Raw genomic sequence first — 144,179 nt, 5'->3', positions numbered from 1 at the left:
GTGTGTGTGTGTGTGTGTGTATGTGTGTATGGGCATGGGCGTGCATGTATGTCTATGAGACAAGATCTCAATATACATCCTTGATTGGCCTAGAATTCTATGTAGACTGGCCTCAAACTCACAGAGCTCTGCCTGCCTCTATCTCCAGATGCTAATATTTTTAAAGTGTGCACTACCGTAACGGACATAACTGCTTATGTTTTTTGACCTAGGCTCATGCTGTGTAGATCAGGTCAGCTTGCAATGTTATGTAGCCTTGAGCTTGCCATCCACCAGCTTCAACCTCTCTGTAGAAAGATTACTATATTGTGTAACACTGAACTTTAAGTAGAATTTTTTTTATTAATTTCATGTGTGTATGCCACATGTATGCAGGGGGCTGCAGAAGCAGAGAGGGAGTTGGATACTCTACAGCTTGAGTTACAAGTGGTTGCAAACCATTTGATATGGGGGCTAGGAATTGAACTTGGGTTTTTCTGGAAAAGCAACAAGCTTTCTTAACTAGCCCCACATTTAAATTTTTTGGATGTGTAATATTTGTACATGGTATAGAATTCAAAAGATTTAACAGGGTACATAATAAAAAGTCATGTAATCATTCTTATTATTTATCAAGGTCTTTGGGATACAACCATTATTACCAATTCCTTCTGTCTTTTTCTACAGATATTTTAGATATATGTACAAGATGACTTAATCTTACTTTATTCTATAGCTAAAGGGGCACCAGGCTTTAGACATAATTTGTTTTCTTTTGCTTATTTTGACATAGTATCTCACTATGTTTTGAGTTGACTCTAACTCATATTCTTGTCTTACTCCTCCAGCGTTTTATTCCACTGTTGTAATTTAGAAGTGTATACTATATTCCATTTTATCTTTAAAAGGTTTATATTCTCTCTCTCTCTCTCTCTCTCTCTCTCTCTCTCTCTGTGTGTGTGTGTGTGTGTGTGTGTGTGTGTGTGTGTGCGCGTGTGCGCATGTGCATGTGCATTTGTATGTGCATACCGTTGCATACACCTGGAGGTCAGAGCATAAGCTGTGGGAGTAGGCACTCTATTAACATGTGGATCCCAGGGAATAAACTTAAGTTTTCAGGTTTGGTGGCAAGTGCCTTTAGGTACCAAACCAATTCTCTGTGCCCCTTTTCATGTTTTCAGTAGCCTCCACTGGCCTTGAACTTGCTCTGTAGGCAAGGATGACTTGAACCTTTGATCTTCTGTCCCCTTCCTCCTGGGGGCTAGATTGTAGGTGCAGGACACCACAGCTGGTTTATGCAGTACAGGACTTCTTGCATTTAGTCAAGCACTTTATGTTAACTTCCTCTACAGTCTGTTTCCATGGGACAAAAATCACTCATAGTTCTGAAAAGTAAGTTAAAACAATCGATGATCAAAAGATGGTTATCAACATTAAGAAAGGACACATGTTTATAAACAGTTTATTAGCAGGCACAGTGGAGCTTCGTAGTTAGGAGGACAGTTTTGTTTGTAAATGACCTAAAGAAAATCTGTTTTCTTTTATTTAACTTTTGATCTTTATAAATTCAAAATTTCTGATTATCTCAGACTTCATAGTACCCAACAGAATATATGCATCCTGTTACTAAGGTATGAATTGAAATAAATCACAAAAATAAATCATAAATAAATAAGTAAATCATAAATAAATCATAGAAAGGGACTGTAAGCACTTTTTCACAATCATGAAGTTTTAGACTTTCTTATTTCCTCAGCCTTAACTTCTGAACCATTCTTAGTCTCCCATGTTTTCCTTCTTTCTAAATTCTGTATTTTAAGAAAGCAACATCATTGCAAAGAAACATTGAAGTCATCTCTATATTTGGTTAGAAAGCTAACACTGATTTTTTTTTTTGAGACTCTGTCTTGGTGTGTAGCCCACGTTTGCCCTGGACATACTAGATAGCTCAGGCTGACCTCACATTCTTAGTAGGCCTGCTTTGGCCTCTTGTAGTGTGTCACCACTTGTTGCTAGTGATATCTTTTCTTTTTCTATATATCATTTCTAATCTGTTGTTAACATTGACCTTTAATCTTTGAGTACTAAAACTAAGGTTTTTTTTGTTTGTTTGGTTTTGGTTTTTCAAGACAGGGTTTCTCTGTGTAGCCCTGACTGTGCTACATCTCACTCTGTAGACCAGGCTGGCCTCAAATTTACAGAGATTTTCTTGCCTCTGCCTCCTGACTACTGGTGTTAAATGTATGTGCCACCATACCCAGCTCTAAAACCAATTTCATATTTAAACTTTTTGCTTTATTTATATTTTTTGTTTATGTATTTTTTGCCTATATGTAATGCCCAAAAAGACTTTAAGATGGCATCAGATCTCTTGGGACTGGAGTTAGAGAAGGGTGTGAGCTGCCATGTGGGTGCTGTGAATTGAACCCCACATCTCCTGGAAGAGCAGCCAGTGGTTTTGTTTTTGGTTTGTTGTTGTTGTTTTTAATATTATTTTGTATATGAGTACACTGTCGCTGTCCTTAGACACACCAGAAGAGGGCATCAGATCCCATTACAGATGGTTGTGAGCCACCAGGAATTGAACACAGGACCTTTGGAAGGGTAGTCAGTGCTTTTAACCATTGAGCCATCTCTCCAGCCCCATTGTTGTTTTTAATAGGGTTTTTCTATGGGGCTTTGGCTGTCCTAGAACTCAATATGTAGCTCTGTCTGCCTACCACACCCAGCTGCAGCCAGTATTTTTGGTATTTATTTATTTATTTATTTATTTATTTATTTATTTATTTGCTTTTTCAAGATAGGATTGTTCTAGCTCTCTTGGAATTCATTCTGTAGAACTCAAAATGTAGATCTGTCTGCCTACCACACCCAGCTGCAGCCAATATTTTTGTTATTTATTTCTTTGTTTGTTTTTTCAAGATAGGATTTCTCTTGGGTTGGAGAGATGGCTCAGCGGTTAAGAGCACTGACTGCTCTTCCAGAGGTCCTGAGTTCAACTCCCAGCAACCACATGGTGGCTCACAACCATCTGTAATGGGATCGAATGCCCTCTTCTGGTGTGTCTGAACACAGCTACAGTGTACTCATATGAATAAAATAAATCTTTTAAAAAAAAGGATAGGATTTCTCTGGCTGTCTTGGAACTCATTCTATAGACAAGGCTAGCCTCAAACTCAAATATCTACCTGCCTCTACTTCCTGAGGACTGGGATCAAAAGGCATGTGCAAGCACTGCCAGGCTTGTGGTCAGTGTTCTAAATCACTGGGTCATCTCTCTAACCCCTATTCTCTTATGCTAAAAAAATTTATTTATGTCACCTAGTCTAGTTATTGAATATGAGTAAAATTTTACTTCTCAAAGGAAAATCCCCAAGAAACACAGAATTTCATGTTGCAACTTCAAAAGAGCTGTCATTTATTAATGGGAATTCAGACATTGACACCACCCCATTTCAGTGGTGGTGTTGCTTTGTGAGTTCTTTGCTAAGTAGGTGTTTCCAGCAACCATAGAATGGGAAGCAAGCCTACCTAAGATGCTTTGAGAATTGACTTTTACAAAATAGTAGGATCAAAGGGCCAGGACCCTATTAAAAACAGAAACCTTCAGAGAAGCTGGAAGCAAAAGTGACTAATCTAGCTTTAGAAGAAGCATTTTGTTGTTGTTGTTTTGTTTTTTTTTCAGTGACTCTTTTTGCATTCCAAGTTTATTTAACTAGCATTAATTAAACATACATGGTATCATTTCCCCTTGCACCAATCCTAGCGAGAACTGAAGCTAGCACCTTCAGTATGTAGAGCAATCACTTTATTATTGAGTTTTAATCTTTTTATCTTTTTCCTCTGTCTTGGTTAGGGTTTCATTGCTGTGAAGAGACAACATGACCAAGACAAGTTTTATAAAGGACAATATTTAATTGGGGCTGGTTTAGGGTTTCATAGATTTAGTCCATTATCCTCATGGTAGGAAGCATGACAGCCTCCAGGCAGACATGGTGCTGGAGAAGGAGCTGAAAGTTCTACATCTTGATCTAAAGGCAACAAGGGGGAGAGTATGTTCCACACTTGGCAGAGCTTTAGCATAGGAGATCTCAAAGCCTGCCCTAACAGTGACACACTTCTTCCAACAAGACTATACCTACTGCAACAAGGCCACACCTCCTAATAGTGCCAAGCATTCAAACACCTGAATCTATGGGGGCCATATCTATTCAAACCATACCTGTGTTTTAAAGGCAGGGATTTCACTATCTAACCCAGGGTGGCCTTGAATTTGAGATCTCCTGCCACAGCCTCCTGAGAGTAAGTATTATAGGTGTGTTCCACTATTCCTGACTTGCATATGTTTTAAAAGATAACCTTAGAGTTAAATGTAGTAGCATATTAGTCTGAGCTATTCAAGATGTTGAGTTGAGATTACCTTCATTTGAACTTGGTTGTGAGAAAGGTTTGTGTTCATCTGTCAGTTGGTTGTTAAGGCTAGACTGGGCCATATAGTAAATCTTTGTCTTGCCCCTCTTTCTTTTTGCCACCCCCCCCAAAAAAAAGACTCCAGAAAAAAACAAGCAAATAAATAACAAATGGGCATGGTGGGGTAGGCCAGTAAGCTCAGCTACTATGGATATGTCAGTAATGGATTAGAAAAGAGTAATTACACATCTTCCAAGTATGTATATATGTTTATATTATATCTTATAATAGTGAAATTTCTGAAGCAATTAAAATATCGTAATTTTCTACTGGAATTTTTATAGTATAAAATTACAAGTTGTGTTTTTGTTAATTAGTTCTTTTACTATTCTGAACTAATTCTAGAGTAATTAGAATACATTTTCTGTTACTTATTCAAAAGTCAGTGTAAAACAAATGCTTTTGAGAGTGTGTATCTTCTTCCTTTAGGCTTTATTGGCCAAAAATAATTGAAGTATTAAACTTGTAATTGTGCTGGTCACAGCACTATGTGGCTGTAGTCTCGAATGAATATGAAGAAACTGAGACTGGAGGATCAGGTGAGGCTAGACATTGAGACCAGCCTGGGCAACATAACACGCCCTTAAGCATAGTTATGAGATAAAGTGTGACAGTTGCCACAAATTCCATTCTAGAATTACTTACTTAATATTTAGACTAAATATTGACTATGAGACCTGTAAAGTGGGGGCTGGAGAGATGGCTCAGTGGTTAAGAGCACAGGCCGCTCTTCCAGAGGTCCTGAGTTCAATTCCCAGTAACCACACTGTAGCTCACAACCATAGGGGGATCTGATGTCCTCTTCAGGCAGGCAGATGCATATGCAGCAGAGCACTTATACATTAAATAAATAAAAATTTTAAAAAAAAGAGATCTGTGAAGTATTTATATTGAACAGTATTTATATATGAGAAAATTATAGTTTCAGTTCTTGCTAAATGTGTAGTTGGTATATGGTAATATCAGTGACATGCTCCCTAAGTTCTCATTATGAAAGTGGAATAATAATTTTTTGCAAGTGAATTTAGTTGAAGCCTTTTTTTAAAAAAAAATTATATGAAGATTTGGGGACTGTCAAAATTGCTAATCCATGTGTTTGGGTGAATCTCAGGGAGATAGTTCTGAAATATGGTCAGAATTTGGTGAGTAGAGCTCTCACTAACTTTATTTTATCCTTTTGTGGACAAACCGGAGGATGTAGCAAAGGGAGTGCGAGGAACTGATTTGTGTTCATCTGTCAGTTGAGGCAGGCATTATAGTACTGTGGAAATAGACATATTATTCTTTAAATGGTTTTACAATTACATTTGTATTTGTGTATTTGTACGCCTGTGCACACCTACCCCACTCAGGTCAGAGGACAACTTGCAGGAGTTGGTTCTCTGCTCTGACCATGTGGGTCCTGGGGCTCAGACGCAGGGCTTCAGGCTCAGCAGCAGGCATCTTGACCTACTGAATCATCTCACCTGTCCCAAGTATTTGACTCTTCTATCAATAAGTAAGAATTTGAGTTGAGGGGCTGGAGAGATGGTTCAGCAGTTAAGAACACTGGATACTATGTGGTTGTTTGCTGGGGCTACCCTCAGCTACCCATTTGCTCCTGTTCTGCTTCCCTCCCTCTACCCCAGCTCCAGCAGCCTGCTCTTTATTTATCAAACGTCACACTCTTATTCTCATACAAAAATGCTATTAGCATAAGTGGGGGACAGCTTACTCATTTTGAGCCAATCAGCAGCCTGATTACACCCCATTCATATCGCAGTGTTTCCTTTTGGCCAGATTGAGGGCAATGTGCTTCCTCATGGCAGCTTGCTTTTTAACGTGACAATCTCAGCGAATCCTCTTGGGCAGGTGAGGAAGCAATAAAGCAGGTCTTTTGCGCTGTAGAAATGACAACACCGTATATCCTGCTGGCACCTGACTCGGGCCCAGCAATAAACAATTGAAAATACAGGGACACATCTTCAAGCCAGTTGATATAGTGTGTATGGAGGTAGGTTATCCCAACAGGCTATTCTCCCAGAAGACCTGGGTTTGATTCCCAGCATCACAACCATCTGTGTAACTCTAGTCCAAGGAATCTCATGTTGTATTCTGGAGTCCTCAGGCACTGCATATGTGGTGTACAGACATACAAGCAAGGCAGAACACCCCTACACATAAATAAGTTAGCCTGGTATAGGGGTGCACGCCGTTAATTTCAGCACTTAGGAAGAAGAGGCAAGTGAATAGAGGCCAATCTGGTCCATATAGGGAGTTGTAGATTAGCAGGGTGGGGTGTGGGGGGGTGTAGTAAGAGCATATTTCTAAAAAAAAAATGTTTCTTAACTGAATAATTTTCTTAACAAACTCTGTTCCTTATCCATGCTAACTTCTTTGCATAAGAGACAATATGTTACTTGCTGATGAGAATATTCTAGTTGACTGTACATTTGTATTCCTTTTTATGAAGAAATAAATTGACAAAGCAGATTGAAAGGAACAAAACTGGTTATCTACAAACTGTGCTTATGTTTCTGTGAGCTTGGTTAGAAAGACCAGTGAGAAAGTTAATCATCAGGTAACATTTCCTTACAACCAGTCCATTGGCATGGTAATCTTTGCATTGGTCTGAAGAATTTTTTACATATATTTATTTATTTTTTGTGTGTGTGAGTCTTTGTATGTCATGGAGTGTACAAGTTAGAGGACAGCTTGCCAGGAGTCTGTTTTCTGCTTGCACTATGTGGGTCCTGGACCTTGAACACAGGCTGGATAGCAAGTGTCTTTAGTGCTGGCCATATTGTCAGTCCTCCTATGAGTTTGTTTTTCTTTTTTTTTTTTTTTTTTTTTTTTTAGAGCTGGGGACCGAACCCCGGGCCTTGGGCTTCCTAGGCAAGCGCTCTCCCCCTGAGCTAAATCCCCAACCCGGGTTTTTTTTTCTTTAAAAGAAGGATTTTGTTTTTATCGTTCCACATATCCCACATCATCCTTATAATCTGGCTGGGTAGCTGCAGTCTTCCTCTCACATGCTGCAGGGTTACTTTTCAGACACAGATGCCATTCCTGCTGTCTTTGTTCTTAACTGTTCTGCCTTGTCAAATGAAGCTATGGGATTTGAAACAAGTTCAATATCATTTCCTTCAAGGATTAACTCACCCATTGGGGCTTGAGAAACGGAACTAGCAGCATCTGAACTCATCCAAACCCTGAGGATGTATTTTTCACCCAAGAAATTTCAGATTTCAACCAGAGACTAATTCTCACACCTCAACTAAAAACAGGTTTTTCCAGTAACTAACACAGTTTCAGGGTTCACCATGTGACCAAATATCCTACAACAGGACTTCATTTTCACAGTAAGTGCAGCAAAGAGAGAACAACCTTCATCTCTGTTCTTGTGACCTGTCGGTGGCCTGAGTGTTTCCTATGACTATTAACATTTGAAAAATACAATTACATATGACTTGACAAAATGAGAGCACTGTTCTAATAATTTTTTTAGTCCTCCTAGCTATAAATATTTTTGCTTTCATAGCATCTATATTTAGTTGTATCATTACAGATATATAGGTAAGCGTTAGGAGGAATTTTATTTAACTTTTTTCTATCGAAAACTATTTTTTTGTGCAATATTCTGGTCATGGTTTCTCCTCTACCAACTCCTCCCAAGTCCTCCCCACCTCCCCATCCATACAATTCCATACCTTCTTTCTCTTTTGAGAAAACAAAGAGGCAAAAAACAAAAACAAAAACCTATAAAAAAACAGTGAAAGAAAAAGTACAAAAACAGATACACAAACAAAATCCATAAAAACACAAAATTGGAAACCATAATACACAAACAAAAGACCAGAAGATTTTTTAAAAAGTGCCCAAACAAAGCAATATGAGACCAAAACAAAACAAAACAAAAGAGCACAAACATACTGAGTTTGTTTTGCGTTGGCACCTACTGCTGGGCATGGGACCTGCCCTTAAGTGTGTTTTATATACCCAGTGAGACTCTGTTGGACAAAACATTTTTCCTTTGCCAGTGGTTGTGATAGCTTTTTGGTTAGCGATGGGAACTCTTGGACCTGTACAGGCCCTATGCATACTGCCTGTGCATTCATATGCACGTCAGTACTGTTCTATTATGGCTGGAAAGCACTGTTGTGTCTTTGGTGTCTTCATCCCCTCTGGCTCTTCTGCGTCCTTTTCTACATAGTTCACTGAGTCCTGAGGGGAGGGGAAGGTTGATGAAGTCATCATCTATGACTGAGTGTTCTAAACTCTCTCACTCTTTGCACCTTGTCCAGCTGTGGGTTTCTGTATTAGTTCCTATCTACTGCAAGAGGAAGCTTCTCTGATGGCTGAGTGGGATACTGATCTACAGGTACAACAGAAGGTTGTTAGGAGTTATTTTGTTGCTATGTTCCTTTGGCAGAACAATAGTATTTTATTCCAATTCAATCTCAATAGAAGGAATTTTAAAGTGTTGAAAAATAATTGATATTACCACTATGACACTGATATTATCTACTTCTGGATTTCAGTTGAGCCTTATTTAACTCCAAAATGATTCACAGATGACCAACTTTTGATCTATAACAGGCTACATGTTTTCTAGGATAGATATGAATTCAGCCTAGAACAAAATTGTAAACTTACTTAGAATTATGATTTTTTTTTTTTTTGGTAACTCCAGTGGGGAAGGGGAAGTGTTCTTCAGATGGATGTTATAGGTGACAGCATTGTGGCACAGTGTCTGAGTGTTAGACCTGCCTGATACTGTCACTTGCTAGATTATTCTGAGGCACTTCAGACCTCAAAACTTAATGTCATTACTCCAGTGTGTATTTCTCACAGATTAGTACTTTAAAAAACATGAGCATATTAAAGAACGACTCAGTTTTGATAGTTAATTTCTCTGAGAAACAATGTACTAAACATTCCCAAGCAACATTCTCATTTCCAGGCAATTAAAGTTCCACATAAAGCAATAGGATTAAGTTTGTCATTGTTACTGTTTATTTAGGCTAGCAATATGACTGCTGAAGAAACCGTGAATGTAAAAGAAGTTGAGATCATTAAGCTGATTTTGGACTTCTTGAATTCAAAGAAGCTTCACATTAGTATGCTGGCGCTTGAGAAGGAAAGCGGAGTCATAAATGGTCTATTTTCAGATGATATGCTTTTCCTGAGGTATGTTAACATCATTACTATGAGGCTTACAAGTAGCTCTTCCAAAGAAGAGTATTAGTAGGGTAATATGCATAATATCTCACGAAGTACTATAAGTATAATTTTTTTCATATGGAATATTTGCAATATTTACAATAATGCACAGTAATATATAATGTTTTTAGTGGTAACATGCGAGGTCTTCAGAGTCACAGCCTTAATGTGCTATCAATTTAAAAAGTACAGAAGAAATCTAAAATATACACAAGGAGCATATAGAAATGAATTCCATAGAATAAAGCATTTATTGTAAAATATATTCATTATTAAAAATAAAGAGAATTCACCACTACCTAGAAACAATTGTGATTGTTGTATTTATATATTTAACATATATATAATTTTTTAAAAAATTTTTATGTATGTGTATTTTGTGTACCATGTGCATGACTGGTACCTATGAAAGCCAGAAGAGGATTTCAGATTCCCTGGAACTGGAGTTAGAGATGATTGTGAGCTACCATGTGGGTGCTAGGGGTTGAATCCAGGTTCTTTGGAAGAGCAGCTAGTGCTTTTAGCCACTGAACCATCTCTCCAACTCCTTTTGTGTATATTTTTAAAAATAGCAAAATGTTTCCAGACATTGTAGTATATGCTTTTAATCTCAGCATTTGAGCCATAGAGGCAGGCAGAATTCTAGGCCAGCCAGAACAACATATATACTGTCCAAAAAAAAAAAAAGTAATTTTGTTTCACAGGAATTCTCTGTGGTTACAAATATATATCTTAAAACTTTTCAATTTAGTCTTTTAATGGTGCCCCCATTTTTAAATCATTGTTTCTAATTTTCTTTTTTTCTTTTTTTTTCCCCGGAGCTGGGGACCAAACCCCGGGCCTTGCGCTTGCTAGGCAAGCGCTCTACCACTGAACTAAATCCCCAACCCCTGTTTCTAGTTTTCTTAAACACTCTGCTGAGCAGCCTTTATTCATGAGACTTTTTGTATCTTGAATTATTTTCCTAGGGCACAATTTTTAGAAGGGATTTGCAAGGCAAGGGGGATTGCCAGATTTTCCATAGTGGAAACTGAATATATCCCAGGCTGACTTTGATAGAAAAGAAAACACCAGTCTCTCACAAAGAAATTTATTCTATTTTAATGATTCCACACATCCTTGAGATGGAGTATGTATTCTTCCCCCCCTCCCCTCCCCTCCCTCCCCCCCCCCCCCCCCCCCCCCCCTCCCCCCCCCCCCCCCCCCCCCCCTCCCCCTCCCCCCCCCCCTCCCCCTCCCCCCTCCCCCCCTCCCCTCCCCCCTCCCCTCCCCCCCTCTCCCCCCCCTTCCCTTCCCTTTCCTTTCCTTCCCTTTCCTTTCCTTCCTTCCCTTTTTCCTTTTCCTTTCTCCTTTCCTTTCCTCCTTCCTTTCCTCTCACTCCTCTCCCCCACCCCCTCTTTTTGTTTTGGAGACAGGGTTTCTCTGTGTAGAGTTGGCTGTCCAGTAATTCACTCTGTAGAACAGGCTGGCCTTGAACTCAGAGATTCACCTGCCTCTGCCTCTGAGTACTGTGATTAAAGGTGTGTGCTACCATGCCTGGCTTGCCCTTCTCTTTCAAGTGCTGATACCTCTAGAATTTAGTACTGGTCCTTGAATACTTTCTAGGAGTCTGGTGGTTTGTGATGAAATTTTACTGGTTGTGTGGTGAAATGGAAAGAATTATTAAGCTAATGTATTCATTTAAGATCTAACCTTTGAAATTGTGTCCTTCCTCCATTTTAAAGATTAAAACATCTCTCTATAAAACTCCTATGACATATATTGTGATTGGTTATTATTCTTTAAATAAAATATTGGAAATCTTATGTTGGTCTTTCTGCCCATCCATATTCATACATTCAAAGTTGAAAAAATGTTATCGTAAAAGAGTTCTACTAATGTTGGAAGAGTCAGAGGCTAATCTCATTATTTGCTTTTAATGTCTATCTTGTCCTGTCTTCTGTCATCTATTAGAGTATCCTGAATTGATGAGCATTCTGGGGTTTTTTCTTTATTTAGGCAGCTTATTCTGGATGGTCAATGGGATGAAGTTCTTCAGTTCATTCAGCCTCTAGAATGTATGGAAAAATTTGACAAAAAAAGGTAGGATTTTATTTGAAAGTTTTAGTTGTCTTGTCATTGACAGAAACCTAGCAATAAAACAGAACAATAAATGTATTTAAGATGCAGCCTTTCTATGAACCAGCACACACTGGGTCCTGCTGTATTAGAGCACTCTAGTTACACAGTAACGGTTCTTGAAGTCATTGCAAGTTCCATATATAGATCTACTCAGTAGTGTGTATGCAGACTTCTGCATATGAAGTAGTTCATGAAGTGCATACTTCAGAGACATCTTTCTGCTGACTCTTGGCCTTCATTGTTCAATGAGCAGTCAATTTTAATTTGTGTCCTGATTCTCTTAGTGTAACCAATGTCCTTCCCTCCACTGACTGCCTTTAGGTTTTATGCTTTATCATTGGTTTTTGGCAGTTTGATTATTGTCTTGGTTTTCATTTCTGTGAAGAGACACCATGACCAAGACAACTCTTAAAAGGGCAACATTTAATTGTAACTGGCTTACCGGTTCTGAGGTTCAGTCCATTATTGTTCAGTCCATGGCAACATGCAGGCAGCCATGGTGCTGAAGTTGCTGAGAATTCTACATCTTCATCTTCATTTTAAGGAAGCCAGGGTAGACTGACTCTTCTGCCCTAGATGGAGCTTAAGCATAGGACCTTAAAACTCACCCCTACAGTGACACATTTCCTCCAACAAGGCCATACCTATGCTGACAAGGACATACCTCCTATTAGTGTCACTCCCTGTGGGCCATTCAAACATGAGTCTATTTGTCTCGAGTGTGTTCAAACCACTACAATTATGATATGCTTAGGATTTTTATTTTCCTCATTTATTTGTTTGTTGTATATTTCCTGCTTAGGATTTGGGAGGTAGCTATATGTTTATTCTTCTAATTTGGTAAATCTTTTTTTTTTTTTTTTTTTTCCCGAGCTGAGGACCCGAACCCAGGGCTTTTGCGCTTCCTAGGCAAGCGCTCTACCACTGAGCTAAATCCCCAACCCCTCCATACTTCTTCAAAAATATATCACACTTTGTATTTTCCTTCTGAGATAAAATATAAAATTGAATTTTGTCCACAGCACTGAGGACTTCTTTTGTTTAGTTTTTTGTTTGTAATTCTAGGGGTTGAACATAGGGTCTGGTGCATGCTTAACAAATGCTCTTGAGTAAACTATATCATCAAGACCCTCCTCCCCTCTTTCTTTTCTCTTGAGACAGGGTCTCATTAGTCTCAGATTGGCCTCAAAACTTGATACTAGGGCATGACCTTGATCCTCCCACCTCCACCTATTAGATATTTGGATTTATATAGGTGTGTCTCACCAGATATAGTTAATAAAATGTTGGGGTTTGAACCCAGGACTTCGTACATGCTGAGCACACACTGCATCAACAGAGCTTCCCAGTCTAATACTCCCAACCTGAAAAAAATTTGTTCAGAGACAGTGTTTTGCTCTACAGCTCAGAATGGACTGGACTTGTAATCTTCTGGCTTCCATATTCCAAATACTGGGGTTACAACATTTGCTACCACACCTTAATCTTTTTTTTTTTTTTTTTCTTTTTTTCGGAGCTGGGGACCGAACCCAGGGCCTTGCGCTTGCTAGGCAAGTGCTCTACCACTGAGCTAAATCCCCAACCCCCACCTTAATCTTTTTAAAAGCATATTTCCTCTTTGTTGGATTTTTCTTTTACTCTTTACTGACTTTTCTACTATAATGATAAGCATGGAATTTTAAATTTCAGATAGCATACTTTATTTATTCACTTTATGTTTTATTTTTATTTATTATTTATTATGTTTATTGGATCTTTTCATTATTTACATTTCAAATGTTATCCCCTTTCCTGGTTTCCCCTCCAGAAACCCACTATAGCATTCCCCCTTCCCCTGCTTCTATGAGGATATTCCCACTCCCACTCACCCAAACTCCCAACTCAACGCACTGGCATTTCCCTACACTGAGGAAAATATCCTTCACAGGACCAAGGGCCTTTCCTCCCATTGATGCCCAACAATGCCATCCTCTGCTACATATGTGACTGGAGCCATGGGTTGCTCCATGTGTACTCTTTGGTTGGTGGTTTAGTCCCTGGGAGCACTTGGGTGTCTGGTTGATTGATATTGTTGATCTTCCTATGGGGTTGCAAATCCCTTCAGCTCCTTCAGTCCTTTCTCTAACTCCTCCATTGAACACCAATGTCTCAGTCCAGTGTTTGGCTGCCAGTATCCACCTCTGTATTTGTTAGGCTCTGGCAGAGCCTTTCAGGAGACAGCTATATCAGGCTCCTGTCAGCATGCACCTCTTGTTATCCCCAATAGTGACTGGGTTTGGTGACTGTATGTATATGGGCTGGATCCCCAGGTGTGACAATCTCTGGATGGCCTTTCCTTCGGTCTCTGCTCCACACTTTGTCTCTGATTTCTTCCCATGAGTATTTTGTTCTCCCTTCTAAGAAGGATTGAAGCATCCACACTTTTTCTTGAGCTTCATATGGTTGTAAATTGTATCTTGGGTATTCCAAGCTTTTGGGCTAGTATCCACTTATCAATGCATATCATGTGTGTTCTTTTGTGATTAGGTTACCTTAGAGCTCAGGATGATATTTTCTATTTCCACCCATTTACCTAAGAATGTCATGAAGTCATTGGTTTTGTTAGCTGAGTAGTACTCCATTATATAAATGTACCCCATTTTCTGTATCCATTTTTCTGTTGAAGGCATCTGGGTTGTTTCCAGCTTCTGGCTATTATAAATAAGGCTGCTATGAACATAGTGGAGCATATGTCGTTGTTATATGTTGGAACATCCTGGGTATAGCTGGGTCCTTGGGTAGTACAATGTCTAATTTTCTGAGGAACCGCCAGACTGATTTCCACAGTGGTTGTATCAGCTTGCAATCCCACCAACAATGGAGGAGTGTTCCTCTTTCCCCACATCCTCACCATCCTCTGCTGTTGAAGCCTATACTCAAGAAAACTGGAAAATCTGGATGAAATGCACAATTTTCTAGACAGATACTAGGTACCAAAGTTAAATCAGGATCAGATAAACTATCTAAACAATCCCATAACCCCTAAAGAAATAGAAGCAGTCATTAAAAGTCTCCCAACCAAAAACAGCCCAGGATCAGATGAGTTTAGTGCAGAATTCTATCAGACCTTCAAAGAAGACCTAATACCAATACTCTTCAAACTATTTCACAAAATAGAAACAGAAGGAACATACCCAGTTCATTCTATGAAGCCACAATTGCACTTATACCTAAACCGCACAATGACCCAACAATGAGAACTTCAGACCAGTTTCCCTTATGAATATTGATGCAAAAATACTCAATAAAATTCTCACAAGCCAAATCCAAAAACACACCAAAATGATCATCCATTATAATCAAATAGGCTTCATCCCAGGGATGCCGGGATGGTTCAATATATGGAAATCCACTGTATAAACAAACCCAAAGAGAACTACATGATCATCTCATTATATGCTGAGAAAGCATTTGACAAAATTCAGCACCCCTTTTTGATAAAAGTCTTGGAAATATTAGGAATTCAAGGCCCATACCTAAACATAGTAAAAGCAATATACAGCAAACCAGTAGCCAACATCAAACTAAATGGAGAGAAACTTGAAGCAATCCCACTAAAATTAGGGACTAGACAAGGCTACCTACTCCCTCCCTACTTATTCAATATAGTACTAGAAGTCCTAGCCAGGGCAATCAGACAACAAAATGAGGCCAAAGGGATAAAAATTGGAAAGGAAGAAGTAAAAAATATTACTATTTGCAGATGATATGATAGTATACTTAAGTGACCCCAAAAATTCCACCAGAGAACTACCAAGCCTGATATACAACTTCAGCAGTGTTGGGATATAATATTAACTCAAACAAATCAGTAGCCTTCCTTTACTCAAAGGATAAACACGGTGAAAGAAATTAGGGAAATGACACCCTTCACAATAGTCACAAATAATATAAAATACCTTGGTGCGACTCTAACCAAGCAAGTGAAAGATCTGTATGACAAGAACTTCAAGTCTCTGAAGAAATAAATCAAAGGAGATCTCAAAAGATGGAAAGATCTTCCATGCCCAGGGATTGACAGGATTAATATAGTAAAAAAGACCATCTTGCTGAAAGCAATCTACAGATTCAATGCAATCCCTTTTTATTTTTGTCTTTTTTTTTTCCCGGAGCTGAGGACCGAACCCAGGGCCTTGGCTTGCTAGGCAAGTGTTCTACCACTGAGCTATATCCCCTCAATGCAATCCCTATCAAAATTCCTACTCAATTCTTCTCAGAGTTAGAAAGAGCAATTTGCAAATTCATTTGGACTAACAAAAAGCCCAGGATAGTGAAAACAATTCTCAACAGTAAAAGAACTTCTGGGGGAATCACCATCCTTAACCTCAAGCTGTATTACAGAGCAATCCTGATAAAAACTGTATGGTATTGGTACAAAGAGAGGCGTAGATCAATGGCAAGACCGAGAAATGAACCCACACACTTATCGTTACTTGATCTTTGACAAAGGAGCGAAAACCATCCAGTGAAAAAAAGACATTTTCAACAAATGGTGCTGGTTCAACTGGAGGTCAGCATGTAGAAGAATGCAAATCAATCCATTCTTATTGCCCTGTACAAAGCTTAAGTCCAAGTGGATCAAGGACCACATCAAACTAATAGAAGTGAAAGTGTTCCCCACTTTCACCTCAAACACAGACCCAGGGGAAATTTTCCTGAACAGAACACAAATGACTTATGCTCTAAGATAGCAAACATTTCAATTTCAAATTTTTTATTAGGCATGGTGGTATATACTGGTAATCCTGGTACTTAAAAGGCTGAGGTGGGAAGAGCATGAGTTGGAGGTTTCCTGTGCTTAATAAGGAGTTTTGTATCAGCCTAACTCAGAAGCTTTCGTCTTGTATAATTTTTCTCTGAGATACCCTTTTTTGGGTTGGGTTGGGTTGGGTTGGGGTGTGTGTGTGTGTGTGTGTGTGTGTGTGTGTGTGTGTGTGTGTTTGTGTGTTTGTGTGTTTGTGTGTTTGTGTCTGTGTCCTGCTTCCAAGATAAGGTTTCTCTGTGTAGTCCTGGCTGTTCTGAAACTCACTCACTCTGTAGACCAGGCTGACCTTGAACTCAGAGATCTGTCGGCTTCTGCCTTTCGAGTGCTAGAAATAAAGGTGTGGGACACTACTGCCTGGCCTTTCAGAGATATTCTTATCTGTTCCTTTCCTGTGGTATTTTTCTCTGAGTTTTTGAACTTAAATAGTTGCTTATAGCTAGTGTATTGTTTCTAAGTTTGAGTTCTGGTGATTTCAGGTTCAGATTTTAATGATTATCTTTTTTCCCTAATTTTAATTCACTTTTAAAAAGTACTCATTTTTATATATTTTCTGCCCCTGAAGATTCTTCCAGCCCAAATGCTAGGGACAGAAACGAGTAGCCTGCACACGCTGGGCAATTACTGTACAACTGAGCTGTCTTTCCAGCTTGTGCATTCTGTCATTGTCTTGTGAAAGTGTTGACTTCATATATATATAATATATATCATTATATATATATATGTCTGAAGACACCGGAGGCGTGGAATCCCCTGGAACTGGAGTTAGAGGTGGCTGTGAGCTGCTCTATGTGGTTACTGGGAACTAAACTTGGGCCTTCTGCTAGAGCAGCAAGCATTCTTAACTGTGGAGCCGTCTTTCCTAAAAGTGTTGATCATTTAAGCAAGTAATTAACTGTTTTTTGTTTTTTTTTTTTATCCTTTTTTTCTGTTGTTTTCTTAGTGTCCCTTGGTATTTCCTTTTTATCGTAACCATTTTGGGAATAGCCATAAGTTTGGGCACTTGAATTTACATAGTACATTTTAATGCATCTCTTACCGTGGTTCCCTTGTTTTCTTTTTCTTTTCCCTTTGTTTTTGTTTTTGTTTTGTTTCTTTACTCATTTTCTGTCTATTTTAGCGGTATCAAACTAGGGTGATGGAAACTTTTTCCTAAAAAATTTATTTTTATTTTCAATTATGCTCATGCATGTGTGTCTATGTGGGCATATGTGCATATGAGGCCAGAAGAGGGTGTTGGATCTTCAGGTGTGGTAGCAAGCACCTTTATCTGAGGACTGGTTTTGCTGCTACAATTTGATCAAAATGGCTGGAGTGGTGCTCTAGCCCAGTGACAGAATGTGCCTGACATGTGCAGAGTTCTGGTTTAGCCTGTGTGGAACAAACCTGTGCTTCAGAAGCTTCGGTTCCTTCTCTAGGCTTTGGCTTTGTTTTCATTCTTGCCACGTAGCTCAGGTTAGCTCATGGTTGTTCTTATCTAACCTCCTGAGTCTAGATTTACAGATGTATGCTTCCATGCCTGGTATCATTCAACTTTTTAATCATTTTGATGTTTCTTCTTTCACAGGTTTCGTTATATAATCCTGAAGCAGAAGTTTCTAGAAGCTTTGTGTGTTAACAATGCAATGTCTGCAGAAGATGAGCCCCAGCATGTAAGGTTTTTATTCCTGAAGGTTTGCGCCCTAGTCTTGTTTTCAGCTCTTTTATTTACTAAATCAGAAGATTGTTATTACAGGTTTCCTAAGATTTTTGTGAGCTATGATGAGGCAAGATCTGTAGTTTTGCAGACTTAGTACTTGTAATCTATAATCCTTCTAAACTTAACTCTCTGATTAAACCAAAGAGCTATGTGAATACCCCAAAGGTATATGTATATTCTCCTTTAAGGTAAGTTAGACCATGGCCTGTTAGACTTTTTCCTCTTTTGATTCTTTTTAGCCTAGAAAAAGTTATATGATCCTGGATTTATTGGTATTAAAATACAGAATTTAGTGATCACAAATCTAAGGAATTTTATTTTAAAATGTTATGCATATTGTTTTACCATACCATTATTAAAGATTAAAGCAAATTTACATGTTAATGAGGTGGATGTGTATATTTAGTTAATATTTATGTATATCCATTTATTTGTATATATATATATATATATATGTGAGGTATACACCCTGCTGTGTGTGTGTGTGTGTGTGTGTGTGTGTGTGTGTGTGTGTGTGTACACGTGTATATGGAGTCCTGAGTGTCCTTATAGGATGTCTTCCTCAGTTACTATCTGCCTTCTTCCTTTGAGCCACGGTTCGTTTGTTTGTTTGTTTTTAAGCAAGGCTGGCAGCCAACAAGCCTCAGTGATCCTATATCCACCTACTTCACACTGGGGTTATAGGCATGTGTGAACTGTGCTTGGTTTTTACATGGGTGCTAGAATCTTGATCATCTTACAAGCCGAACAAATGTTCTTATCAGTTGAACTCTCTCTAGCTTCGGCGTCTATATATTTATTGAAATTTAAAAAATTGTATCTGTGTATGATTTGTATATGTGTGTGTACGAGAGAGAGAGAGACAGAGACAGAGACAGAGACAGAGAGACAGAGAGAGAGAGAGAGAGAGAGAGAGAGAGAATGTATGCATGCATACATGCTATGGGCTATGGTATGTGTATAGAGATCAGAGGATAATCTTGGGTGTCTTTTCTCACTTTCTAGCTTGTTGAGACAAAGTTTCTCTGTTGTTTGCTTCTGTATATGCTACACTAGCTGATCTGTGAGCTTCCTTAGATTCTCCTGTGCCCACTTCCCATCTTTCTGTACCAGCCCTGGAATTATGAACATTTTGTAAACCTTTAGGGTGTTCTAGGGCTTTAGTAGGTTCTAGGGATTCGAACCCAATTTATTCTATTGCACAGCAACTACTTTACCTCCTGAACCATCTCTCATGTCACTCTCTTCTCATTTAAAGAAAGGGTTTCTGAGTTTGGTTCCTAACATCTACATGATGGCTCATGACCATCTGTAATTCTGGTTCTAGGTAATTCAACACCATCTTCTGGCGTCCCAGGGTACTGGGTACACATACAGTCACATATATGTGTGCAGGCAAAACACTCCTGTACCTAAAAGGAAGAAAGGGGCTGCTGTGGGGAAACAGGCTCCCATGTAGCTTGGGTGGGCTTTTAGCTGACTTCTAACAGGATAATACTGAGCTTCTGTAATACCTTCCTGCCTCTGCCTCCTGATGCTTGCTCAGTGTTATATAGTGGAGGAAATATTGGCTAAATACTTTATATTAAGGATATAGCAAATTTAAACTCAGTTTTGGATCATCTTTTAAAATTTTATCATTTATTTATTTCATGGGGGTATATCTCACACTTCATAGTGAAAGTATGTGGAGGTTGGCAGAAAGCTTCCAGGAGTTGGTTCTCTCCTTCTGACATCAAGGTCCCAGGATCAAACCAAGGTCCTCAGAGTTGGTGGCAGGCAACTCTTTCCTCTCAACTGTCTTTCCAGCCCTTGGTCAATATTTTGATTTTAAAAGTGTTAATGATGACAATACATTGCATACATACATAATACAAAATGGCAGAAGTATGATTAGGACCATTTTAGAAATCATTGGAAATTTTGTTTTAATCTCAAACCAGAATTAATCAAAAGTTTTAAAATGAAACTCAAGTAAGCGAATTGAAATTTTTGAAGCAGAGTTGAGGTTTTTAAAGCTATTCTAAAATAGATTTTAACCCCTCGAGAATTACACACACACACACACACTCTCTCTCTCTCTCTCTCACTTGTTACCATTCACAAGTGTAGGAATCAAAGGACAGTTCTCTCCTCTCCACCATGTGGATCCTGGGGATTAGACTCCGTATTGTCAGGTGTGGCAGCGCGTACCTTACCCACTGAACCATCTTACTGGCCCAGTTCTAGTCCTTATGCCTGTGCGGCAAATGCTTTTATCCACTGAATCCCACCCACAACAGATGAATTATGGGGAATTCAGAGCATAGCAAAACCCAACCAATAATATAATGGCATTTTTTTTCCATGATGAAGAAATTTTTACCAGATGATGTCACAGGTAGAAAAAACAATGGAACAAGTTTTAAAAACTCAACTTGTTATTTTGAGTTTGTCATTAACTGATTCAGTCTGTTTCCCTGTTACTCCCACATGTAAGATAGGCCCATGTGCTTAAATTCCATCAGCTGTGTCCAGACTTCCGACACTGGAAGGTGATATTATCATGTACAGTGCTTACACTCAAGAACCACACAACTGAGCAGGGGGGAAAGCCACCTTAATGTTTTAGTGAGTTTACATTTTGGGGTTGAGCCATATTCATAGCTAACCTGGGGCACATACTACTCATAGGCCACAGCTCAGACATGCCCTCTGGCTATCTGATAATATTTAGTATACACATTGTTGTCAGTCATCTAAGCTTCTCCCTGCTTTCTGCTGTTTTGTAGTATAAATGTTCCCTGTTGTGAATTTTGCATTTTATCCCTATTTCCCTTAGAATTTATTCTAAGACAAGTTGAGACTAAGAAAATGGCTCCTTTGCATTTGTGCTAAACCAAATAATTACATTTTTAAAACAAACTATTGCCATCCTTCGGTTTTCACTTTCCTTGAGCTGTGCATGGAGACTGTCCACTCTAATTCCAGTATTCATAAGACTGAGGAGACAAGAGGCAGGAGGAGCTTGAGTTCAAGACCAGCTTGAGCTACATATAGACCTGTATCTAACCACACTGACAAAGTGAAAGTAAATTAAAGAACAAACATTTTCGAAGAATTTTAAGTGTGAATTGAATTAGAATGCTATTTTTTTGGAGGTAAAATTTTAATTTGGTAATTAACCAATTTTTTCATTTTTGAGTTGTGAAAACATCACCAGTTAAAAAATTACTACACGGGTTGGGATTTAGCTCAGTGGTAGAGCACTTGCCCTATAAGCTCAAGGCCCTGGGTTGGTCCCCAGCTCGGAAAAAAAAAAAAAAAAAAAAATTACTACACACTGTACAGATTATATGTATGTTCTCTGGCACCAATATCTTATCTTTTATACTCTCAGCTTTCATATTCCATCTTAAGGTGAGCATTTGCCTTGCACTGCTTTATAGCTATCCTTTGTTTTTCAGTTGGAATTTACCATGCAGGAAGCTGTGCAGTGTCTACACGCTCTCGAGGAGTACTGCCCTTCTAAAGACGATTACAGCAAGCTCTGCCTGCTCCTCACCCTGCCTCGTCTGACCAACCATGCTGAATTTAAGGACTGGAATCCCAGCACTGCCCGGGTCCACTGCTTTGAAGAGGTCTGTGTCATGGTCGCAGAATTCATCCCTGCTGACAGGAAGCTAAGTGAGGCTGGTTTTAAAGCAAGTAACAACCGCTTATTCCAGCTCGTAATGAAGGGCCTACTTTATGAATGCTGCGTAGAATTTTGTCAGAGTAAAGCAACTGGTGAAGAAATTACAGAAAGTGAAGTCCTTCTCGGCATCGACCTCTTATGTGGCAACGGTTGTGATGATTTAGATCTAAGTTTATTGTCTTGGCTTCAGAATCTCCCTTCCTCCGTCTTTTCTTGTGCATTTGAACAGAAAATGCTTAATATTCATGTTGACAAGCTCCTGAAGCCTACTAAGGCTGCATATGCTGATCTGCTGACTCCTCTTATCAGCAAACTGTCTCCCTACCCTTCATCTCCAATGAGAAGACCTCAGTCAGCTGATGCCTATATGACTCGCTCTCTCAATCCTGCTTTGGATGGCCTCACATGTGGATTAACCAGTCATGATAAGAGGATCTCAGATCTTGGGAACAAAACTTCTCCAATGTCACACTCCTTTGCTAACTTCCATTACCCAGGGGTACAGAACCTCAGCAGAAGTCTTATGCTTGAGAATACAGAGTGTCATAGTATCTATGAAGAATCTCCTGAGCGGTAAGCATTTACTCCTAAAAATTAGGACATTGTCAGTTCCAAGTAATCTGTAGTGTGTGCATGCATATGCTCTTGGTGTTCAGTACATTGTAGTTTCGAGAATTTTAAGTTTGTTTTTAAAGTTAGCTTATCAAGTAATGGGTTTCATAATGGCACACATTTTTATACATATGTGTTATTATTACTGTGTTCCGATTTATCTCCTTCACTGTGCTCCCCCATGCTCCTGCCTACTTGTGACCATATCTCCTACTTCCCTCAAATGTTTTCATGCACATGTGTTCCATTTTCCTTTTTCTCCCCTTCCTTAAGATATCTTTCTTCCCTGTCATAATCCCCTTTCTAGTGTGATGACCTATATACACAACATATACATAAATATAATTCTAAATATAGGTCTTCCAAAGAGAAAATGTAGTCTGAATTTGGCTTATTTCTGTTTTTGTTGCTTTTGTTTGTTTATTTTTTTCAAGACAGGGTTCCTCTGTATAGTCTTGGATGTTCTGGAGCATACTCTGTAGACCAGGCTGACCTTGAACTCACAAAGACCAGCCTGCCTTTGCCTTCCCAGTGCTGGGATTAAAGGCACCACCACTGCCCAGCAAGTCTGGTTTATTTCATTTAACACAAGCATATCTAGGTGTGTCAATTTTCCTGTGGATGTCATGATTTCATTTTTCTTAATGGCTTATTATAATCCCATTGTATACTCTGACCTGCCAGTCAAGATGTGCCCACTAGTACACTAATGGCAAGACTATTTTGGTGACAACCAACTGCTTTCAGACTGGATTCTAAGTCCCTCTCCATTGGAGGGAATGCATGCCTGGTACTGAGCCTGTGGCTGGGATGATTATAGGCCCCAGTGGAGAACATATTGCAGGTGTTTTGCTAAATGGACATGTCTTAGTAAGGGTTTCTATTCCTGCACAAACATCATGACCAAGAAGCAAGTTGAGGAGGAAAGGGTTTATTCAGCTTACACTTCATGTTGCTGTTTCATCACCAAAGGAAGTCAGGACTGGAACTCAAGCAGGTCAGGAAGCAGGAGATGATGCAGAGACCATGGAGAGATGTGTCTTACTGCCTTGCTTCCTCTCGCTTGCTCAGCTTGCTTTCTTATAGAACCCAGACCACCAGCCCAGGGACAGCACCACCCACAATGGGCTGGGCCCTCCATCCTTAATCACTAATTGAGAAAATGCCTTACAGGCAGATCTCATGAAAACATTTCCACAACTGAGGCTCTTTTTCTGTGATAACTCCAGCTTGTGTCAAGTTGACACACAAAACTAGCCAGTACAGGACATCTAGTCAAAGTGCCTTCTAAGTGACAGAACAATGCTGTTCTTAGCCTGGGTCAGAAAAGTTTCTTTTAGCAGAGGTTGAAAGTTAATGTAGAGACCCACAAATGGTCAAAGTACTGAGAATAAATGTTTGTCAAGAGCTTAGTCCTTAAAGGAACATCTGTACCTGCTTCAAAGCCCAGGAAACATCACCAAAGGTGTGGAAGTTGTTGAGTGCCAGAAGATAGAGAGGAGTGCCTCGAAACTCTGTTTTCTGGAAGTGGCATGGGCTTCCCAATCACCAGCTCACCGCAGCTGTGACTAGCTGTACAAAAAGAAAGAAAGATGTGGGAGTTAAAGGAGGTCATCAAGAGAGGGAAAGGGAGCAGAAAGGTGATGGGGGTGAGAATGATCACAGACATTTATTTTTACACTCTTAGAAGTAAAGTGCAAATGGTGAAAAGCATATTTTACAATATACAAGAATAAATGAGATGTCCATAAAGCATCCCGCTGTGTGTGTCCTACATTTTCTTTATCTGTTTATTGGTGGTCGTCCAGGTTTGTTCCATTTTCTCACTGCTGTGAATTGTACCGCTGTTTAGAAACATGGCTGTGCAAGGATCTCTGCAATGTGTTGACTTGCAGCCTTTGGTACGTACTCAGGAGAGTAGTCTGACTGGGTTGATTGCCATAGAGGCCACACAAGTTCAGATTCCCACTGAGTATGGGTTCTTCTTTCTCCACACCCATGTCAGCTCTACCTATCTATCGTATGTTCTCCTGTTGATAACCATTCTAACTGGCTGTGAGGTGAAATTTCAAAGCAGTTTTAATTTTTATTTTCCTGATAACTAAGGATTTTGAACATTTTGTATAATATTTATTGGCTATTTGTATTTCTTGTTTTGAGAATCATCTGTTCAGTTCAGTCATTAGCTCATTTATTGATTTTTGTGGGTTTTTCTCTTTGGTGTTCAATTTCTGTATTTCTTTGTCCAGGCTAAGTATTGTTTGATGTATGGTTGACAGAGCTTTTCCCAGGCGTATGCTCTGCAGAAGTATTTTACTTTTGTTCTTCCAGTTCTTGGAATTATTTTCTGTGCTTTTAGAGTCCTATCAGAAAGTCTCTGCTTCTGTATATGGTTCTTTGTGGACAAGGTTATCATAGTTCTTAGTAACTCACAACAGTCTGATAATGAACATTCTTACACACACACACACACACACACACACACACACACAGGTAGTCAAAAGGACAAGCTCCTAAGTAAAGGGTGCTGTTGGGACAATGACTGTCTAACTTGCCTCTCTGATCTCTGTATCCTTATATACTCTGCCAGGAGAGGCGAGTACTAAAAAGCTAGATTCTTTTTTTTTTTTTTTTTTTTTTTTACTTTTTCGGAGCTGAGGACCGAACCCAGGGCCTTGCGCTTGCTAGGCAAGCGCTCTACCACTGAGCTAAATCCCTAACCCCTAGCTAGATTCTTTAAAGTGGAATGTCATTTAACTTCTGTAGTTGGTGTTTTGTAGCAATAGGTGAATCTGTGTAAATGTCTGGTATTCATCATCAGATAACAGTTTATTATTATTATTTTAATTTAAACAAATTTTTTGAGACAAGGTATGTAGTCTTGGCTGGCCTGGAGCTCACTGTGTGAAGCAGGCTGCCCTTAAACTCACAGAGACTAGCCTGCCTCTGCCTGCCTCTTAAGTGCTGGGATTAGAGGTGCACATCACCACACCTGGGTCACTGTTAACACTTTTGAGATTTATGAAAAGCATAAATTATTAGTATTTTAAAAGTATATTAGGGGTTGGGGATTTAGCTCAGTGGTAGAGCGCTTGCCTAGGAAGCGCAAGGCCCTGGGTTCGGTCCCCAGCTCCGAAAAAAAAGAACCAAAAAAAAAAGTATATTAGGAACAATTTGACAAAATCCCCCACTGATTATGCTATTAAAAAGATCATTTATTAAAAATGTTGGAGGATAGGCCAGGCATGATTGTATACATCTTTAATCCCAGCACTTGGGAGGCAGAGGCAGGTGGATCTCTGAATTCAAGGCCAGCCTAGTCTACATAGTAAGTTTCAGAAACACTGTCTCAAAAACTTTAAAATAAATAAAAAATTATCTTGAGTAATTTAAAAAAGTAGAAAGATATGTTTTACTTTGGGGGGGGAGGGGTGCAGCAAACTTTCTCCTTGGAGAAGATTTCTTACTCCTTGGAGGCCATGTAGGCCATGAGGTCCACCACCTTGTTGCTGTAGTTGTACTCATTGTCGTACCAGGAAATGAGCTTGACAAAGTTGTCATTGAGAGCAGTGCCAGCCCAGCATCAAAGGTGGAAGAGTGGGAGTTGCTGTTGAAGTCGCAGGAGACAACCTGGTCCTCCATGTAGCCCAGGATACCCTTTAGTGGGCCCTCGGATACCTGCTTCACTACCGTCTTGATGTCAGGTTTCTCTAGGTGGCATGTCAGATCCACAGTGGATACACCAGAAGGCCATGCCAGTGAGCTTCCTGTTCAGCTCTGGGATGACCTTGCCCACAGCCTTGGCAGCACCAGTAGATGCAGGGATGATGTTCTGGGCTGCCCCATGGCCGTCATACCACAGCTTTCCAGAAGGCCATCTACAGTCTTCTGAGTGGGAGTGATGGCATGGACTGTGGTTATGAGCCCTTCCATGATGCCCAAGTTGTCATGGATGACCTTGGCCAGAGGGGCTAAGCAGTTGGTAGTGCAGGATGCATTGCTGACAATCTTGAGTGGGTTGTCATATTTCTTGTGGTTCACACCCACCACAAACATGGGGGCATTGGCCAAAGGGACAGAGATGATAATCCTTTTGGCCCCATCCTTCAAGTGGGCCCGGGCCTTCTCCATGGTGGTGAAGATGCCAGTAGACTCCATGACATACTCAGCACCAGCACCACTCCATTTGATGTTAGCAGGATCTCGCTCCTGGAAGATGCAGATGGACTTACCATTGATGACAAGCTTCCCATTCTCAGCCTTGACTGAGCCGTTGAATTTGCCATGGATAGAGATACTGGAGCATGTAGACCATGTATTTGAGGTCAATGAAGGGATCGTTGATAGCAACAGATACTTTGCCAGATGAAGTGGCAGCCCTGGTAACCAGGCACCCAATATGGCCAATTCCATTCACACTGGTCTTCACCATCTTATCTGCCAGATGAGGCTAGCCCTGTAAGAGAAGACATGCTGTCTCTGGAACAGAGGAGCAGAGAGCGGATATGTTTTACTTTTGTCTTCAGTATAAATAAGCCAAGTAAAGACTTGATAAAATTTAAAAAGTCTTAAGACTCTGTAGAAACATATGAGAGGGAAAAATAAATATTTGAATAACAAAATCACAATTCATATTGCATAAAGAGACCATGGGTATTAAATTTTCCAGCCTATTCAGTTTGTAGATGATTCTGGGCCACAAAGAATGGAAATTAATTTCCTGAAAGTACAGACTACTGATAATAAATTAGAGACCCTGCATCCTGAGTAAATGTGTGTTCTACCTGGGCACCGCAGTACACAGTGCAGCTGCAGTGTGAGCAGGGCTAAGGATCTCTTGAGCTCAGGAGAAGACCCTGTCACAAAAGCAAACACCTCTTCTCTAAGCATGCTCTATAGTTTGAAACTTTTTCCAGTAGTTAAAGAAAAGAATAAAGACATCTATTTTTTTAATAATTGATAAACTAAATCTTTAATATTTTAATGTAATAAAAATTCTTCTAAATTTATTTTTTCACTCCCATCTGTTTTTTTCTACTCTTTTGGAAGAAGTGATACCCCTGTTGAGACCCAGCAGCCTGTGAGTATTGAACCCATGTGCCAGCGTTCGGGGTTAGAGAAAGAGCCTGCAAATGGAGCACAGAACCCAGCTCCAGCTAAACAACAAGAAAAAAATGAGGTAATATTTATTGAATGCCATATGCTTCAAAGTTATACTCTTTGTAAAAATTAATAGATAAAGTTTTAAAAGATTTTTAATGTCTGGGAGTAGTACAAAGATTTTAGATATTCTTTTTTTTTTTTTTTTTGTTGGTTCTTTTTTTTCAGAGCTGGGGACCGAACCCATGGCCTTGTGCTTCCTAGGCAAGCACTCTACCACTGAGCTAAATCCCCAACCCCAAGATTTTAGATATTCTTATTGACTCATTTTCTGGCTTATCCCCAAAGAATTTATAGAATGTTTAGTTGTATTCGAGTATTTTATAACTTTGAAGTAGAGGAATTTATTAAAAAAAAAACCCACAATACCATATATTGGCATTGCATGACATAAGTAATTGAATTTGCATCAAATGTGGCTAATTTTCATTTAAAGGCATATACTGTATATTTTACTTACTGTACTTAATAAATAAGAAATTTTTTATTATTTACAGTATTTTCATCTGAACCTAAGGTTCCATTTTATGTTTCTGACAGGTAATTGTATTATGACAGATTATAAATTTTATGTGCTATTCCACTTGAAGAGGTGTTAAATGTGGTTTTTCCTTTTAAAAAATATTGGGGTGTGTGTGTGTGTGAGATGTATGCAAGTGCACATGCCACAGTGCATGTGTGTAGGCGAGAGGAGAGTTTGAGGGAGATAGTTCTCTCCAGAATCAAGCTCAGGCTGTTAGGCTTACCTGGGAGGCACCTTTATTCTCTTGCCCATCTTTCCAGCCTCTAAACAGTTGTTTCAGTGGATGAATGGGAAAAACTGAGACGGATGATGAAAGCATCATGAAAGCATATTTTGAGCTCAGCTTTTAGGCAAATATGCTTCTACCTATAGAAAACTATCATATGCTCAGTATTAAATATGTTTGATACGGTTAATATTTTTACTGAATAGTAATACAGTCTTTAAAAAGGTATCTAATTAGAGCGCTTGCCTAGCAAATGCAAGGCCCTGGGTTCGGTCCCCAGCTCCAAAAAAAAGAAAAAGAAAAAAAAAAAAAGGTATCTAATTTAAGTAGTGCCAAATTTATCGTTATTCACGTGCATTTTCCCTCTTGGTGTGCTCATTATTACTGTGAGATTGCATGTTGTTTACTTTGGGCTAGTCAGGAACAGGCAGTCACCAGTCATTTCAGTCTGTTATAAAACAAAAGGGCCAGTAATCAGTGACGATTAAGACACTGATGCTGGGCTGGAGAGATGGCTCAGTGGTTAAGAGCACTGACTGCTCTGAGTTCAAATCCCAGCAACCACATGGTGGCTCACAACCATCTGTAATGGGATCCGATGCCCTCTTCTGGTGTGTCTGAAGACAGCTACGGTGTATACATATAAATAAAATAAATAAATCTTTAAAAAAAAAAAAAGACACTGATGCTATGTTATTTTTCGTAGAGTCATGTGATTTTTTAAATTGTTCTAATTGCAATTTTATTCAGCATTCATAGATGATATCGAAAAAACATAATTCAGTAATGGTCTGTTCAACAATATGTATTGTTTTTCTAATATTTTTAAGCTTCGAGATTCTACTGAACAATTTCAAGAATATTATAGGCAAAGATTGCGCTACCAGCAGCATCTCGAACAGAAGGAGCAACAGCGGCAGATATACCAGCAGATGTTACTTGAAGGAGGTGTGAACCAAGAGGACGGTCCTGATCAGCAGCAGAATCTTACTGAGCAATTCCTTAATAGGTTTGTTTTCTGCCTCTGTAAACAGATTTGTTTAAAGCTGTTCAGTGCTCACAGTGAAGGCTAGGGCTGGAGAGGTGGCTCACAATTAATACCACATGATGTTTCTTAGAGAAGTTCCAGGTTTAGTTCCCACCATCCACATCCTCTTCTGGCCTCTATGAGCACCAAGTAAATATGCAGTGCACATATGTACATGCAGGAAAACATTCATGCACATGAAGTAAATCTTTTAAAAACATGCAGTAACTGCTACTTTTCATGTAGTTTGGAATTTTCAGGATTTTTCTTCCCTGAGTAACTATAGCTGCAGTGTGGTGGTTCAGTTCAAGGGCTGGAAGCTTGTGGGCTAGCTGGGTCCCATTTTTACCCAAGGTAGATAGGGTATAGGAGAAGTTACTTTGTTTCTTTTCTTTTCTTTTTCTTTTTTTTTTTTTTAATTCTAACGTTTTCTGTGCTAGTGTTTTGTCTCTGTGCCTGTCTGTGCACCTGAGCATGACTGGTCATCATATGGACTAGGAGTCATTGGATCCCCTGGAACTGGAGCTAAAGACTGTTGTGTGATACATATAGGGTCTGGGAATTGATCCCAGGCCCGCTGGAAGTACAGTCAAGAGAGTGCTCTTAATCTCCAGTTCTCTACTTAGTTTCTGTTTGATCATCCACTTTCCCTGGGTGCCTTGAGCATAAATGAGTTCATATGCTTAAAATAGTACCTGCATGCTGTGAGCACAGGCCATAGCTGTAATTTATAGTTATCAATGGTTAAACCTTCAGATACAGCCAGGCACAAGTATTTGTGGGTCTAGCTATTTGAGAGGCTAAGGTACAATATTCATTTGAGCCAAGGATTTAAGGCTGGAACAGACTGGCCAACAAAATGAGACTATCTTTTAAAAAAGTTACCATCTGTAGATCCATTTGGATTCAGGATATTAAAATGATTTCTTCTTAGCATTTCTTCTTAAACCATTAACTGTATTGTCTTTATTAGTTAAATATTTATGTGTGTATATATGTGTGTGTGTGTGTTTTTCAAAATTCAGAAACCAGAATATATGTATTTAAATGAGCAGAGGTTGTTGGAAGATTGTGGGTTTATATCTAATATCTATGAATATGTATTAGACCAGCCCTGGCCGCTTTAGCTGTTGGTTAGCATAATTATGTTTCATCATCTTTTTTTTTTTTCTTTTTTTTTTTTTCGAGCTGGGGACCAACCCAGGGCCTTAAGCTTGCCTAGGGCAAGTGCTCTACCGCATGAGCTAAATCCCCAACCCCGTTAGCATAATTATGGTTAGGCAGCTACAATGATGACTCTCAGTTCTTCGTGCTCATTAATGTTAGAAGTAATGTGTTTGGCTTTCTAAGTGTTGTATACATTATTGGAATCTGAAATTGAACCTGTCATCAAATCTTTACACAGGGAATGTTCGTGATGATGATCTCACAATCTATGTAGGCCTCTGAATATTCACATTGGGAAAATTTTCTTTGTCTTTTTAATTTATTTCTATTATTAGTTTATTTTAAACATTTATTTTTTTTATGTGTATGAATCTTTTGCCACATTCATGTGTATATATGTGTACTACATACATGCCTGGTGCCCAAGAAGGTTAGAAGAGGTCATAGGAACCCTTGGAGCTAAAGCTTAGATAGTTGGGAGCTGCTATGTGGGTGCTGGGAATTAAACTTGGAAGAGCAGTCAGTGCTCTTAACTGTTGAGCTACCTCTCCAGGCCCAGGGAGTGTTTTCTCCCTATCCTGGCTCAAGCTACTGCCTCTCAGAATGATCCTAATCTGATGAAATGCCACTTGTTGGTTTAGAATGCTCCTATAAGTTATCTCCTAGAAGTTATGCTTGCTATTTGACCTCCCAAAGAAGACTCCCTGCAGTGAGTAAGAGGACAGAGTATCAAAAGGATCTGTGGTCTCCAGTTGTGGTTGAAATGTACTCCTTTAGAAATATATTATTCAGGAGTACTTGTCCTTTAAACATAATCAGAAATAGAAAGAAAGTAATTTAGTTTCATTTTGGAGCATTTTTTGTTGTTGTTAAAGTGTTTGTTTTTTTGCGGTTTTAACTTTTTGAGACAGAGTTGGCCTGTAACCTGACTGGCCTAGAACTTGCTATACCAGACTAACATTAAATTCACAGCAGTCTGTTTTTGTCTATCAACTGCTAGAATCACCACCAGGCTTGCACCATCAGGCCTGGCTAGAGTTATCTGTTATTAAACAGTTGTTTTCCTTGGTAATAGGAGCTTAAAATTACATCACAGGCAATGTATGCTTTAGAAATCCTTGGGATATTGGCCCCATGAGGTGGCTCAGGGGGAGAAAGCCATGCTGCGAACTGATACCTCACTTCAGTCCCCAGGACCCACATGGCAGAAGTAGAAGGCCGATTCCTCTGTATTGTCCTTTGCCTCTACAAGCATGCTAAGCACATGCACACAGCCTAATTATTAGTTAGTAATTAATTAATTCTGGGTTTGCTTTCTTTTTTAAGACAGGGTTTCTCTGTAGAGTCCTGGCTGTTTAGACCAGGGTGACCTTGAACTCAGAGATCTACCTGCCTCTGCCCCTTGAGTGTTGGGACTAAAGGCATGTGCCACTACCACCCAGAATGATTAAGTTCTAAGTCCACAGGATAGTAAGGTCTAAAATAGTGTGTGCTTATCCTGTGTGCAAATGACTTATACATCAATTTTTCTTATTCTCTTTTTTTTTTTTTTTTTTTTTTGTTTTTTTTTTTGAAGTTGGTGACCGAACCCAGGGCCTTGAGCTTCCTAGGCAAGAGCTCTACCACTGAGCTAAATCCCCAACCCCAATTTTTCTTATTCTCTTAATAGTGCTATACCAACATTTTATATTCTTGATTGTTTGCATTATACTTGGCATCAGTGATTGGTCACTTAAAGGTCTATTCTGTCCACCTTCATCCTACACTACTTTAAAAGACTAGGCTATAGAATGAGACCTAGACTGGGGGGGGAGGGGACAGAGAGAGAGGCACAGAGAGACAGAGAGACAGAGAGGGAGGCATTGACTGACTGACTCTAAAATGACCATCAGACTGATGTGAGCATTTTGAAGTCTCTTTATACTTAATATTCAAATTTACTTAGGTCTTTTTGGGTGGGGGAGCATATCATAGGATTAGTATTCATAAAAACATAATTTTGGAAATTCTTTTTAATAAGTTTGTACTTTCCCCCTGATTTTTGTTTTCATTTTTAAGTTGAGGGAGTCTCTGTGTACTTCAGGTTAGCCTCAGCTTCACAAGTAATGGGATAATTATCAGCATTTGTTAGCCTGCCTATGGTTATTAAAGGGAAAGGAGAAAGCAATAGACTATCATACTTCAGTCATCATGCCTATTGTGTTAGTCTTCTCTTATGTTGACTCTTGGCTGAAGGGTGATCCTGGGTCAGTGGTAGACCTGTGCAGTTTTTGATGGTCTCACTGTGTAGGCTAGGCTGATCTTATCCTCCTACCTTAGCACACCTCCTGCAGGATTGCAGATATACACCATGAAGGCGTCCTAGATCTAAGAGAGCCTGGTACCATCTTCTTTGTGCCTTCCATAAGCCTGAGCTTCCAAGGAGTCAGACTATGCAGATGGAAGGATTGCTTAGAGAGAAATAGTGAAGGCTCATTTTTTAGTATGTTACGTCTCCGGTGCTCCATCAGAGTCTAGCAAATGATAAAGGGTGAGCGAATGAACACAGATCTGAATACTAGGGTACTACTTGACAATTGTGTCTACTCTTATCATCATCCACGTCTTGACAGCATGTTGACAGGATGTTCCTAGAGATAAATGAAGACAGCTTATTTTGTTAGAGGTAAAATTGGTACCTTGGTATTATTATTGATAATATTTGGAAATTATGATTTTTTTAAATTCAAAGCATCAAGCTTTGAATTTACATATGCTAAGCACCAAGTACCAAGCCTATTTCCTTTACAGTGTGGTACTATGGGAAAATTTGAATTATCTTGGTTATGTTTTTAGTTGATGGTGAGCATATTTTATAAAAAAATTTCCCCTTGATTATATATATTCCCAAGTTTGACTTTTCAAGCTTTTAGCCTTGGATATATTATGAATGTTTTAAACTACATTAAAAAAAAAAACTACTTGTGTTGTTTGCTTCTATAGGTCTATTCAAAAGCTCGTAACTAAATATTGAATGGACAGTCTTGGCAATGAGGTGCCAGTACTCAACCAACAATGCCTCGGGAGCAAAAACAATGGGTCAAATAATTCCTCTGTCGCTAGTTTCAGTTCACCACCCCAAGATTCCAGTCAGAGGTTAACACACGATACTTCTAATATTCACACAAGCACTCCTCGTAATCCTGGATCAACAAATCACATCCCTTTCCTTGAAGAATCACCTTGTGGAAGCCAGAAGTAAGTACTTGAGTATAAAACCTGAAATATTAACTTCTTATGCAGTGATAGGAACATAAGCTTCAACTTCGCTTTGGAGCCTTACGGAATTGAGGGCCTCTCCCAATTTCTCTCTGACCTGCCTTCATTTGTCTATTTTAATCTCTTTGTAGTCATCTTCCCTGTCTGTTGTCTTTTTTGCTTCCTCATCAGCACCAGGACAGTTGCATTTGTATAAACCATCTTACTGAAGCTTTAGTGTTAGACTTTATCTTGATTTTTACCCTCCTGCCTCTGATATGCAACAGATATTTTCACAGACTTTTAGGGAACAAGAGGGTGTTTTTACACCATGTTAGAGTGATTATAGGAAGACAATTTTGGCAACCGTAAAAAACATTATAGCAGCTAAAGACTTTGCATATTCATATTTTCACTAGTTAGAACATTTTTATCTTTCTGTCACTAGTAAACGGGTTAATTTATGCAGTGAGAAGAGTCAAGAGGTATTTTCTTGTATTACCATAAAGTACTTCTCAGGTGTGGCTAATTTAGAAATGTATAATTTCCTTTTGACACCTGTGTACTTGTAGGAATTAGCATTGTAATTAATGTCGTATTCTACTTTTGAAACTAGGATACTGGATCCCAGGCTGTTACACAAATGTCTGTGAGTAGAGACAGGAGCTAAATTTTAAAGTTATGCTTTATTCAGAGGGCCTGTGATCTGAGAACAAGTTAATACCCTGACCCCCACATGCACAGCATTGCATACACCCATGCATGCACACACAGAGATAAATGTAAAAAACAAAGTTGTCTGTCCTATTCTGTTAAAAAGCACCAATAATTTGTTGCTGTTTTTCTCTATGTCACATGACTCCAGCATCATTCTTGCATTTATTTACTGGCTTTAAGCCATTTTAAAAACAAACAAAGAAACAACAACAAAACAAGCCTAGAAAATTCTGGGACTTTTCTCATCTTCCTGGTATCTTCTTTTCCTGTGTTGGGTCCCTGTCTGTAGGATCTCACCTAGTTCTTTGAAAAGGGATGTGTATCAGAAGTAGTTTCTCAGACCCTGTGTATCTGCTTGTGGTTGCTATATTTCACAGTGTTGGAATAGATTTGGGATGGTAACCATGTCTCAGTATTTAAAGCCCTGCAACATGATATTCCAGTTTAGAGCTCTTAGAAAGAAAGCCAGGGTCATTTTGATTTTTGATCCTTTGTGTAAGGCCTGTTGCTTTTTCCACTCTAAAATTTTTAGGTCATTTTCTGTCCTGATGTTCTGTAACTTCATTCTGTCAAATCCTCCATGGGCATTCTGAAACCAGAAACTTAAGTTTTAAGAAATTAGAAAAGATGGTTAGTGATTTCTTCACCTCTATTTTCTATTAATTTTTTTCTCCTGATGTGATGTTTTAGTTTAAGTGTTCCCGTTTTCTAAAAATTTACTTTAAAAAAGCACTCCTTTTTTTTCCCCTGAGATTAAATCCTCTTGTCTATACAGAGTATATGGTTTTAGATTTGGGACTTTTTTCTGTGAAGTGCTGCTCCTTCCTCATTTCCTTTGGTGTCTCCTTTCTCTGAGGAGAGCTTTTGCTTCTTTGTGCATTTGGAAGCCTCTGGCTGCCTGTGAGTCCCGTGGAGCTTTCTTAAGTTATTAGAAAATAGCTGCGCGTGCTGGCAATTTGTCTGTCCTTGGCCTTACCAAACACGGGGTGAACCGGTGCACTCTTCTAGGAAGGGACACCTGGCAGCTTCAGTTGTTCTTTCTCCAAGTCCAGATAATTTTCTAAAGAGCAGTTTCTAGGCTTGTGCTTGGGGCAGGATTAATAGGCATGGCTGTGGGGCAAACAGAGGAAAGGTTCTCCATCCTTCCTGGGCAATGTAAAGGCTTGACCCTCTTTCTCGCCTCTCTACAACTCTCCTTGGTATCATCAAATCCATAGCCCCTAAGTGTAGTAGCCTTGAATAAAGTTATTGAAGATCATTTGCTAAGAGAAAAAAAAATAAATATGGAAAGGCTAAGTTAACTTAGTTTTTATTTGGAGTTTCAGAGTAAACTTTATTCAAACATCTATTCCCACAGCTCATCAGAACATTCTGTTGTTAAGCCATCACCTGGAGATTCATCAGGGAATCTATCAAGGTCAAAAGGGGAAGAGGTAATGTTTTTGAGAAGTTTGTGTGTGTATGTGTTGCAAAGAAAAATAAATATTTTGTGAGACAGGGTCTCTCTCACTGTGTAGCTCTGGCTGACATGGAACCTGGCCTCAAACCCACAGAGATCAGCCTGCCTCTGCCCCCAACACTAGGGTTAAAGGTGCGTGCCACTACCACTCTGCTGCAAAAATTCTTTCTTCAAAGAAAACTATAGAAATGGTCATTGTTGATCTCAAAATAGTTGGATAGGTTTCACGGAACTACATGTTAGAGTGATTATAGGAAGACAATTTTGGCAACCGTGAAAAACATTATGGTAACTAAAGACTTTGCATATTCATGTTTTCACTAGTTAGAACATTTTTATCTTTCTGTCACTAGTAAACAGGTTAATTTATGCAGTGAGAAGAGTCAAGGGATATTTACTTGCATTACCATAAAGTACTTCTCAGGTGTGGCTAATTTAGAAATGTATAGTTTCCTTTTGACACCTGTGTACTTGTAGGACTTGGCCTTGTAATTTGTCTTTGAAAACACATTTTGGGATCAATCCAGATAACTGGGTCAGTCAGTGCCAGTGCTCACACCAAACCTGATAAACTGAACTCAGTCCACATGGTGGAAATAAAGAACTGATTGCCAGATGTTGTTTTCTGACTTCCATGTGCATAGGCCCCACCCCCAATAATTAATTAAATGAAAACACATTTATAGATATTCATATTCATGACCTAGTGGTGACCTTGAATGTTCAAGCTGAGACTGTGCTACTTTCTGAACTTTATGGTGGCTTTTTTGAGATTATATTGGTATTTCTACTGGGCCTTTCATCTCAATATGTTGTGTGCTCTGGAATCAGATATTTTTTTTCTTAATAGAATATTTTATTTTGTTTTCTCCAGCTCAAAATTTAACCTCATAAATATAGGTGTGTTTTCAGATGTCTGTAGAGGTCCAACAGGAAACATTAATAGTGTCCACCATTTTCATGATAAGTACTCAGGAATATTTGTTCCTTGTACAAAGAAATGCAAAGTACTGGTGCTTCCAGTTTCTCAAGAAGAGCTGGTATCTGTATTTTCATTTGCAGTCTCCTGTTATCCAAATGGCTATAGTTTTTTTTTTTTTTTTTTTTTTTTTTTCAGAGCTGGGGACCGAACCCAGGGCCTTGCGCTTCCTAGGCAAGCGCTCTAACCACTGAGCTAAATCCCCAACCCCTATAAATATTCTTTTTTTTTTCTTTTTAAGGCTTAAGGGCATCAAATCCCATTACAGATGGCTGTGAGCCACCATGTGGTTGCTGGGATTTGAACTCAGGACCTCTGGAAGAGCAGTCAGTGCTCTTAACCACTGAGCCATCTCTCCAATCCATGGCTATAGTTTTTAAAAAGTATTAATACATTGCAGTACAAATAAAACCAACTTATGTTACTTGTGCTATTAAAAAAAACCCTCTTAGTATTAGTGTTCAGAGGGTGTTTAATCGGGGTTGGGGATTTAGCTCAGCGGTAGAGCGCAAGGCCCTGGGTTCGGTCCCCAGCTCGGGAAAAAAAGAAAAAAAAAAAAAAACAGAGGGTGTTTAATCAACCATCCATCCTTTTATCTTCCCCATACTGTTCATTTATGTGTATCTTTCCTATACATGGATTTAGAACTCATATGAATAAGAATTCAATTAGGTAAGAAAAATACGTATTAAACATATATTTCATAATATATATTGTATATATATAATGTGTATATATAATGTGTGTGTATGTATAATATACATATTATACATACACACACATTGCTTCCCTAAGGAGGACCCATTGGTTGGTGGTATTCATAAAAGCTTGGGTAGTAAGAGGGAAAGTCCCTTCACTGGTCATTGTAAGTCTCCAGTCCTTAGGCTATGTCCAGAGCTGAAATGGTTTGCATTTTTGCGTACTTGACATTAATCTTCACCAAAGAAAAAGATTATGTTAAGGCTGTCAGTCATGCTGTCTGGAGGTGCCTGTTCCAAGTCCAGGCAGTCCTGCTCAAGGTAGCAGTGCTCTTCTAAAGGACGTCAAGCAGGAATTACTTCAGCTCACTTCTCTGGGAGAATATGTGGACAGAGGCTGACACATTAAGTAAACAAATATTTTCAAATATTTTTATTGAAATCACTTTCATAATTTTAAAAGGCTATTCTACAATTTCAGTGTGAAATTCTGAAATAGTAATTGCCATAGGCTGTCTGATTTTAATTCTTAAGTGTATCAAATTAATAATAGCCTTTTAAGTTTCTTCTTTTCTTCCCAAGAGAGCAGTCTGACTGTGTTGCCGGCTCTCATCTAGAACTACTTCTCTTACCTCGGTTTCAACTAGCAGCCCATGAATTTCCTATTAGAACACAAATGAAGTTCTGTTGTATTTGTTAGAACTATATATATGAAAGTTAAAGAAAGTTTAATATGGGAATATACATTCTAATGTTACAGTTATTTTAATTTCAGTGTTTATTTATGTGCATGGGTGTTTTGTTTTGCCTGCATATATATATGTGCACCATGTGTGTGCCAGGACGGAGCCCAATAGAGAAACTGGATTTATAAATGTGTGGCTGATTGGAATTGAATGGAGGTCCTCTGGGAGAGCAGCCAGTGCTCTTAACTGTTGCACCATCTCTCTAGACTCCTTTTTTTATTTTTTAAAAGATTGATTTGTTAGTATATGAATGTTTTGCATTCAGTACAATCTTATTTCTTGAGCTACCATGTAGTTGCTGGGAGTTGAACCTCTAGAAGTGCAGCCAATGCTCTTAACTGCTGGACCATTCTCCAGCCACCCACCGCGACCCCAAATCTTATTTCTATCACATTTATATATTTTATCTATAATGTTCCAGTTAAATGATGCACAGCAAAAATAGTAAGACTCACACACACGCGCACGCACACACACATGCACACACACACATATTTTTCTTTCAAGGTAGTATTTCATACTCTGTATGTATATAATCACATATATGTCTGGTATCTGAGGAGGTCAGACAGCATCAGTTTCCACTGAGCTGGAGTTATATGCATGATATTGAACTTCTGTGTGGATGAACTCAACCTAAGTCCTCTACAAGAGCAAAAAATACTCTTAATTACTGAGCTATCTCTCCAGGCTCCATATTTTGTTTTTATATGACTTTGATTTAGTAATGATTAGCAAAAATTAATAACATTATGGTTAATTTGGACTTGTCACTTAAAAGATTATTAGTAGCTACTATGAAATGATCAAAGAGCTATACTGTGGTAGAAATTAATTTAAAGTGGGATAAAGGTAACTCTAGCTTGTTTTTTCCATATATTGACTTTTATATTTGTTCTCTCCATAGGATGACAAGTCAAAGAAGCAGTTTGTTTGTATTAATACTCTAGAAGACACACAGGCTGTTAGAGCAGTGGCGTTTCACCCAAGTGGTAGTTTATATGCCGTTGGTTCAAATTCAAAAACTCTGAGAGTGTGTGCCTATCCAGAAAAACTGGACCCAAGGTGAGAGCAGCTGTTGGCATGGTTCTGCGGCGCTGTTGGACAGGTAGCTCTGCTGGCTGCTTTTCATAGTCACCATTTACTAATGTTTCAGTGTTTCCTTTCCTCCTGTGAAGCTTCATGAATCAGTGCCTAGGAAAATATCCATCATTATTAATTTACCTATTTCCCCATAAAAATTTCTGAGTATGGCATTTTGTATCAGAAAGCCTTCCTTATTTCCAAGACATATTTATATCTGCAGAGTTCTTAAAGTCCATCTAAATGATGCAAGACAAAAACTAGATTATGGCTCATTACAAATTGAGAAAATACACATTATTTTCTTTCGAGGCAGCATTTCACTTGTGATGGGGTTGGCCTTAGGTCCTAGGTTCTTCTGCCTCTTTCTCCTTTGCAGGTACACGCCACCGTACCGTGAACACATCTCCTATAGTTTCCGAGGAGTTTCAGTTAAATTATAGTAATAATTTAACTGATACTGGGCATTTTAAACCTATAAAAATTAATAATTTTATTTGGTTAACTTAACAATCTTGTTTGGTTTTACTATCTTGTTCTAGCAAATTACAGGATTTGAAAACAAGATATATGTTTTAAAGCTGGTAAATGTGAAAACTGCATTACAGTACATAGCAACAGAACAAACCTCAACATGTCATGGAAATTATTTATATATGCATTATTTATAGTTCAGTGCTGGTAGAGCATTTGCCTATGATGCATAAGACACTAGACTAGGTTCAGTCCCCAGCACGGCAAAAAATATATTTTTTGTTTTCGATATAACTCACAGGAATCTAGATAGGAACTTCATGATAAGGTACTGTTTTTGTGTTTTTGTTGTTTATTATTAAAATGTCTGCATTATAGGGCTGGAGAGATGGCTCAGCAGTTAGAGCAAAGATTTCTCTTCCAGAGGACCTGGGTATGAATCCCAGTACCCGTGTGGCAGCTTATAACCTTCTGAACTCCACCAGGCACAGATATACATACAGTCAGAACACTCATACACATGAAATAAAAGTTAAAAAAAGAGCATTATAAAGATTACGAGTACTGGATGTGATGGTGTACACCTTTAATTCCAGTACTGAGATGGCAGATATAGGTGGATTCTGTGTTTGAGGCCAGCCTGGTCTGTAAAAGGGAGTTCAGGACAATGTTACACAGAGAAACCATGCTCAAAAAACCAAAAAATAAGCTGGAGAGATGGCTCAGCAGTTAAGAGCACAGACTACTCTTCCAGAGGTCCCGAGTTCAATTCCTGGCAGCCACATGGTGGTCACAACCGTCTGTACTAAGGTCTGATGTCCTCTTCTGGCATGCAGGTGTACATGCAGATAGAATACTGATATACATAAAATCAAATAAAAAAACCAAAAAAAAAGATTATGAGCTATTTGGTAAATTTTTGTAGTTAGAAAAATAAAACTGTTTGTATTAATATTCTAGAAGACATAGGGGCTGTTAGAACAGTTGTTTTTTAGCCAAATGGTAGCTTATATACTGTTGGTTCAAATAAAACAAAAGTCTGAGAGTATGTGCCTATGTAGAAAAAAATTCGTTTTCATACCAAAAGAAAGATACCCAAGCAAATAACCTATATAAAGCTTTAAAAGTTTTAATTTTATTACAAGAACCATGCAGCATATTATTTTCTTTTTTAATGTACTACTTCGTTTGGGAATTTCATACATGTATATATGTATTTTGATCATATTCACTCCTCCCCCCCTTTAATTCCTCCTGGGTCTCCCCCAAATATACATCCCACTCACCCCCAACTTTATACACTTTTTAAAAAAGTTAAATATACACTGAATCTAGTTGGTGTTTCCCATATACATGAGTATGAAGCCATCCACTGGTACACGGTTAACCTATCAGTACCCATCCCTAAGAGAACTGACTGTCCCTCCGCTAACAGCAGTCAACTGACAATAGGTCCTCACCTTGCCGTGGGCTGTCTCAAGCCCCTGTCTGGTCCACTGCTGCACTTTTGACTGGCTTGGCCTTTGCAGGTCTAGTGTAGGTGACACAGCTGCTATGAGTTCATGAGTGCAGTGGACATGCCATGTATAGACGACAGACAGCATTTCACAGCACTCCTCCCTTTCTGTCATGCTGTGCTGATTGATGTAGCTGTCTTAATCATATTTGATTAGTTCTGCATCTCTGTATTAACTGTTGCCGCTGCCAAAAAAGAAAAGCTTCTTTCACCAAAGTTGAGACTAGCACAGACCTGTGAGTATCAACATAAATATTTAGAGGACAGTTTGACAGTGTGACAATTTAGCAAAACAGCAATAGTGGGTTACCCCCGAGGGCTATGTTCCCCTTATCTGGCTTTTTACTAGTGTAACAATACCAATTTTTAAAGTGCACTTTAAGGCTTATTATAACCCATAGATTAGAATTGATGGAGTTTTCATTATATATATGTATGTATGTGTGTATGTATGTATGTATGTGTGTATATATATATGTATGTGTGTATATATATGTATGTATGTGTATATATATGTATGTATGTGTGTATGTATGTGTGTATATATGTATGTATGTTTGTATATATATGTATATGTATGTATGTGTATATATTTTTTTACTTTTGTCCCGCGAAAGCATTTAAAGAGTTAGATAATAGGCTATAGAGATAGTTCAGTAGTTGAGAACACTTGTCACTCTTGCAGAAGACCAGTGTTCATTTTCTGGTACTCACATCAAGTGATTCACAATCATCTGTTAACTGCATGCAGTTCCAGGGATTCTAATATCCTGTTCTTGCTTCCAAGGTCATCTCAATGCACATAGCCATACATACATGCAGACATATGCATATACACATAATAAAAATGAAAAACTAGGGGTTGGGGATTTAGCTTAGTGGCTCTAGCAAGCGCAAGGCCCTGGGTTCAGTCCCCAGCTCCGAAAAAAAGAAAAAAGAAAAAAAAAATGAAAAACTAGGAAAAAGAATAATGAGACCCTGTTAATTCAGTGTTAAATTTCTTGTTGCTCTTTTTATTAGTAAGTAGATTTATTTGTTTATATTTAAGTGTGTGAGTGTTCTTACATCTTTTTAAGTACAAGATGCAGTATGCACAGAGGCCAGAAGAAGGTGTCGGATCCTGGAATACAGACAGTTTTTAGCAGTCACATGGGTACTGGGAGCTGAACACAGGTCCTCCACATGAGCAGCAAATACTTCTAACCATTGAACCATCTCTCCAGCTCTGTATTACTAAGTAGAAATGTGTAAAAATGAGACAGCAGAATTTTAGATCAGGGTTTTGTTTGAAGCTGGCCTTGACCATGGGATCCATGGCAAGCACTTTCACATCTCTATGGACGTTTCCCTGTAGCTCTCTCTGACTTTCGCCTTCTTGGAAACAAACCTTCCTGTCTATTAGAGCTCAGAACTTCATACTTCATCATAACTACTTACATGTAGCAGCCATGACACCACCTAACACAGCTAGAGTGTTAAATCCTTGAAAGGGGCCTGTCTTTTTAATTCTTATCCACGTCTCACCTTTTCTTAAACCCAGACACATTGTTTGTAATTGTTAATATTTATTTCACTTTCCTAGTTTCTGCCCCCCAGAAAATAAGATAAATGGAGATTTAAAAAATAAACCGTATGTCCTATTTATTATGTGATCTGAAATGGAAGATTCATATAATAGTTATAATTTTACTGATTTGGTTTGATTTATAGTATTTTCTTTTATGCTTTTGGAAATCTAATCATTTGCTGTCAGTTAGGTATGTGGTACCCACATTTAACATCTGCATTCTGGAGGCTGAGACCGGAGATTACTGAGTTCAGAGCTAGGCTTTGTAGGATGTATCTTAAGAAGCCAAGGAATCCAGCCTCTCCGCAAATAAAGCCTGTTGCTGGGTATTCTTTTTCCTCCTTCCTTTACAGTAATTTCATGTTAACTCATCTTCAAAAGCAGGAAACTGAAATATTTTTATGTACTTTTCTTTTCCAGTGCACATGACGGTCCTAAGCAGCCAGTGGTACGATTTAAAAGAAACAAACATCATAAAGGGTCTATTTATTGTGTGGCTTGGAGCCCGTGTGGACAGTTACTAGCAACAGGATCAAACGACAAATATGTGAAAGTGCTGCCCTTCAATGCAGAGACTTGTAATGCAACAGGTAGGGCCCGGCACAGCAGCGGCTGACACGCCAGTGTGCATGTACGCTTGCCCTGTCTTTCTGCTGTCACTAATGAAATCCGAGAACATTGTCTTAAAGAATTTATTTTTCGTTCTGATTACTCTGTTCCAGTGAGGCATCATTCTTTTAAAATAATCTTAAGGTAGTCAAGTAGTATAAGAATTTTAGAAAAACATAAGGTAAAAATAATTTTTAAGGACTAGGGATAGGGCTGACTGATAGATCACATGCATAGTGTGCATAAACATGTGAGTAGGCATTCATAGACACATACACGAATGTAAGAGAGACAGAGAGAGATTGAGGGAGAGAGAGACTGAGAGAGCCTTTTAAATTTAACTACCATAATTGAATTAATGGATATTTCTATAGTGTACCTTTCCTTTTTTGTTTGAAATGAAAGACAGGGAGGCAATGAATTTTTTTGTAGTTCTGTTTTAAGGGCAGTAATAACTGAATCAGTATTTTAATGTCTTGAAGTTTTATGTTCAGTAAGTGAGTTGATTATGTCAATTCCTTAATATAAATCATACTTTACAATTTTTTAAATTAAGTATATTAGCATACAAGACAGTGGGCTTCATTATGGTATTTCCTACATACTTGTCATCATGCTGTGCTCTAACCCTGTGTGCTCTCCTTGGCAGTGCTTAGGCAGTTCAGCGTCCTCTTCACACACAGAGTTGGGCAGCATTGTTTTTGCTTTTAATTCTTACTGCTGTTTCAGGACCAGACCTGGAATTTAGCATGCATGATGGGACAATTCGAGATCTGGCCTTTATGGAAGGCCCAGAAAGTGGTGGAGCTATTTTAATAAGTGCTGGAGCAGGAGATTGCAACATTTATACAACAGACTGTCAGAGAGGACAGGGTCTTCATGCTTTGAGTGGACACACTGGTATGTGATGATCAGTCTTCCTTTTCTCAATTTGTGCTGGGTGCTGTTTTATTAGTGGGATAGGTCTCTTTGTAATGGATCTTTTTGAGGCAGATTTTTATTTAAAAAACTTGCATTGTGAGAGTTAGATATCAGAGTAATATTAATGGCACTATGACCCATTTATTCACCACAGGACTCCTTTACTCCAACTTCACAGCCATTATGTGATGTAGGAAGTTTTATCCCTGTTTGTATTTGAAGAAAGGGAGGCACAGGGGTGAATCTGGTAAATTACAGGTCAGATCTGACTCTAGATCACTTCGTCCAAGCCCTAACCTCACAGAATCGCTGCCTGTAGTCTCTTCATGAAAGAGTTGCCATTGTTTTAAGTGACAAATCTTTGTCTGTATCACTTACTGTATCTTGAAATACAGAAAGAACTTAGTCTTCTAATAGAGTCACCAAAGAAGGACTAAATTTGTTCAGAGTGGTTTTGATTAATTTAGAAAATTCCTAAGTCTATTTTATAGTATATGCAATCTCTGTGATATGGCATATTTGGTTAACCAGCGATGGGGACTTACTTTTGCACATCTGTGGAAAGACCTCTCCCACACCGATGACTGACTGCATGTTACTACTGGTCTTTTTTAGGGCATATTTTAGCACTTTATACCTGGAGTGGATGGATGATTGCATCTGGTTCCCAGGATAAGACTGTTAGATTCTGGGATCTTCGTGTACCAAGCTGTGTTCGTGTGGTTGGCACAACATTTCACGGAACTGGTAAGTTTTCTGTGGATTCGAATGAAATTCTGTGAGACAGGAACTTTATAAAGACTCTAGTGTCTGCTTCCCTGCCCCCATCTTCATGTTCAAAAGCAGTAGACTGGGAATGTAGCTTGCTGATAGGCTGCTGGGCCACTTTATAGGAAGCCCTGAGTTTAATTAGAAGTGCTGAGTGAACCCGGTCAGCCTGGGCTACAAGAGCAAAGGGCTTTAAAGAAAAGAAAATGATGGTGGGATGGGCATTAGAGGGAAGACCGACTTTGAATTTTATTGCTTAGATTCAGTTCTTTTAGAATTCTTTCATATGTTACCATATTTGTAAACTGATATTAGATTAACTATTGTGTTCCAAATTGGCAATTTTAATGTATATCCATTTGTTTATTATAAGTGACATATATGAGTGTGTATACCCCTACACTGTATATGTGGAAGTCAGAAGACAACTTGTGGGAGTCCGTTCTCCTCATGTGGGCTCTGGGAATTAGCCAAGCCCAAACATGGATGCAATCTCCTTAACTTCGGAGCCATCCCCTGCCCAGGTCTAGATACTTAACATTTTTAATGACCTTCTTTATTTATGTGAGACATATGTTCACTTGAAGGCTAATAGCTAACTTCTGGAGTTCCTCTGTCTTTACAGTCTGTATCATGAGGATTGACCCCAGGTCATCAGCGTGGCACCAAGTGCTGTTTGGCACTTTTTTGGACCGTCTTATTGGCCTAGGACTCCAGATCTTTAAACTTATTTTTAAAGATTTATTTTCATTTTATGTACATGGGTGCTTTGCCTGCCTTTTGTCTGTGCACATGTGCATGCATTGTCTGTAGAGATAATCAATCCCCTGGAACTGACGTTACAGTTACAGAAGGTTGTGAAGCCACCTTGTGGGTGCTGGGGAGCAAACCCTCATTTTCTGTAAGAGCATCAAGCGCTCTTAACCACTGAGCCACCTCTGCAGCCTCTTCAGACTCTGTTAATGAAATTCACGCTTCAGGCTTGAAGCTCCAGCTTTCCTTTAAAGCTCTGCTCTGCTATCTAATGCTTTCTGACCTGAAGGCCAGGTCCTGGCCTGTAGCCCTTTCTTCTTAAAAACCTCATTACTTCCTGAAGAACATTCACGTGCAGCTCCTTTTGATGAACCAGCTGTTTTTTATGTAAAAGTATGCTTATCTATTGTGGGTTCAGGGGGCTGTTTTGGTTAAATGGAGTATTCTGTAGATATCTATTAAGTCCATTTACTGTATGGGATAGTTTAACTCTAATATTCTTTATTGGGTTCTCATTTGGATGATGAAATGAGTAGGGTACTGAAGTCACCCACTATTATTGCATCAAAACTTAATCCAAATCTAAAAAAAAAAATTGGTATTTGTGTGAAATTTTGGTGTATATCTTCTGGTGGATTGTTCCCTTTTTAAATATGTAGAGGCCTTCCTTATTTCTCTTGACCTTCCAACACCTGATGCTAGTGACCTGATGCTAATGACCTGATGCTAGTGACCTGATGCTAGTGAACATCTGCTTGCCAGGTCCCACCTCCTAAATATGTCATAGCCTCCCCTGAGTCCCTTCCTACATTGGGGGAAAAGTATTCAAAACATGAAGCTCTAGGGGTAATTGCAGGTTCCAGCCTGACCTGGCATTACACACCCTTAGTCTTAGTTCAAACATTTTCCCCTTTTGTAACATTCCAAGATTTTCCATGAATTTATGTTGCTTCTGTCATCTGAGGTGCTCTTCCTCTTGTCTCCTCTTTACCCAGCTTTTCTTATCTCTAGGTTTTAGTTCAGCATTTCCTCACCACCGTGGTGAGAAGCCTTTGACTGCCCTAATTCTGAACTCATCACTGTGTTCTATCATAGAACTGTTACTATCTGTTTAAAGTAATGTTTATTCTTATTAATTGTTTGCCTCTTATAATACATACTTAGTGATCATACCTGTTTCATGTTTCAGAGTAGATGAACCACCCTCTGTAAAGTGCCTGGCTCAAGGGACAACTGAATTAATAATCAGCTTTAAGAAATGAAGTGAATTTCTCTTGGCACAATAATTTTTGTTTAAACTCAACTTTTTGTAGTTTTCCTATGTGTTAGCTCTTCTCATTTTCTCTTTGTTTTGTGCAATTTTATATATGTAGTATATGTATGTTCACATGTGTGTGCAGGTGCACTTGCACTGTGTATGCATGTGGAGTCCAAAGGTCAGTTAGATCAGGAGACTTCATCTATTTCTTGCCACCTTATGACTGTGATTTGTTTGAGGCTCTCTCACTGACTCTGGAGTTTGCCATGTCTGCCAGCCTGGCCTGCCAGGGAGCCTGCCTTCATCATCAGCTCCAGATGTGCATGCCTGACCTCAAATTCCCATGGGCACCAGGGATCTGAACTCAGGTCTTTCACTTTCCCACTAAGTCATAGCCTCAGTCCTCAGCTTCTCTAATAAAAAATAGTAGTAAATTAATTACATTTACTTTGTGTGTGTGTGTGTGTGTGTGTGTGTGTGTGTGTGTGTGTGTGTGTGTGTGTGTGTGTGTATGTTTATGTTTGTATGAGGGTGGGTGCCGAGTGTGTTATGATCTTCTCCTGGAGCTCAGAGGACAAGTTTAGAGAGCCAGTTCTCTCCTGCCACCATGTGGGTTTCAGGAATCAAACTCAGGTCATTTGGCTTCATAGCAAGTACTTCTACCTGCTGTGCTTTGCTGAGACCAACTTTTCTGATTTTGATCATTTATTTACTACAATGGCTCATTCTGCTAATTTTTTTCCTTATGCAGCTGAGATCAGGCATTCAAGTGAGTTGTTAAAAGACTGGACACTAGTCTGGGAGAGTTGTTTTATTTGACTTCTAATACTCATTTGTACTTTTTAAAGACCTAGTCAAGGGGCAATCTTGTAATATTGTTTATCCTTTCTTTTTTTTTTTTTTTTTTTTTGTTCTTTTTTTTTTTTTTGGAGCTGGGGACCAACCTAGGGCCTTGGCGCTTCCTAGGTAAGCGCCCACTTTTCTGAGCTAAATCCCCAGCCAATCCTTTTCTTTTTTTTATTCAGCCTGATTCCCTCATTATTTGCCTTGTCTTCCTTTTATAATGATCTATTTGAATTATTCATGCATTTTTGCTTAGATTAATCTTATCATGCAGTTGTCTTGTTTAGACACTTGCAGAGATGCATCCCTACTTCCAACCCTGTGGCTTGCAGTACAAGGTACTGTGCAGTCTGGCCCTGGCCTGCCTGGCCTGTCTCAGCTCCAATGCTGTCTTCCTTTACTACTCAAGCCTCTCAGCTCTTACATGGTTTTCATTTAAATGTTTTCTTACCTAACTCTTCCAGCCCATAATGTTTTCTTTTTTCTTGCCAAAGTTTCAAGAAAAGATCATCTTAGTTTACATAGATGTGTTTACATCTGGGAGTCCATGATACCATTATTTATACTATTTTTCAAGATTTAATTCATATCCCTTTTTTCCTATGTAATTTCCAGAGACTACTTGAACTTCTAGGGTATTGAGCACAACTCTTCACTCTCATTTTTATGATTGATCATCTTTTCTTTTTTTAAAGATTTATTTATTATTTCATGTGAGTACACTGTTGCTCTCTTCACACACATCAGAAGAGGGCATTGCCGGATCCTGTTACAGATGGTTATGAGCCACCATGTGGTTGCTGAGAATTGAACTCAGGACCTCTGGAAGAGGAGTCATGATTGATCTTCTTTAAAAAGAAAAGTCAAATCTTTATTTAACAAGAAAAACTAAATGCTAAGTAATAAAATTTTCTTAGTTACAGTGGTGTTTTGGCAGGTCCACAAAGTATTGTTAGCATTTTTTTAAAACACGATCTTTTTTGTTTGCTTGGGGATATGATTGTTCCCATTGAGAATACATGGTAAAGTTAGGGCCATATCCTTCAGATCCAGAGCTTAATTTCTGTTCTTAGTAAATCTTGGGCTACCTTAGGATGTTTCCTATACTGTTGCTTTAAAGTACACCTCGTTTGTGATTTTTCTTGTTCTCTCGGCTTGATACTCTAAGCTGAGCATAGGGGAGTTTTTATGACTTGCCCTAGTAGTGAATGCACTGAGGGAGAAGAGGTTTTTCTAGCACTGTTTCACAATGTTATACTGGCGGTTCTTCAACGCATAGGAAATAGTGTTTCATTTCTTCCAGAACTCATTTTTTCCCAGCTTTTGAAAAAGACAGTGGTTAGTTTTGATCTTTCCTTATGAGAGCAATATAACAGTATCAGTGACCTATGTCAGGCATTAGTGTGTGGTCCAGTGAACGTGAATAGCTACATTGTGGCATAAGTATTAATTTTCTGTGTTCATTTCCCCACTATAGGCAGTGCAGTGGCGTCTGTGGCTGTGGATCCCAGTGGCCGTCTCTTAGCTACAGGTCAGGAGGACTCCAGTTGCATGCTGTATGACATAAGAGGAGGCAGAATGGTCCAGAGTTACCACCCTCATTCCAGTGACGTTCGCTCTGTTCGGTTCTCTCCTGGAGCTCACTATTTGCTGACGGGCTCTTATGATATGAAGATAAAGGTGACAGACCTGCAAGGTGATGGAGACCGGCTGGCTCCCTTTGCTTTAATTTCCTATTTTATGTGGGGTCTTGTTTTCTAGTCTGATATGATTGACTAACATTTTTAAGTTTTAATTCTATAGCTATTTAAGTATATAGAGTGAAATTTTATTTAATAAAATACATTTTATTAATTTGATTTACTACAGTAACTTATTGTGTGTTAAAAGTGATGGGTTTATATATACTTTAGCATCTTAAAATAATATTGTACAATTTGCATAGTTAGTCCTTCAATGTCTAGTTTTATCCTTAAACATTCGTTAGCTAAGTGTTTATTAAATAGTAACTGGGAACAGATGAATTAACTCCTGTCTTAATGGAGCTTACATTTTAGAGGCCAGTGAAAAAAATAAACTAACAATTGATGTCATTTTAGGTATTCCAGTGTGATTATAAATTAGCTGCTAGGAAATAGTGACTGTAGTTGGGATGGCTGTTTCAGATGGGATGGTAAGTGTAGTTCTCTGCAGGGATGTCATTTGCACAGAGACCTGACTGAGGAGGAACAAGCTTTACCAAGACCCTCAGTGAAGAGCATAACTGATATAGAGTGCTGACGCAGGGCAGACCTGGAATGACATGACACTGCAGGAAGTTGAAGTGTTGGAACTTCAACCCAGGAAAGAGATACAGTACCAAGGATGTGTTTGTGAACTCTGGAACACCAGTCAGGAGCCAATTGGATGGAATCACACCAGGGTCTTTATTCAGGCTAGCTCAGACTTACCTCACCGTAGTCCTGCAAGATGGTTCTGGTGGAGGCAAGGTTTTATAGAAAGCAGCAAGCAAGGGGTGAGTGTTCCTAACCTGGCAAGCATCTAATTGGAGAGCTACTGTGGCCTTTAGCATAATTGGCTGGTGCTGGGAGCCAAACCAGAAACTTCTGATTTTTTTCCTAAGAGGTAGTTGTTAGGCCGGGTCAGGCTTGTAACCTAGAGGTGTAGATTTGTGGGGGGAAATAATCTGGAGACATGCTAGATGCAGGTTTGTAGTGGGGAGATTAGCCTGAAAGGTAGGTCTTGTTGGGGTTAGCCTAGGAACAGGGCTAGAGTTTTGTTGGGGGTTAACTTAGAAACTAATGCTAGGTACTGACCTTGAGTTGAAACTTAGGTCAAATAAGATAGAATCTGAACCCAAAATTTGGTCTCTCAGAAATACAACAGTCTAAGTCTGAGGCAGAGTTTATTGGCATAAAAAAGAGGTCTGTTTTTAAAAAAAGTTTTAGGTTAATAGAAAAATCAAGGGCTGGAGAGGTGGCTCAGTGGTTAAGAGCACTGACTGCTCTTCCAGAGGTCCTGAGTTCAAGTCCCAGCAACCACATGGTGGCTCACTACCATCTGTAATGGGATTTGATGCCTGGTGTCTGAAGACAGCTACAGTGTCCTCATATACAATAAAATAAGTAAATTTAAAAAGTAAATCTTATTTTTAAAAAAAGTTACAACATGAATTCTCTGAATGGTTTTAAATCAAGAAGCAATGTAATCAAAATTATATTAACTAGTTTTAGTTCTTATGTGTGCATTGTTAGGACAGGAATGGAAATGCAGAGAAGACGCTGCCCGATGAGGGTGGGGTCTGGGCAGTAGGCTGAGAGAGAGGTGGTGAGAAAAGCAACTGACTTGAGTGAGGGTAATCCTCCCTGAGGCTAGACTAGGGAGGAGGAGACCAAAGCACCAGGGCACTCCCCAGAGTCGGATGTGCCACTAGCCAGGTGAGGTGGGTGAGCCAGGCAGGACGAATCTCAGCCAGAAAATAAAAATTTGGCTGAATCAGGTGAGGTATAGAATAATTATTTAAAGGCTGGATCTGGTGGTGGTCACCTTTACTCTGAGCACTTGAGAGGCAGAGACAAGTGGATCTCAGTGAGTTTGAGGTTAGCCTGGTCTACAGGACAGCCAGAGATACATAGTGAGACCCAGTCTCAAAAAAAAACAAAACCCAAAAATTATTGGTTACTAACCTGAACTTTAAATTTGGAGATAATATGAATATGAATCGTAGGTATAGAAACACCCAAGATATGAGATAGAATTTCAGAGGAATTAAGATATGGGGGGGGGGGTTTGGGGGTGGGCAGAAGAAATCTTCGAGCTGACTCCAGGAACCCATTGAAGTTTAAATTGGGAAAGGAAGGAAAATCAGGGAAGGGCCTTGATTCGCCTGCGGTGGAGCCACATTGGAGAAGGAGGTGGGGAGAGTGGCAGCTGTGGCAGATGTTTGGTATTTTACCAAATCCTGACACTCAAAGTAGCAGGAGGTCTGTATAATTTGAGTATCCACTTGGTTTTTCCTTATAATATCTCTTCTTTCTTAATTTAGGAGACCTCACCAAGCAGCTTCCTCTCATGGTGGTGGGGGAGCACAAAGACAAGGTGATTCAGTGCAGATGGCACACCCAGGATCTTTCCTTCCTTTCGTCCTCTGCAGACAGAACTGTGACCCTCTGGACTTACAGTGGCTAGAGGCCACCCTGCATTGTCTATGCAGTGAAAGCACAGAGACTCGAGACTACTGAACTGTTAGGACTACAGGCTTGAAGAACGTATACTGCCCCAGAGAGAGTTTAACCCGAGGAAGCCCCTTATTACCATGTCCTGTGAACAGAAGGTGTTGGGTGGTGGTTTTCAGTCTTCCATGTGTGCTCATGCTGCTGTGTCGTTTCCTTGCCAAAGTCTGCAGAAAAGCTCTTACGTTGTTGGTGTGAACGCCAAGTCATGGTACAGGATGGGTTTGTGGTTTATTATTAAGTGCACTCCTTGGGTGTTAACCCAGATAACAGTTTTATACTCACACCGAAATGGAATTATAATTTAAGTAATTGTTACACATAATAGAACCAGATTTCCCCCCAGATGAGACATAGGTATTCAGGAATGACTTTGCTCTTGTCACAATCCATACTGTATCACGTGTCTTCTAGTCGTCAGGGTTTAGTAAGTCTCCAATGTTACATGATCATCTTTGCATAGGGCTCACCACAGAGTCTCCAGATGAAAGGAGAACTGCTTTCTCTTAACCCAGGGGTGCACTTGCTAATTTGTCACATCATTTTGTTTCAGGCTAAAAGGTAATAACCATTTTGCTTTGAGAACTTGTTGACTTCAATTTTTTGAACGCACAAGATACCTCCCTTCCAAAGTGTAGAAGCAGAGCGGCAGCAGTTACATGGAACCATATTCCATGGTAGGGCTAACTTACCGGGTAACATTTTCCTCTTAAAAATTAAAGACTTTGCCATGACCCTAGCATGGCTTGAAAAGCTGTGTTTGCATGATAATTTAAAATGGAAAACTGAAACTTTGCACTCCATAAGCTTATTTGGGTTTTTCTTGCACAGTTTTGTGTAATGAGGAATAATGATTTTATTTGTATAGTACTATATATCCTAACATTTTATGTATCTTTATTTTCATATTGTTCAGTATTTTACTTTAAGTTATTAAATAGGCTACTTTATTTATTTCAGCTGCAGTGGTATTGACTGTCTGTGCACTATATGTAGCAAGCATTTTAAATCTATAGTACACAAGTGGGAGGGTAGAAGTGTAACTGTGCTTTTTATTTCAATAAAGACATCTTGACACCCAAAACTGTCCTTTTCTCACAGTCTGTGGCATTGTAGTCAGAGTGCTGTTTCCAGTTCGCTTAGAGAGGGTAGGTATAAGGAAAGAAATACTTCCTGGATGTGGACCCTAGCTCTGTTTCTTACTGTTTGTTGAAGTCCCAGGCAACACAAAGCACTTCTGTTCCCTCCCTCGGTTCCTGCCTTCCTCCCTTTACCCAAGACTACCCGAGCTAAGCAGGCAGTGCACTGCCCAAGCTGGATCCCTACCTTTTTGTGTGGTTTCTGGTTAAGCCTGGCTCAGCAGGGGCTGGAATCCAGCTGCGTGGTACAGCACTTGTCTAAGCACACAGAAGCCCTGGATTCCATCCCCAGAACTATAAAACTCATAAACAGGTCAGGCTAATAAAGTGTGCCTGGTACAGCCCACACTAACCAGTGCACCAGCAAGGTTCGGAAGCTTTGGAATGTTTAACACCTACAGATTTTCACTCACACACCAGGAGGGAATGCTACCAACACCAGTGTCATCTTGAAATTAAGTCTCCTTAGTTTGGTTTAATATGCAATTTCACACATTTTAGGTCTTTTTGTTTTGTTTTGAGCAGGATCTCACTCTTAGCCCTGGCTAGTCTGGAGCTCAGAGATCCTTTTTGCCTCCCAAGTGCTGGGATTAAAAATGTAGGCCCCATTTTAGGATTCATTCATTCATTTATTCATTCATTCATTCATTCAAGACAGGGTTACCTGTGTAGTCCTGGCTGTCCAGGAACTCACTCTGTATAGCAGGCTGGCCTTAAACTCAGATTCACCTGCCTCTGCCTCCTAAGTGCTGAGACCAAAGGTGGGTGTCATCACTGTCCTGTTCATTTTAGGAATTTTGAAAGGTCGGTCATTTTTGTTAAGTTTAAAACCAGGGTGGGGAAGGCATTTAGAAAGGCCAACGTGATCTCATTTTACTCTTGTGAAATCAAGCTAAGAAGGTAATGATGCTGCCCTTACTTCCCAGATCAAACTTAGTTTCCTTTTCCGTGGACAACATAGTTTTGACCAAGTGAAAGTGACTTTGTTTTCCTTTCAGGAAATTGGAACATTTAAAGAATCCTCAGCTTTCTCTGCATGGTGTGTAGATGGTGTGAGGCAATGTCAGTGAGGCTCTGTTCACCTGGCTGGGTGTGCAGTTTGTTGTTCCTGTTTTTTCTGTGGAGGGAAATCCTGAGCAGAAGTTGTCGTCTAAAGGCAGCCTCTCTGCTCACTGATGGGTGGTGTTCTGCTCTGCTGTGGTCTCACAGCCCAGAGGTGTTGCTTAGCAAGAATGCATTATCTACCAGGAGTCCCCTGGGTCACCTTGCTGTCCTCAGCAGGCCCCGATGTTGGAGGTCTGAGTGGGACCCCTCCATAGCCGCAGACCTCCCTTAGTTCTGCACTGAGCTCTCCACAGTTCAGGAGCAGATGTCACAGTTCCTGTGGGCTGCTTTTCTGAAGGCAAAATTACTCATTTATCATAAGCGATATTATGAAAGTTAGGAAGAGGCAAGGAGCTTCCCTGGGCAGCATCTGGGTTCTTCCTGCCTTCCTCTTCATTTGCCTTCCCTTTCTCCTTCCCTCCCACTGCCTCCTTTCCCATTAAAATTGTATTTATAGGATACTGTGAGGTTTTTCAACTCCTTTGTATATTTTTTCTTCCTGCTTTTTGAAGTGATTCACTATGTGTTGTTACCTTAATATATAATAAAATACCAAAACTTTACCAATATAGTCCTGTTAAATTTGATGACAGCAGATATGCATGGTGTTACATTCCTGTATAGCATGTTGGAGGTCCTGAGACTCTGCCTCAAAAAAAAATTCATATATAAACAAACAAAAATAAAGGTTTAGGGGCGTAGCTCTGTGTAAAGTCCTTATTGATGTGTGTGAGTCTCTGATGTGTGTGATTTTCAACATTCCCTACAACACCTCCCCCAAGTTCATAAAAATAATAATCCTACTTAAATTGTGAGACAGAAAGCTTTCAGGACCCTTCAGACGAGGTATGAAGTTCATCTTTAAATTTTTTACATACACGTAGGGTAAGTGTATGTGTTTCTGTATATGCACTGTAGCTTGTGAATGAAGGTCAAAGGTAGCCATCCCAGGGATCAAGCTTAAGTTGTCAGACTCAGGGCCAGGCACCTTTACTGCTGGGCTGCATTGGCTTCGATTTCATTTCTTGTATTGCATTGTCTTACAGCACCAGAAATTATTCTAGCAACTACTCAGATACATACCCTTATTTTCTGTGTCTCTACACTCTTCCCCCACCGGTTGAATAGATTCTGAACTTTATACACAGGAAATGCCAAGACCAAAGCATCTGTGCTTCCAGCTGCTCTCAGCATGTGACAAAGGCGTTCGAATAAAAGGAGGTGCTGGACTCCCCAGGTCTAATTTAAATTTCATAGTCTAATTAGTTTCCACCTTCTCTTTGTTTTTCTTTTTTAATCAAAGAAATTTAGCTCTGATCAAAAGTTATAAACCAAAAGATACAGTTAACAGTGAAAGGAAGCCCATGAAATGTGAGAAAGCATTCACAAATCTTTTTTTTTTTTTTCCAGCATGGAAAGGCTTAATGAGAGGACAAGACAAGGGAAAGGGATGAGAGAGAAGAAGAGTAGAAGAGGAGAGGAGTAAAGGCCAGCCATGAGCACATGGAGGAAAGGGGTAGGGGAAGGGACAAAGGGGAAAGAGGGGAAGAGCAAGAGAGCAAAAGCCACAAATCTTTTAATTAATATATAATTATCAGCTGGAGATATGGCTCTGCATTAAAGGCTAGGCTTACAACCCAAAGTATAAGAATATATAATTATCTGGGCATGGCAGTTGGAAGGCTGAGGTAGGAGAATTGCCAAGAGATTAAGGCCAACCCCGGGCTACATAGTAAATCTCAGGCCCTCCTGGGTTATGCCACTCCTGTCCTCTACACACACACACACACACACACACACACACACACACAGAGAGAGAGAGAGAGAGAGAGAGAGAGAGAGAGAGAGAGAGAGAGTTACTAAAATGTAACAACATTCAAAACCAAGTACTAACCAAAAAGTAAAGGATTTAAATAGTCATTCTCCAAAGAAGAGCACGAAAAGATTCTCTGCTGGACTTGGAAGACAGTACAAGAGTTTGAGGTTTGAGGTCAGCCTGGGCAACAAAAAAAGAAACACCCCCCAAAAAAAAAAAAAAAAGACTGAAACAGTTGAGGATTCAGGATATTTTTTTTTTGGACACACTTGTGATTACAAAATTACTTTCTACTGCAGTGGCTCTCAACACAGGAGTCACATATCAGATGTTCTATGTATTAGACATTATGACATGTATTTACATTATGATTCATAACAGCTAAATTACAGTCATGAAGGAGCAACGAAATATTTTGTGGTCAGGGGATCATCTCAACATGAACTCTATTAAAAGGTCACAGAATTAAGGTTGAGAACCACTGATCTACAGAGATGTAAGCAGTCCTACCAAGTTAAAACGAGCCAGCTGTGGTGGCACCTGCCTGCATTCCTAGAACTGAGAGGCTGAGGAGGACAATCAGGAGCTGGAAGCTGTGTGGGCTACATAATAAGACCCTGTTACAAAATAGAGGAATAAAAAAAAAAAAATGCAGGTTGGAGATTTAGCTCAGTGGTAGAGCGCTTGCCTAACAAGCTCAAGGCCCTGGGTTCGGTCCTCAGCTCCAAAAAAACAACCAAACAAAATGCCACTCATCAGTCCCACATTCAAATATATATTACTGGAGGTGGAGATATGACTCTGTGATTAAAAGCACTTGTTGTTCTTTCAGATAACTAGGTTCAATGGTGGTTCACAACTGTTACTTTATTACTGTGAAGAGAAACTGTGACCACATCAACTCTTATAAAGAAAAACATTTAGTTGGGCTTAGCTTACAGGTTCAGAGATTTAGTCCAGTATCGTCATGGTGGGGACAGTGGTAGCATGCAGGCAGGCATGGTGTTAGAGGAGCTGAGAGTTCTGTATGTATAGAGGCAGCAGAAAGGAAGACTGAGCCACTAGGCCTGGCCTGAGCTTCTGAGATCTCAAAGCCCACCCACTGGTGACACACTTTCTCCAGCAGCCACACCCACTCTAACAAAGTCATGCCTCCTAATGCCTCCATTGCCTAGAGCCTACAGGGGCCATTTTCTTTCAAACCACAACAACCTTCCATAAATTCGGTTCCAGGGGAAGCTAATAGGCACACATGTGATGCACATACATACATGCAGGCAAAACATTCATTCACATAAAAATCTTCAAAAACATTTAAATATGTACTGCTGGCGTTTAGGGCCAGAGTCCTGTCTCCAAGTCCTGATGTGCCAGGCTCAACTACCTATCCTAATGTTTCAAAGATGACAAAGGACAGGATAATCAACTTGACTATGAGAACTGGGTCATTCGTATTAAAAGAATGCCATCCCGGCTTTACTGAGATCTCCTTATATACCACGGCAAAAGCCGTGGAAAAACAATAAAGCAGGTGAAAATCCCCAACCAGGGAAACAGGAAAAATCTGTGTGGTGGAAAGTCCCGCCCCAAAACAGGGGTGTAAATAACTTCTTAACAACAACAATAAGCTAAAAGGCTCAGCGAGGGGGAAGGGAAACACCCCAAGGTAGGGCCCAACAGCAGCTAATACTGTCTACTTGACAATCAGTCCTTGGGCATATCTTGAAATTAGATGAACAGAGGTAGGAAGACCCACCTTAACTGTAGGCAGCCCTACTCCACGGGCTGGTGTCCTGGACTGAGTACAAAGGAGAAAGCAAGTTGAGCACCAGTGTTCCTTGATCACTCTACTTTTCCTGTCTCTTGCTAGGCTCTCCCCTGACCTGTGAGCTCAAATAAGTCCCTCTCTCCTGAAAGGTAAAAGTTTTAAAGTTGCCCCCCTAGAGCAGAAGAAAGAAATGGGTTAGGCCCCAGAATTGTATGTTCCAGGAAGCCCCTCCTAGGGCTATAGAATGGGTAATTACATCTGCCGGTTCAACAGCTTTCTCCCAGGAACTAGCTGACCATGAAGTTAGATTAGAATCTTAGAGAACAATCTTGAGAAGCAGGAAGCAGCTTCTTCCAAGAACTAGCAGACCATAAAGTTAAACAATCTTGAGAAACAGAGAGTTTCTCCTTGTGATTTTTCACTGGTATTCTCCACACTTTCCAATGATGCCATCTCTGCCCCCTCGGGTTGTGGTTTCTCCCTTTAAATACCCTTTCTTCCAGCCTCTCGGGGTCGAACTCCACTGCCCCTGCATGGGATACGAGTCTCGACTCCAGTGCACTGGTTCCTATTGATAAACCTTATGTGATTACAGCAAGGACAGTCTTGTGTGAGTTCTTGGGGGGTTGAGTTATCCCGAGACTTGAGTGAGGGTCTCCCCACTTTGGGGGTCTTTCACTCCTAAGATGCTTGTGTTAGAGGTTTTGATTAGGAAAACTAACTGATAAAGATGGATAAGGAGTTTGGTGGCCCCAAATCCCTATATCCAAGGCTAATCTTGAATTTATAATCTCCCCTCCTCATCCACGATCACGTGTGAGCATCCACAATTAAACCTATTAAGTCACACACATAAAACATGAAAGTACAAGGACTGATGTGGAAAATGGGTCAATGTTGAAAAGGAGGGAGAAGGGGACAAAAGAGGGTTCTAGTAAGTGGGCTTGATCAAAATACATTATAAACACTTACAAAAATACAGTGAATCATTAATTATAACTAATGCATGCTATTAAAAAGAAGAGCAGGGGCACAGCTATTTACATTTAATTAGGGTTGCTTACGTGAGCAAAGGTGAGGGGTTATTTATAGAAGCATAGATGGGCAACTTAATCCATTGCTATTCCACTGAAGAAAATACCTCCTCTCCTCAAACAATCATTAACTGCCCATAGCTCCTCAGGGAAGGGTGGGGCCTCATGAGCCCTCTCTAATGTTCACAAGGTCAAGACAGGTACTGTCTTGGAACAGTTCTTGGCTACTGTTGAGTTCATGTCATGCCAGGTAGACAACATTCCACAACACGCCTGCCTTTCTACCCTTCTTCTGGCTTTCAGATTCTACCATTACTGCTCCCACCCCACCGCCCACCCCACCAAGTGATGTTCCTTGAGTCTTGGAAGGAGCAAGTTAAATGCTCCATTTAGGGCTGAGCACTCAAGCCCCTAATCTCAGCACTTTGAGCAGTTATGAGTCTCTGTATTAACTACTACTGCAAAATTAAGCTTATTTTTTCCCCCAAAGCTGAAAGCAGTACTAATTTTTGGGTATAAACATAAATATTTGGAAGGCTGTTTGATATGCACAACACATCTACTCAGCAAAACAACAGTAGCTTCTCCACTAGGGCATATGATCTCCGCAGACACAGACTTGAGCAGGTCTTCTGGTCCAGGCATGAATCCTCTCCTATGGAGTGGGCCTCAAATCAAGAAGGAAAGAGGATGGCTTTCCACTTAACAGTTTGCCGCTATTGCAAAAGTGGGTACATCTTGCCTGGGAGTGCAACTGGGTAACACACAAGGTCACAGCGGGGCAAGACTGTTGGTGACTTCTTCCCTAGGCATCCAGTCCAGTTCCAGCTTAACTTAAGCACATACACGGTTTTTATAGCACTCGGATCTTATCATCTACATCTGGAGGGCCAGCAACAGTAGCAATGAGACTGGAGAGGTGGCCTAGCTGTTAAAAGAACTCAAGTTTGATTTCCAGTACCTGAGTTGTGGCTCACAAGCACCTATAACAATGTCTCCAAGGTACCTGATGAGATATTTCTGGCCTCTGTTGGCAACTGCATTCATATGCAGACACACACATTCAGAATTAAAAATAAATTTTGGGGCTAGGGATGGCTCAGCGGTTTAGGTCACATGTTGCTTTTGCAGAGGACTGGCTTCCAGTCCAGTACCCACATGGTGATTCACAATTATCTGTGACTTCCTACCTAGGAGGACACCCTCTTCTGGCTTCCGTGGGTACTAGGTTCACACGTGGTACACATAATACGTCATGAGGCAAAGCACTCATACATATAAAATAAATAAATCTAAAAATACTAAAAATAAATTTTAAAAAGTTGTAAACAACATATGTGTACCCAAGAATACAGAATTAAATACCAACAGTATCTCATTACCAGTTAATATTTGTATTCATTTCTGGGGTGGAGTTCCTTTTTGGACAGTTTCTTGATACTACAAAGCCAGAAGTTAAAGATAAACACAAAACAAACTTTACACCCAAAGGCTCTATAGGGTGCAAACTCCCATTTGCCTGCCTCATTATAGTACTAGGTAATCATTAGCTTCCTTCCACTTAGAAAGTTATGCTCGAAGTATATTTGGTTTTATTGCAATCGCTATACAGTAGAACATATAAAAACAAGCTTAGAGTAAGAAAATATACTATATATTTAGCATATATATAAACACATATATGTATGTGTCTATATGTATATATTTGTGTGTGTCTCTCTCTCTATATAAACATACTTGGGTTTTACGTATGTGGGGCCCTTCAGTCAAGCTCCTCTGAACTGAACTGGTGGTTGGTTGATTGAAAAGCCTTTCAGAGCAGAGGAGCGAGGCCTGGCCCCACCCCCGCGGCGCAGCCAATCAGCGACGCGCGCGGGAAGGCCGCACAGCTGCGGTCCGAGTGAGTCGATGAGTGGGCTCAAGACTTCTGCGCGAGCGCACGTTGTCTGAGGTAGGCGGCTGGGCGTCTTCTGCGTCTGGGCTGGCACCGGTCGCTCTGGAAGAGCAGGCAGGACCCTCGACGTGAGTGGGCGCTCTTCGGTGTGGCGGGGCGGCCCGCGGGGCTGTAAGGGAGGCAGGGCGGTAGGGCGGGAGGCGTCGGGGCCTGTGCCTGTGGCGATCCCCTGTTCTGTGCTATGCGAGCCGATAGCGGCCGCCAGTCATTCCCTTGCCTCATCTTTTCGTTTCCCTGCGAATACTGAACAGCCCAGCCTAGGGCAAGAGCATCCTTGCTTGTGTTTCTGAAACCTAGACATATTCTGCAACAAATACTGACGGCCGAGAAATTATTTATACACACACACACACACACACACACACACACACTAGATTTGTTATAGTAGTGGTATGAAACTCGACATTCTATTTGAATATATAAAGTTAGGAGATGAGGTAAGTCCGTGTGTTTTTGCTTGGGTGCAAACACGTCAGGTTTCCTCCATGACACTGATTATAAAAGTGCTCTTCTTAGCGTTGTCTGGGCACACACTGGAAATGAAAATTGTCAGGTGGGCGGTGGTGGTGCATGCCTTTAATCCCATCACTCCAGAGGCAAAGGCAGGCGGATCTTTGAGTTCGAGGCCAGGCTGGTTTACAGAGTTACAGGTCAGCTACAGATATACAGAGAAACCCTGTCACACACAAACAAAACAAAACAAAACAAAAAAACCCAAACAAACAAAAAAACCCTCAAGCGCCAGGAAATAACACCAACACGTGTGAGCTAAATAACGACTCTCCGCTTCTAAGATGACACAGAATAATTTGTATGTTAATAACTCTTATCCCGGTTAGTCCTGCTTGTCTGGTTATCCGCCTGATTCATTGAAATCAGTGACTTTCTTAAGGATTTCCATCAGCCTGTGCTTCTTAAGAGCTATGCCCAGGCCGCCCCGGGAGAACCCCCTCTTCTGGTTTTCCCACCTGTGGTGATAGACCCAGCAGTGTTTCCTCACTCCAACCTTAACCTCTAAGGAACCTCTCCAAGCTGAGGCCAGGGGCAAGTTTTTCTTTTTTTTCCGGAGCTGAGGACCGAACCACTGACCCCAACCCCCAAGTTTTTCTTGTTGAAGGGATTGAGACAGTGGTACCTTTTCCAAGAGTCTTTGTAAGGATTAAAGGAGAGTGTGTTTCAGTAACAAAATGTTCTCGATTATTGTATGAAAGTATGTTTTTTTAATATACTGGTATTGCGCGTGCTGTAGTACATGTGTAGTAGTTGAGGCAATGAGAAAATGTTACAAACTAACGTGTCCACTGACAAGTCACAGAGTAAGACAGGTTTTTCCGTAAGGCAGCATAGGAAGTTTTTGTGATGTTTTTGTTTTTTCGAGCTAGTCTATGTAGCCCTAGCTCAGAAACTTGTTAAGCTCGAAGCAAGTCTAGATTGCAGCTTTAAAGGAAGTGTGGGATCAGTTCTAAGTTTTGTTGTTTTCAAAGAGTTCTAGTCTTAATGACAATGGGACTTGGAGGGCTTGAATTTCCAATTGATTCTGTTTTTGTTTTCTTCCATACCCCTCCCCCTGTCTTTTGATTTCCCAGCTCATTCTGTGGACTCTGACTCTGGTCTTCCATATTTTTTCTTCTTTTCTTTTGGTCTTATCGTTTGTTTGTTTGTCAGTTTAATCATTCCATAGTCTTGGTTAACTCTGCACCTGGTGGTCATTATTGGAGAAAGTAACATGGTTGCCAGTGGTGTGACTTTGATTTGTGAGTGATGCTTTGCAGGCTGTCAGTCACCTTTAAGTAATGCCCTCTGCTTTTGTTTTCTAAATATCCACTACCTTTACCCAAACTCCCGTTTTTTATCTGAGAAAATTTGTCTTCCTTCTCACTCGTTCTATTAATGAAGAAGTATGCTGCGCCCCTGAAAGGGATACAGGATAGCTTTTCTGTATCTTTGAGCTCAGTTTATATGCCCTTATCTACTTTTTTCTTAACTCTTTACCATTGGTCCTTGTCCTATTACTCTTTTAGTAAATGGTTAATGAATTAGCTCATCAAATGACCTTTTCTAGGGCTTTACTGAATTTCTTTGAAATACTGAGTATGATCAATATTTCTTTCTTTCAGCTAAGCCCCTCCTTTGTGTCTTTTTTTTTTTTCTTAAAAACTTTTTTCCCTTAAAAAAATGTATAGGTATTGTGCTTGCATGTATGTCTGTGCACCATGTGTATGCTGGGCCTACAGAGGCCAGAAAAGGGAGTCAGATCCCCTGGAACTGGAGTCATAATGGGTTCTGAGCTGCCACATGGTGCTGGGAATAGAACCTGGGTCCTTTGGAAGAGCGACCAGTGCTAACCTCGGTGCTAGCCCCTGAGCTAGCCACTTCCTTGGTGTGTTCACTTTGTTGTTTTTGTTTTTCTTTTTTGTTTTTTGCTTGTTGCAGTTAGGCCTCCACTTTCTTCTGTATGTAGTTCTTCTAAGGCTCCAACTCATATCTTTACGTCTGTCTCCAGAGTACGAGATGATGTCAGTATTTAGATTTTCTATTTTCTTAAACGTTAAAATATCAATTAGTCAGTATATTACTATATTCGATCGCGTCCTGTAATCAGTCACTGTTTTAGCCACTTTTGTGTAATTGTGTTTCACATAGGGGTTTGTATATCATAAGAGGAGACTATGGGTTATAGACTTGTAGTTTTTTTGTGTCTAAAGAAATCTGTATTATTTTTCTAGGACTGCCATAACAAAGTATTTTAAACTGGGCAGTGTAAATAACAAATCAGTCTTCCGACAGCTCTATAGGCTAAGAAGACCTAGAGGAAGGTGTGGCCTGGTTGGTTTCTTCTGAGGCCTCTTCTTGGCTTTTGTTGAATGATTCTCCTGGCAAGACAGTACTTTTTAATTTTTATTTATGTATGTTTTTTATGTATGAGTGCTCTGGCTGCATGTATGACTGCATGCCAGAATAGGGCGTCAGATCTCATGCTTCTGAGCCACCCTGCGGTTTCTGGGAATTGAACTCAAGACCTTTGGAAGAGCAGTCATTGCTCTTAACCGCTAAGCCATCTATCTCTTCAACCCCTTGACAAGACTATTTTTATTCACTTCAGATAAAGAGGTAAATGACAGACCAAAGAACCAATTCTATCCAAGTCTAACTCAATGGACAGTGGATTTATGGTGCATGGGTGACTGACTGGGGCAACCGTATCTATCTGTAGAAGGAAAAGGCTCACTGTACCATGGGTGAGGCACTTGGAGGAAGCTATGTCTCTGAAGAGTCTCTCCCCTCAGCAATTGTTTACCACTTTCATAGCTTTAGAGTGGGGACTCGTCAGGCTTGTAGGCCTTCCTGGCTTCCCAGAAGAGAACGTTTTGATGGAGAGGAGGCAGCTTGCAGGTTGATTTATAAATGGGTTGTATGTTCACATTGCCTCACTGTGATTTGTCTGTATCTAAATTTCTCTCTGGCTCTCCTGGAATTCCCTCTGTAGACCAGACTAGTCTCCTACAGGAATCACCTGTCTCTGCCTTCTGAGTGCTGGAATCAAAGGTGTGCACCACCACGCCAGGCCCAATAGTGGATACTTTAATGATGTAGTTTCTCTTAATTCTTGAACACGCTCGTGCCCAGGTGGAATTATTAAATTCTCACAGTGGAATCGTCACCACTGCCAAGCTCTTTATCTCTCTCTCCCACCATACTCATCCTCGGCTCACAGTACTGAAGAAGGTTCCCTGTACTTCAGCTTTCACTAACCTTGCTTGCTGCTCCTCTGTGAAATCTTCCAGGCCTGTCATAATCAGATAAGCCTCCTTCATTTCTGAACTAAAATCCTTTGACTCCTTGCTAAGGCTTGAGTCACCTGCGTTTGCTTCCTGTCTCTTAGTGAGCCTGAATTGCTAGCTACAAGGCCAGTGCTGCGCTCTGGGGATATGGATGTGTAAGTGGGACGGTAAGACACTCCCTTCCACAGAAGTGTTCACACAGCACTGAGGTTTTCTACCTGGGCTGCACAGTGAAATCACCCACGGAGCTTTATGAATCTGATTATTGGGCTTCAATTCTGGAGAGGCTGATTTAGTGGTCTGGAAAGTGGCCAGAGCTGTGGGTGTTTTAGAGCTCTTTGGATGAATAGTATTTAGCCACAACTGAGAGACCCTTTGCTGATGGTAGAGACAGACAAGTATGGGGCTCAGTTCTGTGTTTCGCTATCATAATAAAGTATCAGGGAAGGCTTACCTTCACAAGCAAAATATAAGCTGTTTACTATGCTCATCTGTGGTTACCATCCTGTAGACTTTGTGCTGGTGGAAATATTCTGTTTTCAATGTTGTAAGATCATGTGGCAGTGGGGCTGGAGGGATGGCTCAGTGGTTAAGAGCACTGACTGTTCTTCCAGAGGTCCTGAGTTCAATTCCCAGCAACCACATGGTGGCTCACAACCATCTGTAATGGGATCTGAGGCCCTCTTTTGGTGTGTCTGAAGACAGCGACAGTGTACTCATATACACGAAATAAATAAATCTTTAAAAAAGGTGGGGTGGAGGGCTGGAGAGATGGCTCAGTGGTTAAGAGCACTGACTGCTCTTCCAGAGGTCCTGAGTTCAAATCCCAGCAACCACATGGTGGCTCACAACCATCTGTAATGAGATCTGACGCCCTCTTCTGGTGTGTCTGAAGACAGCTACAGTGTACTTATATATAATAAATAAATCTTAAAAAAAAAAAAAAAGATCATGTGGCAGTTAAAATATTCAGTTTTTTACATTAGCTGTATTTCAAGTGCTCAATATCCTCCTGTGGCTAATAGTTACTAAATTGGACAGTAAGCTGCTTAAGCAGGGTGTTCTCTGAATGATTTGGAGTTCACTCGCCTCATTTGAGTCTTTAAAATATTTTATTATTTTTTCCTTGTATCTGTATATGTGGGGTATGTGCATGTGTATGTGGGTGCCTACAGAATCTAAAAGAGAAGTTTGGATCCCTGAAGTTGCACTTCTGAGCCACCAGTGTGTATGTTGAGACCTGGACTCAGGTCCTCTGGAAGAGTAGCAAGTGTTCCTACCCAGGGAGACATTTCTTTAGACATCTGGTTTAGCATTAATTTCATATCTTTTAAAATTTCAAAAATTAGGGAAGGGTTGGCAAGATGGCTCAGCTGGTAAATGTCCTTGCTGGTAAGCTTAAGAAAGATGATTTCAGATCTCAGAGCCCACATGATGAAGGAGGATGCCAACTGCTGTGTAGGTTGTCCTGGGACCTCCACATGTGTGTGGTGGCAAATATGTGGGCCCCTCTGGCCCATAAATGATTTCTTTAAATTGGTGAGGTAGGTTGATTGAAATAGCTGGGAAAGTGGTTCAGTTGGTCAAGCAGAAGGATGTGAGTTTAGATCTTCCAGAGTCCACTTAAAGCCAGGCTCTATGGCACATGCCTATAACTCAAACACTGGGTCAGAGGGCTGGAGGCAAGAGGATTCCTGGAGCTCATTGGCTAGAGACTGAACTGATGTGCTCTGGGTTCAGTGAGAGATCCCATCTCAAGTAATGAAGTGGGAAGGTGGTAAAGGATGCCTGATAAGACCTCTGACCTCAACACATACCGTACAAACATATACAGTAAGTTTACATATATACATATACAATACAATATACATATACAATACATATACACTATATACATATACAATAAGTTTAAAAAGAAATATGTTTTCTAGCAAATCGTTTTGTGGTCTAAGGCACAGCACTATATATATATATATATATATATATATATATCCCATTTCTTTGACTTAACATTTTGTTTTATTATTTTGTAAGGGCGTCTGTGATGTGCATGTGGGCACCGAAGACAGCTTTGTTCAGGATTTGTTCCCTGTTGAGATACCCACCCCCCCAATTATCTCAAATGTGTAGTTATGCCCCTGTATTTTCCTTTGCTAATTGCTGTGCTGGCAGAGCCGGTGTTGGCAGGATATTTGGTTTTGTCATTTCTGTGGCCCATTACCTGCCTTCTAAATGTAAATGCTTGTTTCTCACTGCCCAATTATCGTGTTAAAGGCAAGCAGCCATGGTAAAGATCGTGTAGCCTTCACTGCCAAAAGGTAAGGGAAAGAGATGGACAATGCATTGTTCTGCTGCTGATTGGTTCAGACTGGATGAATAAGGAGTATTTGTAGAATAAAGAGCTGGTGCCTGGGGTAGAATGGCCAGGCAGACAGGAGGAAGAGAGAAGCCAGGCAGGACAGAAACATGAAGGGGAACAGAGTAGGAGGTAGGGCAGTGATAGCCACCTGGAGAGAAGCAAAGGCAGAGAAGTCTCTTAGCTAGGAGGCTAGCTGAGAGACTGTCCAGGCTAACAGGCCAATAGCTTTATACTATACAGATGTGTCTACATCTTCATTAAACCCCAAGTGGGACTCCTGAAAGCCCCACCATAGTTCTCTCCTTCATCTTTTTTTTTTTTTTTAACATTTATTTATTATATATAGGTACACTGTGGCTGTCTTCAGACACACCAGAAGAAGGCATCAGATCCCATTACAGTTGGTTGTGAGTTACCATGTGGTTGCTGGGAATTGAACTCAGGACCCCTGGAATCTCTCCTTCATCTTTACATGGATTCTTGGAGTTGGTCTCCAGTTGCTAGGCTTGCATGGCAGGATCTTTTCCATGAGAAGGAATAAGTGTTCTCCATTCTTTTGAAATTACAATTTAAGGAGTTCAGGGCTTAGGGAGACAGGTAAAAGTGCTTGCTGGCAAGCCTGAAGACTTGAGTTTGGTGCCTAGAACCCATGTAAAGAGCTGGGTGCTGTGACATACATCTGTAATCCCAGTGCTATAGCAACAGAGACAGAACTGGCTACAAGTCCAGGGACTAGGTAGACAGATGCTGCAAGGTGAAAGGCAAGGTCAGACCCCCAAGATCAGTTCAGAAGCACCTGCCGTGTCAGCTAATGAGACTGAGGTAGGATAGTTTGAGCCCAGTAGTTTGAGGTTAGTCTGGGTAGCATAGACCTCAATACCTTAAAACAAAGAGAAAAACAAGGCATGGTTTGTTGTACTTTAATATACTCACAGACGTGTCTAATCATTATCACAGTTTAGAGTGTTGTTCACTACTCGAACCCTTCAGGGACAATTCCCACATAAAACCAAAACTCAGCCTTAAGCCCACATGAATTGACTTTCCATCATTATACGTTTGTGTATCTGGACGTTCATATGAGTGCAATTATTATGTCTTTTCAGACTGGTTTTTTGGAGGCCATTTTTAAAAGTTTCATTTATGTTGTAGAATGGTATCAGCACTTAATTGCTTTTATGCCTAAATATTCTTGAGTATGGCTATATGTAGTTAGAATGTTGGTTTCTTTGAAAATATAGAAATGTTATGGGAATGTTTTTTTGTTTTAATCCCAGGTGGGGATATGGAGCTGCTTAAGCTTGTCCACAGCAGCCGACTGTGATTTGCCTTGTGCTCTAGCAGGGGCGTGATTTTGCCAGCTGCAGATAGTTAAATTGTGGTGACTCTGGAGAGGGTATATAAATGCCAGAGCCCTTAGAGATGAGGGGACTGCTGCCCCCCCTTCTGTTGTTGTGGTTTGTCCAGTGGTTATGAGAGATAAAAAGAAATTAGATATCCTGACAATGAAGATCAATATTGCCCCAGGGAACTCAATGCCCCTAATCAGCAGGAAGTAGTCTAACGAGAGTAATACCTCCTTTCTGCTCTAACCTTCTCTCCTACCTAGCTGGGGGGTGGTGGTGGTGGTGGTGGTGGTGGTGGTGGTGGTGGTGGTGGTGGTGGTGGTGGTGGTGGTGGTGGTGGTGGTGGTGGTGGTGGCAGTTGAGGAAGAGGAAGGGGGGGTAAGGATGGAGAAGGGTGAAGTGTCGGCGCCTGCGCCGCCAGTGTATGAATATGGGGCGTAGGTCTGCGGGATTGAAAGAAAACACGTACACGGGTCACCAGTTTTCAGCGAGTGCCACCAAGGCTTTACTGAGATCTCCTTATATACTGGAGGCAAAAGCTGTGGAAAAACAACAAGGCAGGTAAAAAATCCCCAACCAGGAAAACAGGAAAAGTCTGTGTGGTGAAAGTTGCGGCCCAATCAGGGACATAAACAACTTCTTAGCAACAGCAAGCAGGAAGGCTCAGTGGGGAGGAAGAGTGCCATGGAAAATCCCAGCCCCAAATCAGGGGCTAAGAGCAGCTGCCAAGGGTGTAAACAATTTCTTGCTATAGCAGGCTAAAAGGCTCAGCGAGGGGGGAGGGAAACACCAAGGTAGGGCCCAACAGTGAAGAACCCAGTAAAGCAGCTAAATCTATGGTTATGGTATCTTATGTCATATTTTATTTACCCATTTTGTAGTTGATGGACTTTTGGGCTATTTCTATAGTTTGAATTGTGTGCCCATCATTCACACACAAGTTTTTATGTGACTATATATCTTTTAAATATAGAAGAGATAGGAATCAAATGACAGACATATTAAAAATGCCTATATTTTATGAGACAACTTTGTGTGTGTGTGTGTGTGTGTGTGTGTGTGTGTGTGTGTATGTACATATATACAGTCACACACACACATTTAGATGTGCGTTCCATTTGTCTAGGTTTTCCATCGCTGTGAAGAGACACAATGACCAAGCAACTTTTATAAAGGACAACATTTAATTGAGGCTGGCTTACAGTTTTAGAGGTTTAGTCTGTTATGGTGGGAAGAATGGCTGCATCCAGGCAGACATGGTGCTGGAGGAGCTGAGAGTTCTATACCTTGATCTAAAGGCAGCCAGGAGGAGGACTCTTTCCACCCTGAACAGAGCTTTGAACATAGAGCCCTCAAAGCCCAGCCCCACAGTGATACACTTCCTTCAGAAAGGCCTTACCTCCTAATAGTACCACTCCCCATGGGCCAAATTCAAACACATGAGTCTATGGGGTCCAAACCTATTCAAACCACCACACCATTTTATTGTATTTTTTTAAAAAGATTGTATTGTGTATCCTAGGGCAGCCTCAAAGCCAGTATGTAGCTAAGGCTGACCTTAAACTTCTGATCTTCTCTATCTGCTTTCCCAGTGTGAGGATTACAGGTGGGCACAATAATGCCTGCTTGTAGAGGTCCTGGAATTGAACCTAGAGTTGTGTACTTGTTGGTGAAGTTCTCTTTTAATTGAGCTATACCTGGAGCCATTTTACTGGGTTGTTTTGTTTGAATTTTAGGTCTATTCTTTTTTAAGATTTACTTATGCATACAGCATTCTGCCTGCATGTATGCTTGCAGACAGAAGAGGGCATCAGATCCCATGCGGTTACTGGGATTTGAAGTTAGGACCTCTGGAGGAGCAGCTGGTGCTCTTAACCTCTGAGCCATCTCTCCAGCCCTTATGTACAGTGTTTAAGCCCTTTATTCAGAAAGTGTTAACCTAGAAAGATTACAACAATAATAAGAACAATTACTTAAAACCAGTATTTTATTACCTTTTGTTTTTAAGCCTTGCTCAGGATGCTGTGTTCACTGCTCCTTTGTGGATGTCTGTTACTGATCACTGGTTATGCTCATGACGATGACTGGATTGACCCAACAGATATGCTTAATTATGACGCTGCTTCGGGAACCATGAGAAAATCGCAGGTATTTGTTTTTTTAAATGCACTGATAAGACTTTATCTGTCGTGATGGGAATAGTGCAGTTTTGCTGTTTTATACAGAGCTAAGAGAGTCATAAATGATTGGCTGTCATGCAAAGGACTTTTCTCCTTTTCTTCCATGCTTGAGATGCTAGACCAGCACTCACATCCGTCTGGTATCTGGTTTGACTTTGGCTGTGAAGCCCATCAAGGAGCAAGCCAGTTTAGTTCTGGTTCTTAGAATGTGTCGCTAAGACTTACTCTTTGGTCTTTAGTGCAAGTGAAAAGTTTTAAGAAGCCAAGTCATAAAAGGATAGACTTGTAGTCTTTATTCACTGGGATTCGCTTTTACAACTAAAGCATAAAGAATAAAATCTCTGCTTTGATTTAGGCAAAATATGGTACCTCAGAGAAGAAGGAAGTGAACCCTGACTTGTCAGATGCCCAGGAGCTGTCAGACTGTTTGCAGAGACTGGATTCTTTAACGCACAAGGTTCAGTTTTTTTTTTTTCATTCACAAATTAGATATTATTTAGTTAAGTTATTATGTAGTTTTATGTCAACTTGAGCTAAGCTGAAGTCATCTGAGAGGAGGGCACCTCAACTGAGGAAATGTCTCCATCAGATCAGGCTGCAGGAACGGGAGAGGACCCAGCACATTGTAGATGGTGCCACCCCGGGTTGGTTCTATCAGAAAGTGGGCTGAGCAAGCAAGTGAGCCGCACCCTCCATGGCCTCTAGGCTCCTGCCTTGTGTGAGTTCCATCCCGACTTCCTCAGTGACGAACAGCAATGTGGAACCAAAAAACTCTTTCCTGGTCATGGTCTGTCAGCACACCAGTGGAAACCCTAAGATAGCTACTTGTTTACTTGTCTTTGCTAATTTTTGTATTTGTAATGTTTCTATGTACCATACAATTATATATTCTATTGGTATAATTTTTAGTTGCATCTTGTTTTTTCAAATAGTACTTAGTATTTTTGTAATAAAGGGTGGGTACAGATATAAATATGCGCATTGGGGCTGGGGATTTAGCTCAGTGGTAGAGCGCTTACCTAGGAAGCGCAAGGCACTGGGTTCGGTCCCCAGCTCCGAAAAAAAAGAACCCAAAAAAAAAAAAATAAATAAATAAATAAATATGCGCATGCATGCAGAGGTCCATGTGTGATGGTTGTACCATGGAAAGGCTCTGGAATGGGGAAGGAGGTTATCCCGTGGTCACTGAGGTGCAGCAGTGCTTGACAGCGCCCACACCGCCATGGTACTGAGAGCCGGGCATAGACCTGCCAGGTTTAAGAAAAAAAACACATTGTGTTACGATAATGCCCAATACTTTACTGAGGTTCACAGAATATATATCCCAAGTCCACTGGGTGGAAAATTCCAAGAAGCATAGTGAAAAAACAGGTTTATACCCTCAAGAGAAAAACAGGAACAAAAAACAGGAACTGATTTAACAGGGTTACCGCCCAGGCCAAACGGAAAGGTCTGGATGTTCCTTCCTTAGGAACAAAAGGCTTCCCCATGCATCGACAAGGCTCAGCAGGGGGCAAACACTGCGGGGGTGGGGGGGGTGGGGTGGGGTGGGGGAGTGGGGGTGGGGTAGGGTGGGCCAACAGGTGCAGGTGCTGATGGTTCAAAACACAGTGACAGTGGTAAAGAGGAGAGAGAAGTGTAACACTCTCATGAGTGCCAGTAAGAGACAGTGAGCAGATAGGGTGGACGAGTGTGTGTCTATCTTGGGAGGCAGAGAGAGCGTTCAGTGAGGTCCACGTGTGTCCTGGTCAAGCTTTCTTCACTCATGTTTACCAGTAAATCCTAGCCTTGTTGTCTCAGGGTTCCATTGCTGTGAACAGACACCACGACCAAGGCAACTCTTACAAGGACAACAGTTAATTGGGGCTGGCTTAGGTTCAGAGGTTCAGGCCATTATCATCAAGGCAGGAAGCATGGCAGCATCCAGGCAGGCATGAGCTGAGTTCTACATCTTGTTCCAAAAGAAACCAGAAGACTGTCTTCCAGGCAGCCCTGGAAGTGTCTGAAAGCCCACCCCCACAGTGACACACTTCCTTCAACAAGGTCACACCCACTCCACCAAGGCCACACCTCCCAGTAGTGCCACTCCCTAGGCCAGGCATACTCAAACCACCACACTTGTCAAACAAAAAAATAACAACCAACTTCTTAATCTAGAACTTGAGCTTCTCCGTAGCCTTGGATACTGTTGACTTTATTGTATGATTACAGGTTGATGATTGTGAAAAGAAGAAAATGAAAGACTATGAAAGTCAAAGTAATCCTGTTTTTAGGAGATATCTAAACAAGATTTTAATTGAAGCGGGCAAGCTTGGACTTGTGAGTATTTGATGACGCGATCCTAATCACTGTAATAGATGCTTTCATTATGTCTCATAGAGTGTGAGAGGTCGTCTGCCATGTGTGATGAAACACACCTGTTGTCTTAGTACTTGGGATGCTGAGGCAGGAGGATCAGCAGCTCCAGCCCAGCCTGTGCCCCCACCAAAAGAGTGAAATCATAGAACCTCATGTGCTTTAACAGAACACAGTGCTTCATGCTTTCCCAAAGGGTGTTCGCACAGATGTTAGGAGCACTGGGCATCGGTGTTGCTTGGTGGAGGGAAACAGTACAGGGCACTTTGGATTTTCCTAAGGATTTGCTCAGTCAACTCCGCTGTCAGGCCACTGATGGAACTGAGGTGATGGGAAATAATCGTGTCCTAGCCTTTCTATCATTGTCCTGTTCCCATACTGTCGTAGCCATAGAATGTAAAATCATCATTTGAGGACAAGAAAAATGTGTTTTAGTGGTCTGTCTCCTTGTTCCTTCTTGTGGTGGGTTCTTCTTTGTGGAACTGTGTGTCTCCCTCATGGCTTACTTATAATGGTGAGAGTACCTTTTATTTTGTAGTGATGCAGAGCAAACCCAGGGCCTTACACATGCTAGGCAATAGTGTTACCACTGGGCACTAACCCTAGCTCTTATATGTCATTCATTCATTCCATATTTTCTTAAGAATCACCGTTTCAGGGGCTGGGGATTTAGCTCAGTGGTAGAGCGCTTACCTAGGAAGCGCAAGGCCCTGGGTTCGGTCCCCAGCTCCGAAAAAAAGAACCAAAAAAAAAAAAAAGAATCACCGTTTCAGTTTAGGGAATCAAGACATGACCTCATAAAGACATCATACGTAATAAAACATTTGTGAGTGTAGAAGGATTTTCCCTATTGTTTATGTTACCAGAATTGGTGTGGGGTTGGAGGCAGACTTTTGTTTGGTCTGGCCATGCGTTCCAGCCTTAGAAGTCCCGGAGAGATTCTGAGCAAGTTTGAGTTGTTGATACTGTGGGTCTCATGTAAGGCGGAACAAGGCAACACAGCTGCCACCCGTCTCAGTCTGGCACTGAAGCCATTGTCTTTATTCCTGCCATTTACTGCGTCTGTTTGGTGCCGTGGTCACCACACTTCCAGGTAGGGCATAATTTCATTGTTTAAAGTTCAATCATTTGAAATGTGAAGTGCCACCTACTGTCCCTACAGGCAAGAAGTCTATGTGTGCCCTACAGGAAAAACCAAAACAAAGTCCCACACTTGTATAAACATCAGGCACAAATTATAGGATGGTGGGCAGTGTGTTCCGTGGTAATGAGTCACTCATATTTATGACCTAGGTGTCAACAGAAACAAGGATCTGTTGATCAGTTGACAAGCACAGGGATGCACAGCCCTGTGCTTCTCCTGGGACTGTGGCACAACACTTGTCGGTGCCACTTTGTAGAGCCTGTGTGCGTCACACAGGGAGGCCAGCCGTGCCCAGTGACGCGTCTGCAGCGTTTTCAATGCTCTTTACACTCATTTGGGTTTCGTGCTAACCTTTGAGGAGAAGAACATACTTCTGTGGTGCGGGCACCTAGAACTGTTTACACCGCGTCATATCGAGTTCCAAGGTGTTTTTATCTTTTGAGATAAGGTCAAGGCTAACCTTGAACTTAAAGTTCTTTACATCCTCCTCCTGAGAGCTAGGAATGCCCGTATTGGGCCCAAAACTCAGTGCTTCGTTGAATACTGTAATAATACAATTCTTTTTCCGTTGATGCAGCCTGATGAAGACAGAGTGGATATGCATTATGATGCTGAGGTTGTCCTTACAAGACAGACACTGTTGGAGATACAGAAGTTCCTCAGTGGAGAGGAGTGGAAGCCAGGAGCCCTGGATGATGCACTGAGTGATATCTTAATCAACTTTAAGTCTCATGATTCGGAAGCATGGACGTGGCAGTTTGAAGACTATTTTGGAGTAGATCCATACAATGTGTTTATGGTAAGATGACATGACGGGGATAGGAAGTTTCCTTTGAAAAAGTACTTCCAAAATTAATTAACATAAATAAGAACCTGTACTTGGGTCCTTAATGTGGGGATGAACGAGCACTGAAAATATACACGTAATTTCATTTGAATCCAGTTTTGTAAGGCTGTTCAAATGCTGTATGCATTTCTTTTGTGTGCATAGTCTGTGTGTGTGTGTGTGCAGACGTCAGAGGACAACTTGCTGGACTTGGTTTCTCTCCTGTGTGGGTCCCGGGACGGACTCAGCTCGTTAGGCTTGATGACAAGTTCATTAACTTCCTGAGCTGTCTGTCATCTTCCTGGCACGTCTAACCTTTTTGTTCGTTTGTTTTTAGACTGATATTTGGTGGGGAAGACCACTTAGCAATGACTCTGACTCCCAGTTCTGTTTCTAAGGTACTCTTGTGTCTGCTCTGCATTGTGGCGTTGGTGGCTACGGAGCTGTGGACATATGTTCGCTGGCATACGCAGTTGAAACGCGTTTGTATCATCAGTTTTCTCGTCAGTTTAGGATGGAATTGGATTTATCTATATAAGGTATTAAATAAGGTTTTTCTTAATTAAATATAAATTCATAGTAACTAGAGACTACTGTCTACTCTGAGGGCAGTCCTGCGCAGATTTGGCTGAAGACAGTAGTTGGATTCTCAGCAGGGGAAGTCAGTGACTGTCAGCACAGTGATCTGAGATCTTCGCGAACACACAGTTCTGCTCTACTGCAGCTTGCTGTTGCCGAGCACAGAGCAAAATGGACACATTTTAGAAACTTATGATTTGGGAAATGAGCTTTTACTCTATTTAGAGGCGATGCCACAGTCATGATTAAAAATGTTAACCGTGGGGTTGGGGATTTAGCTCAGTGGTAGAGCACTTGCCTAGGAAGCAAAGGCCCTGGGTTCGGTCCCCAGCTCCAAAAAAAAAAAAAAAAAAAAAAAATGTTAACCATAAGTTTGGCTTTTTGATTATAAAAGTTAGCTATATTCACCATAGAGTGATTAGAAAACAAAGGTACAGATCAACTCATTTTCAAAATGTTAATAATCATATTACTGATGGGTAATTATTGTCGAATTTTTATTTATTTTTATTTTTTTGTGAGACAGTCTCCCTATGTAGACCAGGCTAGCCTGGAACAGAGCTCTGCCTGCCTCCCAGGTGCTCGGATTAAAGGCATAAGTCACCAGATCTAGCCCATTGATTTTTGAGGGTTATTTTTTTCAGATTTTTTTACATTTTAATTATCTTTCAAAATAAGCATAAGCTTGTAGAAATATAAAAAGATTACTGTTTGTAGCAGAATAGTATAATCAGGGATGGGAAAACTTAACTTTAGTCTTCCTGACAAGTGTGAGTCAGGAAGTCAGTGATTCGTGATGTCAGTGTTACACCTCATTTCCCCTCTCTCTGGTTTCAGTGACCCGGAAACAAATCACTTACACATTAAGCACATAGGTTGTTGGTGGAAGAAAACTTGGGTTGGTGGAGTGTTAATGACTTCAGTGAGTTCCTCTAGGAATGTGGTTTGTTAAAAGCTACACACCTGTCTGTGGTGGACAACAAGGCTTGGGTCGGGAACCTCCTTCCCACATAGAGGTTGTCATGCAGCATTTGCATATAAGCTATGTGTATTCTCTCAGGACTTCAGATTACCTGTGGGTCACATACAGTGTAAGTAGCTATGCATGTTTGATACTTGTGCAGGTTTTTCAGCCTATTTGGTAGCCGTCATTTATACTAAACCCACCCAGAGCAAAATGTCATTTTATCATGAACTAACTACTAAGGAGCCTGAATTGTTGTCAATATTTTCAGTCATGACATGAACCATATGTGAATTCTTTTTCAAAAATAGTCTTGATGGGTGGAAGTGGTGCATGGCTTTAATTCCAGCCCTTGGGAGGCAAAGGCAACTGGATCTCTGAGTTCAAGGTCAGCCTGTTCTACAGAGTGAGTTCCAGGACAGCCAGGGCTACACATAAACCCTGTCTTGAACCACTCCCTCTCCCCCAAAAAAGTTACATAAAATTAGTTTTCCTGCATCATAATTATATACAAAGATGGTATGAAGCATCGTAGTTAAGTTTTTTAACCCTTTTATTGCATTAAGACTGCTTTTGTAGCTGGGTGTTACAGTACACATCTGTAATCGAAGCGCTTGGGTGAGGGAAGCAGGAGGGCCAGGAGTTATCTTTAGGTACCATAGGAAGGCAAACCTGGGCTATCCATGACCTTGTCTCAAAAAAGAAGAAAAAGTGGGGGGTTGGGGATTTAGCTCAGTGGTAGAGCGCTTGCCTAGGAAGCGCAAGGCCCTGGGTTCGGTCCCCAGCTCCGAAAAAAAAGAACAAAAAAAAAAAAAAAAAAAAAGTGGGTTTCCATGAGCTGAAAATAAAGTCTTTAAATTTTTTTTCTTAATTAATACCAGCACTCAGGAGGCAGAGGCAGGTGGATCTCTAGGTTTGAGGCCAGCCTAAGTCTACAGAATGAGTTTTCCGAGACAGCCAAGGTTATGTAGAGAAATCCTGTCTCGAAAAACGAACAAAACCTATTATTAGACATGATAATAGTGGCACAAGTCTTTAATTCCAGCATTTGTGAGGCAGGGAGTCTCCATGAGTTTGGGTTTGAGGACATCCTGATCTACATAGCAAGTTTCAGGCCAGCCAGTGAGACCCTGTTTGAAAAAAGTTACAGAAGAGAAACTAAAGTCTTATTTGGCTAAATGATATAGAAAATGATAAAATAAGTTTTGTTGGATTTGCATTCTCAGCCCCTGCCCCCGTTGTCAGTTTCTTTTGTGCTTCCTTTGCGCTTACCCAGGTAGCTTTTGCTCAGCATCAGGCTAACGTTGCCAAGATGGCGCCGTTAAACGATGTGTGTGCTAAGAAGATGGATTGGACTGAAAACCTCTGGGGTAAGGTGAAAACCAACTACAAAATGACCAGTAACAAAATGAAATGCTACAGGAAACTGCCCATGACTGAGTCTTTAATATGAGAATGTGTACAGGTCGCGCGCAGTAGGTGGGGGAGGAACTGCAGGAATCCAGCTACTCCAGAGGCTCACGGGCTCCGGCCAAGCCTCCCCTTAGCAAGACCCTGTTAGAAGGTAAAAAGGGATGGGTGTAGCTCAGTGTTAGAGTGCTTGCACACCTTGTCAAATACCCTAGTTTTGATCCCTCCCCAAAGAATAAACGAAACAACTGCAGATAAAACCTACTTCCTTAAACTTAAAAAGTATCGACTGGACTCATGCGGTCACAGGAGACAGCAGTGGCGCGCATGCTTCGGTGTTTTCAGTCCGCTGTGTTAGGCGGAGGGCTCTCGGCTCTGGGCTCCTCATCACCCAGCCCATCGCATCGTCTAGGTCTTGAGCAGAAACTTACTGAAAGTGAATGTATATAAAGTAATATTTTACCTTTAATCTCCTTAGAGTGACATAAAGGATTACTTTACAGCTTTCTTACAGCTTTTTTTAAAACTAAGTGAGAAGTTTTTTTTTTTTTTAAATCCTCCATATTTTGTAAAAATTCCCTCTAATATTAACCACTAACTGTCAAAATCAAGACTGGAACAGTTTAATATTCGAAGACACTTTATAAACACCAGTCTGTAATAACTGACAGAATAGATTCTCAATAGGGACTACAAATGGGTCCCAAAATTAACTTAAAATTTTTTTCTTAGATCTTTTTTAAAAAACGTGTTTGAGTGTTTGGCTTGCATGTATGTTTGTGCACCACATGTGTGCCTAGTGCCCAAGGAGGTCAGAGAAAGGCATCAGATTCCCTGAAAATGGAGTTAACGGTTGTGAGTCCTGGGCTGGGTGCCGGGAACTGAATCTGGGTGTTAGTAGAGCAACAAGTAGCTGAGCCGCTGAGCCATCTCCGTATCTGCTGTCCCCCTTTTTAGGTTGTGAGTTTAGCCCAGTTCAGCTTGGGCTCCTGGCTTCAGGAGGCAGCATGCTTCCTCTAGTGCAGACCAGATTCCAGGCATGCATGAAGCTGCTCTAGGAAGTCAGAGTATTCTACTTTAAAAGTTTGTTAGGAAGGAGAGTAGGGGGTGGTGCTGCGATTGGGGTATAAAGTAAGTAAATTAATTAATGAAAAAGTGTGTCAGCGCTCACTTTTTAAAGTGAATTTTGCTGAGATAATTAAAGATTTATAGGTCTCTTCCCTGTTATAGCATTTTACACAGCTACAGCACTATGCTGTCGAGCCAGGATATTAATGGACTGGTCTTACTGCCACTTCTCAGCTTAACTATGTTTAATTGTGTTTATAAAAAACTAATCATTTACCCTTTGAAAATCTATAAAGCAGACATTTATTTTGTTATGTCCTTAAGATTTGCTGAATTTGAATGGATTTTGAAAATATGATTTTGGACTTGAGATGAAATAATTAACATTATAGAGAGTCTATTTAAAATGTAAAACAACTCAAAATTTACTAGTGGGTGGGCACAGAGTCAAAGCCAAACGAATCTTACTTGTGAAAGAAATGCAACCATGTTTTCCTTGACCGTTCTGTCTGTTTCTCCGTATAGAATGGTTTAGAATTTCATGGACCTATAAGGATGACCCATGCCAAAAGTACTATGAGCTCTTAATCGTCAACCCTATTTGGTTGGTTCCGCCAACAAAGGTATAGAATATATTTTGTAATAATTACAGCATGTCACAAGGCAAATTCTTTGCCTTTATAAAGAATACAGCTAATAATAAACCTTTGTCCTAGAAAAAAAAATAGTTCCATAAAACATTGGCTTTCAAATTTAGGTGAGCCTGGTGGTGTAGCTATGATCCTAGCACTTGGGAGGGAGGTGGGAGGATAGCGTTCAAGGCCTGGTTGGGTTCTAGTTTGAGCTCTATGAGAGACTCGCTCTCAGAACATACATACACATACACAAAAATGTTAATTACTGTAATTCGAGCCTCAGTGCACAGTGAGGTTTTGCATATAAGTGTCTCAGTCTTGAAGTTACATTGCTATGATCTTTGGTTTTAGGCTCTGGCAGTTACATTCACTAACTTTGTAACGGAACCATTAAAGTACATTGGAAAAGGAACTGGTGAATTCATTAAAGCACTCATGAAGGAGATTCCGGTGTTACTTCAGATCCCGGTGCTTGTGATTCTAGCCTTGGCTGTCCTGGTTAGTACATTAGCATGCTGAACATGAGTAAGATTTATAAAAAGGAAAGCAACTCCCAAATTGTTAGACTTCTTTGCTGTAAACCAAATTGGAGTAATAATACTGTGCTCCTAGGTACGAGGTGGTTTTAATGAGTTGGGATCTCATGTATCCCTGTAATCAGTGGTTCTTGGTTTGTACGCGTCGTAGCAGTGGTTTGCAGTAATTTCTCTTTAAATTTAATGTGAACACACAGGGAGTCATCGACTGCTTCCTCCATGGAGGAATAGGGCTTAACAGAACACAATGGGGTGAGGAGTGGGCGTGCATACTGAGGAGCAGTTTAGAGCTCATAACGTCTTAGACGATTAAGAGCTCATAGTACGTTTGGCATGGGTCATCTTTATAGGTCCATGAGAAGATACCTACTACAGATATTGTTCTTAGTTCCCCCATGGTTCTGTGTTTGTACCTCAGGTAAATCAAATGCCTGGAGTACTTCAGGGCTCCTGTTGCCAGAGTGAAATCGGATGTCAACGTGTCTCTGTCTCACAACATCTCTCTCTCACGCATGCATTTTGTCCGGTGTTATCTCCCAGTTCAGCATCTTGTCGTTTGTAGCCATGACCTCTCCAAAACACACGCTGTTAGAATCAAACACAAAGACTCCCAGGGACTGGAGGGACGGCTCTTCCAGAGCTCCTGAATTCCATCTCCAGCAACTACATGGTGGCTCACAGCCATCTGTAATGGGATCCGATGCCTTCTTCCGTGTGTCTGAAGACACGGCACTCATATAAATAAACCTTTAAATAAAAGAGAGAGATGCCCTGGGGTTTGCGATTATAGTGCTATGGGCACTGACTGAATTGTTCCCTTCTCAGTTTTGTCTTGGGTATGACTGATTATGAGACGCAGCTCTTAATTCTCATCATCATACATGAGTGTGAACAGAAACGTGAGCATTGACTGGGGTTTTAGATTTAAATTTCTAGAACTTTGTAATTTAAATTTTTAGGTCTTAATGACTGTTACATATTCAAAGGATGTCAAGCTGATTGAAATATTTAGTATCACTTAGTACATTTTATTGGCTACTTTGACCTCTACTTTGAAGTTTTTAATTAAAGAGTGAAATTAATACACACACATATATTTACACACACACACACACATACATATATAAATCCATTAGACATGAGGCCTGAATCACATAGTTCCTACTTTATTACCTGTCAGTTAGAGTCCTCACAGTCTACGTCTTCTCCACAGGGCTTCTGCTATGGTGCTGGACAGTCAGTTCCTATGCTGAGACACTTCCGTGGTCCTGAAAGAGAACCTCCCCGAGCACTTGAGCCAGATGACAGAAGACGACAGAAGGAACTTGACTATAGATTCCATGGTGCAGCAGGTGATGCAGATTTCTCTTACAGGGGCCCAGCTGGCTCCATTGAACAAGGCCCTTATGACAAAATGCATGCGTGTGAGAGAGATGTTGTGAGACAGAGACACGTTAACATGAGATTTCCCTCTGGCGACAAGAGCCCTGAAGTGCTCCGGGCATTTGACTTACCTGACACAGAGGCTCAAGAACATCCAGAAGTGGTTCCCAGCGTAAGTCGGCAACCGTCTATTTTTTACTCTAGGGCCAAGTGCTTTTTACAGAGCTTTGATTGCTTTTATTCTGAACGCTGTCAGTTAAGTCACCGGTGACACGATTAGTCATCTTCTCTTCTCATTGTCACCAGTCCAGTTTGCTCAGAAAGTGAGATTTACTTTGTATGTCAAATACCATTTTACTGTATTTGGAAACTCACAGGAAGCCAACATGGGACTGAAGCTTCTGCTTTTGACAAGATCGGAGGCCTCACTGAGGGCTAAGAGTGTGAGGGGACTAGCTGGAGAGTTTGGTGGCCCAGCCTGGATGGAAGAGAGGGTTGGCGAGGGGTCGGAAGCCCTATAGATTCTAGAGGCTAGAAGAACACAATAGGCCAGTTGGCTGCTGGGCTTCCACCTGCTCTTCATTATTGATTATTAGCAGTTCTAGGGATTGAACCTGGGGTCTCTCCACATGCTAGGACACTGAAGTACATTTCCGTACCACCACTATTGTTTTTTAAAAGGGGCATTTCCATTTCTGCCTTAATAAAAAGGAATTATTTGCAATGTTTGAGTTGCACTAGAAACCTCTGAGGAAGCTGTAAGTCCATGAGACTGGAGAAATGACAGAAATCTGGCTCTGGGTGCTTTTGTGGATATTAATATATCCAGGTAACCCGAGAATGTTCTTCCAGCTTTTATAGCTGTTGACTACCCGTCACTCATTCCAAACCTCCCTGGTGTCACTTCCAAAAGCCATCTACCTACCACAGTGGCCCTGGGGACTCCCTGCTTCCCCATGTCAATGTCCCACATCCACCAACTTACTGATAATCTGCTGTCTTGTGTGCTCGTTCTGCCTTTGACTGGGTGTCTGTCTGTGTCGTTCACTGTGTGTACACACACACACACACACACACACACACACACACACACACACACAGAGTCTTCCGCCTTTTCTCACATCATAAACTGCAGTCTGAACATAGTCTATCACCTTCCACATTTTCTCCTCTGTAGCCTGTACTTCAAATGTAATACTCCTATCCTGTCTGATTCATTCCCAGAGCTAAATGTAGGTTCCTATGGGAACAGGCTGTGTGCTTTGCTCTTTCTTTATTCCTAGCACCTAGAACTTAAAACGGGGTCAGTAAGCATTTGTGAAATAATTATTCTCACCAGGTAGGAAGAGACACACTATTGGTAGCCAAACCTCTTGACCTTTCCTAAGCAGGGTCAGCAGACCATCTGTACACCTCAAGTGCCACCATTCCTTCACCTTGTGACACTTAGTGCTTTAATTATGCAGCTCAAGAACCAGGATTTTAAAATGTTTGGAGCAAGCTACAATAGATTTTGATAAGAATTGGCAATGAAACTTTACATTTTACTAAATAGTTAATATAATTCTATATTTTAAAGCATAAACCATCCATTGTGAACACAAGCCTCAAAGAGACTAGTGAACTCCCAAGAGAAAGCACCCCGGCAGAATGCAGCCAGTCTGACGAGGATGGCTCTGGCCAAGTCCCCAGCACTGCCGAAAGCTCACCCATCGTGGAGAAGGCCCAGCTGAAGACAGACTCTGAGTGCCGCCCACACAGCACAGAGGCTGCAGCAGCAGCAGCACGTGGGACTGATCCTGTCAGCAGCCCGTGTGGCTAAAGACCAAGGCGCAGACCGACCACGGCTAGAGTCATCTTTGAAGTCTGTATTGACTCTTCTTTCCTTACAGATATGTTGAAACTTACTACAAAACTGCTAACTTTAAATTAATAGTTTTACAGACCATCAGAATATCTCTTAGCTGTTAGGACATATCTCGTATTTTAGAACAGGGTTTTGTAAAATTTACATTTTTAGGTTGGTGCTGTAGCAGGCAGACACTACTAATTGAGGTGATATTAACAGGCTTCTAATGTTAAATGTTGCTATGGCTACATTGCCACATGACAGCTAGCAACGCCACAGGATCCCAGCCACCAGAGCGAGTTGTTAGCTGACGGAAGCTCTGAGCCCTCGTTTACTAACAGGGTATCTAATGCAGTGTCTGCTGTGGCTGTCACAGAGTACACATCACCTGTGTCAATCATGTGTTTCTAGGTGGCCACCTGCAGAGCAGCGTGACTTTCTGGTCACCAGGCCTGTCTCCTGGTCATACATTTTACATTAGGTCTCACTAAGACAAGCCTGAGGACGACCTGGTTCTCTCAGTACTTGAGTTTCCCACTTCGTCAGTGACTGTGAGAGTGGCTTTATTCTCTAGCGCAGAGTCAGATGTATAAAGACCCATTTTCATATTTAGAACTTAGCAGTTGCTTTGATGCCGTTCAGTTTACTATATTGTCTTGGCTAAATGTAGTTCTGGTTTTCAAAGAGCTGTAGATAGAGGACAAGATATATTAACTTCTTAAGTCAACATTTTGTTTGTGATTTTTAAAGTGCAGTCTCCATTTTATACTTAAAAAAAAGCAATTTATATATTTTGTTACAAGTCCCATTTAGCACTTCCTGTGCACGCAGGTGTCCTTTGTTGTTGCAACCATATCTATATTGCACCTTTTATTCAGCTGCTTTCCAAAAATGATACCACTCAAGAATTAAATCTTGAAATTATCAGGCAGGCTGCTTCAACAAGGACATTCTGAACACTTGGCTTTTGATTTCTTTATACAAACATATGATGCTCCTTTTTTCTCTACCTTGGTATCTGAAAAACTAATTTTGTATTTCCATATATCTTTGTTTATCGTTGTAAATGCCTTTTTTTATTTTAAAGATTAGATCATATCAAAGGCAGGTTTATTGGAAATTGAGGCCAGAGGAGTTGCCATTGGGAAGGGTGGGGGGAGAGAAAGAGAGAAAGGGCCTGAACATAGAAGGAAGAGGAGGAGAAGAGAAAATGCCTTTCGTATTTCATCAGGAAGCAAATTTCCCCAAAAACCAAAAGGATTTTGCATTAAGACAGCAGTATTGAAGCAGACATGTAATGAGTGGATGAGGGGAATAAGCAGTTCGTTCACTCTGATCATCTGTGTATAAGGCAGTTATTTCGGTGGGCTGGACCCGTTCACCCTGACTGGTAAATGCACTCCCAAGGTGGGAAGTGACCTTTGAGCTCCGGTACAATTGTGAGGGAAACAAACGCCTTCTTTAACAGATGCACCTGAGAGACAGGAAGTCCTGTTGGCACACTGATTGCTTTTAATCCAGAAGTGAACCCTTAAAAACTTACAGTCTCGTCTTCGTATTTTTCATTACAGATGCCCATTTGGGGATGGAATCTGCTTTGACAGCTAGCAAAGCGACACTGTTCTTGACAGCAATTCAGGGGAAACTTGATTAAAACAAGGTGAAACTACCAAGGCCAGTGTATTGCAGAACCGAGAGGCAGCTGTCTCGAGTGACTAGCGAGAGGGGCGAGCATTTGTCTTGGAGGTTAAAGCCCACTGTAACTGGCTGTTAGGAACAGGGTGGGTAGTTGTGAAAAGCACTTTTTAAAATGGAATAAATGTTGAATGCTTACATGGTCTTAACCACTGTAAACACCAAATAAACACTTATTTTTACATTATTTTGGTCTGGTGCATAGTCTTTTTCTTAATGAATTTTCTTCCAAGTGTCTGCACCAAATGCAGGCCAGAAGATCACTGTCTTGTAAACTCACTATCTAAGGCTGACAGTCTAACATTAATTACGCCTTGCATGCTTTCTGTGAATTTTCACCTGTTTTCTGCTTCTGTAGTTTTCCTAACAGTAGGTCTTACGCGGTTTCATAGCTATGTTAGGTAATAAAGGAGACATAAGCCAAGGCATGCTAAAAGTAGTTTATTTTTCATCTCCTTCACTGGCTTTGCCTAAAAATATATTGGAATATAGTTTTCTTAAGCTAGAATTTTATGACTATTTTCACCTTCTTTACATAGGAAATTTACATTATTTTCAGTAAACAATGCAATCCACTATATTCTTGGGTGGGTATATAAAAAAGTCATTGTTAACTAGATCCTTAAAAAATGACCTCAGTAAGAAAGGACTGAATTCTAGTGTAGGATTCGTTTAAATTCCTAGTACACAAACCCTAGCCAAGGAATCTTAAGTCACCCAAGCAGAGTCTCAAGGTTGGGTAGGTTGAAGAAGCACCTTTCAGTCCCTTAGTACTTCAACACTTACACCCGGAAAACTTGGTGACTACTACGGTGCTGTGTAAGACGAGTTTCCCTGCAGTGTCCCGAGGGAACCAGTCCTTTTCTTTAGTAGGAAATACCATACCATCTTGTGGTTTGCTAGTTATTTCCCTGAATGTTTAAATTCTAACAGAGCATTATTTTGCAAAAGTTCCTTTAGTCCAAACTCACTGTCCCTGTTTGGATCTCTCTGTAGCAGAACTCTTTGTTCATCCATCCTTTTAGCTTGAGAGCGTAAAATGAGGCTAAAAAAGTCTTCGTCGGGGACAGTCGGCCCCTTTGTGGCAGCAGCTGGTGGAGCACATCTCTGATCATCTAACCTGGAGCCCTAGAGATGGAGAGAAATCGAAACGTAATGGTCAGAAAGGAAAATGCCAAGCTCTCATCTGTCAGACCTGAAACTTGAAAGAATGAAAATACAGTAAATATTATGTAAAATGGGCTTCATAAGTATATTACACTACCACGATTGGTCACAAATAATCGGACACTAAAATGCCCAGGTATGACGGTTTCAAAATTAGAATCTTATATAACATGTTTCTAGAATGGCCTAGGCCAGGGGCCAACAAATTATAATCTACTGCCTACGTTTGAAGCTGTTTGGACAAATGATTCAAATGGCAACCAGAAGGGTCTTTCTAACTATACAAAACAGATGTTCTCCAAGTCACCACCATCCTGATCACCCACTACCCCTTCAACCTTTACTTTTCATCTGTCTCTTGCTTACACACTGTACACACTTGCCTCTGTCTGTCCACCAAGATGCACGGCCCTACAAAATCAAGAGCATCCTGATACCCCAATACCCCAAACTGTCCCTGTAACAAAGGCTTTTAATGGTGTTCTGAATGACAGACAAGGAAATAATGCCTGATCCACAAGTGAGCCCTGTAGGACAGTAGACCATGCCAGGAATCTTGGTATGGTTGACCGGGTCCCGAGTACCCAGACATGGTAGGTGTGTCCCTCCTCCCTACTAGATTGCTGGCCTAGGACACGTGCCATACCTCTCACACAGGAGATGTGACCTGTGGTCATGTCACATAGACCAAAACAGTTCTCCATGCTAATGAGGTACCTAGAGAACCTGAGGACTTAGCCAATAAGCTTCCCTTCCCTGAAAGAGACATTTAATCTCTGATCCACTCTGAGAAGGTAGACCCATTTTCTACAATGAGCAGTCAATAAATATATGGATAAACCGTCTCTTTCATCAAGATCTGCTGTGGGGAGCATGGAGAAATCCTTTGACTACCAAGCCACAGCCCAAGTCTCCTGCAGAAGGCCTCTCTGCTCCCAGCCAACCACTGCTAAGTTCAGGACTTTCACCAATGAAATAAGCTAGAGCTCCCATTTACCGGGCCGACGCTCATCACCCTCAGCCCAAAGGCTTCCAATTCTGTGCCCAATTCTTGATCCAGCAGCACCTGGATGTCCAGGAGTTTAGGAGCACCGGGTCCCAGCCGGCCTCTTCAAGACCTAAGGACCCTGACACTTCATTCCCAGCAGTGACCGGATGCTCAGGGAACCCAAGCTTCAGCCTCCTGCATTCTCAGCTGTGTTTCCCACCCCTTGAGTGGCGTCTCGGCACTTCCCTGAAGCCCAGCGCCCGTCAGCAGCGCAGGGCTAGTCTACAGGATGGACTGAATGTGCACTTACCTGACACTTTACAAGGATGTCAAAGAAGTCCTCATCAGGCTCTTTCTTGTCATTTGTCATCAGGCGCTCAAGTACGGACTGATTGTTGCCTTCTGTCAGACGGAGCCCTGGCAAATTACTGAAGCTGGCTCTCTGGTCATCCAGACGGCGGCTCTGTGAGCTAGCAAGGAGATCTAAAAACTCGTCGGTGTTGGGGGATACCACAGAAGCCGACGGTGCTAGGACAGGAAAGAGTAGCGCCTAAGTGTTACTAAGATGCTGAAACGACACCTGTTTGCACATAACCCATTTGCACCTTGCTTCCCTCTCCTGCAGGGGACTGCTGCTTTGTGGTCTCCCCAGCAGAGTGCTTCAGATTTATTTAGACCTCTTTGCCTTTGTCTAGTGCTCTCTGAGGTATCGGGCTGGATTTCAGAACGTGAGTAAACGGTTGTTTTTCCTTATATACTTTCACTTGCTTCCTTCCATGCTGAATGGGAATCACTTAGTGAAGTAAAAAGACTGTCCTTAATCTGTGGTAGAAATCATCTTACGGTAGAGAAATGTAACAATATTTACATTAAAATTTAAATTTAAGACTTTTTTAAAATTTAAATTTAAGTCTCAGATATGAAATGTCTTATGATTTGATTATAGGGATACAGACAGCGACCATGTCTTTGGGTGTGGGGCTGCAGATGAGGGCCTGCTGCTTGCTAGACAAAAGTTCTACCACTTGGCAGCAGCCTCTCCTTCAGTCAGGGTTTCACGGATAGGCCAGGCTGGTCTCGAATTCACTTTAGTACTCCTGTCTCTGTGCCACATGCTAGGATTATGGGGCCTTTCACTGTATTTCCTATAACGGGAACTATAGGACACCACAGCACTAGAGAGAATAGTAGAATTGGGGAAATCTCACAGCGGTGCCTGTTATCCCTGCACTTGGGAGGGAAGCAAGAGGATCAGGAGTTCTACGCCAGCTTTGGCTACCTAATGAGTTAGCCTGGGCTATGCCTCAGATACTGAGGTGAACCAACGTTGAAGGAGAGCAGGGACGGCTGCTTACCTTTCACCATCTTGGGGGTAGCAGAGGAAGCGGCTGCGGACGCTGTCCGACGGTTCTCCTGTAAGTGGCACCTCTGGTCCTCCATCCTGCTGCTCTGAAGCCGCCTCAGTAAGTCAAAGAATCCCTCGTCTCCGACCGCGTCCGAGCCGACTTTCTACAACAAAGGAAGCCTAGTGAGCTGAGCTGTTCCCTTTTGTCCTTAGGTCATCAGTGACCACCATGACGTGATCAGCACACGAGGTAATAAAAGGCAAAGGATACGGATTTAAAACACTGGCTTTTTATTTTAAGAAAGAATTTAAGTGGCAATATTGGTAATAAAATGCTCCCATGTCGACTCCATGAAAGCCACTTTTATTTATTTAACTTTTAATTTCTGTATTTTTTAGGCCAAAGAAATATATGTGAGGCATGGCTGGGATGCTCGTAAGAATACCTCAGCTTCTAGAGTGAAAAATGGAGAATTGTAGGGCTGGAGAGATGGCTCAATAGTTAAGAGCAGTGGCTGTTTCTCAAGAGGTCCTGAGTTCAATTCCCAGCACCCACATGGTGGCTCACAACTGTCTAACTGTAGCCCATGTGATCCGATGACCTCTTCTAGTGTGCAAATGTACACACAGGCATAACACCCATATATATATATAATAAATAAATCAATAAATCTTAAAAGCCTAATGGTGGTGCACATTTAATATCCCAGTACTTGGGGGGCTAGAGCCAGGTGGATTTCTGAGTTTGAGGCCAATATGGTCAACAGAGCGAGTTCCAGAACAGCCAAGGCTACACAGAGAAACTGTTTCAAAAAACCAAACAAAAAACCCAACAAAACCAAAAATAAAAACAACAAAAAAGAAAAAAAACCAAGAGAGCATCAGTCTTTACAGGCAAAATACCGATGATCTTTTTGAACTCTGGTGGCCGTACAACGAGTTCTAAACACTGCTGGCCCCTCCAGTGGATCCGAGCAGCAGAAACAAAAGAGGAGGTCAATTCAAGCCTCTAATGCACAGGTCTAGATGAGGGATTAGGGATTAGATGAAGACTTGGTAGAGAGAATGTGAGAAATTCAAATCTAAAGAACAAAACGATCCAGTGTGGCTAATACAGGAAGGACAATCTAGTGACACCTGCTTTCCAGGTGGAGACAGGGCAGGGCAGGGCATCCCACAAATGAGACGGGGAGAGAAGCTGCCTGCAGATTTAAGCTGAATCTGATGCTGGAGATGAAGTGTGTAAGCTATCGCCAAACACGGTATCACCAAGACCTGGTTCTTGGTACAAAAAGCCTGTAATGTACAATTCTGAACATCAAAAACACAGTACGATGCCATGATGACCCTACCTGTGCTCCAGCCTGGTCCGCAGTAAGACCTTGTCTCAAAACAGCCCCCAAATGACAAACCCACAGGAGGTTTCACGGGTAGAGATTGCAGCTCAGTTCAGGGTTCTGGGAAGACAGCCTTGAGCCCCAGTTCTGCATCCCTGACCATCTATACCCAGCCGTTTTATTAGCCAAAAAGCATTGAAAAGACACTTCCAGGGGTGTATGGTCATTAGTTTTCACTGATCATGATTACAGAACTCTTTAAGGTTACCTAGCTCTTCTCTGTACTGATAAACAGGATCAAAGTAAGTGGGAAAGAGCATTCTTCACCAAGTACCATTTTCAGTCAAGGAAGGCCTTTCAAAAAAACAAAGACCTTCTGTTTTGTCTTTTTAATCAAAAAGTCAATGGTGTTTTTATTCTGAGTAAGTTAAATTCAATAAACTGGTGGTGTATTTTTGTGATAAGCTGAATAAAAAATATCCCCCAGGCCACAGAGAGTGGCGCTAGTAGGAGGCGTGGCTTGTTGGAGAACGGCTGTCACTGTGTGGGCTGTGAGGTCTCGGGTGCTCAAGTCAGGCCAGTGGCCCACGGTCCTCCCGCTGACCACCCATCCGGATGCAGAGCTCTCAGCTCCTCCTCCAGCACCAAGTCTGCCTGTGTGCGGCCATGCTCCCACCATGATGATGATGGGCCGTAGGCCAGCCACACTAAATGTTTTCCTCTGAAGAGTTGCCAGGGTCACGGCATCTATTCACAGCAATAGAAACCCTGAGATAAATTTCTTAATATAAAAGTGGTTATGGCCAGGCAGTAGTGGTGCACCCCTTTAATCCCAGCACTGGGGAGGCAGAGGCAGGTGAAGCTTTGAGTCCAGCCTGGTCTAGAGCGAGTTCCAGGACAGCCAAGGCCACACAAAGAAACCTGACTTGAGGGGTGGGAATGGGTGTGTGTCTGTGTGAAGGTTTCAATAATAAGATGAAATAAAAGCTACCATGGCTGTCCTCTGAGAGGCCCAACAGCGGAAAGAGTCAGATGCAGATGTTTACACCCAACCATTGAACTGAAGCTGGGGACCCCTGTGGTTGAATAAGGGAAAGGCTGGAAGAAGCTGAGGAGGAGGGCGACCCCATCAGAAGACCAGCGGCCTCAACTAACCTGGACCCAGAGATCCCTCAGACACCAGCCACCCACCAGGCAGCACACAGCAGCTGGACCAAGGCCGCTGACACATGTACAGCAGAGGACGCCTGGCCTGGCCTCAGTGGGAGAAGACCCACCTAACCCTTGAGAGACTTCCCCAGGGAGCGGGGAAGCCTGGTGGGGTGGGGGGCCATCCTCTTGGAGACGGGAGGAGGAATGGAATGAGGAGCTGGGGGAAGGTGGACCAGGAGGTGGATAATGACTGGACTATAAAAAATAAAGGTAATTAAAAAAAAAAAGCTGATGCTACCAATATTTTTTTCCTCCAAGATAGTGTCTACTTAAAAATCCATGACGATAAAAAAAAAAAGATCCCCTGGCTTCTGCTTCCACAGGGTGAAACGGCGCTGGAGCATTGCCCTGGTCATTAAAAATAAATCCTTGAATCTGAAGTCAGTTTTTTCTGGCTTCAAACATGAGTTAGTCTTACTAGGAAACAACAGTAAAATAAATAGTACTTCTGCAGTGACTGAACACAGTTCTAATTACTGTCCAAAACGAGAACACCTTCTCTATGAACAGAAGAGGCCTAGCTGAGGAGCAGGGGAGTCAGAGAGACACATTCTTTGACGAGTACATGCTATTTGCTCACCGACAACTGAGGGAATACGAGGAAACTGAAGAACTACGTCTGGGCCCTCACAGGCTCCAGACCGAAGCCTACCTTCTGGGCATGTGGAGCGCGGTGGTCGATGGGGTTGCTGGCGTGGTGGAGAGCCTTAGTGGAGGCGCTGCCGCTTTTGGACTTTTTCCCCTTCAGTCTGTTCACAAATAGGAGCTTTGCAGACGATTTGGCAATGCAAGGTTTCTGTTTAGCGAGAATTTCACTGTTCCAATTTGGGACCTAAAGATTGAAAGTGGAGAGCAAGACATGAAGAAAGCTACCTTCCCAGTGCTCACTGACTACCGGGACGGGACAGCCACGGACCCTGGGGAGGCTGTGTGTTGCTGCCGTTATCGTGTGTTTGGTGTTTAGGCAGCCTGACTGGACTCATCTGGCTCTTCGACCCTTCAGCCTCAGCTCCTTTCTCGGTGTAACTGCCCTGGCTGTCCTGGAGTTCAATGTGTAGACCAAGCTGACCTCGATCTCACAGAGATCTGCCTGCCTCTACCTCCCACAGCCAGGACTAAAGACGTGCATCACCATGCCTGGCTAGCCTCACAATCTTAATGATTCCATTCAACATATTCAACATTGTGTATCACAGGCATACTGTGAATGTTTTTAGGAGTTACAAACAGAAAAACAACGTTTACCCAAATCCTTTAAATTATATATTTTGAATGGTCAGAGAAGATAAAGTATTATTCTGAATCTGAATCAAATAAAAACCCGTTACAGCTAGAATCTTGTAAACTCTCAGTAGATGAATTGGGCGGATTGGTTTAAGTCAGGTGCAATGACTGCTACTCAGAACAACCTCAGCCATACACAGCCACACACACAGCCATACACAGCCTGCCACTGGGCGAGGGCAGTCCATGATACACTCTACACTTGAGTGTGAACTCATCACAGACGGTTCATGGCAGCTATGTGTACCACTGGGAACCATGGAACTCCCCCTAATCAAGACACTGAACAGCTCCACCAACCTAGGAGAGTCCCCCGTGAGGTACAAACCAGCAGGCTAGTCCCTGCTCCAAGGCTGACAGGAGTGAGGTGCGTAGCCAGCAAGTCAGGCACAGTCACAGGGGAAATTACTTGCTAGAGGGAACTTTGTGGTCTTCCTGTTTGTTTGTTTGAGACAGGGCCTCTCTGTGTAGCTCCATGGTCTTATTTTATGAGTGGGAAAAAAATGGCCTGGATTTAAGAACATAAAACTATACCTCAAAATCCATTCTAATAAAATAAAAAAATGTTCAAGGGGAATTGTGCCTTAAAAATTCTGAGGGAAAGTTATTTCTAACCAAGAATTCCTTCTTTTAAAGAGATAAGGGGGAGACTTGGGAAGAAAGGGCTCAGCAGGAGTGGGAGGGGAAAGGGAGGAGGATGGTGACGAATACGACCCAAATGACATGCAGGCATAAGCTATCAAAGAACAAAAGTTACTTTTGTTGTTCAGTATTTTGTTGGTGTGTGTGTGTGTGTGTGTGTGTGTGTGTGTGTGTGTGTGTGTGTGTGTGTGTGTGTGTGTGTGTGTGTACACCCAGTATCTCAAACATTCTCATCTACATGCCTAAACCAAGAGTCTAAAGTCAGCAAACTCTGATCAGTCAAACGAGAGAGCAGGAAGAGGCGCGCTCACACTTCCAACAGGAGACATCAGAGCCTCGCTTCTCTTGCACTGTACCCGCTTCCCCAGGAAGCACCTTACCCCAGCCTCCTGGTCCTTATTTATACCTTGAGAATAGTGAAATACTTGTCAACTTGGGGGCTAGAGATGGCTCAGCGGTTAAGAGCACTGACTGCTCTTCCAGAGGTCCTGAGTTCAATTCCCAGCAACCACATGGTGGCTCACAACCATCTGTAATGAGATCTGACGCCCTCTTCTGGTGTGTCTGAAGAAAGTAACAGTGCACTCATATATATAAATCTTTTTAAAAAAATTAACTGTTAATTTTATTATGAAGAAGGAAAAAAAACCCACCACATGACTAATTCTTTCAGGTCTGGCAAGATGGTTCAGCAGATCAGTGCTACCCTTGCTATGCAAGCCTGAAGATCTGAGTTTAATCCTGCATTTGAAGAGAACTGACTCCTGAAAACTGTCCTCTGACATCAACCAAAGCTTGGTGTCAGACAGACAGACAGACAGACAGACACAGACACAGACACACACACACACCACACACACACACACACACACACACACACACACACACACACACACACAGAGCCAGTAGTAGTGCATATCTGTAACTCCAGACTGGGTAGGGGTTATGGGGTGGGTGGACACACGAGAATCAAGGAGAAGCTTGTGACCCAGCTAGCTTGGAATATTCTGTGCAGAAGAGGGAGGGAGAGAGAGAGGAAGAGACACTGCCTCAAAAAGCAAGGGGGGCTAAATGTGGCTCAGTGGGTAAAGCTGTTTGCTGCCAAGGCTAATGACCCTGGAGCCCACAGGAGGGAGAGAAAGCCAGCTCCCACAAGCTGTCCTCGGACTTCTGCCTGTGCACCTCCTGCCACACATAAATGTTTTCTTTATTAAAAGCTGGAATAGACTTGACTCCTTGAAGTTGCTTTCTGACATCCACACGTGGCCCGGGGATGCACGTATTCGCACGTGCACACACACACGTTCACACACAGCTCTGCAAATGATCTTGCTATGTAGCTGAAAGATGCATTCAATTAAAACCTTTTTCTTTTAACAAGGGAAAATGTTCAGACAATTCAAAATAGCATATAAAATATTTCTAGCCTATCCCAAATAATACCCTGCAGAGGCGGGAACTGTAACTTTTCTTATGTACGTCTCCAGGAGTGCTACATGAACCTATACAGAATATATGCACTGATCGTTACTAAGCACACGACAGCATGCTATTCTCATTCCCTTGGCACTGGGTTTTTTCTGGCTCTTTTAAAACGCAATCTTTTAAGTGATGTCCACAGAGGACAAGGCTTAAACGCTTTTACTTAACAGTTCCCAGAATGTGAAAGCTGAGACTGCCGACCTTTTCTGGTGTTAACTTCATAAGTTCCATGTTCTCCATACTATGTCTTCGTCCCAGTTTGGTGCCTGCACCTTTGTTAAAAACAAAACAAAACAAAACACAAATTAATTCAGACAAACCAGGGAACCCTTCAGGACGCACAGCTGGCATTGCCACATGATCCTCTTCTAACATTTGATTCCCAAATGTACATGGAAAGAGCACTCACTTTTCGAGTCATTATTTTCCACAGTTCATGGAAACATTCCTTCTAAAATGCTTTGATGTTAAAAGACGCCTTTTGGTTGCAAGTAACCACTGGTTACTCAGATTCCCCTTGATTTAGAAAAGGCATTTTATAATCACTGCTTTATATTATCCATGTAGCCTCAGAGAAACCCAAACATATGTGGTCGAAGTGAGTAAGCCCGTGGGAAAGCTACTGGCCTTCAATCTTGAGGGGACTGAAAATAACTCCCTTGCCCTCTCTACACAGCTTGTTCTAAGTTTCCCATTTCCAGACAGGCTCTCTGTCAGTCAGGACACAAGTCGAATAAAAGCAAAGTTTCTCAAAGGTGGCTTTTCAGTAAGATTGCTAAATATTAATTACAGAGTTTCTGTGACCGCAATCCTTTAAAAAGTAAGCAGCATTTTTTTTCTAAAGATTTACATGTATGGATGTCATATCTGTATGAATGTCTGTACCACATGCACGTCTGGTGCCCAGGGAGGCCAGAAAAGGGTATCTGGTTCCCCTGGAACTAGAGTTACAGATGGGTACTGGAAACTGAACTCAGTCCTCTAGTACAGCGGTCAGTGCTCGTGATCACTGAGACGCTTCTCCAGCCCCTGAGCTTCAAACGACCGAGACGACCGCTCAGATGGCTAAGTCTGGAGGACCAAAATTCCAAGCCAGTCCGAGTGTACAGTGAGTTCAAGAACAGGTTGGGCTACACAGCAAGACCTTGTTAAAAACAAACAGCAAAGCCCCACCTCCGACCAAAGGCATAATATAAAGGATGCCTGATGCCCACCACCCAGCTTTAAAACGTGGCCAGGATATGAACCCCCTTGTGCAAGTCCCACACATATAAATTCCATCGTTGTTGGGGTATCATGTCTTCCCCAGCACTGGAGATCCTAGACCCGGCCCACGCTAGGTAAGCGTCCTCACCATGGAGGCACGGCCCAGCACAGGCCTTGTGTCTTGGGTACATCTGATCCAGTATTAACACAGCTCTCCTTTGGGCTAGGTTTTGTGTGATGAATCTTTCTCGTCCTTTTATTTCTGTCTTACAGTCCCTGAGATGAAAGCTTGTGTGTCTGACAGCAGTGGGAAAGTAGTAACCGTGCACTGTGCATCATCAGGAGCGATGGTGCTGCGGTCCTCAAAGCTGCAGCGGCATCCGGCGCGCTCCATTAAACCCAACTGCTTTAAAATAATGTTCCTGATCTATTTGGCTTCTAGGAGCTTTGAACATACATTCGTGAGTGAAGCTGGTCTCAGTTATCTGTCTTGTGCTCTTGATATAAAAACGATTCATTCAGCAGGAACTGTTTACTGAATCTGGATCTTACCGCAGGTGAACAGAGGATACGCTCATGGTCGGGGCAGCTGTGAGAGGGGGGCAGCTTCGGATCAGCAGAAAGCGCTACCTACAGCTGGTGCACTGTTTGGCTCTGCGTTTGCTATGCTAGGCACGTTGACTGCATTTGGACCAACTTAGAACAGGCTCGTGGCAGAGACAGCATAACCTCAGATGGTAAGGACAGCTGTAGGCATTCATGTTTTCTAGGGGGAAGACTTTGGGGGTGTCTGGGTAGATATTTAAGACACGGTTTCTTTGTGTAGCCCTGGCTGTCCTAGAACTGTAGATCAGGCTACCCTTGAACTTAGAGATCTGCCTGGCTCTGCCTCCGGAGTGCTGGGCTTATTAAAGGCGTGTAGCACCACCACCCAGCAAGGGAAGACTTTTAATTACTGACCTAATTTCTTTATGGTTGGTTATGATTCTAGAAATTGGAATTTCCCCCAGGTTTTGAAATAGATTGTCCTAAAATTATTCTGCGCTCTCACCTGTTCAGTCTGCACAGCCACTGTTATGCCCCTTCTCTCTCTTCCACTTTCTCTTTCTAACCCTGTAGATTTGCTCATCTTTAAAGAACCAAATGTTAACTGTAAAGATCTTCACTACATCTCATCAACACACACCCACACACACACACACACCCACGCACACACACACAATTCTTCACAATATAAATTTTGCTAAAGAACCAATCAATATAAGTCACGTGCCACATAAACCCTGAAGTACAGAAGTGTAGAGACGGTTCAGTGAGACCTGATTTTAGTTCTGCACCCAGATGGTGCCTCACAACCACCTGTACTCAAGGGGCTCCCACACCGTCTTCTGACCTCCTCAGGCACCAGTACACAAGTGGTGCAGACACACCCACACCGGCAAAACATCCAAACATACGATTAAAAACTTTAACTGAAATACTTTATTTTCATGGTGATTTCTAAGCTATATTTACTCTTATTTAAGCTTTCTTCCTTACCCTGTAAGTTACTTAGAAGTGTGTTTTAAGCTTTCTAATGGATGTTTATGTTACTGTGTGCACGCATGTGCGTGTGCATATGCATGTGCTTGTGCACGAACTGGGCAAGGACTCTGCCACTGAGCTGCACCACAGTCCTCTTTTCCCGTCTTAGGACAGGTGTGACTGAGTTCCCAGCCTGGCCTTGAACTGCTTCCTGAGTATTGGGAGTTACAGGCCTGTGTCACCAGGTCCAGACTTCTATGTTACTTTCTTGACATTAATTTCTAACTTAATTGCACTGTGCTGAGGACAAGCTATCTATGAGATTCAGATCCTTTGAAATTTCTATTTGCTTTCCTGGGTTAGCTTCATGGTTAAATTTTGATTACAAGCTGTGAAGTGGTTGGTGTTTGTATTTCATGAAGTCCATTTTTTTCCACTTCTTAGAAGTTTTATTTTCATGCGTGTCATGTGTGAGTCTGTACCTGGGAGTGCAGGTAAGACGGTGTTGGATGTCATGTCGGTGCTGGGAATGGAACCTGGGTCTTCTGGAAGGGCAGCCAGTGTTCTTAACTGCCCTGCATCTCATTGCCGGAGAACTTCCCTACCATTCTAAAATGTTCTACTGAAGGCACCGAAGTGTAAGATCTCTTCCAATGAGAGACAGTGAACAGCGAGGGAGGAAAAAGAGGAGGAGAGCAGCCTGGGTACTGCAGATGTCCTGGAAGGAGCATGGACAGCAGAGCTGTGAGTGCAGAGCGGCAGTGGAGAGTGTGGAGGAGGAGGTCAGGTGGGTGTGGTCAGCTATCAGAAACACCGCAGACCTGGACAAGGGCGCTACCATGGAGCCTCAGTGACTGAGAAGAAGGAGACACTAGCATGGGTCTGAAGCTAGAGGGGCTCATGAGGAGACATGTTTTAAGATGAGAATTCTTACAACATACCGATTCGTCACAAGTAAAACGCAGAAAACTTGAGTTTATCCAATTACAAAGCACAGCTGCTGTTTATCACACACCCCTCCCTCGCTTTAGAATCTTTTCTGGAGTGTTCTTTGGATATCTTAAGATTGTCAGTGTGGATCTCTCATTACCTCTCCGAGTTAAAGAAGAAACAGCCCATGATAAAGCTATTATTTCCACTGCTTTCCAGTTTGAAACATTCTTGTTGATATTCTTCAGACCAAGAATTTCATTCTATTTTTTAAATTTTGTGTATGGGTGTTCTGCGTGCTCATGTCTGTGAACCACATTTGTACCTGGTGCCGAAGCAGAGGGCATCAGACCCCTTGGGACCCGAGTTACCGTTCTGAGCGGCCATGTCAGTGCTGGCACTTAAACTCCAGACCTCTGGAAAAGCAGCCACTGCTCCTAACGCCGAGCCATCTTCCCAGCCCTCAACCTTAGGAACCTAGACATTTTTTAAAAACTGTATTTATTTATTTATTGGTGTGGTGTGCATCTAGGAGCTGGTTCTCTTCATCTGCCACGTGAGGTCCGGGGCTTGGACCTGGGTCACGGGGCTCCCCAGCAAGTGCTTTTACCACTGAGCTATGTCTGTGGTTCATGGAGCCAAGTTTTAAAAATGCATTTCAGAGTCAAAGTCTGAGCAGCTGACAGATACAGGTGGATGGTTTTCTGATTTTAAGAAAGAGATGACTCAGGGGTTGGGGATTTAGCTCAGTGGTAGAGCGCTTGCCTAGCAAGTGCAAGGCCCTGGGTTCGGTCCCCAGCTCCAAAAAAAAAAAAAAAAAAAAAAGAAAAAAAAAAAAAAAAAAAAAAAGAGAGACGACTCAAGTTGTTTCACCAGAAGTGAAATGGGAGGCGTTTACTAAAAACCAGATATATTACAACTATTTGAAATAAAAATGGGTAGACAAAAGGTTTTAGTTCTAGCACATTCATATTTATACATTTCTGAATTACCCTACAAGTTAATTAACAGCATTTGAATATATTTTTAACCAAAGTAAATAATCATACCTTCAGTATTCCTGTGTTCTCAGTGGGAATTATAAAATGCTATGTTCTATATGTTGACAGGTGAACTGAACTGTAAAACCAAGTGTGGGAGAAGTCACACTGTCACCCACACACAATGGACATGCTTCCTAGCAACGTAAAAGATTTTTTCTGAACGTGAAGTAAATGTTAAGCATAAAGAAGTGGGGTTTTCACGCTGCTACCTACCATGTAAGCTGCCATCGATTTCGATGTTCTCAGACATCATGGAATTATTTGTGCTATAGCTCAGACCAAGAACCATCTGCAGGTCTGAGAGGTTCAGCCGTGCAGTCAGCTCGCCGCTTTTGTCCCCAACCTGTAACCACAGACGTTTTCTACATCAGAGTGACATCAGTTCACCATGCACATGTATGCATATATACGTACATGCATACATACATAACCCATTCCCACGGTATCTATGACCATTTCCATTTCCTATACGAGGGACATGAAGCTCAAGAGAGGTTTCTAAGCTCAAACACCCATCAGGTGTTAACAAAAGCCAGTCAGCCCTTGATTCTAAAACGGCTTTTTCTCTAAAACTACGATACTTCTCTACATAGAAACGAGGGTAGGAGGATGGGTATTCTGGTAACATCCTATTCCCACATGCCTCGGCTCTCCGTACTGTCTCCCTGGATCAGGTCATCTACCTGTTTACACAGCTCTATGAACACTGGGAACACCCCACCCCGTCACTGACTTGTAAATGCTACCAGGACACACGGCGACGTCTTTTGCTCCATACCTCTCTTGAAATTTCCAAGTGCTTTTCAGCAAAATGCATTGCTTGGTCATGATTTCCTAGAGCCGTGTATGCATTTCCTAAACTCCAACACGCTCTCCCTTCACCAATTCTAAAACAGAATTCAGAATTAACATGGAGTCATCTGAAAAGCAACCTAGCAATAATTAAAGGTATAAAGCGTGCTTCAGGCTTACTTAACCTTTACTAAGCTATAGCAATGAGGAGTCTAGACGGAGGAATGACAACACTGAGTACCAAATTCAAAGCCAAATATTAATACATGGAAAGATCCTTTAAAAATACACAGTAGTCAGACTTTTAATCTCAGCATTCCTGACAGAGGCTGGCCGATCTCTGAGTTTGAGGTTAGCCTGGTCTACACAGTGAGTTTCAGAAGAGCCAGGGGCTACAGAGTTCTGTCTCAGCAACACCACCACCACCACCACCACCACCACCACCACCACCCACGCCACACACACACACACACACACACACACACACACTCTCTCTCTCTCTCTCTCTCTCTCTCTCTCTCTCTCTCTCTCTCTCTCTCACTGCATCATGAACCAGCAAACCTCAGGGTGAGGACTTGTATCCTAACTACATTATCTTTCTACTACGGCCTTATCAGTAAGCATTCAGTGTAGTTTGAGCCCAGGAATGGGGGTCGGAGCAGCTAGCAAAACTCCTTCCCTGCATCTTGACGTGGTAGTATACTTCATTTTGAATAACTACACTGAAAGTTCTTTCTCACAGTGAGGTAAAAATCTATCTTCTCAAGTAAATATTACAGACCAACATTCCATAGATGTTCTCCATCTAGAGAAAAACAATAAAAATAAATAAATAAGAACCAAAGCAATCGACTTAGTCACCACCACTCAACGGGCAGAGTCTATGTCCTCCGCAGGACTCCTAACTTCTCCTGAGGAGCCGTGCTCCCTGCAGGGGACATTCTGCTGGAGCTGAGCAGCAGGTATGTATCCCTTGACCTCAGCATCATCTGCGTCCTCTGCAACGCCCACAGTGAGCTACACAGGACGACTTCTGGGAAGGCAGCTGAGCTTGGGACCTAGTTAGTCACTCATTCATACTCAAAGTCCCATGCTTCCCCACTAATCCTCCACCAGAGGCTGGCCCTTAAGACGGTAACATGTGGTTAAGAGTCCTCTTCCAAAGAACCCAGCACCCACAGAGCAGCGCACTACTGTCTGTAACTCCTGTTCCAGTGGATCCACCACCCTCACACAGACATATGTGCACTCAAATCACCAATGTACATAAAATAAAATAAATTAAAAAAAGAATAACGTGCACGGAGGCTCATCGAGCAGGACACTCACTCCTTCTCGGGAAGGGGACAAATGGAAAGGCCCAGGGGAAGCCAGAATTCATACTGCACCTGCATTCACCAGAACTCGGAGCAGGGCGTGTGTGGAACTCACCGATCCTTGAGCTCCTGGGCAATCGCTAAGTGCTTGAGGTGGTACTCGATGGCCTTCTCGTAGTCCTGAAGCAGAGTGTATGTATTCCCAAGACTGTAGCAGGACTGAGCTTCCACGGCTCTGTCCTTCAGCTGCCGAGCCAGCAGCAGTGTCTTCCTGAAACCAATTTACATAATGCTTATTTTAAACTCTGGCCCTAAGAATCATAATATTAACATTTTCCATCTCTGTTGCTTTTTGTTGCCTTTTAAGTAAGTCTGCCTGAGCGTCCAATATATTTCCTATTACTTCAGAAAAAGCGAAAAGATGTTCAGAAAAAGTAGGGGGGAAAAAAGGATTTAGACTTTGAGTCCTAACAATTCACCAAAACACAGGAGTGCCAAAGCGTGAGAACAAAGTCTCTCGAAGAGCAGCAGCATTTCAGATATTTAGACGATCTCCCTCTGTGCCATCAGCAACTTACATGTGTTTGTATCTTGTGTGTATCATGTGTGTATGTGTCATGTGGCTGCCCAGAGTTGTATCAGTTGGATGTCTCCCTCATTGCTCTCCAATTTAAAAGAAATCGATATATTTATTTTACATATGTGAGTACACTGTAGCTGTCTTCAGACACCAGAAGAGGGCATCAGATCCCATTACAGATGGTTGTGAGCCACCATGTGGTTGCTGGGATTTGAACTCAGGACCTCTGGAAGAGTAGCCAGTGCTCCTAACCGCTGAGCCAACTCTCCAGCCTACTCTTCATTTCTTGAGGTAAGGATTCTCACTGAGTCCCTGATGTCTCAGGGATCTTCTGTCTCCGTCTTTTCTCCGAGCACTTGGGATTACAGATAACTCCAGACCTAGCGTTTTAGGAGGGCACTGGGACCCAACTTAGGCATTCACATTTGTGCTGCAAGCACTTTACCAACAAAGCCATCTCCCTAATGCCAACATCTGTCTTTAACCTACTGCGACCTCTGCCTTTTGTCAGAATTGATAATATTTAGGAAAAATCCTTAGATGTAAGTTTATAGTCACCGTTCCACAAAAAACAAACAAACAAAAAACCCAAGCATTTCATTTAACATTACCCAAATGTTACCTAACACATGCTAGTTGTGTGGTCCAGGGCAAGCCGTTCGAGCCCTCTATCCATTTTCTTACATATGTAATGGATGGGGAAGAAAGGCCTCACAAGGTTTCTGTGACGGTTTAAATGAACTAGTGTGTATATAAACTGTATCAGCGCCTAAATCCATACGCCTTTGGATTTAATAATCTAAATGACTCTTTTCCACAATTTCTGCCAAAAGCACAATTACTTCCTACCACCTATATCTAAAAATTAAAATATGGTAATAAGAGTCTTTCTAGAATACAAATTGAAATTATATGCCTATGACGATTAACTCCAGAGCTGTCGCCATGAGAGGTCTCATGCTTACTCTAATGGAGTGGTCCTACAGGCATCTTTTAGACTTCTGGAACTGCCTTCAGGCCTCTCAATATAGATGTTTCTGGTCCACCATGATTCTTTGTATGGCTACTTTATAAATGATCTGAAGTCTTTCTGGAATCAAATTCAGTTACTTAGGTCTATTTGCCAACCACTGCTTTGTATCTTTAAAAGTACAGATGATATTAGACAGTCCTCCTCCATCCTCTTACGAAGGCCTGAAGACAGTTCTGGGGGTGAGCTCCAAATCCATCACTAACCTGCGTTTGTGGAACACATGTTCATTTCTGAGTTCAAGCCTGCCTGCCTGGCCTGGGGTGGTAAGCCATTACAGTGAGCTCAAACCCTGTTAGTCAAAAGCCACCAACCAGTCTGTAACACAACTTTGCAATAGTTAACACAAGCACAACATTTAATGATGACAACTTCTGTATTGAAACTTTGTATCAAGTTTCATACAGTTTAGACTATATAGTTAAAATCAAAATATAATACTCCTCACAGAATGACATATTAGGAAGGAAATTTCACATTTAGTTAACTTGTGGTTTGTGACCCCTTTGGGGAGACAGAATGACCCTTTCATAGGTATTGAATATCAGATATCTTGAATATCAGATATTTACATTATGATTCATAACAGTAGCAAAATTAGTTATAAAGTAGCAACATAATGATTTTGTGTTGGGGGTCACCACAACATGAAGAACTGTGTTAAATGATCAATAACTAATCAATAACCAACCAAAAAATATTAAGCACAGGTAGATGTTTAAAGACAGACAGTACACTTTAATGTTTTAAATGGTCCAAAACAACTTTAGCTTTTTCTTTTCTCTCTTTATTAGAGACAGGTTTCACTCTGTACCTCAGACCTGTCTGAAAGTCTCTTTGTGGATCAGGTCAGCATCAAGTTCAGAGTGATCCACCTGCATTCCACTTTAGGGCAAGTGACAGATTTTCCTTTTTAAAGTAACTAAAAAACAGAGAAAGTTTACTAAAGAAAAGCACTCCTAAGAATGGGACTGGATTATTGGTCTGGAAAAGATACACACCAAAAGGCTAGGATTGGCTTTTTTTGTTGTGTTCTCTAAATTCTGTCATATGGAAATATCTAAAGCATCAATGCAAATCGATCCCTGTGCTTTTGGTTCAGTCTGAGCGAGTGTTCAAACCCCACTAAGCAGAGAAAAACCTCAACAGTTCAGAAGGTGCAGGACAACAAGTGGAAGCAGGTTAAGCCTTGCTATGCTCCTGCTGGGCTAGAGGGACGCTGGCACAGAGTGCAGGCTGCCAATGAACAGGACCTCCACTTTGGTGAGAGTCAATGCTGGCTAAGAGGCCGGGGCAGTTGAGAACAACCCAGAGATCATCAGTGGACACTAAGACCTGTGTTTTATCTTCAGACAAGATGGCCTCTTGTACAACTCATAATGTAGTGAGATAAAGCACACACCACACACACCGTACATGCTAAACAGGCTTACAAATGACTTGAGAAGTTTAGAACTTTAAACGAAGTTTTAAAGATAAAAATAAACATAACGCAAGTCACACAGCTGCCACTGAGTATCGGATGAAAGCCTACATGTGAGGTGTTATGTCTGCAATGACAATACTAAAGAGACAGGGACAGGATTGCCAATTCAAGGCCACCAGTAAGACTCTTGGAAAACGATAAAACTGGGGCACAGCGTTTCTTGAGTGTGGTGTACCAGGTAAGTACTTAGCACTGGGTGCTGAGTTCTTAACACATCCTTCCACCCAGTTCTCACAACAACCCCACACCCAGGGCCTGATGCCTGCCACAGATGAGGAGACAGGTGTGGGCACCTAAGCCCTGGCACTGCCCACATCATCAAAACCATGTTTCAGCCCCAAAGCCAATGTGATTTGACAGGATGCATAATTATTCATTTGCTATTTATCCACAAAAAATATCTGACTGACCTGTAGTATTCGGAAGCAGTTTCGAATTCACCGAGGAATATGTACGCATTTCCGAGGTTGCTGTACGCTCTTCTTTCGGCCGCCTTATCTCCGAACTCTTTTGCAATCAGGAGACGCTGGAAGAGAAAACCTTATCAGAGATACAACAAACTTAGATGGTCCAGTCCCGGCCCTCACCCCGGCGGAGGAGATGGCCGGCTCCGAGGCTCCTGCTTACCTGCTCGTGGGCTATAACTGCATCCCTGAAGTTGCCGAGGAGGTAGTGTGTGTTGCCAAGGTTCCCAAAGGCTCGTCCCTGGGCTGCTCGGTCACCTAGAGCAGTTACTAACGACAGGTTTTCCCTTAGTGATGACAAAAGGCGGTGACAATGTAAGTTCAGGAGAATTCTTAGTTCATTTACAGGCAGTTTGTTCTCATAGCTGAGGATTTAAGGCCAGGGCCTATGTGTGCTAGACAAGCACTAGCCATGGAGCTATAATTGCAGAATTAAGACTCTACTTATCAGGAAAAAGTAAGTCTATATAACGTGCAATGGCTTAAAGGTACATCCTGAGGCAGGGCAGTTGTGAAACAGCTGGAATTCTTTGTTCACTAAAACATTAACTATACATCTTTATCGAGAGTCATCAAGAGACGATCTTGAAGCCTTATAGCAAAGCAATTCTAGAAAGCTCTACTGGTCAAATACTCGGTTTACCCCAGATAAATTTAAGCACTGATATTTTTTGCTTTTACCACTAAGGGGCACTGGTCTGCAGTTTAAGTGAAACTGCAGATTTGTTTGAGATGGGGTCACAATATGTTGTCCTGGAATTCAGAATGTAGATCAGGCTACTTTCAAACAGGGAGGAAAGGCATGTGCTACCCCAGCGAGTTAACTGGCTCAGAATTTTTCTATCTTTCACAAACTTGGAAATCTACTGAGTGAAAACTCCCACAGGGCCCACTGTACTCACTCATAGAGCTCCACAGCTGCCTGTAGGGCGAGCCTTACTTCTTCTGGAAACTCTCCTACATCTTGTGGGCCTGGGCAGCCGAAACTTTTCCCTTTGGCGTGATACACATTTCCAAGATTATAGAGAGCTCTTGCTTCTCCCACCTAGATGGAGACATCGAAAAAGCTCACATTCGGGAATCTGAGGCCAGGGCATTCACACTGCTTATTCCATGTGTCGACTTAATGTACATTACCGTGTGTGTGTGTGTGTGTGTGTGTGTGTGTGTGTGTGTGTGTGTGTGTGGTGCACATGCACAGCACATGTGGAGATCAGAGTGCACCCCTTCCAGCCCTCTGCGGGTTCTGTGGAATGAAGTAAGGGCACTGGGCTTGCACAGCAACTGTCAGTACCCAGTGAGCCATCTCACGGCCCCCATGTGTAGAACATCACCAATACTATTGTCAAGGAAAGGATGGGTCCCCAGTGCCCATCCATACAAAGTCAATCACATGATTTCCCTCACAAAGAAGGATCTTTTGCTATTTGCTTTTCCTATTTAAAAACAAAACAAAACAAAACAAAATCCCCTTTGTTTTCTCTTTGACTTTTGTCTATGAACGTCTTCTTTTGCAGTCAAACCATGGAAGTAGTGCTACAACATAAAACCACTTCAGTGAAGCCACCACCACTTGGCCCGCCATCTTTGTTACCTTGTCATTAAGTTCTCTGGAGATATCCAGGTGTCGCTGGCAACACACTATCGCTTCATCAAAGTTCCCAAGCACCTTTAAGGTGTTTCCAAGATTGCCGCTGGCTTTAGCTTCCCCGAGTTGGTCTCCAATAGTCCTAGGAAATACATTTGAAAAACAAATGATGTTAAAAACTATTTTTAAAACTTAACAGACAAAGAAATAAAAGACCAGTTTTCCTAGAGAGCAAGCAACCCAAGATAAAATGCTTCATCTTGGAACCTATTTTAAGTACAAAACTGAAACAGCTTTCTCTAGTTAATTTTCATGCATTTACTTAAAGTCTAGGGCTGCTCCATTATTGTTCTGCCTAAAAGTTAAGTTTTCAAAAGCAATGTCATTGGTTAGAACACTGAATACACTGTTGGTTTTCTAGGTGAGTGGAAGGTTTTAAGTTTGAAATCACCTCGCCAGGGTTAAGTCATGGTGGTGGTACTCTAGCGCCTTGGCATAGTCGTGTAAGTAGAAGTAAGCGTTGCCCAGCTGGCTGTAAATAGCACTGAGCGTTTTCAGGTCTTCAGTTCCAACTTGAACCGCGGCTTCAAAAAACGAAACGCCAGCGCGGCAGTCCCCTGATTTACACAGACGTTCTCCTTCCAAGGCCAGCTCAAGGCAAGAAGCTTCCATTCTGCAAAATTATATATGACAGACGCATTACAACTCTCTCAGTGATTTTAACTCCCAATACTGTAATGAATGTGGGCTTTGTGGCTACTCCTGATCAAGCCAATGCTTAGATGAATTACAAACTAATTACTGATGAAAGAGTAAACTTAATCGTAGCACCAGCTAATGTGCCTACTCAGATTTCTCTGAGCCTCAGAAGTCTCTTAGACAGAGTTTGTTCTAACTGACCCGTGTAGAGTGACCCACTTTACTCATGAGGCTATCTAAAGCAGTGTTTCCATCCACTCATCCATCCCTCACTCCATCTACCTACCTCAGTCTCATCCACCACACACACACAGACATGGGACACACAGACATAGACACATAGACACACACACAGACATACACACAGACACACACAGACACACACACACATGCACGCACGCACACCTCACTCCCTTTCCATTTTTTACCAGCACAGAAGCAATTACAGTCTAAAAGAATAAATGAACCAGGGCTGGAGAGATGGCTCAGCGGTTAAGAGCATTGACTGCTCTTCCATAGGTCCTGAGTTCAAATCCCATCAACCATATGGTGGCTCACAACCATCTGTAATGAGATCCAATGCTCTCTTCTGGTGTGTCTGAAGACAGCTACAGTGTAGTTATATACATAAAATAAATAAGTCTTAAAAAAAAAAAAGAATAAAGGAACCAAATATCTTGATTCGCCAGAGAACTAAAGGTCAAGGAGCCTCCCGAAGCCAATAACTGAGGTGGAGATGGAGGGCTTAGCTGGTACAGCAGAGGGTGGAGGGCTTGGCTGGTACAGCATCTGCACTGCAAGCATAAGGATCTGGTTTAATTCCCCAGACCCATGGAAAAAGGCCAGATGTGGCAGATGCTTGTCACCCTGGCAATGGAGAGGCAATGGTCTACAGGCTTGCTGGCCAGCCAGTCTTGTCAGGGTGGGACCTTTAGAGCAATAGAAACTGTCATAGGAGATGGTTGGACTTCCTGAAAGTGACCTACCAGGCTGTCCTTAGGATCATGCACTAAAATGGACTTGTAAAAGTAGAAAATAAATCTGACAGAGCTACAAAAAGTAAGGACTCAGATTAACAGTCAGCTGCAGGCCCCAATGCTGACTCTGGATTTACAATAGGAGACTTACCTGCAACCTGTAACAGGTACTGTTCAACTTTACACTCTGGTGTCTTAACGATTCTAAAGACTTAGCCAATGTCTAGTACTTGTTCTACAGCAGTAATGTTGCCTTTGACACATGAGCTTATAAAATCAACTCAAGATATTCAAGGTTCTGACATTTTGTTTCAACATTAGATGAAACCAATTAGACGGAGGAAGAACATGGAAAGATAAAATCAGTCCAATCAGAACTGTAGCTAGCTATATTCTTAGAGTTTATCCTCTCACCACACAGGTAGACGGCGCACTCATGCCCGGATCCTCTCTTATCCCCTCCCTGCACTGCCCCGACATTCTTCCCAACAAGCAGTTGTCCTAGCTTCATGGGTGTGGGGGATGTTGGTGCCCTACTGAACTTAGAGTTGCTTGAAAGAGCATGAGTAAATGGGTCTTTACTTGAGCTGGGCACCTTACCAGTGGCTACAACACTGGGAAAGTGACTCCCTGTCTCCCAGCAACTGTTAACTGACTACAGCTCTTCAGGAAGAGGTGGGGGGGTCTCAGGAGCCCCTCCCCAGTCCATGATGGAATGTTGATGCCTGGTCCAGTCTTGTGCTGATATTTACTCAGTTATACTTGTAGATTTTTTTCCTCATTTTTTTCTTCGTCTTGAGTCAGTCTCACTATGTAGCCCATGCTGGCCTTAAACTGGAGATTCCCCTGCCTGTCTCCAGAGTGCTGGAATCACAGGCATGCACCACCTCAAACAGCTGTTTACATTTCTGTATATGCAGGTTTGAAATTAATAAAGCTTATTTTTGTCTTTCACAACTGAAGACTTCCCTTTATAAGGAAGGTGCTAGATGTGGCCAATTGTGTTTGTCTGAATACTGAAACCGATGAACATCTAAGAATTATCAGAGGGAACCATTTGGAAAAGAGAAAGTAAGTGTGTGTGTGTGTGTGTGTGTGTGTGTGTGTGTGTGTACTCATATATACATATACACATATATAAAATCTACCTACTAAAATTTTAACCAAATATTCTAATTGTGTAAAATATATACCAAGCATTTTCCCTTCTAGGAACAGAACTTCAGAATTAATTTCCAGAATTTCAGATGTCTATGCAAGGAGATTCATAGCATTAAAATATTGCTAGCAAGTGTCCATCGGGAGAATACTGGTCACGGTAACTGGCGTGGCTGGACAGATGCTCAGTGATTAGGAGCACTGGATGCTCTTCTGGAGGACTTGGGTTTGATTCCTAGCACCTACCTGGAGGCTCACAACTATCTGTAATTCCAGTCCCAGGAATCCAATGCCCTCTTTCAGGCCTCCTCTGGTACTAGGTGCATGGCGCTCAGAAACACTAGTATACAAAACACCCACACACGTAAAACAAATAAATAAATGATATGCCACCATACATGGCACATGATTTCACAGAGGGAGAGAGAGCACGGAAAGTCACAGGACATCAGGGACAAACACTGAGTCATAGGGAAGACATTACAAGTGAGAGCTGTGTTGGCCTACACCATGTAAAGCAAATGCTGCAAACAGCAAACATCCCTACACAGGGCGTGTCATTAGTCCAGATACATGACCTTCTGGGTGTGCACGTTTATTTATACAACATGATACCATCAGTCCAAACGACATGATACTCAACAAAATTTAACTGTAGACAAAATGATATCATAGAGTTCTACATTTCGAGAGACCACACTGGCTGCCAGAGTCCAGACGAGTGCCTGGCCCAACTGTCATCCAACAGGCGTCTGCCAGCAGCTGACGGGAGCAGATGCAGAGACCACACCAATCATTAGGCGGAGAGAGCCCAAACTGGAGATCTCCCTCGATCAGGCCCCTCTCCTCAGAGCCCAGAGAACCCTGCGGGAAGTGTAGAAGCCTTGAGGACACCAGGAGAATCAATCAACTAAGAATCAACTAATCGGGGCTCATAGGGGCTCAGGGATTGAAGTGACAATCACAGAACCTGCGTGGGTCTGTGCTATGCCCTCTGCATACGTTACTTTTATAATATCAAAATATTGAAGTGGTTATTATTTATGTGATAAAGACGGAAAGGATAGGTCCCAAAGAAATATAAAACCATAAAAGCTAATGTAATGAATATAACATACCCATCTTTCAACTTCAGTTACCAATCTGATCAGTGGTTCATCTCTACTCCTAAGCTCACTGTAACCCCAGAATATTTTGAAGTAAATTCCAGAACGTGTGTAATTTCTTTAATAAATATGTAATGTGTATTACTAAACGTATTTTTAACATGACTAAGGACTTGGAAGACAGAGGCAGGGTCCCTGGAGTGCTGAAGAAGCCAGGGATGTTTTTGGTGCATTTTTACTACAGAGAGCTACAAGTCCTTCCTTGATGAAGTCCTATAGCTACAACGTGCCAACCAATGAGTGACTTATGATGGAAAAAGAACAAAGCTAAGATCGTCCTCCAGGCAGGAGTCCAAACCTTTCCAACTTATCTACAGTTCTTATTCTGTATCAGAGGGTGTGTGTAGCAGTTTTCACAACGATCAGACAGATAAACATCCCTGGTTCATCTGACAGCCGTGTCCAACAACATTCAACAGGCATGTACAGCAAACAACTGGGCTGCCTGAGGCACTACCAACCAAAGAAATGAGGGAAAAGTAAAGAAGGAAAGACGGCCAGACAGGAGAATGGACGGGTCACCGTGTAAACAAACTAAGGAGCTTAGAAAAGGTTCCTATCTGCAGTCTCTGGGTTGAATCTTTCAGGTATTGAGCAGAATTAGCAAGGCCAAGAAAGCAGGAAGGGGATTTGTCACCATGCACAGTGTAAGCAACAGCACTGGACAGGGAGCAGCAAGCACAATGTGCAGGGCTCCAAGTGCAAGCTGGAGACCGCAGAGACGAGCATTCGGCTTGTATGGAACAGGCACAAAGGCAGGTGTTCGGCTTGGCTGTAACCCAGGCATCTAGGGGCCACTCTGGGCTGCAGTCAGCTCTGTTTTCACTGAGCCCCCAAGTGGCAAATTGAAGTTGAGTTGAGTGGGGAACACTGGGCGGGTGAACCAGTGCAGGGTGGGAAGGCTGCAGATGGGCAGATGAATCTAAGTACTCATGACTGAGTGTGGAAAAAAAAAAAGGAAGTTAAAGTTCAGGTCTGGGGAGATACAGCCCAAGGTTAGCGTGAGAGTACTTCACATTAAATGCGTGTCCAAGCTCGAATGCCTTCCATTCTCTACAGCCTAGATTACAATGGTATACCTCAGGCTGGCCTTGAACTCACAACAATGCTCCTGCCTCCATCCTGAGTCGGATTACAGGAAGGAGCCACATACCTCAGACTTTTTTTTTTTAAAAAAAGAGGTACATTTATTTATTGTGTTTGTATGCAGGCACACATGCACTTGCATACATGTACCACGGCATGCCAGGGCGGCCAACTTTTGAGAGTCAGTTCTCTCAAGGCAATGTGCACACCAGGGAATTAATCTCAGGTCACCAACTTATGCTACAAGTGCATTTTCCACTGAGCGATCTCACCAGCCTGAGATTTCTAAAATTGTAATTAAAATGTCCTTTTTGGGCGGGGGAGGGGGGGAGACGGTCACATGAGGAAAGTGCTAGGACATGAGTTCTAGGCTTATGTCTGATGACCTGAGTTTCATCCCTAGAATCCACCCTGTGGAAGGAGAGAGCCAACTCCCACAGACTGACTTCTGACTTCTAAATGTACAGCACACACAGCTCTGCCCCCAGCACACACAGATGCATGACACGGAGGTTGTCCACAGGTACACAACACACGCGTGCACACACGGAAGGGGAAAAGGGTGGGGGGAGAGAATACAACTTTTCTTGGCACTGCCTTAACCCAAACTGTTTCACAGTATAAATCTCCTATTAAACACGTTAAGACATGGATGATTTAATAACAAACACCTTCACACAGGAGATTTTGAGTGCAAGACTGTAACTCAGTGGCAGAGCATGTGCCTACCATACACAAGGCCATGGGTTCAATTCCCAGTAAAAGAGAAACAGAGAAAGACAGACACTGATTTGAACACTATCCACCAGTATGAGCTGCTGGTGTCTGTTTCATTAACACATTTTGAGGACGAATCTTGTTCTATACTCAGCTTATTAAATGACTGTTTCCTGGTTTGACTAGAACTTCTAGAATAAATGTCAGATAACAACAGAAATGCTTGCCTTGCTCCTATTCTGCAGAAATGTCCTTAGTGTTTCATTACTAACATCAGGTTGGCTGTTGATTTCCATGTTTACAAAGTACCTGCTCATTCCCACTTTGTTTCACTAGTCTGTTTTGAAAGATCGCCACTTAGAAACTGTCACAGCAGCTTGTCCACCTATTATTACCCACCAGTCTTAAAATAGATTCCATTTTTGTATTTACAATGCACAAGTTACAAAATATAGAGCAGCTATTCATAAATTCTCCCAGAGAGCATTAATAAATTACAGTACAGTCTCTATGGCCATTTTCCCACAAACGTATACACGACTTTCCACGACCACAAAACTCTGCTTGCAGAACAGACTGAATCTAGTTGTTATGTTTTGAGAACTTTGAAATTAAAAATTGAAATGGCCAAGAATTAAGAGCACGTCTAAACAGATGAACAGCATGCACTGGAGAGCAGCAGTCTTACCTGTAGCGGACATGAAAGGAATGGTCTTCCCTCATGCTCATCACATTTCCCTCCATCCAGTCATATTATAAGCTGAGGAAATGCGAAGTGATTGTGTCCTGGGCCAGTCCAGTCCTTTACAGCGCAGTGGGGTTTGCAGGGCACTGTCCGGTTAGTACATTAATGACTTGGTGTTAATATATCCTAAGCTCCTGCTTCTTCTTTATTAATAATGAAAGGAGGTCAATGTCAGACAGCTTAAAGGTTCAAACGTGTCCCAAATCCTTGCATCTGTGGCCCCTTCAGCAGCGCTTCAGCAACATTTCTGCAAAAAGGAATACAAGACGCTTTGCTGGAAGTCTTAACCTAAAGTAACTTGGGTTGTACACAGTCACACAGCTAACGCCATGGCCTACAGACAGGACTGTCACCAGGGAGGCACGGACGTGACTTTAGGAGATTACGCTGAGAAGTGCACTTCACTGGTTGGGAGTATAATCATCTTATGTAATTATTACTATAATGGGAATCATGGGAAAAGCAATGTATCAGATTAATATCTTTAAAAAAAATCATGATACTTTGAGCTTTTAAAGACCGCTATTAACAAATCAAGTGAGGACCCAACAACTGTCTAAATAAGTCAACAAAACTCAGTAAATCTGCTCTTTCGAGGATAGTACCACACTGGTAGTTATTTTTGCATTAATTTGCAAGTATATTTAAGTTCTTTAAAATAGTTGCATTAATATTAAATATACACAAAGAATTTAGGAAATATGTATATATGAGGCAACAAAGTATTCAATTAACCCAATATAAGGCAACCTGCACCCCTCCTGCCCTGAGACTCTCCTGGCGCTCCAACTTCTCCACTGTCTTCACTTCCTGTCAGATGACCTCTGAGTGGACTTGTTTACCATTCTCTTGCTTATCTTAACCTCACCGCCAGGTGTGCACAGCCCTAAGCAACACATTTCACTTTCTATGGTTTTGTTCAACACTGTGTTTCTGAGAGTCACTTGAATCATCGTTCCCCACAGCTCCAATTAGCATGTTTTCATCTCCTATCACACTCCATTATACAGCACGTGTATTTTTCCATCTGCTGTTGATGGGCGTTTGGGTTGTAAAGAATTTTATTCCTATTTTTTACTATTAATTAAATGAATCACCGCAAAGATTGATTATTAATAATCTGGTTACTAACTTGGCAGTAGAGTAGATGTAGTTAGGGAGGAAAATAATTAGATGAATAATAAAAACAAATCCTACAGAGCATGGGTGCAAGACGGAATGAAAAGAGAGGCTCTAACAGATGTAACGGGAGCACAGGAGGAAACAGTCGTAGATACGATCTGAGGGGCAAAGGTGGAGCAGCCTTCAGACTTAGAGGCACCGACCAGCAGATGGAAACAGCACGAGTCCCGACCAGAGATGCCCTGTGCCCAGACGGATGTACCACAGAAACCAGCGAGAGATGGAAACTAGAAAAGAAATAAAGATGCGACTGTAAAGTCCCAGAACTTCAGCACTGTAAATAAGCCTTTACACGGGAGCCTGCCCAACATTTTACCACATTTGCAAAAGGTGAAGGCTGTTGCTTGTTTTGAGTCCTACTGTGAGGCTGTCTCTTATTTTAAGCAGGCTTTTCGTTTCTACCCATCTGTCCAGGTTTTTCTTCACGCTGCCGTCTACAATGAAACCCAATTCTCCCACATAGCCACTGTGTTAACGGCTACAGCACAGCCGGACTGTAAATAATGACCAAGCCAAGCTGCAGGGAACGCTGCCAGTGGCAGAGCAGTAAGGGGAGGTGGGCTCAGCCTTGGGAGCCTGAAATGCCTCCGAGAGGAAATGAGGTTTTCAGATAAGCAACCAGCTTGGCGTGTAAGGAACATACACTACTCTTCTTCCTCTTCCTTCTCTCCTCCCACAAAGGAAGCGATAACTTAAAGATGAAAAGAAAAGTCACAGCTATTAGGCCAACAACTCTCTTCCTCCCCATCCCCAAATCCCGCTGTGTATCTTTCTTCCTTTTAAATACACGGCTGAAGGGGATTAGTGTGGCTGCTCAGAACGACGGCATCTAGATTACACAACTAGCTAAAAGGGCAGCCAGCTGTCTATTGTTCGCTGTGACGTTTAGACTGTCATTTATAAAATGAGGTGCAAGGAGAGGTATTTGGATCTGTCTAACTTAAAATTAAGTTGCATTTAAACATCTTGTCATCTATGAGATAATAATGAAATTCCAACTTTTAACTAGTAACTGAAAATGTTTACTTCATACATATAAGACGTCTCCATGTTTAACGAATTAGCAAACACACACAAATGAAATTGTTAAATACCTTACTTGATGAAAACTGCACATAAAACCACATCAATTGACTGAATGACTAGTGACTGATTTGTGTGATTTTTTTTTTTAAATCTAGGATCTCATATAGCCCAGGTTAGCCTTAACTCCCTATCTAGCCAAGAAACTCCTAATCCTCCTGCCTCCAACTCTAAAGTCCTGAGATTGAATGTATGCTCCCCACAAAGGCCTCCTAAGTAAACTGTTAATCTGCATTACACTCTGTAACAACTGGTAGCATGTTATTTTCTCTCCTCTTTCAAGGCAAGTCCTCCCCGGCTACACCAGTGCTCTTATAGCTGACTTTGTTTTGTTTGCTTTCAAGACAGAATTTCTTTGCAGCCCTGGCTGTCCTGGAACTCACCCTGTAGACCAGGTGGCCTTGAACTCACAGAGATCCACCTGCCTTTGCCTCCTGATGTTGGGATTCAAAGCCCTGACATCTTCACACCACTCAGCAAACAGGCCATTCTTGACTCGTGATCCACTTGCTCTAACCAGCTGTCTATGTGTTCGCTATGTTCCATGATGCACAGTTAACAACTGGTTCATAGTTAGCACTACATTTGGGTATATGCATATAGATAATACTAGAAGGAAACAGCCATTATATATAAACACACATACACACACACATATAAAACACCAATTACATTCACGACAGTTATTATACTGTTCTCTAGAATAAGAGATTTTAAGGATAGAAACTGCAAATGGATGTGAGAGTTCCGAAAGAAGAGTGAGAAGCTGTCACTTGCAGGAAGCAGTAATCACACACAGCACCTCCCAACGATGCTCCGAAAACCAAGGTCACACGGAAAGCACAGGGAAAGAAGTGGCATGGCATGTACCTCTGCTTCCCATACAACTCTGATGAGCAATTCACACAGGGAAGCTCCCCAGACACAGCTGGTGGACTTTAGGTACTGTCCAAGGTACATAACCACTGTAGACTGGAGGTCCTGCCCAGCTTTACTCCACTGACAAAAGTTCACAAAGTACACGATGGGGGTGGGGAGCAGAGGGAACACAGCTACATTTTCAGCATCTACGAATTTATCTATAAAGGACAGTCTGCTTCTTTCGTTCAAAGGCCCACATGAATGCAGATGGAGAGATAACCCAGTGGTCACCAGCACTTGTTGCTCTTGCAGAGGACTTGAGGTCCATTCCCAAGCTCCATTCCACTCTGAAGACTCACAACCATCCATAAGTCCAGTTCCAAGGTATCTGATGCCCTCTTCGACTTCTGCAGGCACCAGACTTGCCTGCAGTGCACATATATACATGCAAGCAAAACTCTTATGTGCATAAAACAAATATTTTTTTAAAATAATGTATATATATTGGCAACACTCATTAGATAATTTACTTTTCTTACCTCTAAGTGAGGCCATCTAAACTCTGTAAGCTTTTACAGTCTATTCATTGCCTCTAAGGCACAATATTCAAATTCTTCAACTCCTATTAGTTTTAACATTTCTATCAATATAAGCGGGACTATGTATGAATAATCAAGAACAAACTCAAAGTAAGGTCTTGCTATATCAGAATTCAGAGCACAGGCTCTAGTAACACATGCACATCATGGTAATTATGGAAGAGATAAACAAAACAGCCTCTTTTAACCCAGAAATAAAGCCACACACTTACGCACACTTGATCTTTGACAAAGAAGCCAAAAATATACAATGGAAAAAGAAAGCATCTTCAAAGGTTGGGCACTTAGCTCAGTAGTAGAGCACTTGCCCTAGCAGGCGCAAGGCCCTGGGTTTGGTCCCCAGCTCTGAAAAAAAAAAAAAAAAAAAAAAAAAAAAAAAAAAAAGAAAGCATCTTCAATAAATGGTGCTGGTCTGACTGGATATCTGTATGTAGAAAAAAGAAAATAGACCCACATTTGTCACCATGCACAAAGCTCAAGTGGACAAAGGACCTCAACATAAAACCAGATACACTGAATCTAACAGAAGAGAAAGTGGGAAAGAGCCTTGAAGTCATTGACACAGGGGGAAATTTCCTAAACAGAACTCCAATGGCTCAGGATCTAAGATCAAGAATTGATAAGTGGGACCTCATCAAGCTGGAAAGCTTCTGTAAGGCAAAGGACATAGTCAGTAAGACAAATGGGCAATCTACAAATTGGGACAAAAAAATCTTCACTAACTTCACATCTGATAGAGAGCCAAAATATATGAAGAACTCAAGAAGCTTACCACCAAAAAACCAAACAACCCAAACAAAAAATGGGGTATGGAACTAAAGTGAGAGTTCACAGCAGAGGAATCTTAACGGCTGAGAAGCACCTAAAGAAATGTTCAAAGTCCTTCGTTATCAGAGAAATGCAAATCAAAACGATCCTGAGAATCCTCCTTACATCAATCAGAATGGCTGAGACCAAAACCTCAGGTGACAACAGATGCTGGCGAGGATGTGGAGAAAGAGGAACACTCCTCCATTGCTGGTGGGATTGCAAACTGGTACAACCACTCTGGAAATCAATTTGGAGGTTCCTCAGAAAATTAAACCTACCTAAAGACCCAGCAATATCACTCTTGGGAATATACCCAAAAGATGCCCCACCATGCCACAGGGGCACATGTTCCACTATGTTCACAGCGGCCTTATTTGTGATAGCCAGAAGCTGGAAACAAGCCAGATGTCCCACAACAGAAAAATGGATACAGAAAATGTGGTTCATTTACACAATGGACACTACTCAGCCATTAGGAATGAGGATATCTAAGTTTTGCGGGCAAATCGATGGGACTAGAAAGTACCCTGAGTTCGGTAACTCAGACCCAAAAGGACATGCATGGTATGTCCTCACTAATATGTGGATTAAAAAAAAAAAGTACAGAATACCCAAGATACTGTCCACAAAACTCAAAAGGGTCCACAAGCTGAAGGTGTCAATTGAGGATACCTCAGATATCCTTGGGGGGGTTGAAAAAAGCAACCACAAGGGGGGAGGGATGCCCTGAGGGCCAGCAGAAAGAATTGAAACAGGCAACCTCAGGAGGTAGGAGGTTGTGGGGGAACCTTCAGAATGCACCAGAGACCTGGGAGGTGAGAGACTCCGAGGACTCAAAGGGGTTGGGGAGACCCTAGATGAAATGCCCTACAGTGGGGAGAGGGAACTTGTGGAACCCACCTCCAGCAGAAAGACAGGGCATCAAGGGAGCGATGGGGTTGCCATCCCACAGTCAAAGCTCTGACCCATAATTGTTTCCGTCTGAAAGAATTGCAGGGATGGAAATGGAGAAGAACCTGAGAAAAAGAAGGTCCAGGGACAGACCCAAAAGGAGATCCAGCTCAAGAGGGGAGCAAGGCCTGACACCAATACTGAGGCCATGGACTGCTCACAAAAAGGGACCTATCATGACAGCCCTCCAAAAGACTCAACAAGCAGCTGAAAGAGTCAGATGCAGATATTTGCACCCAACCAATGACCAGAAGCTGCTGACCCCTGTTGTGGTTTGCCCTGGAGTTATCTGTATTTTGATGCTAATTCCACTGCCCCAAGGACAGCTGCCTGTCACTACTCAGGAATCAGGTGACTTCACCAGAACCTTCTCCCCACTGAATCTGTAAAATACAGGTGAGGGGCAGGTACAAGATAGAAGGAGGTCTGTCATTGGAGGAGAAGGATGGGTGGGAGAGAAGTTTGAAGAAAGAGGAGGAGACTGGAACAGGACGAGAGGGAGGGAGGGGAGAGGGAGAGAGAGAGAGAGAAAGAGAGAAGCTGCGGCAAGACAATGGAAGCTGATGTAAAGATCTCGCTCTGTGTATTTGCAGGTTATTATTAATGTTCTCAAGGGATGGATGGCACCGGGCTTTGTATGTTTAAGTGGGCAATTATATCTTATCAATTGGATCTAAGATTATTGTGTTGTGTGTTCTTTTATGTGAGGGTTTGCGTGTAAGAAAAGTGTGTGGCGGCTGGAAACACTGGGCCGCTGCGTCGAGGTTGGGATGTGTTTCCGCCAAGATATCTAGCAGATATCTTGGGGCACTGTGGTGCGGACCTAGCAAGGTAAAAGACAACGATATACTTTTTTTTATTTTTTATATTTTTACAACAACCGACCCCTATGGTTGAATTAGGGAAAAGCTGGAGGAAGCTGAGGAGGAGGGCAGCCCTGTAGGAGGACCAGCGGTCTAAATTAACCTGGACCCCAAGATCTCTCAGACAGTGGATCACCAACCAGACAGCATAGATCAGTTGAGATGACATCTCCAACACACATACAACAGAGGACTCTTGGGTCTGGGTTCATTCAGAGGAGATGCATCTAACCCTCAAGAGACTGGAGGCCCCAGGGAGTTTAGAGGTCTGCCAGGGTAGGTGGAGTGAGGACATCCTAGTGGAGATAGGGGGGCGGGTGGGGTGGGGTGGGGTGGGGTGGGGTGGGTGGGTATAGGATGTGGAACAGTAGGAGGTGGACCGAGAGGGAAATAAGATCCTGAGTGTATAAATAAATTTTTAAAAAGCCAGTCTGTTCTTGAATAAACTCGCTCCTAGGTCATTTTGTGTCTAATTATGTGTTTGTAAACAGACATGACTTTAGTAACCTAACTCCACCCCACCTTGGTGCTGACGGCTGAACCTACAACCTCAGCCATGCTAACTAAGCAAGTGCTCTGCTACTGAGCTACATCCTAAGCTCCCTCTTCAAATCCTACCTCTATTCAAACTCTATCTGAGAGATAAGTGGAACAAGTCAGCAAGTTAAAAAAAAATAGTAATACCAGCAAAATCGAGAGACCAGTAAGTGTTCTTACTAAAGGAAGTGGAATGTGGGTGATGGATCAGTGGGAAGAGTGCTTGAGAAGACACCTGCAAACACATGCACACTACACATGCACACACCCACATGCATACCACACACACACACACACACACACACACACACACACACACACACACACACACACACACACACACACACACACACACACACACACACACACACACACACACACACACACACACACACACAGCACAGCTAGAGATGGCTCAGCACTAGTGAGTCTATCATTCCTGCAGATGATCCCAGTCTGATTCCCAGCATGCACGTCAGGGGGCTTACAACCACTTGTCACTCTGGCTCTAGGAGATCTGACACCTCTGGCCTCTACAGGCGCCTGCAGTCACACGCACAGACACATACATATACACATGGTTAAAAAAGAACCTCAAACTTTTTCTTTAAAAAAACAAACCTACAAAGGAAAGAGTAGGATGTTAGTCTAGGGGACCTAGGAGCATGTTTGCCTGCTCTGTAGGCAGAGGACATGGTATGCAAAGTCCTAAAGGTAACAGAGGTTTGAGTTTAGTGTGCTCAGTCAATAAAGAAGCTCAAGTCAACAATGGCAAAACTTACTTGACATTAAAACACAGTACTACATGAGGAACCAGTGCCTAGAGAGATATCAAGCCCAAGAACAGCCATGACCTGGAACCTGTCATCAGAGGAAAGTGAAGACAGAACCACGAGGCAAGCCAGGGGCTGAGGCTGACAGTGAACTGAGCTGACAGAACTTAGGACCAGTGAAACAGTAACGGTGTCCATGGCAAAGGCAAACTGAATTACATTAAACTACACCATGGAAGGAAAACATTGGACAGCCTACATGTGCTAAACTTGTACTTCACAAAGCATATCTTCACCAATGATAGCTAAAAAATTTAGTATCTCAAGACAGAGATACAGAAAATCTGACAAATAGGTAAAGTTCTGGGAGGAAGAAAGGTCTGAGCGATAGATGCTCCTGAGTTTATCTCCTCTCATTGTGATCCCTTCTAGGGTGGGGTTCAACAGCCTGCATTTCCACGCATCTTTAAAGCTAAAAACTGTTAAAGAACTCTCAATCTTCTTTTGAAATCTAAATTTAATACAGTAATTCAATAGCAAAATTAAAAAGAAATTTCCCTAGGAGTAAAAATAAATAGAATTCCTCATTCTTCATCCAACAGACTCTGTAAGCCAGTAATATAATCAGTCTATACGCATAATGCTATGAGCTGGCGGTGGACTAACTCAGGGACATATTATCCATCGATATCTAAGTGCTGAGCGTAGCTTTACTATTAACTGACACAGTCCAAGTTAACAAAATAAATGTGTCATACACTTCAGCGGGCATCCTATTCTCCAGAGTCCTGGCTCTGTATAAGTTATCTACATAGCACCAGCAAAAATTCCAGAAACTTTTTAAAAAAACATTCTAAACTTTAATTAAACATAATGATCTATTGAGTACTTTCTACAGGACTATTATGACGAAACAAACGAACAAACAAACAACTCCAAGAGATCACAGGGAAGGTTGTAATCTAAAAATACAAAAAGCAAAAACTAAGCCCAATTTCTAAAAAGAAAAAAACTACATATTTATGTCGTTACCTTTTCTATCTGTAGTCTTTTAGTAAAGATGTGTTTGAATTCTTTTTTAAAGACCACACAAATTAGACAAACACATAAGAGTTCAAAGAAATAAATATAAAATAGTCCCGATGACTACTATTATTAGAGGGGAAAAAAAGGAACAATTATTAGTCAACAAAGGTGTGATGGTTTGAATATGCTTGGCCCAGGGAGTGGCACTATGAGGTGTGGCCTTGGTAGAGGACATGTGTCACTGTGGGCGTGGGCTTTAAGGCCCTCCCTATTTGCCTTCAGAACAAGATGTAGAACTCAGCTCCTCCTGCACCATGCCTGCCTGGGTGCTGCCATGCTCCCTGCCTTGATGATAATGGCCTGAACCTCTGAACCTGTAAGCCAGCCCCAATTAAATGTTGTGCTCATAAGAGTTGCCTTGGCCATTGTGTCTGTTTACAGCAGTAAAAACCCTAACTAGACAAATGGGAAGTATTCAACTCTAAGAAAGGGTAGTTAGCAAGCCATTCGAAAACATGGCCCACAGCCATTCATTATCACAGTAATTCTCTCACCCATGACTTCCCCTTTCAGTTTCAATTACCTACAGTCAATGGTACCCCAAAACTATTACATGCTCAATTCCAGAAAGCAAATATATCTTAAGACTTTACTTATGAACAATTCTGAGAAGCATGATGAAATGCCCTCGTTTGTTCTACCAAGAAGGTGAATCATTCTCTGTCCAGTGTATCCATGCTGTATACGTTACCTGCCCTGTTAGTCACTTACCAGTAACTATCCTGATCTGTAGATGTCACAAGTCCTCCTTCAAGCAATCCTTATTTTATTTAATAATGGCTTCAAACCACAAGAGTAGAGATGATGACAATTTCATTATAGTATATTGTAACAGTTGCTTTATTTATTTATGTCGTTCATTGATGTTTTGCCTGCACGTATGCCAATGTGAGAGTGTCAGATCTTACTACAGACAGTTGTGAGCTGCCATGTGGATGCTGGGATTGAAACTCAGGTTCCCTCAGTGTCCTTAACCCCCTGAGACATCTCTCCAGCCCATAACTGCTTTATTTTATTACTAGCTACTGTTAACTTCTCACTTTGTTAATTAAAGTTTATTATCATAGGTATGTTCACACAGGAAAAGAGTGCCTAGGAGCCTCTCAAGCTCTCAAGACTGGAGGTCTCCAGAGAGTCCCTGAGGATAATACAGGCTACTGTACCATTGGTGCTCAACGGTCAACCTTACTCAGTCAATGCATGTCCGTGACAACCTAAGAGCTGAACAGTGGAACTGAAAAGGACTGGCCCTTCCTCAGCGAACAGCACGAAATCAGTTCTCTTAAAGAGGCAGCACTGACTTCAAACATTTTAAAGCAAAAATGAATCCTAATTGCAAAACCTTACATCCAACCAAAGAAGGGCTCTAGAAAGTGAGTATAGAATTTCTTATAGAAAAAAATACATATAACACAATCTTAAATATAAAACAAATTATTAATCACCCTCTATGGAAGGAGATGTTTCTACTCAGTATAATTTTATGAGCTTATATGAGAACTCTGATTAAGAAGGATAAAGAGGGGTTGGGGATTTAGCTCAGTGGTTGGCGCTTGCCTAGGAGGCGCAAGGTCCTGGGTTGGGTCCCCAGCTCCAAAAAAAAGAACTAAAAAAAAAAAAAAAAAAAAAAAAAAAAAAAAAAGAAGGATAAAGAAAGATCCCGAGCCCTCTGTGGAAACAAGGAGATGTTACTGCAGGCACTCTGAGGGATGGTAGAACTTATTAGGCAAACAGAGCAAGGCGTTCTATTTAAGGGAAGTAACTCAAGCAAAAGCCAAGAGGTGGGGTGTGCAGACTGCTCCCGGGAAGCACGCTGGTCAGGAGTGGGAGAGAACAGGACCAAACTGTGAGGCCTGCACTGTCTGGAGGAGGCTCCTGTTTGGCAGTATATTTCTACAACGAGAACCTTGTAGGGTTATTATTATTTTTTCCAACAAAGAAACAGTACCAGAAGCAGGCAGCATCACACAGGGCAGGGTGAGGAGAAGGTGGTGAAAAACACTGCAAAAACTCAGAACTGACTCCGGAGCATCTCTGGCCACTCAGAACAGCAGCATCACGGATGTCCAACAATCGTCCTTCCATTGCTTGCCTGAGAAAGAGCCTGAGACTGAGGCTGGGGGTGTAGCTCAGCAGAGTAGGAAGCATGTGATGGTAAGAAACGGGGTTCAACCACCAGACTGCAAAAGATAAAAAAGAATCCCGTAACAGTACAAAAACGAGAGTTTATAACACATTTCTGCTCACCAGGGCAGAAGGCTTGCAGATTTAAGAAAATGATGTTCTATGTGTTTTAGAAAGGTTAAAAGAGGGGTTGGGGATTTAGCTCAGTGGTAGAGCGCTTGCCTAGGAAGCACAAGGCCCTGGGTTCGGTCCCCAGCTCAAAAAAAAAAAGAACCAAAAAAAAAAGATGAGGAACCTGATGGGACCAGACAAATGACCCTGGGCTTCAGGATTCCTAAAGTAAAAAAAAAAAAAAAAAAAAGAAAGGTTAAAAGACGTGGAAACATCTGATTTAGAACACACAAAAAGCAAGACCAATCATTAGGAGGGTAGAAATATTCCTCCACACTTCCTAATGCCCACTGACTGTACATGTGGGTTTGAGTAGAAATAATGTGCCATAAATGGGATCCGGAGACATGGGGCGATTTCAGGGCAGTGCGGCTGGTGCTGGGACTGGGCAGCGGTTCCAATCCCACCAGCAACCTATTAATCACACAGTCTTAAAAAATGCCCTCAGCTGGGGGGGCTCTGTTTGCTTCTTTTTCTTTTTTTTTTTTTTTTTTTTCTTTTTTTTTTTTTTTTTAGGTAAATCTTGAAGTATTTTATGGATAAGAAAGGTAATAGCTGAGGATGTGATTTGCTTCTGCTTAGCATGCATCTGCCCTGGATTTGACCCTAAGCATGGATGGTGCATACCTGTAATCACAGCACTGGGAAGGTGGAGAAAAAGAGGATCAAAGAGTTCAAGGCCAAACTGAGCTATCTGAGACCCCCCTGTGTCAGAACTAGAGAGATGGAGAGGGAAAGGGGGAGAGGGAGAGGGGGAGGAGGAGGGGGAGTGGGAAAGGGAGAGGGCGAGGGAGAGGGGAGGGGAGGGGGGGAGGGGAGGGGGAGGGAGGGGAGGGAGGAAAAGGAGGGGGGGAGAGGGAAGAAAGGGAGAGGGGGGGAGGGAGGAAGGGGGGAGGGGAGGGAGAGGGAAAGGGAGAGGGAGAGGGTGGAAAGGAGAGGGAGGAGGAGAGGGGAGAGAGGGAGAGGAGAGGGAGAAAATAAGTCAGCCAGCCATTTCATAGCAGGTGGCATTTGTGCACATCTGTAATCCCTGCTACTGGGCTGAGACAGGAGGATTCCAAGTTCCACGCCAGCCCTAAAACCTTAGCAACACTAGGTCTCAAATAAATAGATGATCTGGAATTACCTCAGTGATAGAACTCTTGGCTTAGTGTTCGCATGGCTCAGGGTTCAGACATATATAGAGGCGGTGAGGTGTGGGAGCCCCACTATATTCCATTACTTTTGTAATTAGCATACAATTAAATCTCAGGTTTACATTAAAACATACTTGTAATATTGTATGCCTGACGTAATGAAAATTCAGTTAAACTACTTTTCTGTGGGACATGCTTCCCCAACAGTCCACACTCTCTAAGTTCATAACCAGGCCAATCACTGAATTATAGGTTAGAAATAGGTTTGCAAGAGGGGCCTATGAATGTCTAGAACTGGCCAGGCATCCGAGTCCCCCTCCTCCTCCCCGCCCCCCCTCACGTCAAACGACAGCGACCTTTGCTTTTGTACTTCTGCATAAAGAATCGCTTCTCTAGTATATAGAAACCCCAGGCAAAAGTTCTCTTTACCAGAAGCAATCACGATGGTTACTAACAAGCCGGAAAAATCTTCAGTTTAGCCTTCCACAGAGGTAGTCTGAAAATTCTGCTCCGTAGGTGATAAAAACTTACCACACAAAACACACAGCACTCCAATCAACACACAACACCGCGAGGAAAGTCAAGAACTCACCTCTTCTAATTCTACAGTGCGTTTAAATTATGCATTAAGGCAAATAAAAATTTCCATCATTACTCGTTTCAACAGAGTTCAAATGATACTAGTTAAGGCTACCTAGTTTACTATTAAAAAACAAGGAAATTAAGTTTTCCACTTTTCTTTTGAAGATTAAGTTTATAGCTTTCGGGGTAAGGTCTCAACAGTTTACTCTTGCTTTAAAACTGGTTGCAAAGACCTATCGATTTCGCCTGCCAGTATAAAAACGATGTCTGGGCTCCGAAAAGTTCAGGAGTTTAAATGTGATTTGACAAAACTGTCTGGTTTGGAGACCCGGGACCAACGACCTGCCTGGGATTCCGCTTTGTATCCACTGTCTGTTACGCTCGGAAAACGCGTGAAGTCGCTGCATCCCAGCAAATATTTTCAAGGTCTGCAGAACCCCGATGCCCAGTTTCCCCTCACTTAGAGGACCACAGCCGAGCGCTGGTGCGAAGCCCCCCGCGGAGCCCCGGGGTCCCAGCGTCACCGGAGCCCGTGGAGCCTCCGTGGTCCCGAGACCCCGCCACACGCCTCCACACGCCCCTCTGGGTCACCCCTCAGGCTCCGCTCACCTCCCTCCGGCGGGAGGCTCCTGGGAACGGGGAGCCGCTTCAGGGATGAGCGCCTCCGACCGCAGACTGGGGATCGCCGCGCTTCCCCAAGGCGGGTCCCCCGGGCGACGCCGAGCCAAGCAGGGGCACCGCGGGAGGCTGGCCCGCGCCCCCGGCGCCCGCCCCCGGCAGGTCACGTGGGCCAGAGCTTCGGACTCCCCCTGGCCTCTCGGAGGGTCTCACCGTCAGCTAGGTCTCCTCAGCGCCTGAGCTCCTCTGCGCCTGCGCCTAGTTCCAGGCTCTCCCATTCAAACTGACAACGCCCCGCGTCTTTTGGACCGGCCAATGGCACCGGAGGGGCGGGACCAGGCGGGTGGAGGGAGGAGCTAGACTAGCCAGGGCTCCCTCCTTCTAAAGATCTATGGGTTTGCTTCCCAGACTAACGCTTGATCTTCCTATGCTCCGGATAGATCCTCCGCCACTAACTAGAAGCTTATTGTCCTTGAATTTCTCCTTCAGATGCTGTAAAGTGGAACAATAAACATCAGAGTTCAAGCTGGGTCTAGTCCAGACTTTGAACCCAGGAGCCCCAGTCCAGTGCCTCTTTCCCTGCAGGCTCAGTCCCGCCCTGGGAAAGTCTTCCAAGAGGCAGATGTGAGAAAGAAAGAGGCCTGTGTGAAAGGAACAGAGGGTCCCGTGTGAAAGTCTGAACAAGGAGCCTCAGTTCTTGAGGCTGTGTCACAATTCTGGCGTTTCCAGCTGTTGGGAAAGCAAACTTCTGACTGCAGGATCGCTGGTTCCCAGGAAAAGCAGAGTTGGCGAGTTTAATCAGCTTCTGCAGCTACATTCCCATTCTATTCATGCCTTCACGTCAAGTTCACCAAAAAATGGATCGTAGCTTGTTCATAAAATATTCAAACTAGAGACTCTACTGGGAAGTTGATGATGTTGGTTACATTATATATAGCCACTGGTTATTTCTCCACTGGGATGAAATTTTAATGTTTTACGGAGTTGGGCACCTGTTAGAGAAATTCTAGTTTCAGTATCCCTGTGGTGATGACCATGACCACTATGTGTGTGTCATGAAAAACTGTTCAGAGATAGTGTTAGCACCAGCTAGCCCTAGGTTTGAGGTTCAGCTCAGGGCCTCTTCCGACTGACAGACCTTGAACAAGTTAGGCGACTGTCCTCTGTAGCCTTAGCTACCTCACCTGTAAAACACAGATAATGAGCCCTCCTCTAGTAAGGTCTGTCATGATGCTTCAGGAGTGAAGTTTATGAAATGGTTAACACAGCTGCTGACACGTCGAAGCTGTTCAATAAGTGGTACCCTTATTGTTATTATCAGCGAGCACCCTTAATGCCAGGTTCTTATAAAAAGCTGAATTAGCTGGTTGTACTATTTCAGAGGTAGATATTATAATTCTTCCAAACTCATAAATTCCTTGCAGGTATTGATACAACAAACCACAATAAAAGTATTTTAAAATCAGCATAGCCAAAGTGAGTCGTGTTTTCCCCGTGCCCCTTTTCTCATCGATTTGACTTTCTATCCCCTCTATCAGCTGTGTACATCTTCCTAATCACTTCAGTTGAACTGTCTTATAAATCATCTTTCCAAATGCATATGTACATGAGATTGGGCCATTCTTCTACCGGAAGACATTTAATAGTCACGAAACAAAAAAAAAAAAAAATAGATAGGAGCTGGGTATTGTTTCACATCCCTTTAATCCCAGATCTTGGGAGGCTCAGGCAAGTGGGTCTCTGTGTGTCTGAGGCCATCTTGGCCTATGTAGTGAGTTCCAGGACAGCCAGGGCTACATAGTGAGACCCTCTCTTTAAAAAAGAATATATGTATTTATATACATATATTTTTTATTAAGTGTAGTTGAGAGTATTATATATGTAATATATCCCACACAGACTTTGAAACTGAAATATGCCATAGAATATTTATTACATTTAAAGAAATAAAGGCATGATAATATAATGAATCAAGTTATATAGTTACGATAGCTTATACAAATATCCTCAGGGGGCAAAAGGGCAGCAGAATCTAGTCCTCGCAGACTTTGAAATGCAATAGGTCATAGGTAATAAAATAAGAATGGTTAATATATTTAAAGAGACAAAGCATGAATCAAGAACTGAAAAAAAAAAAACCCACCAAGAATAGGAAGGTTTTAAAAAGAATCAAGAATCCAATGAAACTTCTAGTATCACAGGGAAGCAACTGAAATTTTAAGTTCAGTGCACAGGTTTGACAAGGTGCAACTCAAGAAATATTCTTAGGGGTTAGAGATTTAGCTCAGTGGTAGAGCGCTTGCTCCAAAAAAAGAAAGAAAGAAACATTCTCGAATAAAAGAGAAGTGTGGAAAATAGAATGAGACATCCCAACACGTTTCCAGTCAAAACCTAAGATGATGGGCTGGAGGTAGCCACGAGGCAGCTTTACACCACTCTAGAACTCCAGTTCCAGGGGATCTGATGCCCTCTTCTGACCTCCTTGGGCACCAGGTGTGCAGAACACCAGGCAAAACACTCAGATAATGATCTTTTAAAAAAGTTTAATTCAAAAACAAAGTCTGGGAACACAGCTCAGTGGCACATAGTGCTTGCCCAGCACACGTCAATTCCCAACACCATAAAATAAAATAAAACAAAAATGGCAGGGCATAGTTGTGCATGCTATCAGTGCCAGCACTTTTCCCTTTCCTTATTAAGTGGATTATCTGAGGGATTTTGTCACAGTGGCAGAAAGCTAACTAACACTGAAGTGTATATGCACTTGGGCAGGGCCAATCTGTCTGGAGGCTATGCTTTGGACATCTCTCTTTACTGTCTCTTACTAATTCAAAAAGAAGTAGTAAGTACAGGCAACCGTGACTGGCTGAGTTAATACTTAGCATTTAAATTAATACTAAACACTTAGTATTTAAAGAACTGTTGGGGATTGAAGTGATCTAGTACCAATAAAGGCAACAACCCAAGAGGAAAGCACAGGTCAGGACCAGCCGTTTGCAATGGAAATCCCAGTGGCTATAGTGAGCCTCCACAGCTTCTCCAGCTTTTAAATAATGCAAACAGAACGGCTGGGATGGGACGATCTGGAGGCTGCCAGTCAGCACGTGAGCCAAGTGCTTTTGGCTCATGTGGCGCCATGTGCAAATGAACTACCTTATTACTCAAAGGACCACTTAGCAGGGTGAGTCGCATGGAAGAGACGCAGGAGTCTCCTATGACTATCCTGAGTTCAACTTTAAAGACTTGGCTTGCTGTTCTTACTCAGGTGCTCTCCTCTGAAGATAATTTCCCTGTTTTATGATGCTATTATCAGTCTTAATTATGGGATTGCAAATGTGCCCAGAGGCCCCATTGGACACAATATCCTAGCAACCTAAATTATCATCATAAGGAATTCTTTCTACCCTAAGTGGTTACACTCCACTTCAAATAAATGTCACAGCCTTTGAACCAGCATGACCCCTGTAGGACCTGTATCTCACAGATATAAAGGCCTATGCAAGTTTTTTGTTTTGTTTTGTTGTTGTTTTCACAGCAAGGTCTTGCTGTGGTCACTCTGGCTGTGCTGGTGCCAGCTATATATCACATGCTGACTTTAAAATTATCAAAATCCTCACGTCAGCCCTGGTGGAAGTCACTGTCAAGATAAATCTCACTTCTCAAGAAGCCAGGTCTAGTCGCCGCACAGATACTCTCGACCTCCAAACTGATGAGTTCTATATCTTGCAGATTCAACCAACTGTGTGTAGAAATACCATTCATATGGAGACTTGTAATTATTTCCCAAGAAGTATAGAGCAGCAACTGCTCATGGACCATGTGGTGGTTTGAATGAGAATGGTCCCCATATGCTCATATATTTGAATACTTGGTCCCCAGTTAGTGGAAGTGTTTGGGAAGGATTTAGGAGGTGTGGCCTTGTTAGAGGAGGTTTGCTACTGAGGGTGGACTTTGAGGTTCCAGAATCCCATGCCATTCCCAGTTAGTTCACCTCTCTCTCTCTCTCTCTCTCTCTCTCTCTCTCTCTCTCTCTCTCTCTCTCTTTCTCTCTCTCTCTCTCTCTCTCTCTCTCTCTGTCTCCCTCCCTCCCTCCCTCCCTCCTCTCTTTTCCCTATAGAGACAGGGAAGCCGGTGTAAGCTCTCAGCTACTGCTTCAGCACCATGCCTGCCTGCTGCCATGCTCCCCCACCATAGGTTGACTCATCCTCTCAATCTGTGAGCTCCACTTTTTTGATATAATTTCTTTATTGATTTAGATATATTTAAAAACACAAATACATAAATATATAAAGCATGTATAACATAGGAAAATATTAAGTAGGTATAAAGGGACTTATATTTTTAGAGTAAGTTACACAATATTCCTTTTAAAGAGTTCTGTGACTCATAGTCTCTCATTTCTTCAGCAATAACAATAATCATGAACAATTTGTTTGACCAGTTTGATTTATTGCAACTCGTGTATATTTGTTTCCTACTTAGCAGTGGATAAATTGGATATATATATATATATATATCCATTTCCATAAATTAGATTATCTATTAATTCTTATATTATCGATCCTTTTTTCTGTGCATATATAAAAATTACCATTTGAAAAGATATGCAGTTAGATAGGTTGGCTGATTTATAACATGTAACCTATCTAGACTATTTTGTATACATAGACAAAACAATATTTAACAAATATATTTTCTTTGCTTTTCTTCTTGTTCTCTTCTGAAAATTGCACATTTTTTGAATGTATATGAGACCTTAATTGTGTGTGGAGCTGTGCTACCTGAGGACTGTTGTACAGACAACTGTTATGTGAGCTCCACTTAATGCCTTCATCTTTAAGCTGCCATGGTCCCGGTATCATCACAGCAGTAGAAAAGTAGCTAAGTCAGGCCATGTGTGATGTGTCTTTGACTGTGTTAATGCTTCAGTTTCATTTCTGTGGCTGTGGTAAAATACTCTGACGAAAAGCAACTTAGGGGAGAGAGGGTTTAACTCACAATTCCAGTTTACAGCTCTGTCCTTTTGAGGAAGTCAGTGCACAGATTTGAAGGAACTAGTCACATCACACCCACTGCCGAGAGCAGAGAGAAATGGACACATAACTCTTTGTTGCTCGGCTAGCTTTGTCTGCTCTTAAACAGCACAGGACCCAAACCAAGGGAAATCTCCCACCCACTTTCAGGCTGGTTCTTCCAGGTCAATTAAGGGAGTCAAGACAATCCCTATGGATGTGCCACAGACCAAGCTGACCTAAACAATCCCTGATTGAGACTCTCTCCACAAATAGTTCTATGTTATATCAAGTTGATAATTAAAACTAATTATCACAGCTAAGTACTGTCTTAGGTAGGGTTTATTATTGCTGTGAAAAGACACAATGACCACAGCAACTCTTATAAATAAAAACATTTCATTGGGGCTGGCTTATAGTTTCAGAGGTTTAGTCCATTATAATCATGGTGGGAAACATGGTTGTGGGCAGGCAGACACGGTGCTAGAGAAGGATTGGAGAGTTCCACATCTTAATTTGCAGGCAGCAAAAGGAGACTGTGTACCACACTGGGCTTGACCGTAGGAGACCTCAAAGCCCACCTCCACAGAAACACGCTTCCTCCAACAAGGCCACATATCCTAATAGTGCCACTCCCTATAGGCCAAGCACTCAAACATATGGGTCTGTGGAGTGAATACCTATTCAAACCACCACAAGTATAATAACCTGGCAATGATTCAAAAAATACAGGAAGCGTGTGAGGGTTTCATGCAAATACTACATCATTTTATATAAGGAACTTAAGGTAGACTTTGGCATCCCTGGAGGTCCTAAAATCAATCCCCCATGGCCACTGATAGAGAACTATGCCAATGTGCATAGTTGGGATTATGAAGACAATACTGACTCTCCTAAAAACATTTGGACAATGGTAACACACAAGTATCTAGAATTCTATTCATTGCCTCCACTCAAAACTTGTTCGTCTGCCACCACCTGACCACAGGCTTTGCTTAAGTAGGTTTTTCAAGCCATCTAGAAGTGTTACAGACTTCCTTTATCTCCCCTACCAGCTTCAAAGGCCTTTTTCAGCCCAGATTTCTTTCTTAGTGTCTGTTATTACAGCGTGCATTTGGACAAGAAGAGGAAAGAAAGAAGGAAAAAATATTTATTGAGCACCCTTGTTAGACACTGAAGAAGCCACTTTGTCTACTTACCTCACTGATTCCCATACAACCCTGTCTCCCAATTCTCTGGATGATAAAAAACCAGTTCAGATCCCTCGCCAAGGCCCTCACTCAGTAAGACAGAGCTGAGAATCCAACTCTCGTTTTTATTGTTGCTTTGTTTTCAAAAAATTTTATTACATGCATTTATCCACTGGGATACAGTGTGTCCATGGAGGTCCCAGGACAATTTGCAGGAGCCACTTCTCCCCTTTACCTTGTGTGTCCTGGGGCTCAAAATCAGACCCTCAAGCTTGGCAGGAAGCTTCTCTACCCACTGAGCCACCTCTCAAGCCCCGTTTTGTCTTGTTTCAGTCAGAATTTTGTGTATCTTGTGAACTCACCATGTAACCAGTGATGAGCTTGAACTTCTGTTCCTTCTTCTACCTCCCCAGTGCTCCCAAGTGTACATTACTATGTACTGAGGACGAGGATACAACCCGGGGAGGAAGTGGAAACTTATGGAGTCTTTGGTGTCAGGTGGTGTTTTGCTGGGGCACACACATGAAGGAGTGTTTTTCTGAAGCGGACACAGATGAAAGGATGTTCTGTTAAAGCGAGCACACAGAAGGGCACATGACAAAGGATTCTTCACTAATGACATACATGTATTGATCCGCCTTACATTGCACAGTCGAGCTCATTTTGTTGGGACTCCATAGAGAGCAATGCACCGAAAGACTTCTGATCGGATACTGGTGGCTTCTTGCTGCTTCTGCAGATTCAGGCCGACTGGCGAAGTGATGTCAGCCAATAGAGACTCAGGCAGTTTTACTAAGGCAGACTCATGTGCTGAGGCAAGACCTGTGGAGAACACGAGACGTTTCAAGAGCGTATAAATAGGACTCACCAGTCTGTGAGAGGGGCTGGCTGGTATAGCTAGCTCTGCAATGCTTCTCGGTCTCATGTCTTTGCTGATCTTCACTTCACTGAGAGAGGTACAACCAAGAACTTCTGGTATCCCTGGTGGTGCTGGCTTCTCCTGCTGACTTCTGCTGATTCGACTGAGGCCTGGCTGTCTCTGCTAGGTCGTGCCACCACTGCTGATTCCTGTTTGCTATCCCAACTCTACCAAACTGGACTGCTGGTGTATTGGTGAAATATTTACGAATGGATCCTGACCTGTGAACTCGACTGCTGATTTCCTGACACTGCAGGTAAGATTTGCTCCAAAGAACAACCTCTAAACAGGTCCATTTCCCCCGTATCCTTTCCTTTCCACCACCTCTGGTGGGTGGTGGGCTAGAAGGGAGGCTGACATCACCAGATTTGACCTGCCTGTCTTCTTTTTTTGGTTCTTTTTTTTTTTTTCAGAGCTGGGGACCGAACCCAGGGCCTTGCGCTTCCTAGGCAAGTGCTCTACCACTGAGCTAAATCCCCAACCCCGACCTGCCTGTCTTCTGAGTGCCAGTTGCTTTAGTTGCTGCAGGAGGATGACTGCCATTAACTTTATAAGCAGCTTCGTTCTTTCATCCAGTGACCTTTGAACTCCTTCTTTATCAAATCTCGTTCCAGTATAGCCACACTGTTGGATCCAGCATTTAAAAATTCCAATTCTATAAGATAAACGTTGAGTCTCCGCTACCTGCCCAGGTTGGCAGAATCATCGTGGCACGGATGGAATGGATGACTTATGAGATAGTAAGGAAGGTCTAACAGGAAGCTCAGACAGGAGGTGGAGGTGACAAGTGGAGATCACTACCCTAGTCAAAGGGGCCAGGGAGGAAGGGCTTTTCTAGGCCATTCTAAGTCTAGTCCAGTTGACAACTGAGAGTAACTATCACAAACTTTAAAAAAAAATTGCATTTTTGTTTAGCAATTTGTTACAGTAACAATAGGAAACTAATAAATAAACCAATTTTGGGAAAGGGACAGCAAAAAGCATAACTGTGATTCTTTCCGTTTCTTCTCCCTTGTGACACATGGTATAAAAGGAGAGGAAGCCAGGAGGCTATTGAGAGCTGAGCTTGAGAGGCTGAGGCAGTATGTACAAAATGGCTCCCGGGCACCAACAGATTTTCACTCCCCAGCAAACATTTGATTTCAGGGCACTGAGGGCTCTTGACTGTGACATAATTTTACCCAAATGTTTTCCTCTTGAACAGCCCATGAGTGTAAAAGGTAACACCATTAACTCTCTCCTGGTGTCTCATTAGGTTTGTAATGTGGCTGGGTGCAGCTGAAAGCCTGTTTTAGGAACAGCGAGCTGTTATGCTCTGAACAGATGATTGTTTCCGGTACATCACACATACAGCGTCATACTGTTTCCACCTCTTAAATGATGCCATTGCTTGAGAGGGGAAATAAATACCTCACCTAGGAGTTAACTACTTAATGCCCTATTAAGCCTACACAAGCCCATTTTAAAAAGCTAAATGAGGATTGTTTACCTTAAGGATGGGCGTCATTTCCACTTCTGGTGTGTAATACAGAAGCCGATGTTGTCCTATAAAGGTTGGCATTTCAGCACCAGGTGAGCTAATACTGGCTTCATTAATCCTGGGAGTTTCTAATGTATTCTAAATGAGCCATGTAGTTTTGTTTATTTACAAGGGTTAGGGGAGTTCTGATAGCTGACATTTTGTTTTCTACTTTGTAACTTTGTAATACGTTTATATACTTTATATATAAAGGTTTTATATAACAGGTTTTCACTTCAAATCCTTAGCTCTTAAAATGATAGACTGAAAGAGTCAAACTTTTGAAATACTAAGATTTCTATATAATGGCTGTATTTCTTTTGACAATGGTGGGGATTAAATTCGGGGTCATTGGGATGCTAGACAAGTGCTCTACTACTGAGCTATCCCCAGCTCTTTAATAATGTTTTCTATAGCTTACCTGATTTTATTCTGTGTACATGCATGGTATGGGTGGGTACCCTAGGCCACAGCATCCGGATGAAGGTCAGAAAACAGCTTTAGGGAGGGGGAGTCTGTTCTCTCTTTCCACCATCTGGATCCTGGGAATCAAATTCAGGTGGCCAGGATTGGTAGTCAGTGCCTTTACCTGGGCTGTCCTATGGGCTTCAGTTAATCTTGTTTTAAAGCTAGTATTTATGAGACATTATATGGCAAGCACTGCTCTAAATCGTATGCATGTGTTAAGTCTAAAATAGACACAGCCCAACCCCAATGCTCTGCTTTTATTTGTTTATTATGTTCCCACTGTGTAGCTGCCTTATGATGGCTCATGCTGGGGTAAGGGTGGATTTTGGTTCTGTGGGAATGGCTTCCATTCCTAGGTATGACTGATAGTACATGAAGTAAATGCATTTTCTCCTTTTATTCTTAGAGGAATTATGAGGAGCGTAGGAACCTCAAGTAAATGTGTATAATTGACAAATATTAGAATATTATATGCTGTATCAGGCTCAGAAGTGGTACAGCCTCCCTGAGTCAGGCTCAGGGAATCGGTAAAGTCGTCTCTGGAGTCTGTGTGTGAATGTTGACAGAGTGCCCAGAGAATCATGGACGGACGGCAGTTTCCTCCTCCAGATGTTTCAGCCTGAAACTGCTCCACTACAGAAATTGCCAAGACTCGCTAGCCCTCCTCCTCATGCTCTGTGCAGAATAAACACCATGGCATCGAGGTTGGGGATTTAGCTCAGTGGTAGAGCGCTTGCCTAGGAAGTGCAAGGCCCTGGGTTTGGTCCCCAGCTCAAAAAAAAGAACCAAAAAAAAAAAAAAAAAAAAAAAACCACCATGGCATCCCAGGTTGCTCTGCAGTAGGTGTCACTCCATCAAAGCAAGCACAGCCTACCTGGTCCCAGCTTTCCTGTACACGTGTCTGTGTGTCTGTCCTTCATTCCTGTGTCACCCAGTCTGGTTTCCAGGAACCAAGCTGCACAGGACTCAGCCAGCTGTTGCCACAATTTTACAAAGTATGAAAGTAAGAATCAGAGAGATAAAACTAGAAAGGCCTAATGCCTGTCAGTGGTGGCACATGGTTTTAATCCCCGAACTTGGGAAGCAGAGGCGAGAGGAGGCAGGAGGATCTGTGAGTTTGAGGCCAGTTTGTTCTGCAGAGTGAGTTCCAGTACAGCTAGGGCTTCACTGAAAAAGGAAAGGAAAGGAAAGGAAAGGAAGGAAGGAAGGAAGGAAGGAAGGAAGGAAGGAAGGAAGGAAGGAAGGAAGGAAGGAAGGAAGGAAGAAGTATTAACAGCATGTAGGGGCGGTTCTGATGCTAAGGTCCTGTTCTTCCATTGGTTGTTGATCTGTCAGTAAAGAAAGCCATGGGCCAATTGCTGGGCAGAAGGTACAGGTAGGCCTTCCAGGTCCCTGAAGTAGAAGAGAGCTGCAAGGGAGGAGAACAGAGCTTTGCCCTGCCTCTGATGGAGAAGGGTTGAAGAACCATGTAAGATCTCAAAACGGAGTCGCCACACAGCTGTTCATAGCAGGGCCTAGTTGGGACTAGCCACTAAAGTTCAGGGCAGATGGGAGGTGCAGAGTAGTAATAAGGGTGTGCTTTTCCGGGTGGCAAGAAGGCAAGTTGAAAAGGAACAACTGTGTGTGTGTGTGTCTTTTATCTGCTGGGCTGGGGCTGGTAGCATGACCACTTCCCTGAGCTGGGGTGGGGCAGCAAAAGCTACACGAAACAATAGCAGAATTCAGATCCTTGTCTGGAAGTCCCCAGAACCCATCAACAGTGTTCTTGGCAGTTGTGATGTCGTGACTAAGGAAGAGTCGATCTTTTAAAGTTGATGTATACACTAACTGAAGTCAAGACATTACCAGGATCCTTTCATTCCTGCAAGCAGGCAGTGCAGCCTCTCAGGTGGGAGGTCTCCTCTTGCAGGTACAGGAGTAAAAGCTGTGGATAAAGAACCAAGACACCTTCCTATGGTTCCTCTGGAAAACAGGCGTGCATGTGGAAAAACAGACACCTGGTCAGCTCAAGCTAGGCCAGGCAAGGATGAAGACAGTGCATGCCTTTCACCCATTTCAAGACGCTAGAGTGGCTGTCCATGTCCTAGTGCTATGCAAAGGACCCTCCCTTCCTCCCTCCTTCCTTCCTTCCTTTCCTTCCCTCCTTCCTTCCTTCCTTCCTTCTCCTCCTCTGCCTCATTCTTCTTTTCCTTTTTCTAGATGGCTCAAGCTGTCCAGAAAAAGGTTCACTTTCATTCAGACTCCATGTGCATGAGGATCCAGCTTTAGGGCTGGAGAACTGGCTCAGGGGTTAAGAGCACTGGCTGCTCTTCCAGAGGACCAGATTCAATTCCCAGCACTCAAATCGGGTGGGTCCCAACTGCCTGTGACTCCAATTCCAGGGAACCCAATGCCTTCTTCTGGCTTCCAAGGGCATTTTATGGAAGTACACATTCAGGAATACACACTCAGGCACACACACACACACACACACACACACACACACACACACACGGACACCACCACTGCCAATAAATAATTTTTTATATAAAAGATACAGGGGCTGAAGAGATGGCTTACTGGTTAATAGCACTGGCTGCTCTCCCAGAGGACCAGAGTTTGGTTTCCACTATTCATATAGTGGCTCACAATCATCTGTGAGTTCAGTTCCAAGGGGTCCTTGTTCTGACCTCCACAGGCACCAGACACGCTTACAGTGCACAGACACAAATGTAGAAGACATGTCCCATACACATTAAACAAAGCAATAATGAAAATTAAAAAAAAATAGGGTACAGTTTCAGGCTGGGTATAGGGGGACACACCTTTATTCCCAGCACTCAGGAGGAGAGGCAGGCCATATCTCTGATTGAGGCCAGTCCAGTCTACATAGGAAGTTCCAGGACATCCAGGGTTACAAAGTGAGACCCCGTTTTGAAAAGAAAACAAAGATATAGCTTCATTATATCACTGAGACTTCTCTTTCATCTGGGAGGTATGCTGTGTCTGGAAAGTTTTCTCATTACTTTTTTATTAATTTTATTTATTTATTTTAATTTTATGAGTACACCATAGCTGTCTACAGAGACACCCTGATCCCATTACAGATGGTTGTGAACCACCATGTGGTTGCTGGGAATTGAACTCAGGACCCCTGGAAGAGTAGTCAGTGCTCTTAACCGCTGAGCCATCTCTCCAGCCCTTCTCATTCCTTTTTATATTTTTGAGCTAGTGTACGGCTGGAGATGTGGCTCAGTTGGTCGTGTGCTGGCCTAGCGTGCACAAAGTCCTAGGTTTGATTCCTAGCTCCTGCAAACCCACCACTCAGGAGCTGAAGGCGGGAGGATCAAAAAGTTCAAGGCATCCTCTGTTACACAGGGAGTTTGAGGACCACTGAGGACACGTGAAACCCTGTTCAAAACAATTTATAATTGTACTGTTCAAAAGTTAAGCTTAGTTGAGGACAAATGTGTTCAGCACCTAAGACAGAATATTCTAATAAAGCTGAGCCCACAGCACAGATAGTCTTTTCCTAGGGTTGTTTGCTGTGTGGTTTCCCTTTCTTGTCCTTTGAGGTCATTTGCATATTGATTTGCATGATCATTGTACAAAACTAGAAAATAGCGAGAGACTTGGCCAAGGAGGTGTGGCCAAGGAGGTGTGGCCAAGGAGGTGTGGCCAAGGAGGTGTGGCCAAGGAGGCAGGTTCACTTCCCTCTTTTCTCCCTTGCTCTCCCAAGCATATGGCCTCTGCCTGTTGACTTTCTCTCCAAATTATTTCCTATGTACTGGACACAGGCTCTTGCTTAGTTTCTGCCCAAATCATTTCATATGTATTATACACACGTTTGATTTCTCCCCTCATTATTTCATCTATATTAAACACATCTACTTCTTAAAGCCTCACTACCATGCTATCAACCTGCCTGGTACTCAACGTTCTGTCCCACATGCAGTCCTCGTCACTGGTCACCTCGGCCCAGAACACCCTATCTCTTTGCTTAGCTGTCTTTGAATCTGTCAGCTCTCTCAGGCTCCAGCCTGAAATGCTCCCCTGCCAGGAACTCTTCCTTGCCTTACCAATCACAATAAACCTTTTCTCTCTAACATTGTTTCTCTCAGTAGTCTTTTTTTTTTTAACCTATTCCACACAGCACTTAACAACCTTCACAGTAATATACAATACCTTAAAAATCATGTATCATAATGGATGTTTGTAAGCTGATTACAGTAATATACAATACCTTAAAAATCATGTATCATAATGGATGTTTGTAAGCTGATTACAGTATCAGGCACACAGAGGATATGGTAAGAGATCTGGGCTTGTTTCTTGGTTAAGATAGGTCCAATGTGCCCCAGGCTGACCCTGAAGTCACTATATAGCCCAGGATAATCTTGAACTCATGACTTTCTTTCTTCACCTCTTGAATATTGACACGACAGGTTCATGCCACCTTGCTCATTTTATGCTGGCCATCAAACCCAGGGGGCTTCATGCATGCTAGGTAAGCACTCCACCAACATGGCTAGCACATTTGTGCGGATTGAGTGAATGCCTGATTTTTTTTTTCAGATGTAATTTTTACCCTATAGCCCTGACTAACCTGGAACTTGCTATGACGAACTGGCTGGTTTCCTACTTGTGATCCCACCCTGGCCCATCTTTGCTTCCTGAGTGCTGGTGTTGTAGTCCTATGTCCATCTCTTGGGCCTTTCCAAACTCAAGTCTCTAGGGTCAGGTAGAAAGTGCCTTTCCTGCTGAGACATCTTACTGGCTCAGGAGTTATTAGCATAAAACTTCCTCAAAATTGAGGGTGTTTAAAATCTTACTGTGAAGGCCTGGGAGATGGACCACTTGCTTTGCAAATGAGAAGACCTAAATTCAGATTCCCAGAACGTGTGCAAAAAGTAGAGTGGCCCACACCTCTGACCCCAGTGGTGGTGAGATGTTCTGGGCCAGTCGCAGACTGTCTCAAACTAATGGAAGGTACCTGGGACCCATAGTGGAGGTTGTCCTGTAATTCTCAAACACACGCACCTGCACCCCGACACACGTCCCCTCCCACGAATGTGCACTTCATGCACACACACCACAGATTTAACATGAGAATTATTTTCAGAAAATCAATTGCTTTCCAAATATTCCCTGAGCATTGCCAACGTCCGTGGTGCAGATTAGACGGTCTATGGTGACAACGAGGCTATGCGGGCAGGAAAATTAGATTTAAAAAGAAAAAGTCAGTGAAGGAAAGGTGCTTTTCCAAATGCTGGTTTGCTCAGTTTCAAAGACAGTCTCTAGACAATCTGTAACAGCTGGGCACTACATTCATGCCCACTCATGGAAGAACGGTGGCCCTACGCCTGACTATAAATAATACATCCACCTGGCTCTCCAGGGAGGATTGGGTTGATCTGTTGTTCCACTGCAGTTTCCCTGTCACCCTACAATGACAAGATGAGGCTGGGCCATTACACAGCGTGAGCTACGGTTACAGTTATAGACACTGTACTTGTGGGCAGCCCGCAGGGCTGAGATCCAGTTAGCTGATAGGATTACCAGCCCGGAATCCAATGCAGCCTGCACAGAGAAGGTCTGTATTGTGTTACCTCTGCAAATATTTTAATCTAGAAACAATGTAGAGTGGATACAAAAATCCCGGAATATCTGACGCCTGGGTGTGGCTTAGGACTTACTTTGAGCCAGCTGCCAGGTTTGGGTTTTTTCTTTTTCCTCCTCGTGGAGGATAAATAGAAATCCACAGCTAGAAATAGAGGCAGAGAACATAAAGGTTAGGAGTGAAACCGAGTGTTCTCTGACTGCTCTTACAACAAAGACAAAGAGCTTAGATTGCATCGGAAGTTCCCTGTGAGTTTTCAGTGACCTCTTCCTTAGAGGGACGCAGAGGAGCCGCACACAATGTGAAAGCGTTAATTTTGTTCTGTCATTCGAGTGCAACCAACTTTCCGGTGATTGAAAGAAGTAAAATGTGATTTCCAGTTAACGGCTGGCTCATTTGCATTGCACGTCTCTTCACTGTGTGATGTCAGGACCCCAAGATGCAGGTGAGTTTCTCCTGCACCTGTCCTTGTCTCACCTCTTGGTGGTGACTGTCACATTGCCTCGGTGAGGACGGAGCAACATGTGACTTTGTGCAGAACAAAACGTTATAGCCTTCAAGGCTCCAGACTGCATGCCAATTACACTCTAAAGGCCAGAATGGGGAGGGTGGGGAGGGATGGTTCCATCACCGCCTCAGACACTCAGGTCTCGCTCAGTGTTGTTTTGGTCAGCACTGTTGACCCCAGAAGTGTAGGTTTATGCTCATGTGGGGGAGAAAGGTGGCTGAGCTAACGGGTACCTGATGGGGTATGAGTAGAGAAATGAGGGTAAGTAGACGTTATCCTGGCCCTCAGTTCCACCGCTGGCTCATAGGCATCTTCCCATCTACCTGGCTCGCAGAGGCCATATTTCTAGCCATAAAGGAGACTGAACAAGAGGATCACAAGCTCTGGATTGCTGTGGGCTGCAAAATGAGTCCTGGGCCAGCTGGAGACTTACTGAGACCCTGTCCCAAAAAATAAACGAGGACTGGGGTTGACCTTTATCAGAAAAGTGCTGACTAAGTATGTTCGAAGTCCCAGATTCCATCCCCAGCATAAATTTGGCGTGGTGAGGTACCCTTATAATCCCACAACTCGGGAAGTGTTGACATGATGTCCTGGCTAGTTTTATGTCAACTTGGGAAAAGCTAGAGTCATTTTGGAAGCGGGAACCTCAACTGAGAGAATGGGCCATTAGAGGTTAAAGCCACTCAGTTGTCCTAGATGCTTTAAGAAAGCAAGCTGAACAGGCGCGAGGAGCAGGCCAGCAAGCAGAGTTCCTCCATGGTCTCTGTAGTTTTGCTTCCAGGATCCTGCCTTGAGTTCCTTCCCCAACTTCTGGCGCTGGAGTGTGACTTGAGAATTGAAATATAAAATGAGTGCTTCCTTCCCCAGGTTGATTTAGGTCTTGGTGTTTTGTCACAGCAATGGAAACTCTAAGACAGGAATTGGTACTAGGAGTGTAGTACCGCTGACAGGCCTGGCGATGTTTTGGTGAGGATTAAAGGAAGGCTTTGGAACTTTGGGCTGGAGAAAACATCGGATGTCCTGAGAGCTTAATATGAACTTTTGTGGGAGCTTAGAAGACAAAGTTGAAGGCCAGGCATCTGTCAGAGGGAAATAGGTCTCTATCAGGGATTTTTTTAGTGGTATTTTGAACTAAGAATCTGTAGTTCTAGTGAGCTGGCTGAAGAACTGGCTGAGACTATTAAGAGACTAGAACCGCCAACACGAAACTTTGCTTTGCCGGGAGTCGATGCTGGTGAATTGGAAGTGAGAAATTAGTGGTGATTAGGAACTAGATGGGCATCACTGAGGAGTATAAACCTGGGGGCATTTTCTTCAGAGTCATCATCACACAGAAGCTGTGGTCCAGAGGAGGCTGGCAGCAACGTGGCAATGTGTAAGTCACTGGGGATAGTGGCTTTGAAGATGCGAAGGGGTCATGGAGAGCAACTGAGGCAGGGTCAGAGTTTCTGAAGAGAGCTCAGGAGAGGGTACTGGTTAAGGTGCAGCCAGTTGCAGCAGAGTCTCAGTCAAGGACCATGAGTGGATCCCAGACAGCACCAACCTGTTTATACCCTTGAACTTTGGTTTTGCTTTGATTGTGACTATGCCTTGGTAATTTTCTCTTGTATAAGAAACTATGTAGGGCTGGAGAGATGGCTCAGTGGTTAAGAGCATTGACTGCTCTTCCAGGGGTCCTAAGTTCAATTCCCAAGCATCCACATGGTGGCTCACAACCACCCTGGAATGTGAATCCAATGTTTTCTTCTGGTGTATCTGAAGACAGCTATAGTGTACTCATGTATATAAAATAAATATATCTTTAAAAAAAGAAACTATTTAACCAGCTGGACAGTGGTGACGCATGCTTTTAATCCCAGCACTAGGGAGGCAGAGGCAGGTGGATCTCTGAGTTTTGAGGCCAGGCTGGTCTACAGAGTGCCAGGGCTGCACAGAGAAACCCTGTAGGGAGGGAAAGAGAAAAGAAGATGGGAAGGAGGAAGGAGAGGAGGAAAAGGAAGAGGAGGAAGACTAGAAGGAAACTATTTAACCAATTTCTTTTTTTTTTTTTTTTTTTTTCCGGAGCTGGGAACCGAACCCAGGGCCTTGCGCTTCCTAGGTAAGCGCTCTACCACTGAGCTAAATCCCCAGCCCCTCCAATTTCTTTAATATTATAGGGAGGTCATAGTTAGGAAT

The 144,179-nt window shown here is 42.1% G+C and overlaps 3 protein-coding genes across 6 annotated transcripts in view; 2 read left to right on the top strand and 1 right to left on the bottom strand.

The window, feature by feature from the left end:
- Nucleotides 1-53,604, top strand: part of Wdr47 (WD repeat domain 47) — a 59,957-nt gene extending 6,353 nt beyond the window's left edge. Inside the window, 14 exon segments of the mRNA XM_032897463.1 lie at nt 9,449-9,615; nt 11,647-11,730; nt 18,138-18,222; nt 21,716-22,518; nt 27,607-27,736; nt 29,297-29,475; nt 33,643-33,897; nt 35,972-36,047; nt 39,404-39,561; nt 43,557-43,726; nt 44,475-44,645; nt 45,282-45,413; nt 49,766-49,984; nt 52,334-53,604. Coding sequence (XP_032753354.1) covers nt 9,458-9,615; nt 11,647-11,730; nt 18,138-18,222; nt 21,716-22,518; nt 27,607-27,736; nt 29,297-29,475; nt 33,643-33,897; nt 35,972-36,047; nt 39,404-39,561; nt 43,557-43,726; nt 44,475-44,645; nt 45,282-45,413; nt 49,766-49,984; nt 52,334-52,476 — 2,763 coding nt within the window. The 5' untranslated portion in view covers nt 9,449-9,457 and the 3' untranslated portion in view covers nt 52,477-53,604.
- A 7,671-nt stretch (nt 53,605-61,275) lies between these two features.
- Clcc1 (chloride channel CLIC like 1) lies at nt 61,276-85,633 on the top strand. Of its 4 annotated transcripts, none has more exons than XM_032897460.1 (12): nt 61,276-61,332; nt 70,831-70,970; nt 71,358-71,459; nt 73,214-73,321; nt 75,079-75,300; nt 75,726-75,866; nt 78,147-78,240; nt 79,874-79,971; nt 80,335-80,481; nt 81,733-82,074; nt 83,482-83,766; nt 85,323-85,633. In XM_032897460.1, exons 2-11 carry the CDS (start codon nt 70,842-70,844, stop codon nt 83,722-83,724), a joined length of 1,626 nt encoding a protein of 541 aa, XP_032753351.1. In that variant the 5' UTR covers nt 61,276-61,332; nt 70,831-70,841; the 3' UTR covers nt 83,725-83,766; nt 85,323-85,633. The 4 variants fall into 4 exon arrangements, with proteins under 4 accessions (XP_032753351.1, XP_032753350.1, XP_032753352.1 ...); XM_032897461.1 differs by having other exon boundaries at nt 61,288-61,403; XM_032897459.1 differs by having other exon boundaries at nt 83,482-85,633.
- Nucleotides 85,634-86,253: 620 nt separating this feature from the next.
- Nucleotides 86,254-127,059, bottom strand: Gpsm2 (G protein signaling modulator 2). The gene is given in 15 exon segments (XM_032896926.1): nt 86,254-86,574; nt 87,912-88,129; nt 88,957-89,110; nt 92,148-92,327; nt 95,105-95,175; nt 99,820-99,949; nt 100,385-100,493; nt 101,830-101,985; nt 105,221-105,336; nt 105,438-105,561; nt 106,177-106,319; nt 106,869-107,004; nt 107,314-107,535; nt 113,354-113,657; nt 126,778-127,059. Coding segments are annotated over 14 exon segments (2,136 nt in total). The 5' UTR covers nt 113,410-113,657; nt 126,778-127,059.
- Between the last annotated feature and the right edge of the window lie 17,120 nt (nt 127,060-144,179).

The sequence above is a fragment of the Rattus rattus genome, chromosome 3, assembly GCF_011064425.1.
Source record: "Rattus rattus isolate New Zealand chromosome 3, Rrattus_CSIRO_v1, whole genome shotgun sequence".
In the NCBI taxonomy this organism is placed as follows: Eukaryota; Metazoa; Chordata; class Mammalia; order Rodentia; family Muridae; genus Rattus; species Rattus rattus.
The sequence above is the reverse complement of the archived record's forward strand: the minus strand, read 5'-3'. Positions and strand labels throughout refer to the sequence as shown.

Bases quoted from the DNA above. Each gene is read 5' to 3' on its own strand.
- Clcc1 (XM_032897460.1), top strand. From the start codon at position 70,842: ATGCTGTGTTCACTGCTCCTTTGTGGATGTCTGTTACTGATCACTGGT. The intron at 70,971-71,357 runs GTATTTGTTTTT...GCTTTGATTTAG, and splicing joins GAACCATGAGAAAATCGCAG to GCAAAATATGGTACCTCAGA. The intron at 73,322-75,078 runs GTGAGTATTTGA...CCGTTGATGCAG, and splicing joins AAGCGGGCAAGCTTGGACTT to CCTGATGAAGACAGAGTGGA.